General features: G+C 43.3%; 3 protein-coding genes across 8 annotated transcripts; 1 reads left to right on the forward strand and 2 right to left on the reverse strand.

The window, feature by feature from the left end:
- The first annotated feature begins 16288 nt into the window (after nucleotides 1-16288).
- Nucleotides 16289-21353, forward strand: LOC139003669 (tubulin beta-2B chain-like). The gene is made up of 4 exons (XM_070405810.1): nucleotides 16289-16436; nucleotides 17855-17963; nucleotides 18307-18417; nucleotides 20105-21353. The coding sequence occupies exons 1-4, from the start codon at nucleotides 16380-16382 to the stop codon at nucleotides 21163-21165; spliced, it is 1338 nt and encodes a 445-aa protein (XP_070261911.1). The 5' UTR covers nucleotides 16289-16379; the 3' UTR covers nucleotides 21166-21353.
- Nucleotides 21354-21745: 392 nt separating this feature from the next.
- On the reverse strand, nucleotides 21746-58502 carry BPHL (biphenyl hydrolase like). Of its 5 annotated transcripts, none has more exons than XM_070405809.1 (8): nucleotides 58385-58502; nucleotides 52200-52312; nucleotides 50363-50529; nucleotides 48344-48497; nucleotides 32788-32919; nucleotides 29620-29743; nucleotides 27733-27801; nucleotides 21956-22041 (listed from the first exon to the last, which is right to left on the reverse strand). In XM_070405809.1, the coding sequence occupies exons 1-7, from the start codon at nucleotides 58489-58491 to the stop codon at nucleotides 27750-27752; spliced, it is 849 nt and encodes a 282-aa protein (XP_070261910.1). In that variant the 5' UTR covers nucleotides 58492-58502; the 3' UTR covers nucleotides 21956-22041; nucleotides 27733-27749. The 5 variants fall into 5 exon arrangements, with proteins under 5 accessions (XP_070261906.1, XP_070261905.1, XP_070261910.1 ...); XM_070405808.1 differs by having other exon boundaries at nucleotides 27733-27804; XM_070405805.1 differs by lacking the exon at nucleotides 27733-27801 and having other exon boundaries at nucleotides 21746-22041; nucleotides 52209-52312.
- Nucleotides 58503-63626: 5124 nt separating this feature from the next.
- Nucleotides 63627-110931, reverse strand: RIPK1 (receptor interacting serine/threonine kinase 1). Of its 2 annotated transcripts, none has more exons than XM_070405811.1 (11): nucleotides 110581-110931; nucleotides 102811-103031; nucleotides 101599-101755; nucleotides 95779-95916; nucleotides 94271-94499; nucleotides 92405-92554; nucleotides 78153-78229; nucleotides 70901-70991; nucleotides 68414-68971; nucleotides 67076-67222; nucleotides 63627-65390 (listed from the first exon to the last, which is right to left on the reverse strand). In XM_070405811.1, exons 2-11 carry the CDS (start codon nucleotides 102960-102962, stop codon nucleotides 65104-65106), a joined length of 1986 nt encoding a protein of 661 aa, XP_070261912.1. In that variant the 5' UTR covers nucleotides 102963-103031; nucleotides 110581-110931; the 3' UTR covers nucleotides 63627-65103. The 2 variants fall into 2 exon arrangements, with proteins under 2 accessions (XP_070261912.1, XP_070261913.1); XM_070405812.1 differs by lacking the exon at nucleotides 110581-110931 and adding an exon at nucleotides 110010-110390.
- Nucleotides 110932-136946: the final 26015 nt, after the last annotated feature.

Below are 136946 nucleotides of genomic sequence, written 5' to 3' on the forward strand. Positions count from 1 at the left end.
GACTCTGAAAGCAAATCATCTTTGTCTGGGCATCTCTATTTCATGTAGCATCTATTAGAGCAACAGGAAACAATAAGCGATTCATCCTATAAAGTCATTACATATACGTATTTTCATACTTTTGTATGAAGTTGACTCTTCCCCACTCTTAATTTGCTGTTATTTGTATCATGATAAACTTACACATAACTATTAAGCCTAAAAATGAGCTGATGGTTAGGTAAGTCCAGTTCTTCCCCACACCAGTCATTTTGTTACATCTTGAGGAGATTTAAACTCAATTTCTCAAAATATTTGATTGTCAATATCAATCTTAGAAGACTGTTTACACAAGGTGGTTGAATTTAACCAACAAGGCCAGTGCTACACTGCATCACAGTATGGTGACCTGAGAAGTGAGAGTCACAGAAGCTGCCACATCACCAGAGCCCAGTGAACCACGAGCACTCCGTCCAGTCCATCGTCATGTCCTGGGATGTTGTCTGAGTGACACTGCTCAGTTCTGCAGGTTTCCACTCACCCGGTCAGGTTACAAAAACAAGAGCGGTCTCAGCAGCATGTGGCTCTGCCCCTCAGGTGTCTGGTATAATTGGGCTAAGTCTTTCTTGAGGGACCAATATAAATATTTTACTATCCTCATTGTATAAATCATGTATTCGTTCCTTTATCCTTCACTACCATTCCTCTTTCCCCACATTTATCATTTTATCTTTATCAAACTTTTGCACTTTTTAGAAAGGATTTGGGTTTGGCCACTGCTGGTCTAGAAGTGCCTCCCCTCAGTCCACTTCCATTTACACAGTGTGGGGCTAACAGGTGCAGAACTAGTGGGCTGTTTTGACTACTAGGAAATACAGCTCCATTCACTTGTTAACCCAAATTTTGCCAGATGAGATAGAGGCACAATCTTTATCTTTATCCCATCAACACCCACTTTATTTATCCAACTAGAGGCCCGGGTGGGTTCCATTGGCCTGGCCAACAATCGAGGCCTATCGGGAGCCTGCCGGGCAGGGGGAGGTAACCTGGAGGGTTGGCCAGCCAGCTCCCTCCAATCAGGGCTGATTGGGGGGCTGGCCCGGCAGGGGGAGGCGCCGTGGGAGGTTGGCTGTGGGAGCACACTGACCACCAGAGGGCAGATCCTGCATTGAGCGTCTTCCCCCTGGTGGTCAGTGCGCGTCATAGTGACTGGTTGTTTCAGTCATTTGGTCGTGATGATTGCTTAGGCTTTTATATATATAGATAGTAACTGTTTAAAGATTTCTATCCTAGTGGATGGGTCTCTGCACTCTCCCCATTGTCTTTCCCCTCATTGTCTTATAAATCTTAGTTTCCACTGGCTGCAGCCAACTATTCCCTTTGGTGGCAGCCCTGAGGTACCTCAGAACAGTCTGAATCCAAGCTGGTTCAGCCTCAAGATCCAGTCTGACACTCTAGCTTTCATTTGAGTTATTACAGATAACAACAACAGGCTTGATACTAGCTTATTTCTTGTTACTTGGTTTTCTTATGCATCCAGTGAGCCAACTTCTCAGGAGTTGGAGCTTTCATTTCTAAATTCCTTTGGTAACTTTTACCTCCAATAACTAATTATAGCGTAGCTGTAGTTCCATACCACAGGTGACCTTGTGGCTACCCCAAAATCAAAGGTTCATCAGCCTCCACCCTTTCATCCTTCCTTTTCTTGAACCATATGTTTCAGTCAGGCTAGTGAATCCCCCGTCTGACAGCAACTGTGAAGTATTTGGGCCAACTGCCAAGTTAGAGGGAACAGCCTCCAAGATCATTCTTATTTCTGACTAGTAGCCCGGTACACAAAATTCATGCACTGGGGTATGGGGGGAGAAGGGGCCCCTCAGTCTGGCCTTCACCCTCTCCAATCTGAGACCCCTCAGGGAATGTCCAACTATCTGTTTGTGCCCACACTTTTAACAGATAACAGCTCCATTGTTGTTCCTTTCTTATGCTTAAAACCATTGGAATTAGTAGGTATTCAAAGTGTGTATACATTTTGGGGGGGACACCCTGTATATCTCTAGTCAGTGGTGAAAGAAACCAACAGCAGATTTGGAACCCCCAGACAGGGAACCTTGCTCATTCCCCACATGTCTCCCCACTTCACTTTCCACCTTCGTGGGCAGCAGGAGAGTCAACATTTTCTCTCATTAATTCGGAAAAGCATGTCCTGTCACCCGCTGCCCGGCAGGAGTGCGCTATGCCCCAAGCAAGCGAGGCTCAGTCAGGGCAGCCTTCACTCATGGGTGCTGGCACCCAAAGTGCACATTCCTCCTCTACAGTCACCCTGACTATCCCACTGTTTCACTGAGAGGACGGAATTCCTCTCTGCCTCTGGGCTCTTGATCTTGAACGCTGACTGAAGGCACCTCAGAGAGGGCTGCCCGCGCCCACCAGGTGTGTCTGTCTGCACCTGCTCCTGCCTCAGCACCTGCATTAACTCCCCAGAGGTGATCTTGTAGCTGCACTGGCCTCCGTGGGAACAGGGCATCACCACTCCGCCCTCTCACTGTCATCTCACAGGCACCCACTCTCAGCACCCAGAACACCCAGACACTCTCCAAAGGATGTGAGCGCATCAGAGGGGATGTGTGCATATCCCGTGGAGGTGTGAGGCATGCTGGGTTGATGGAAGTGCGGTGGAGAGGCGGGGGGAACTTGTGCACGCCTTGGTTTGCAACTGTTGCAGGCACGGGAGGGTGACAGTGTGCTGGGGGATGTTCGCATGCCAGGGGGGATGTGCACACCGGAGGCCTCTGGCTTTGCAGATCCGCAAACCCACCACGGTGGCTGTCCCTGCGATCCTGCACCTTCTGGGCCAGGAGGCGGATCTTTCTCAGTCACTCCTGGGCGCTGATGGCTGCCTCCCCGCTGTGAAGGGTCATGGATCCGAGTCCCAGGACCATGCAAAGCCTGAAGCGTTGCCCCCCACCCGGCAGGGTCACAGATCGGTGTCTTGGTCCCGTGGACAGCCTCAAGCACTGACCCCCACCCGGCAGGGTCACAGATCTGGGTCCCGGGACCACGGACAGCCTCAAGTACTGCCCCCCGCCCGGCAGGGTCACGGATCTGGGTCCCGGGACAGCGGATAGCCTCAAGCACTGCCGCCCCAACCAGCAGGGTCACAGATCCAAGTCCTGGACTGCGGACAGCCTCCCGCGGTGCCCCCTGTCTGGCAGGGTCAGAGATCTGGGTCCTGAGACCACGGACAGCCTCAAGCACTGCCCCCTGCCCAGCAGGGTCACAGATCCGGGTCCCAGACCCACAGACAGCCTTGCCTGCTGCCGCCTGCCTTCAGTATGCAAATTAGCTGCCATCTTGTTGCTTCAGGGTGGGGGTCCCCACTGGGGTGCCTGGCCAGTCTGGGTGAGGGGCTGAGGGCTGTTTTCAGGCTGGCAGGTGACTGAAACTCCAAACCTCTCCTTTTTTTCTTTTCTTTTTTTTTAAAATTCTGGCATTTATTTACCTTCTATGCCTGTCACTGGAGCTGAGAGCCACCTTTCTCTCTGAGGCTCGGCTGCTGAAAGCAGGTTTCTGGCATTTGTTTACCTTCTGTATTTGAAACAATGTTGCGGTCTTGCTGGCTGAAGCCTGGCTGACTAAAGCCATTTTCTGGGGTTTTGTTTAGCTTCTATATTTGTTACAATGTTTCAAACTGCAAGCTCAGAGGCCAGCAGCACAGTCAGGGAAGCTTGGCTTCCTCCGTCACTGAAGCAAGGAAGCCTCCCTGTTCGCTTCAAGCTTCCTGACTGCCGGCCGCCATCTTGGCTGGCAGTTAATTTGCATATCTCACTGATTAGCCAATGGGAAGGGTAGCGGTCGTATGGCTAATTACCATGTTTCTCTTTTATTAGATAGGATACCAACTGCAAAATCAGGGAGCCCTAACATCACCCTTGGATCTGATAGTTCACTAGGAGGACTAACAGAACTTACTGAAAGATATTATACTCACAGCTTCCTCCCTCCCTTCCTTCCTTCCTTCCTTCCTCCCTTCTTCCTTCCTCCCTTCCTTCCTTCCTTCCTTCCTTCCTTCCTTCCTTCCTTCCTTTCTTCTTTCCTTCCTTTATGGAGAAAGGATACAAATTCAAATCAGCCAAGAGCACATAGGGTGAAGTCCAGAGGAATACCAAACACACAATTTCTGTTTTCCTCCATGGAGTCAGGACATATTACTTTACCTGGACAGATGTTTGACAATATGCATGGAGTGTTGCCAACCAGGGAAGCTCACCTGAGCTCCCTGTTCAGAGTTTTTACTGTGCTTTGGGCGCATGTTTGTGGATGTCCCAGCCCACCCATCTAAACTCCATCACCTCCCTCTCCACTTGCAGTCTCCCTGGGCCCTAGGGGTATACGCAGGCATGGCCTGCCTTTGGGTTACTCAGAGATGGTGGGTTATACGTGCACTAGAAGTGGGTTTGGAGGGGTGCAACCTTTGGGTACATATGCCCTTTTGGTTCTACAAATGTTGCCCCTGGAGAGGGGCACAGACAAAAAAGGGAAAAGCATGCCTGCAGTTGAAACAGATCCTGTTATTTAGCAAATCTCATTAACCCTTATCAAATCTTTAACCAGACTGCCTTCCTTTATCGCCATAACTATACTATCACCTCTGACTTCAGCTCACCGGGTCCTAGATGATCCAAAAGGTGCACAAAAGCACATTACATCTGCAAGGCGAGGTGCAGAATCTCAGACACAGAAAGAGGTTTGACTTCTGTCCTTGCCAGGTTCTCAAAAAGCTTTTGAACAAGAAGCTGAGAGGTTGGAAGACTCTAAGGCTGGACCGCTCAGCAGACCATGTGTGGACAATCTGTGTCGGGAGCTGCTGCTGGCTGGGCCACTCAGAAGGTTTGCCAGAATCCCCCATTTCCCACGCTCTGCTTATGACAATGACCAGAAGGGTAGGCAATCTTACCACAACACCAGCATCATCACCACAGAACGACAGGAAGTCCAGCAAACAGTCTGCATTGGACCTGATCCTGGCTTCGCCAGGGAGCACCTGTGCAGTAGTCAGAAGGAACCGCTGTGTGTGTGTTCCCGTAAATGTCTATGCCACCTCCAGAACTATTCACTGCAACCTGGAAACTCAGAAAATTGCCACCGTCATCCTAACCTTGCCACCTAAGTGTGCTCAGGTCCCACATCTCTGAGCCTTCTCAACTAGCTCCCTTCAAAACTCAAATTGTGGGTCGACTGCCTTGTTTAACCTTTAATAATAATTCTTTTTCATCATATTCCTAAGTTTGCCTCTTGTGAAATCTCTGATCTCTAAGACCCTCTTCACCTGCCAGTCTAGGAACTTGCACAGCAGAAGATAACAGCTAGTAGTCCTTCAGGGCCAGCAGGAATGTGGAAGCCAGCCCACCCCTGACAACTGATTGGACCAAAGTCAACCTCACCATGGCTCTCTTCCGTTCCTAGCAGTGCTAACCACAGACTGCCTGTGTGAAACAACAGGGGTGCTGACACGTGCTCACCCTGCCCCTTTCCACCCTCTACCCTGCTTCACCCAACTTTAGTCAGGCTTCCCCCACCCACAAACCAGGAATTTGGGGTTATCCCCAAGTTTAAGCAAGCGCACAGGTGCACACTATGCCCCTTAACAGTTCACACTGAGAATCTGCTGACAACAGAGAAAAATATTCCTGTGGCAGCAACCCGATTTTGTGCCTGTTTCCTACTCTTGTTCCCTCCTCACCCACGAAGCTCCATGGTCCTGCTCAAACCTCCCCAGAAAGAAAAGCCTATTCTGTATGATTTTAGATGCTTGCTGGTGTCTGAAATGAGAGCATTCTCCTTACTGCATTAGCCTTCAATTAAAGTTGCTCCTTACCGAAGTCTAGATATGTTTCTATTTGGCAACAGAGTCCCATAGATGAGGTATTAGATCATTTGCCCAATGTGAGCACCATCTAGACATGGTGACATATGCCAGTCTGGCTTCCTGGCTCCCAAGCATGGTGTATGGGTGTGGACAAGGACAGGTCTCTGTCAGGACTGCCACATTGCCCACCCAGCCTCCCTGCCCCCTTTTCCTGCTGCCAGTTCACAATGGAGGTTGTGCCCTCACTAGGACCAGTTCCACTCACTGCCCTGATCCTGCTTCCAGGCTCCTGCCTTCTCCCCCCAACCCCCTCTTGAGCTCAGTGGCCAGAGGCCAGTATGGATGCCAGGGGCATAAAACTGCACACTTGGAGGGCTGGGTGGGGCTTGTGCCAGGAGACATTGATTCCCAATGCAGCCACAGGGTAGGATCCAACTGGGTCTGGGTCTTGCCAAGACCCATACATAAGCCTGGAACCTGCTGTGCCCACCCTCTTCCTCAGGCCCCTCCCAGCTCTTCAGTCTACCCCATCACATGGCCCATGCTCTGCTGGTTTCCAAGCCCCTCAGCAGCCTCTGCTGGAGGGACAGGGGTGCTCAGCTTCCTGGTCTGTCTGGGACTCCTTGACCATCTGACCACCATGGCCGCTGCCCCAAGGGCACCAGAGAAGAAAAGGGCCGTCCTTACTGATGTTTAGGAAGCCAGGCCATCATGTGATTTTTTTTAAAATTTAAATTTCCAGTTTTGGGAGGTCATCAGTGATGAGCATGGGATCGACCCCACTGGCAGTTACCATGGAGACAGCGAGCTGCAGCTGGAGAGAATCAATGTGTACTACAATGAAGCTGCTGGTGATTATCTGAATGTTTTTTGCTTTTCTTCCAACCTTGCTTTCCATACTGGGGCAGATGCAATGCACTAGGAACATACCAATGACAGAGAAATGCTCTTGCATTCATTTAAAATGTCAGCTGCTAAAGAACACACTACAGTTCCTTAAGACCCTGCATGTTTGCCATGGCCAAGCTTGCTCAGTGGTTCCTTTATGAAGCAGCAATGCTCCCCTATTCTTGTCCTTTTGTGTCACATGCTGGAATGAGCTCCAGTGAACTCTGTTGTGAAAGGCGCAGAGAGCACCAGCTTGTCTGATTCCTTTGCCACCGCAGGTCTAAGTCCAGCTCTTCCTCCCCGCAGGTAACAAGTACGTACCTCGGGCCATCCTGGTGGACCTGGAGCCGGGCACGATGGACTCGGTCAGGTCTGGACCATTTGGCCAGATCTTCAGGCCTGACAACTTCGTGTTTGGTATGTTGTCGTGATCAATGGGAACTGGCTCAGTTAATCTTCTTCTTCCTAAACACTGTGGAAATCAGAGTTTTTCATGTTGAGTGCCAAGGTGGACGCTGTGTGTCCACAGAGCCCTGAGTTGTGGCCTCATTCCACCCAGTCCACGGGCCGTGACTGTCCAGATGGCTCTAAGAGCACTGTCAGCCTGCAGGGGCTGTGGTAGGTAGTCCCTGAACCACAGAGCAGCCTGTGAGGGGTAAGGAATGAAGGCGATGAACAAGCTTCCAGCGGGAGTTACTGGGCTACCGGTAAGTTCAGAGGGCCCCTCACAGTAGGCGGCCACTCCAAGAAGCAAAGGCACAGGAGTGAGCACCTGCTTAGAGCCCGTGTTCTCCTCTGATCTCATTGTGCCTTTGCTCTTGCCTGGTAATGGGGCCTAACTTAAGTGTATAAAGACTGAGACAGACCTGTGCCAACTGGTCATGAGCACGTGTCCTTCCCCAGGATCAGGCCCTGACAGTGTCTGAGCTCACCCAGTAGATGTCATGTCCTTCTCTACAATCCAAACGCTGGCAGCGGCGGGCCTGGAAGGGTGAGATGGTTGTTAGCAGCTCCACAAAGACCCAGGACAGCTTCATCTGAGTTGCAGTGTGATGAGGCTGCTCAGACAGCTGTGGTCAGACCTGCATTCCACACAGCTCTCCATCCAGAACAACCCAGTTATGGGCGAAAAAGGTGAAGGGATTCAGAAGTACAAAGTGATCCTTACAAAATAGTCACAGGGATGTAAAGTAGAGCATAGGGAATATAGTCAATAATATTGCAATAACTAGGTATGGTGTCAGATGGGTCTAGGTTTAGCTGGGTGATCACTTCGTAAGATAAATAAATATCTAATCACTATGTCGTATACCCCAAACTAATATAATGTTGTATGTCAAGTATAATTGAAAAAAAAATTTAAAGAGAGAAAAAGGAAAACAAAGTACAACCCAACTAGTTCTGAATCCAATGCCTCCCTAGATTATAGCTGATTCCAAATTCTGTTTCATTGGGGGGCAGGGAAGGGGGGGCGAGCAGGAAGGGACTGGAATGTTTAGCTGGGCAGGTATCTACAAAGTAGGGAAAGGACAGACAGCATCAGCTAAGGAGCCAAATCAGAACCAATGTCTAAAAGGCACGTGTCAACAGATGTGGAGAAACTTTTTAAAAAACGCAATTGTAGCCGACACTATTGGTAGCTAACCATGTTCCTTTGACACTCTTTCTTTCCAGAATCCCTACCCTTTGAGAGGAGGGTCCATTCAAGGACAGGCTTCCTGACTCTCAGGGGGATGGCTCTTACAGGAGTCATCCTCTCTGAATGCAGCCTGCAGGCTTCCTCCTGCCCCTCCCCCAACTCAGTTCCCCACTCCCCTCCTGCTGCTTCCTGGGATCCCATCCCTAACAAACTCCCACTCAATCCTTGTCTCAGATATGCTTTGGGGAACCAACCTAAGACGCTCACCAAGGAGGAGATGGCATAGTAGGTTCCTATTGCTGTGTAACAAGTTACCACAAACTCAGTGGCTTCAAACACTGGAATTACCCCACGGTTTTCATGGTCAAGGGTATGGTGTGGGCCTCACAAGGCCGACCACCCCAAGCTGCTCCATCTGGGTGCAGGGCCGTCTTCCATGCTCCTCAGGCAGTTGCACAATCCAGGTCCCCACAGTTGTGGGTCTGTAGCCCCTGCTTGCTTGTTGGCTGCTGGCCAGTGGCTGCCTGCCATTCCTTGCCACAGGCCTCTCCATGACATGTAGCTGCCCCTTTAAGGCCAGCGGGAGAGTATCTCCACTGCTTTGACATGCAGGTGTTCTCTTATGCCACCAGCTGGAGAAGAGTCCTGCTTTAAAGGGTCTCGTGTGATTGGGGAAGGCACACCAGATTTTCTCTATTTCAGGGTCAACTAATGTGGGACCTTAATTACTTCAGTGAAATATCTTCACAGCAGCTGGAAAAGGGTGTGTGTACCCCGGGGCTGGGTGAGCCTTGGGGCCATAATCATGTTCTGCCCACCACCAACAGACCGCTTGGGAAGCGGAAAGAACAGGGTCTTAGGAAGATCTTGTTCCAACATCTGAACCTGTGTTCAGAGAGTAAGTGAATTTTCTACTTGCTAGTTGTATGGCCTTAGGCAAGTGACTTAATGCCTCTGAGAATTAGTTCTGTTTCCAGAAAATGGTGATAATCATACTTATATCAGAGGCTTATTGTGAGGGTTAAATAAAATAACCTATGTAAACTACTTGTCGTGATGGGCAGCTGTTGCTGCTGCCGTGAGCATCTTATTAAGGACGGCATTCAGGGTAGACTATGGGACTCTCGCCAGGAACTCTGCAGGGGCGACCAAGATGGAGTATTTTTGATATATCTTTTAATTTTAGTAGAATTTATGATTTTCAGGTCCCTTTTGACCACAGCAGTCTATGGCTCTATGTGAATATTCTTGGAAGAGTCACTGTACTTATCAGAATCAGGCCTTAATTGGCTGGTATTAAAGTATTTCCTTGGTACAGACTTTCATAAGTGGGTGAAGCCTGAGTGCTCAAGTTGGGGGAGGAGTAGCAAGAGGTGGGGGAAAGAATCAAAAAGGAAACTTAACCACCCTTACAATCTCCCCTAGGACTACTTCCAGTTCAGGGAGTTAAATCTGCAACTGCAGGTGGCGACAATGGGAACTTCTATTTTAGGCTGGGCTGCTTCAGCCATCTGAGATTTCCTGAGGCAGACCTGTAGGGCAAGGTCCTGTTCTAACTTACATCTCACCTGTGCTTCCTGGTTTTCTTGTCGTGCTTTCTCAGCACTTTCTTTTAGCTCAGAACTAAGACTGGACAGCAGGTTCTGATCCTGGCATTAACCTCTGGCCGGCCCAACAGCTCATTGGTTGACACAGCTCCAGATCTTGCTGGGCCTCTGTCTTCCCTCACTCATCTCACACCCAGCCTATGGCCTCCCCACTATGGACCACCTGAGCCTCTGGCCTATTTTCAGCTTCCTTTCTCCAATGTCAGAATTAGCATGTCATCTGGATCCATATACCTCATTAATTACAAAATTATCCAACCTTAAAAGCCATCTGTGAATCACCACAGTACACAGTATTCTATGACTTAACAAAAATTTGACTTTGAAACACCCAATTCATAGAAATTTCTGGTTGTACATTGCTTCTCTATTCTGTAAGTCACACAAAGGCCTACCTTTCCTCTTTTCCCCAACAAACATACAGCAATCAAGCTGTCCTCGGCCAGTGGCCCCCTGCTGGCCAGTGAGGGGAAATGACTGATCCAAGACCTCACTTCGATTTTTTTTCTGCAAGGTAACTGCATACAACTGGCTTCTCCCTTTCCTCTTTCAGATGATGCCCTTCCAACAATTTATCTCCGTACTCTTTAACCTCCTTCTTTCTTCTAGTTATCAAAAAATCTAATTATGCCCTAGCCAGTTTGGCTCAGTAGCTAGAGCAGCCGTGGGCAAACTACGGCCCGCGGGCCGGATCCGGCCCGTTTGAAATGAATAAAACTAAAAAAAAAAAAAAAGACCGTACCCTTTTATGTAATGATGTTTACTTTGAATTTATATTAGTTCACACAAACATTCCATCCATGCTTTTGTTCCGGCCCTCCGGTCCAGTTTAAGAACCCATTGTGGCCCTCGAGTCAAAAAGTTTGCCCACCCCTGGAGAGCATCAGCCTGTGGACTGAAGGGTCCCAGGTTCGATTCCGGTCAAGGGCTTGATCCCCAGTAGGGGGCAGGCAGGAGGCAGCCAGTCAATGATTCGCTCTCATCATTGATGTTTCTATCTCTCTCCCTCTCCCTTCCTTTCTGAAATCAATAAAAATATATACAGTTTTTTTAAAAATCTAATTATATTACTTCCTTGTATCCAGAAAATGATACTAATCATGAGTAATGGACGAAGCTAGTTTAAGAGCTTTTTAGGTCCAAGGTACTTGTTCTTGGAGGCACCACCCCATATCATACGTAAATATTTACATTTCTATTCTGTAAAACGTTTACATTAATTATAATTTATATGTTATGATCTAAAAATTAAGTTGCATTGGATTAATTGATGTGGTATGATGATCTGTAGACCTGTAATTAAACATTTATTAATTTTACTATTGCAGTTTTCTTTTCATATTTTGGAGTTGTCACCACCGCCCCTTCTCTCCCCCTATCTCAAACATCTTCTTTAGGTCTCTTTTGTTGTTGTTGTTGTTGTTAATCCTCACCTGAGGATATTTTTTCCATTGATTTTTAGAGAGAGCGGAAGAGATGGAGGGGGGAGGCTGAACCGCTGGGCCAGGACGCCAGGAGCAGCTGCCCCCCCCCCCCCCCACCTCCACCTGCCTACTGTGAGCCCCTCCCAGCACACTTTCAGTAGAAGACAGGCTGACTGGGTTCTGCATGCCTAGCTGGCAGCATGCTGAGGAAAAGGCTGACGTCAACCGTGTTATTTGCCTTGAAAGTGAAAGAACAAACCTTGAGCTCTGGAGCCTCCGTGAGAATGACCAGCACCCTTTCTGCCCGCAGCTTGGCCCCGTGAAGTGTGGGTGGTGGCCCCACCCAAATGCTTTGGCAGCTCCCATTTCAGCGTGAAAGAGGCCTGTATTCAGAAAACAGATGGGAGGGGATCAGGACTTTGGAAAGTGAAGGGAATAGGCTCCTCCAGGCGCTAGTCCAGTCCTGTAACCAGCCTTGGGGGTCCTTGAGCTCAGAACCATCCTCATGGCTGGGACCCCCATTGACTTGCACACCCTTGGGGTCTGGGTGAGAGAAAGAGCATTGCGAGTTGTGATGCTGGTTCGTTTCCTTGCTGTGGACAACCTCATGGACCAGGGGCCAGAATCACAATACCGAGGTGTGTACACAATGTTATGGGCACAGAGGAGGGAGCATCACAGAGGAAATGACTTTAGAGCTGAGCCCTGCTTCAAGGGGAAGAGCTCCTGAAGTGGGGAGGGAGGGAAAGACTGGGGAAGGGGTGGGGAGAAGGGAGAGCAGGAAGGAAGCAAGGAAATAGTAAGACCAATTGTAACAGCTAAAATTTATGCAACACCATGGCTCAGGTGCTTTCTTTCAAATATCCATTCGATCCTTGTAACAGCCCCAGGAGGCAGTTACTATTGTTATTCCCACGTTACAAATGAGGCAATTGGAGCACACAGAGGTTAAGTAACTTGTCTGGGTCACATAGCTAGTGGCATAGTCAAGATTTGCACCAACTTTGTCCAGGGCCTGTGGGAACGTGGAGTGGGCTGAATGGGGGTCGGGGGAGCGGGGTTTAGTCCAGTAATGTGAACAGCCTTGGCTAGTTAAACAGGGACAGTATGCCCTGAGAATTTGATATGGCCCACACACTACAGATTACAGGAAAATAGCAGCAGTTCAGAGAAGATTACTTATTTCTGAGAGTTTGTAAGATCACGTCTGATTTAAATCATGGCATAATAAAATATAGTATTTTTACATTCTTAATGTTGAAGGCAAAAATAATTGAACTTATATTAAAAAGGAACAAACAGCTGGCCTGTGTGGCTCAGTGGTTGAGTGTCGACCTATGAACCAGGAGGCCATGGTTTGATTCTGGTCAGGGCACGGGTAGGCCCAATTTCCTGCTATTCTCTGTATGTGCTGTGCAGAATAGCATTGCGATGGCATGGCCTGGTGGTTGGCCTGCCCACAGGTGGAGGGGAGCAGGAGCTCCCACCCCTCGGATGAGCCAGCTTAGGGTGGGCAGGCATTATTTAAAAACCTGCTTGTGTGCTTCTGTTGGTGGTGAAACCACCAGAATGTCACCGGCGACTGGACCTGAGTTCAGAGATCTCAGTTCTTGAGTTCTGGCTAAGAAATAATTCAGATACAAGACTCAAATGGTAAGAGGAAGTTTATTTAGAAAGTTACAGAAGTAGGAAGTGAGCTAGCTGGGTGTGAGCTCAGGAAACAAATTACAGAGGCCAACGATGAGCCCTTGGAGCTTAGGAAAGAGAAAGGTAAAGGTAAAGCATGGGGGGAAGATGTGGGGGAAGGTGTGCGCCAGGGAGGGAGAGGGCACTGGGCCATCCTTCTTGAGGGTATGTACCTGGAGGTCTCAGGGGAGGATCCCAATAGAGTATTCATCAGCTTTCCAGGTGTGTCCTTTCAGGGTCATGGTCTCTGCTGATTGGTGGGCCCAGGGCAGAGGTCATTAGTCAATGCAGCTGGTCCTGATCTCAGCTACCGCATCACTTGTCTTGTTTTGCTACTTTTCTGGGCCTGGAGCTGAAACACAACTGAGGCCTAGGGGTTAATGCTGAAGGGAGGGGTCCAGCAAAGGCCTACATGGGAGTTGAATGAGGCCACTCTTCGGCCCTTGTTCCTCCTCTGAAGGGGTCTACCATGTGACTAGTGACATGCCAGGGGAGGGAAGGTCAGGGGAGGGTCCGAACCTCATGACCAGCGATATGAAAGGTCAGGGGGTCCAAACCACATGACAGATGAGGCACTTGGAACACAGAGAGGTTACGTGATACACTAGGGGAGGAAAGGTTACCTTGGGGGTGAGGTCCTTGTTTTCCCAAATTTGCCTGTTGCTAGGCACCCAGAGCTTTCTGCCTTGGTGACCTTCTGTACCTGGCCCATCATCCTTGCTCTGCTCAGGTCTGTCTAACTGCCTCCCACGGTTCTCTGACATCAGGGGCAGGTGTTGGAGGAGGCATGGGCAAACAAGTAAGAAGGTTGGGGCAGGAGAAGGCAGCCTTGGGAAGAACATTGGCTGCCAGTAACCCACAGAGGCCCTGCTGTAAGAAAAGTCACTTACTTATTGACTACTTACTTATTGACCGCATGTACACTAAAGGTCCAGTTCACAGACACTGTCTCTCATCTTCACAACATAATACAACCGATTTCCAAATTTCAGACCAGTAAGAGAGGCTCTGAGAGGTTAGGTGACTTGCTTAACAACCCAATCAGGATGCAGCCAAGTGGGCACACTCCACAGGGTGATCTACACTTCCACAGGTAAAGAGATGCCCACCTGTTAGAGTCCTCACATCCCCAATAGCATCCCTTCCTGGTCTTATCATCTCTCTTCTTTGGCATACCATGGTTGAAACAACAAAGGCCAAGAGGTAATTATCTCCAGAAAGGCTTTGTGGAACTGTGTAATCAGTGAAGTTACTGGAGCAGGCCATTCTCTGGAGAGGCTCTGGAAGACTCCAGCTGGCCGTGAAGAGCCCAAGACCTGTGAGTTGGCGATAAAGGTGGAGAGCAGGTGGAGGCCCAACCCTAGGAACCTGGGAACAGCACTTGTGGGATGTGCTCTACTGGGGCCCCAGCCATGTGGGGAGGGGAAAGAGAAGGAGAAAGTCTGGGAAACCCCTCCCACCCTGAGAGGAGGCCCCAGGTGCCTGCCTGTGTGGTGGGGGCACCCTGAAAGACCAGCTTCCTAAAGCAGGGTGATAAAGCCATGATTTTGCCCACGCACCTCAGATATATGCTCACTAGTAACATGACAAATAGGCTTAGTATTTATGACAGCATCACCTCGGGTTTTATAGGGTATTTTTGTTCCAGAAACTCGACCCGCTTTCATATAGAGCTGTTCATTTCCTGCTCACAAAGCTGGCTTCGGGACTCCTAAAATTATCAACATTTTATAGTTGGAGAAACCGGCTATAATGAAAAGGAGGATGTGCTGAGAAACAAAAGCAGTCCCAGGTCCCTGCTCAGCTGGCCCACTGTTAAGATCATCTTCGAGAAGAATTAGGTTGGGCCATACCTCACCCTAACCAAACCTTTAACACTCACCGGGGGCCTTCTCTTTGTAGAAGGCGTCTAGGTGCCTTCATTTACTAGCTTTCTGGCTACTCAGCTCTGTCAGCCTCCTTCCTGAGCTCTGACATCGGGATAGTTGGCTCCAGAATAGTGCTGTTCAATAGGAATACAATGTGAACCACATAGGTCATTTACAATGTTCTAGTAGCCACTGCTAGTCTAGAAGTTACTTAAACAGTTAACAGAAACAAGTGAAATTAATTTCAAAATATATCCAAAATATTTTGATATGTAATTAATATACAACATCAGTAATGGAGCGTTTCACGTTCTTTTAACTTATGGAATCCATGGGATCCTCTGGGTATTTCACACTGAAAGCACATCAGTTCAGACTACCCACGTTTCACGTGTTCTATATTCACACGTGGCTGGTGGCGCCGGGCCTGGACTGCCCAGACCTGTAAGATTTTGCGGTGAGGATGAGGTGACACCGTGTATGTAAGGCACTCGTACTTTTGCTGAAGCCATCCCCTTCCCCCTCTCTCTGCCACACACGCTCGCATAATTTTCCACACGTAAGTGGCCTTTACAAGGACCCAAGACCCAAAGCAGACAAATCCGGCACTGCGTCCCTTTTCCTAGCCCCTCCCAAACCGACCACCTTCCTGACACGCAGAAGGGGGGAGCCGCCCACCCTCCCTCCTTGTTTTCCTTGAAGCCAGCTGCCTGCCCATCGTTCTCACCGGGAACACCCACTCCTCCCCACTTGCAGGCCCCCTGGGTTCATAATCGCCACGAATCCCCCTCTGTCACCCCCCCCCCCCCCCCGCCCCGCCCCCCGCCACCACCACCACCACCGGAATCGAAAGAGAACGAGGCTCAGGACGCTGGAAACCTCAGCGAGCCGCTGTAGACTTCACTGTAAATTCTGGGCTCCCCACTCCACAAGGGTGCTGGGTGCCTCTCGCCCTCCCCCGCCCGGGAGGCAAGGACCCTGTTTGGAGGCAGCCAGTCCTCCGGGTCCCAGGACCCAGGTCTCCAACGCCCCTCAGGGACCCGGAGGGGTGGGGATTCGGCTTTCCTGAATAACCCAGTGCAGGGTATGGCGGCCCCGGGGTCGGGGAGCGGACGGCTGGCTGGATCGGAGGCCCTGGGGTGCCGGGTCTGGGTTCCTTTCGTGTACCCTGTGGGCGCTACGACCAGCCGGACCCCGGCACCTCGCACCGCGCCCCGGCTCCCCCTCGCGGTGCCGCAGTCTCGGGCGCGCCGCCCCCCGCAGGTCCGCCCCCCAATTACGTCAGCGCAGGCCGGGCGGGTCCTTCGGCATAAAAGGTGGAGCCCAGGCGCACCCGCAGGTTTCAGGGCTCCAGTACCCGGTCCCGCCGCGCTCCCAGTCCCGAGGTCCAGCGCCTCCACCCGCTCCGCAGCCGGCACCATGCGCGAGATCGTGCACATCCAGGCGGGCCAGTGCGGCAACCAGATCGGCGCCAAGGTGGGCGCGTCCCCGAAGAAGGGGCCTGGAGGGGGCGGCGGACCCCGTGGGTGGCAGCGGGTCCCGAGGGAGCGAACCGGGCCGGGGGTGGCAGCGGGCCCCGAGGGTGCGGGCCGGGGTGGCAGCGGGTCTCTGGAGTACCCGCCGGGCCAGCGGCGCATTTTCCGGGCGGCAGCCCGCGGGCTCCGGAAGCCGCATCACCTGCTGCGATCACCCGTGACGCAGCTGCAAGTGCCTTTAATCGAGGCCCTTTGAAATTTCCTCGGAACCGACTTTCAGCTGCGTGAAATTGGCATTTCTCTGGGTGTATTAGTCTCTGAAATTTGGATAGAGGCCGCGGCCGTACCAATCCAGAGGCCTCATGTGGAATTTAATTGGGATATTTTTGTCTATAGTTTGAATGAAAAAATTGCAGTGTCATTGAGGTGACAGATGTTATGCAGACTACTTGTTGGGATACAGAGACGGAATGTTAGGTCATTTCCCCAATCCGAGCACCTTCTGCATGGTAATAAATGCCAGTCTGGCTTCCTGGCTTCCTGGCTCCCAGGCGGCAGGTGACGGAACTGGGGCTGCCTTACCCCAGTGGGCGAGGCCGGAGCGGCGTGGTGCGGGGGTGTGGGCGGCATCTGAGGGAGGACAGGTCTCTGTCGGAACCGCCATGTTCCCACCCAGCCTCCCGGTGCCAGAGCCCTGCCCGCCGGCTGGTCTTCCCTGGTCGATCGCACCCACGGGTCTGCCTGGTCCTCGGAGGGAGCCCAGACCCAGCACCAAGGGCCTCCGACCCAGCCAGCCATCCGCTCCCCGACCCGACCCGCCGTGCCGCCCTTCCTGCTCCCAGTTCACAATGGAATCTGCGCTCTCACCAGGGATCACCTCCTCTCACTGCCCCAGCCCTGTCTCCAGACTCCTCCCTTTCCCTCTCCACCCAGTCCCCATGAGCTCAGTGGCCAGAGGCCAGTATGGATGCCAGGGGCATAAAACTGCACACTTGGAGGGCTGGGTGGGGCTTGTGCCAGGAGACATTGATTCCCAACGCAGCCACAGGGTGGGATCCAATTGGGTCTGGGTCTTGCCAAGACCCATACATCAGCCTGGACGCTGGGACTTCAGCCCTGCCTGGGGGTGCCAGCCTCCCCAGCTCCTCCAGGAGACCTGCTGTGCCCACCCTCTTCCTCAGGCCCCTCCCAGCTCTTCAGTCTATCCCCATCACATGGCCCATGCTCTGCTGGTTTCCAAGCCCCTCAGCAGTCTCTGCTGGAGGGACAGGGGTGCTCAGCTACCTGGTCTGTCTGGGACTCCTTGACCATCTGACCACCATGGCCGCTGCCCCAAGGGCACCAGAGAAGAAAAGGGCGTCCTTATTGATGTTTAGGAAGCCAGGCCATCATGTGATTTTTTTAAATTTAAATTTCCAGTTTTGGGAGGTCATCAGTGATGAGCATGGGATCGACCCCACTGGCAGTTACCATGGAGACAGCGAGCTGCAGCTGGAGAGAATCAATGTGTACTACAATGAAGCTGCTGGTGATTATCTGAATGTTTTTTGCTTTTCTTCCAACCTTGCTTTCCATACTGGGGCAGATGCAATGCACTAGGAACATACCAATGACAGAGAAATGCTCTTGCATTCATTTAAAATGTCAGCTGCTAAAGAACACACTACAGTTCCTTAAGACCCTGCATGTTTGCCATGGCCAAGCTTGCTCAGTGGTTCCTTTATGAAGCAGCAATGCTCCCCTATTCTTGTCCTTTTGTGTCACACGCTGGAATGAGCTCCAGTGAACTCTGTTGTGAAAGGCGCAGAGAGCACCAGCTTGTCTGATTCCTTTGCCACCGCAGATCTAAGTCCAGCTTTTCCTCCCCGCAGGTAACAAGTACGTACCTCGGGCCATCCTGGTGGACCTGGAGCCGGGCACGATGGACTCGGTCAGGTCTGGACCATTCGGCCAGATCTTCAGGCCTGACAACTTCGTGTTTGGTATGTTGTCGTGATCAGTGGGAACTGGCTCAGGGAGTCTTCTTCCTAAACACTGTGGAAATCAGAGTTTTTCGTGTTGAGTGCCAAGGTGGACGCTATGTGTCCACAGACAGCCCTGAGTCGTGGCCTCATTCCACCCAGTCCACGGGCCGTGACTGTCCAGATGGCTCTAAGAGCACTGTCAGCCTACAGGGGCTGTGGTAGGTAGTCCCTGAACAACAGAGCAGCCTGTGAGGGGTAAGGAATGAAGGCGATGAACAAGCTTCCAGTGGAAGTTACTAGGCTATTGGTAAGTTCAGAGGGCCCCTCACAGTAGGCGGCCACTCTAGGAAGCAAAGGCACAGGAGTGAGCACCTGCTTAGAGCCTGTGTTCTCCTCTGATCTCATTGTGCCTTTGCTCTTGCCTGGTAATGGGGCCTAACTTAAGTGTTGTTGTTGTTGTTTTTATTTTTATTTTGGGGGGGGCGGGAATAAGAGAACATTTATTAGGTAAATTATAGAGGTATTAAAAGTAATTCCCAAAAGGAATTGGCTTAGGAAACAAGTTATTCAGGTAAAGGAAGGGCCCTTAGAGCTTGGAAGTGAGGAAGCTAATGGTAAAGTGCCTGGAGGCGGGAGAGGGAAGGAAAGAGAAAGACAGTGCAGGGGGCGCTCCCTTGAGGGACTGCACACTGGGTCCTCCATCCTAAGGGTTTTAAGGGTGAGGATTTTAGGAGAAGTCCCAGGGGTAAATCTCAGTAGAATATTCAGCAGCTTTCCAGGTGTGTCCTTTCAGAGTTGTGGTTTCCACTGACTGGTGGGCACCAGGGCAGGGGGTCATTATTCAATGCAGCTGGTCCTGAGATCAGCTGTGACTGCATTGGTTGCTTATCTGGTCCTGGAGCTTAAATACAACTGAGGCCCACATGTTATCTTCAGGGAGGAAAAGTCAGGGTGTCCAAACCCCAAGACCACAGTTATGCTAGAGGACAAGTCACCCTGGGGCCACATCCCACCCTACAATTGATTGTCCACTGTTAGATACCCGGGGCTTTAAGTATTTTTATTTTAAATATATTTTTATTGATTTCAGGGAGGAAGAGAGCGAGAGAGAGAGAAACATAAATGATGAGAGAGAATCATTGATTGGCTGCCTCTTGCATGCCCCACACTGGGGATCGAGCCCTAAACCTGGGCATGTGCCCTAACCCGGAATTGAACCATGACCTTTTGGCTCATAGGTTGATGCTCAACCACTGAACCACCTTAGTCTGGCTAAGTTTTTTGTTGTTTTTTTAAAATCCTCATCTGAGGATAATGTTTTTATTGATTTGAGAGAGGAACATGGATGTGAGAGAGAAACACCAATCCATTGCATCCCATATGCGCCCCCAACAAGGGATTGAACCCAAAACCTAGGTGTGTGCCCTGACAGGGTATAAGGGACAAAGTTCCAACCAACTGAGCCTTAATTTAAGTTTTATATAATGTTGTCATTCTTAAATTCTCTGTCCTTAAGAAATAGTTTTGTTCAACTAATAACCTCGTTTGAACTAAACTCATTTTATTATGACCTCCAGTGTTTTTCAAGGTCACTGATATAGAGAAATTTTCGTAGATAAGGAAAGGCATCTAGTGCAGAGTCAAAACGGCAGAACTCTGAATTCCTTATGGTTCCCTGTCTAATACTGTCCTTTCTCTCTGGCAGGCCAGAGCGGGGCCGGGAACAACTGGGCAAAAGGCCACTACACAGAGGGCGCTGAACTGGTAGACTCAGTCCTGGACGTGGTGAGGAAGGAGTCAGAAAGCTGTGACTGTCTGCAGGGCTTCCAGCTGACACACTCGCTGGGGGGTGGCACCGGGTCGGGGATGGGCACGCTGCTCATCAGCAAGATCCGGGAGGAGTACCCAGACCGCATCATGAACACCTTCAGCGTGATGCCCTCGCCCAAGGTGTCGGACACGGTGGTGGAGCCCTACAACGCCACGCTGTCCGTGCACCAGCTGGTGGAGAACACAGATGAGACCTACTGCATCGACAACGAGGCCCTGTACGACATCTGCTTCCGCACCCTGAAACTGACCACGCCCACGTACGGGGACCTCAACCACCTGGTGTCCGCCACCATGAGCGGGGTGACCACCTGCCTGCGCTTCCCGGGCCAGCTGAACGCGGACCTGCGCAAGCTGGCCGTGAACATGGTGCCCTTCCCCCGCCTGCACTTCTTCATGCCCGGCTTCGCGCCGCTGACCAGCCGGGGCAGCCAGCAGTACCGCGCCCTGACGGTGCCCGAGCTCACCCAGCAGATGTTCGACTCCAAGAACATGATGGCCGCGTGCGACCCGCGCCACGGCCGCTACCTGACGGTGGCCGCCATCTTCCGGGGCCGCATGTCCATGAAGGAGGTGGACGAGCAGATGCTCAACGTGCAGAACAAGAACAGCAGCTACTTCGTGGAGTGGATCCCCAACAACGTGAAGACGGCCGTGTGCGACATCCCGCCGCGGGGCCTCAAGATGTCGGCCACCTTCATCGGCAACAGCACGGCCATCCAGGAGCTGTTCAAGCGCATCTCGGAGCAGTTCACGGCCATGTTCCGGCGCAAGGCCTTCCTGCACTGGTACACGGGCGAGGGCATGGACGAGATGGAGTTCACCGAGGCCGAGAGCAACATGAACGACCTGGTGTCTGAGTACCAGCAGTACCAGGACGCCACGGCTGATGAGCAGGGAGAGTTCGAGGAGGAGGAGGTCGAGGAAGAGGCTTAAGAACTTGTCAGAGACACCGTGCCACGTCAGTGAATTTCTGTTGTCCTCAGTGAAGCATGGTCTTTCTATTTGTATCTATGGTGCTCAGTTTTGCCTCTGTCAGAAATTCGCACTGTTGATATACTAATGTGGCACGCCTCTAAAAATTAAGGTATATACTATACTAATTAAAACGCATGTGTCCAAAATCTTGTGGTTTCTTTATTTTTATTTTTTCACTACATTTTTGACTGTTTTTGGGTTTAGTAATTTTAACAAAATAGAATTTGTATTTAATGTTTTAATAGTTCTTTTAATAAAGAGATAAAAAATATTTTTCCATCTTCACTGGTTCAAAGTATTAAAGTAAAGGAATCCAGCAAAGGTAAGGGAGTGAATGGGGATTTGAGGATAAAGCAGACTTTCTTCCCTTTGTTGGAGTTAGAGCAACCCGGACCTTAGGCAAGGACTTTCTTCTATGAACTTCCTCTACACAAAGTGATAATACAACTAAAAGGACTACTGACCCCTTGTACCTCTCAGATAAAAAGTACAGCATGAGTTCAAGGTGCCCTAAAATAGTAGTCAGGAGCACTACAAATGCTCATCTAAGATTTATTCGCAAATAAAGTAAATCATGACAGGAACTTATTTAAGACAATGGCAGAAATTCACAACTTAATGTTAAGAAGTAGTGGAAGAAGGAGCTGGAAACTGGAGGGCAGGTGCAGGGAGGTGTGCCACAGGGTGGGTTGCAGAGGCAGCAGCAGCTGAAGCCCAGGCAGCCCAGCTCAGATTCTCGGACACTTTCATTGTAAGAAGTCTTCTACTAACTTGTTGAATTCATTTGCAAAACGTAAATGGAGGTTGTGTTTGCCTTCTGGCATCAGATGCAACCTAAAGATAAAAAGCCTATGTTTAATGGCACAGCATTTAAAACCTCTTACCCGCCCCAACATTACCTGAAAATCTATAGTAAAACCTGCTGCATTTTTTCCTGACTACTATTGGGGAGAAGATGTAAGATACACAGTACACTTTCCTGAGTATAGACTTACAGTGAAAGCCTTCTGGAGTGTATGACTGCCCCTGAGGCTGACTCCCAGTAACAGAGCACACACGCTGTATTTGGAATTATATCCCATAACAGATGGTTTAACAGAACCTGACTGAGAGGGGCATAGGATTTGGTTATCTAAAAAATAAAAATAAAGAAATTTACTAGCAATATGGTTGATTTTAACGAGGTTAGAAAGATGATAAAATATAGTGTCCAGGAGCCGCTGAATGAGGACAGGTGCGCTGCTTGGGGCATCTATGTAGTGGGAAAACCCAAGTCAATTCAGCCACCTCCAGAGTTGTTCAAGGTTCCAAATTGGCCATTTTGGGAGAAGTGAGTAACCCTAAACACAAGCCACTGGACGGAGGGTGAGTAGTGTTCCTCAGGGTTGTGCGGGTGGTGGCAGCCTGCATGGAACCCTGTGCAGCAGTTGTCACTACCTGTCTTTTGTGGCAATCCTCCCTGTCCTAGTATGGCTCCTTCCTTTCAATAGGGTTGTGGTCAGATGTGGCTGGCTGGCAATTTCTTTAATAAAGGAAGCCTTCTCTGAGTTCTACATTTTGTTTCTTGGCTATAAAAGCACAGAAATAAAAGTTTTAAACAAACGAAAGCTTCTAGGATATAAGCACACAATTGAGTTGTTCTGCCCACAATGACAATTGGGCATTAATAGGACTATACAGGGACAAAACACCAGTTCCCAAATTGCCTAATTCTCTGGTCTGTCAGCACCTGAGGTCTGAGAGCTCTCGGGATGCAGTGATCACTGGGAGAACTTGTGAAAAGGTCCTGCGAAACAGAGCTGTCCTTGCAGCTCAACCACATGGGGGTGGGGGTACCAAGATGATTAAGGCCATTTACTAGAAAGGAGGAAGGATACATTGTTGGCATCTTTCCGAAGCTCTTAGGAAAGTTAAGACCATTTACAGTAACTAGAACATTCCAAATTCAGTTATAATGCTGTTCAGTAAAGAAGGGCAAACTACACCAACCCCAAAGATAGGATCCCAGTTGCCCCATACAAAGGAAGGGCTCGTAGGGATGCTCAAGGCCTCAGTTTTTAGGAGACAGAAGGAACCAGCTGCTAAGGATGCTGAAAGGTCAGGAAGGACATGTCTAGGCTAAACTGCATCCTCTAATGTGTGCTGAGTTGGATTCAGAAGCAAAGACCCCAATCTGCCCAACTTGCAAGTCCTCCTTTGTGGATAGCCATGCTGGTTATCATGTGCTCTTCCCCATTTCTGTGATTCATTCACTCAGCACCCCTAATGAGGAAGGAGAGACACCAGCAGTGAATCTCTTCTTTTTCACCTCATTACTGTCTGAATTCTTCTTATAGTAATCTCTAGGTCTCAGGGAAATAAAAACAAGTCTCCTTCATTAAGAATATGGTAGATCTGAGGCACCTACATTCAGAACTGCACTGAATTATGGATGGATAGACAGACAGATGAGGCTGTAAAAAAAACTGCTCTTCTCCTTGAGACCTTCTGGGGGTCATTTCAAATTCTTTAATGCGCCTCCTTTAGGTCTGAACCAAGTCCCTGGACCTGAGGCCTCTGTATGCTTGTCTTTGGGAATAGCACCCTGCCAGGCAGTACCTAGAGCTGTCCAGGCAACGCAGCAACTCCACTGCCGGCCTAGGTTCTCACCCAAATAACAAAAGGATCCAATCACATGCTCCATGGAGAGTGTTTCCAACTATCACATCCCTCAGAAAAGTCAGGAGGAAATCCCCCCACCTCACACATGGTTCAGCTGGAGTTGAAGGACCCCTGAGACGGTACACAGGAGTTCCTCTTTGCTGGGACAGGTTCCTTGTTGCATTTGGCACTTTTAGAAAAAGATGCGATTCTAGATCTTTTGAGAAATTAAAATGTCTAACCTCATAGTATAAGTCCAGTGGTCAGTTTACTTCTGCCTGATACAGTCCTTCCAGGATCTCTTTATAGCCAGGGAACAAGGAGAAAGGATGCTGCGCATCTACCATCCTTTCCTCAGTCCAACCTTCTACAGCTTTCAAATCAAGCTCTGAGAGCTACAGATATGAACAAGACTGTAAATAATGTGCTGTAGCATTCTTTTCCACGTTGATATGATAAAATCTAAATTATGAACACACAGAGTCTCCAGTAAGTCTGAGTATTTTTGTTTTAATGGAAAACCAAAGTAGGCTCCTGCCCAACTGCCTTTGAACTGGGCTATCGGCTGTTCACACCTTCAGAGTCAGCTCTTCTGCTCTTCAGGCCTTCAGAGTCAGACTGGAACCACACCTCTTCTCTCCCGGGCCCCCACCTTCCTAACTCACTCCAGCTTGCTGACAGAAGATCTTGGACTTCTCGGCCTCCCCACTGTGTGAGCCAACTAACACCCCCACACACCTAGACTAATAATGGTGCTGAACATGGACAGAGGACAACCTGCCTCTCACCTGCTATCGAGCTATTCCCTGGTGTCTCCAGGGACCCCTGATCACCTGCACCCACACCAGCCTCCCACCCACAAAAGTGGCAGCCACTGTGTGTTGTAAAATGTTCACTCATTCCTCAAAAAATATTTTGAATGATAGCTATCATCCTCATTTTACTTATAAGGAAACAGGCACAGAAATCCATGTACACTGCCTAAGTAAGTGACTGAGCCAGCACTCCCTCCCTCCCCCATTCCTGCTCCTCACCAACATCGCTATGAGTGTTTCTCTGGATCCCAGATACCCAGTCTGCTCTCCTGGCAGGACTCCGTTCCCCACTGCTCCCCTTTGGCTGACACTGGCCGCAGGCGCCACTCTGCGCACGTGGATGTTCCTCCTCATTCTTTCCCATCTGACCTGGCTCTCTGGCCTCAGCCCAGAACATGAAGTTGGAATCCATACCATGCTTTTTGGCCCTGAGTCACCAGTCGGTGACCACTGGCCATCCACAGAGGCTTGGCCCTATATGCCTCTGCTGCTCCCACATTCTCTTTCTTTCAACATGTACTAGACTGCATCCTCGGATAGGTGTTGACATGCTCAACAGGAGGAAAATGAAATTCACATGTTCACCGCTGTATGAAGGTATAAATAAGGAGCTGTATGGCCTCAGGCAGATGAGTAATTGGAGATAGAGGAGGAGGAGAAGACTGAAGGATGAGTACACTTGGCCAGGCAGTGAAGGGGTGAGGGCTAGAGCAGGACCAGGCAAACTGCTGGTCACTTGCAACTGGGTCTCAAATCCAGGTTTCAGATCCTGACCTCTGCTGGCCTCCAATTCCTGAGATCTGAGCACCTCCTCAGAAACAGACTATTATGGACTGAACTGCATCCTCCCAAAATTGTATGTTGAAGTCCTAGCCCCCAGCACAGTGTGACCTTATTTGGATATACGTCTTTAAAGAGGTAATTAAGTTAAAATGAGGTAATTAGGGCTCACACTAATATGGCTGGTGTCCTTATAAGAAAAGAAGATCAGGACACAGACAGGCACAGAGGGAAGACCATGTGAGGACATAGGGAGAAAACGGCAGTCTACAAGCCATGGAGAGAGGCCTCAGAGGAAACCAACCCTACTGACACTTTGATCTCAGACTGTGAGGAAATAAACTTCTATTATCTAAGCCTCCCAGTCTCTGGCATTCGTTTTGGCAGCCCTGGCAGACTAATACACATAATGAGCAGACACAGTTCAACAAGCTGTGGAGTCATCACCTCTTCTGAGAGGTCTGAGCCACACTGCCTCCTGGGGCCCATCACCCCAACTCCAAAGAGTCTGATGCCAGCCTCTCCTCAATGCAAATACTTTGAAAACGAGCTGGGGCTGGCCTCATGGGTGATGCCTGTCTGGGAACAGGAGACGCCCAAGCAGAGGCTGACTAGCTAGACAGGTGGTGAGCGGTGTCAGTGCTTTCCTGTCTCGGAGGGAGGGCCGGACAAGCAGGGATGCACAGGGACTGGGGCAGGACTGGAGACCAAAGGAGCAGGTCTGCTCCCCACCACTATTGTGGTCAGACCGGCTCCTATTTTATGTTCATATCTTGGACTTATGCATAAGATTTGTTGGGAGAAAGGGTTCAACTGCCTAAAAACAAATATTAAAACTGGTGAGCTTGAATGATCTCTAAAGCCTCTTTGCTTCCAAGAGATTCTATCACTGTTCTCCCACAAAGAGAGCAAAGAGAAAGACATTAGCCTAAGCAAGACGCAGGCCTGCTGAACAACCCCACCCTTCATTAACCTCTTTCTGAAGAGAAAAAGGCATTGGTTTCATATTTGATATTTATTTGTTGGTAACATCTTTGAAGGACTGTGTCTTTAAGTACCTGACAAGGTAATAAAACACTAAGTTCCCTGGAGCTTGCTATACTCTGAGTTGCTACACCTGTTGTCAAGTGGCATGGTGTACAGAACCACAGTATGACTTTGGTGCTCAAGGAATCCACCTTCCTTTTATGGGGTTCAAAACAAACCACATCCATCCTAGGCAAATTCATGTCCAACATCAAGGGCTGTTTCAGCAGAGGAAGGGAGTAGGTGTAAACTGCAAGCTAGCTTTAGATAATCACCGCTAATAACACTTTACCTTCAATGGATTTGTTCCAAAGAATGTTGCTTTAAGAAAAATGATCTTCCATAAAATAGTCTCTGAAACAACACCAGAACAGTAAGGGAATATTTTTCTCTCATATTGATGTATCCTGTTAGGACACGGGTCTGGAATAGAATTCCTACATTAAACTTCCTTGCAGACTGACCTTTATTGAACCTGGCTGTCCAAGGGAACACGTGCATTTACTATGAGAGTCAGCATACAAAAACCTGTCATTTCTGAAGGTAGAAAACAATTTACCAGAGCAGCAAGTATATAATCCAGGCATCTTACCATCATATTAAAATAAGAGAATGTTTATGAGAAGCAGCTGTGCTGTGGGGAAAAGCACTATATTAGGAGAAAAACTATAGAATTTGTCTTTAATTGGCTATGCAACCTTAGACGATTACTTAGCATCTCAGCCTTGATATTCTTATTTGTAAAATGGGGACAATATTTCTTTTCCATAAGTTAGTTGTAAAGTATAATTAGATTTTGTATATAAAATGCCTTTTAAAATATAAAATGCTATATAAATATAGACATTATACAGGTTTATGGTAATTATTTATTGCCCCCACATTTAAAAGTTCTCTGAGATCCATCCCTGGGAACTACTTTCAAGGCAGAAGCAGATGCAGTCCAGCAGGATGAGACTTTTCATCTAAAACTAAGCTAATAGATATGAGATGATAGAAATAGCAGTGGGGAAACGTTAGGGGCAAAAATAGAATATTGGGGACTAGCTATGGTTATGGGAAATGTTAATCATGCTCTGTTAACCACGATTGCCTTGTGTTGGTTAAAGAAAGGACATTCTGACCTGGCTGGGAGTTGTATGTCAACCTTGGAACCATTCTCATTCAAGAACTGCCTATTATCATGGAAAGATTAACAACCTTGTTGCCCAAACAATGGAGTCCCACCCCAGCCTCCTACTTCCCCATGCAACCCTTGTCCTACCTATATAAGCAGCTGGCTTATGGGGGGCTGCAGAGCAGATTTTTGAGGATGACCTGCTGCTCTCCCATACTGCTGGAATAAACAATCATATATGATTCAAAACAAACAAAAAACAAAAACAAAAGAACCCCCAAACAAACAAAAAAAGTTCTCTTAGAAATTTGTTTGTTAAAATATAGCGCGGAATAAATAGTGTGATTAGGAAGCAGTGGAATGGTTTCTGAATCACTTTCCCTGCTGAACTGTGGGCGCTCCCAGGGCAGCGCTGGCCCACAGCAGGCATCAGAAGTTGGCTCATGGAGGGAAAGGAGAGAGGGACAGAGGGAGAATGAGAGGAAGGAACAAAGTGGGAGGAAGGAAAGGACAAAAGGAGAGAGCGAATGAGCAGGGAAGGATTTTCTTAGGCTGCTAATAAAAGCCAGTTTCAAAAAATTCCACAGAGTCCCAAAGGTGCCCTGAGTAATGACAGTACCATTGAAGTTGACATATAGTCTGTGAAGTGGTGGAGGCTCATTGGATGTTTATTTTCCAGTATGTTTGCTTTAAAAAAAAATTAGATCACTATCTTCTAGTCACACTTCATTTTCTCCTTCAGGATATGCATCCATTGCATGTAAGGGAAATACTGAGTTCATTCCACTTTGAACTTTCATCTTGACAGAGTGGGCTGTAGATTTTGGCTGGCAAAAGCTGGCTCCTGTGCCAGCCAAAATATTTAAAATATAAATTTATCTTTTTTTCAAATCAAATACATTTTTTAAATTTAATTTTCCCATCACCATTTATCCCCTCTATGCCCTCACCCACCCTCTTCTCCTCCTCAACCCACTGCCTCCCACAATCTCCACACTGTTGTCCGTGTCCATGAGTTCTCTCTCTCTCTCTTTTTTTTTTTTTTGCTCAGTCCTCCCCCCTCATCTCCTACCCTTTACCAGAGCTGTCTGCCTACTCTCTATCCATGAGTCTGTCTCTATTTTGCTTGGTAGTTCAGTTTGTTCATTCCACATATAAGTGAAATCATATGATACTTGTCTTTCTCTGACTGGCTTATTTCAGTTAGCATAACGGTCGCCAGGTAAAAATAAATAAATAAATAAATAAATAAATAAATAAAAGATAAATTTGTATTCACTCCATACAAAAATGTAGGGAACTGAAGAACATCATTTTTGCTGACATAGCTTACAACGTTCCTGAATCCCAAACCCGGTTGGCAGAAACCAGAATGCAAAGGACAAGCAACACCTATCTGCTGTCTAACCCAGTACACCACCAGCGTGGTTGGGCATATGTTGGTATTTATAATGCTGAATAACAGGTTTATGTCTGGTATGTACATATTTAAGGCTGAAATAACATGAACAGTTTACAACATAATTTTAAGTGGAAAAAAAGCAGCATCAGAGTTGAATATAGAATGTGATTATTTCGATGTGGGGGGCGGGGAGGAGAAACACAAAAATGCTAATGTGAAAGAATTGGGTGGCAAGCAAAAGGCGATTTGTTTCCTTCTGATTTTACTGATTTTCTTTATTGGGTAATGATGACACACTAGCCTGAAAATTCCCAAATTGTATAAAATTGCTTTAGTTCACAATGATTGCTCTAAACCTAACCTATCACCTGTGGTACAGAACTTGGTATGCTTCAGCACAGTTGCCTTCATAGCAAAGAGACTTGTACCTGAGATTCCCTTCCTGGCGATTACTGGTTGCCCACACCAGGGCTCCTGCTGCCCCTGTTTCCCGGGCGCCCCGTAGACATTGGTACTGTTTATGGACACTGGTAACGTGGGGGTGGGGAGCCTTCCCGTCTCTCCTTACTGCAGCTCTGCCGGTTCCTCCACAGCCCGGAGGCACCGGATGCTGACGCGGAGACTGGACTTACCGTGACCCTCTCACGTGCTGGTGGATGAAGTCAGCATGAAAACGCGGGACTAGGGGGTCCTTCTCACCATGCACGATTAAGGTGGGGCACTGAACCAGGGGCAGCAAGTGCCGACAGATATTACCTGAAACACAAACGCACCAGAGTGGGCTTTAATGCGACCACTCCACAAGCGTAAGCGAAGCGAGAGCTGGGCAAGTCAGGCCGGTCTTAGGACCCAGGGTCCCGTCTGTAAAATCAGTGGTTTAAATTAGATGCGGTCTGAGGTGCCTTCCAGCTCTGACATTCTTTGGGTTTCCTTTTCTGTTTCTCTGCTGGGTGTTTTTGTTTTTTCTCTTCTTTTCTTTTAAAGCTCTAGTAGCAAACAGTTTTGCCTGATTTAAATGCATCATCCATGTAAAACAGTAAGAAAAACAAACAAAAGCCCACAACTCTTTATATTACATAGCGGCAGTTCCCAGTTTGCAAAACCATGGTAGGTGCTTGGCGTCTGAAAAGCATCTGCTGTGATACAATGGCTTAGGTGGTCCTTGGGGTCCCAGTTAGCCCTCAAAGCCTATATACTTGACAGTGAACTTACAATTTACACAGCTTCTCTCATCCCTCCTGCCTTTGACATTCTGACTGACCGACTTTTGAGAGATGATAAGCTCCTCACTCCCACTTTTAACAACATTTCTGAGGCAAATATGGCACAGCCTGGGCTCCAGCCCCTGCCTCGCCCCCCCTCCACCCCCCTGCAGTCTCAATGGCTCCTCAGCCACTTTGAGCTTCAGCCTTCTCCTCTGGTCAAACAGGATTAACCCCAGTTCCCTGGGTGGCCAAGAGGCCAGGAAGAGAAGCCAGAGCTCAGTTTCTGGCACCAGCAGTGGCTTCACAAAGCCAGCACCTCCCTCTTCCCTTCCTCAGCCTGTGCCAAGCAGAAAGCTCTGCGGCTCCAAGAAGCTGGGGGGCAGCCCGGGGTGCTGTCTGGGCACCTGCCTCTCCCCTCCTCTCAGTCGGGGGGTGGACCAGGGAAATACTTCTCTAGGTCACCGACGCTTCCCTCACCTGCCCCTGGGATGACACGCACCTGCCAACTGTATACTCAGATAATTAAAGTGCTATTACTGAGTGCTCATTGTCTGTTAGGAACTGTTCAAATTATTTAATACCCACAAAACACATGGTAGTTACGTCTTAACTCATTTAGTACGTAAATCAAGTACTTTTATTAAGCACTTCCTCTGTACTTGGGAGCGGACCAAAGCTGAACATATATAACTCATTCAGTCCTCAAAACAACTGTATGAGGTAGTTATTAGCATCTCCAGTTCTCAGACAGGAAGCTGCAGCTTAGAGAAGCAAAATGATGTGCCGGCATCCATTCTAACAGCAAGCCAAGCGTCAAAACCAGAATTCACACTCAGGCCTGCCTAACTCCACATCTGTGCAATTAATCCCCATGCTAGTCTGAGCGTCCATAAACTTGATTGTACAACCATGAAAAAGGGCTCTTGTCAAATTAGTACAGAAAGGGGATGAGTAGTTTATTAACAATCTTGCCATAACATAGTTGATATACACTGCTAGATGCTCCATCTTATGAGATTTTTTTCACTCCCTTTTTCTTTTTTAAAGATAGATTTTACTGTTTAGAGTTTTAAGTTTACAGCAAAACTGAGGGAAAGGGACAGAGATTCCCCACAACTCCCCTGCCTTCACACATGGCCTCCCCCATATCAACATCCCTGAGTGGTACATTTTTACAGTGAATGAGCCTCCACTGACATATCATTTTCGCCCAAAGTCCACAGTTTTCCTTAGGGCTCGTGCGTGGTGTTGATCAAACGATGGGTGTGGACAAATGCATAATGACATGTCCAGTATGGCAGCACACAGAGCATTTGCACTGTCCCAGCATCCCTCTGGTGGCTGTTCAATAGGTGAAGAGGGGATCACACTGTTGTTTGGCCCAGCTTTTAATTGGATTGTTTTCTCATTGTTCACTTTTAAGAGTTCTTTGTATATTTTGGGTAAAGTTCTTTTGCACATGGGTCTTTTGCACATATTTCCTTCTAGTCTGTGGCTTGTCCTTCCATTTTTCTGACAGTACCTTTTGCAGAGCAGCAGTTTTTAATTTTAATATGTACAGGACATATTTTTGAACTGCTCATGTAATTCTGCTTCTACCTTTGAGAAATTCTACCTTTTCACTACTCTCTTCAAGAAAGCATAGAAGTCTGCATGCACAGGCGCCTTCTTTAGCGGAGAACTGTCTCAGACGTTGTTGTACAGCGCTTTTGTTTGCTATCAGAGCTGGGGAACAGATTTCAAGGACCTGCTTCTATGAGTGGATAGTGCTTTCGAACAGGAGATACTGGCTGTTTTGAACTAAAGCCAAGAAAGTAACATTTCCAAATGTCCTTTTCATTGTGAAAGTTTTGACAGATGACTCATTCTGGAAATTATTACTTAAGAGATCAAATTGGCCCGAACTTCAATAACAATGATTTTATACTGAATGTGCCCTAAGATTAGATCTTAGCTATTCTCTATTCTTTCAGCAATTAAAAAAAAGAAAAACGAGAAATTACAAATGTAAATATCTATACAAAACACTTTAATTTAGAATTTCACTTAAAGATGTCAATTCTTACTGTAATTGGAAATCATTAATTTTTCAGATAAAGACAGGAAGACATCGATTAGGGCTAAAGTCATATAACTTAGTTCTGAAGATGGGAGAAGAACTGAACACTCTTCCTCATGCTAATTCTGCAGAGGCTGCCGGTCACGACTGAAAGTCCCTCCTTCCTTGTCCTGGGGTAACTCATCCAAATGGGCAAAGAGAAAAAAACGTGGTATGTGCTGCAGCTTGTTTGTGTTCCAATTCCTCATTCTGAAGTTAGAAATAAAGATTCTTGGAGGCTTCTGGATAATTATTTTGAGGAAGAAAGAACAGACTGTGATTAAAGACCTTTATACTATAGACACTCTGTCTAGCTGAAGTGGATTTAATACTAAGAACTTGCATGTACACAGTCACCAGTACCCTCTGTTCCTACGTCAGTGGGTAAGGATCGTGGGCGAATGCATTCATCCCTGAGGGATTCTGGAACATCAGGGAGGAACTCAGGCCACCTCTATAATCAGCAAAGGAACCATTAAATAGTTCATGTAACCTACCATCCGGAAGATGTTTAAACTGTTTTATGCCATCCACCCACTTTTCACAGGTTTTTGCAAAGTAGTCATACCCATATAGGGTTTCTAGAGGCTTTTTTGCTTTCTCGCTCCACTTAGAAACATCTCGGATACCTGAAAAATAGTAATGTGAACAAGGAAGGATAGGTTTAGTGTCATAAAGTTTATCTGTAAATATTCCAAGCACAGTCCAGCTCAGAGCCACTGTCTGCTCTCTATCGCCAAGAACGCTTCCCCACGTTCCTGAATGGCTCATTCCTCACTCCATCTGGGTCAGCGAGGCCTCCCCTTCCGACCAGCCTCCCTCCACCTACTCCACTTAGCACTTACCACTTCTTTGCAGTTTTTCTGTGTCCATGGCTGAGTGTCTGTCTCCCAACTAGGATGTAAGCCCCAGTGTAAGGCACTCTGCTTTGTTTTGTCCCCCACTGTACCCCCAGGGCCTGGACCAGTGCTTGGTCAAAATAAGCAACAATAAATTCTTACCAAGTGAGTGAAATCAGATCTGCAGTTAATGCTTTCTGTTAAAGGTATACAATTGAAAGATATTCCTCTAATTAGGGTTATCTGAGTAAGGGTGATGTTATTTACAAAAGAGGGTGTTTTTCTGAATTGTGTTTATGTACATTGAGAAATGCACACACATTTTTTATTCTAATTCCTGCTACTGAAGAAATATGGGTGTAAAAGGCTGAATACTAACTTCAAACTATACTGCAGATGATTCACTATTACAAAAGGAAATAATAGTTAAAAACCACCTTTAAAATAAATAAACACATTTAATTACGTAGCCTAATCTTTTCTATAATTCTTTAAATACACTGAGATACAGATTCTAATCCTCCTGAGCATATCAAATATTGCTCACCTAGAGCTTTTAATACAGCACTCCTGCTACAAGATGCACCTTGAAGACAAGCCAACACTAATAATGAGAATTCACATTGAACAAGATCTTAGCACTCAGACCTGGCAGACGCCCAATATATACTCAGTGAATGGAAGTAATGAAATGGGGGAAACTGCTACTTACAGCTATAACTGCCTTCTAAGGAGGGAAGGTCCTGTTCTAGAGCCTGCCTTTGTTCTGCTGATTGGTTTAAATCTGGAGGTAGAAATTCTCTGTGCAAAAGTGAAAAGACTCCAGAGACGGCTGTAGAGAGGAACCTAAAAACTAAGAGGTGGGAGGAGATTTGGGAAGAAGAAAAAGGAAAGTTGAAAGGGGGGAGGAGAGGGGAAGTGGATGGAGAGAGGTACTAGCAAGATCATGTGAAGATGGCCAGTTAAAAATTCCCTGTACAGCCGAAACCGGTTTGGCTCAGTGGATAGAGCGTCGACCTGCGGACTGAAAGGTCCCGGGTTCGATTCCGGTCAAGGGCATGTACCTGGGTTGCGGGCACATCCCCAGTGGGAGATGTGCAGGAGGCAGCTAATCAATGTTTCTCTCTCATCGATGTTTCTAACTCTCTGTCTCTCTCCCTTCCTCTCTGTAAAAAATCAATAAAATATATAAAAAAAAAAAAAAAAAAAAAAATTCCCTGTACAGAGAGAACCACGATGGCGGCACAGGTGAACACCTATACTTGCTGCCTCTCACAACCACATCAAAATAACAACTAAAAGGCAGAACAACTACCACCCAGAACCGTGGGAAAGCTGGCTGAGTGGAAGTTCCACAACTAGAGAGGTGAAGAAAGCGCATTGAGACTGGTAGGAGGTGCGGAGCGTGGAAAGTGCTGGCACCTGCATGTGCTGCTCTTTTAACCGGTGGGAGATACAAGCTTCCGCTTGCTCTGAACTCGTTACTGGCGAGACTCGGGGGGACCCAGACACATACGAGGAGAAACTGGACTGTCTGGCATTGGGACAGGAACGCGAGGACAGCTATCTCTCAGAGGTGCTCACAGCGATCATTGTTCCTGCATGGGGGCATGGGCCGCTGAGACCCAGGGACCTCTCAGGCGCAGGGCTGACTAGCAGCCATTGCTGTTTGTTCCGCCCTGGTGATTCCCAGAGACCCCGCCCCACCCAGTTTACAACCCCACCCAAGCTGTGCATTGGCTTTTGCATATGAATGGCCCGTGCTCCCTTCGTCTAAAACCTGTTAAACTGCAGCTGGGTCAGAGAGCCCCAGAGCTTCCAAAAGAAGACCCAAGGCTGGCAGCAGCAGCCTGCCTTGCTTCACAGCTGGACCTTGTCTGGGCATTTCCAAACCCCATACAAAGAGGAGGAATCTGCAGATGTCTCTGTAGCTCCTGCTAGGCCCATGGTAGGCAAACTGTGGCTCTTGAGCCACATGCGGCTTTTTGGCCCCTTGAGTGTGGCTCTTCCTAAGCCTTAAGAGTACCCTAATTAAGTTAATAACAATGCACCTACCTATATAGTTTAAGTTTAAAAAATTTGGCTCTCAAAAGAAATTTCAATCGTTGTACTGTTGATATTTGGCTCTGTTGACTAATGAGTTTGCCGACCACTGTGCTAGGCGGTCCCAGACAGTGGCTGACCTTGCACCTCCTTGGAGATCCAAGAGCCAGTGTACCAAGTGGTCAGAGTGAGACCATACCAGATTACAACTCTTCACATCCATAAGAGACACACTCAAGGGGCAGACTCAGTGAGCACCAAAGCCCCACTGAAGCAAGTCCTGCTCCATAAGGGTGTCTCCTGTGCAACAGATCTTCCAATGTAGACACAGCTAGTCATCACAGTCAATTGGCCTGGAGGTCAATTCCTCCCAGTGATACCAACAGCAATCAAGGGTTAACTACAACAAGACTGTGCAAACAGCCCACAAAGGTGTGCATCAAGAACATCCACCTCAGGTGACTGGGGAGGCTGAGCCACTGGGCCCTATAGGACACCTACCACACAAGGCCACTCTATCAACTCAAGGAGACTTAGCAGCTACCCAGTACATAGAAACAAACACAGGGAAGCAGCCAAAATGCAGAGACAAAGAAACCAGTCACAAATGAAAGAAATGGATGAAAGCAAAATACTGGATATAGAGTTCAAAACCACAGTTATAAGGTTACTCAAGAATCTTCTAGAAACCTCCAAGAAATTTAGTAAGACCCTTAAGGATATGAAAAAGGACCAATCAGAAATTAAGCATACACTGACTGAATTAAAGAATAATATACAGAGATCCAACAGCAGACTAGAGGATCCCAAGAATCAAGGCAAAGATTTGAAATACGAAGAAGCAAAAAATACCCAACCTGAAAATCAAAAAGAAAAAAGAATCCAAAAATATGAAGATAGTGTAAGGAGCCTCTGGGACAACTTCAAGCATACCAATATCTGAATTATGGGGGTGCCAGAAGAAGAGAGAGCAAGATGTTGAAAACCTATTTGAAGAAATAATGACAGAAAAATTCCCCTACCTGGTGAAAGAAATAGACTTTCAAGTCCAGGAAGCGCAGAGAACCCCAAACAAGAGGAATCCAAAGAGGACCACACCAAGACACACCACAATTAAAATGCCAAGAGCAAAAGACAAAGAGAGAATCTTAAAAGCAGCAAGAGAAAAACAGTTAGTTACCTACAAGTGAGTACCCATACGACCGTCAGCTGATTTCTCAACAGAAACTATGCAGGCCAGAAGGGAGTAGTAAGAAATATACAAAGTGATGAATAGCAAGAACCTACAACCAAGATTACTCTACCCAGCAAAGCTATCATTCAGAATTGAAGGTCAGATAAAGAGCTTCACAGACAAGAAAAAGCTAAAGGAGTTCATCACCACCAAACCAGTATTATATGAAATGCTGAAGGGTATCCTCTACGAAGAGGAGGAAGAAGAAAAGGGTAAAGATAAAAAATTAAGAACAACAAAGTGACAACAAATACATATCTATCAACAAGTGAACCTAACAATCAAATGAATAAAAAACCTGATGAACAGAAGAAACTGGTGAATGTAATAGAATCAGGAGCATGGAAAGGAGCAGACTGACAATTCTCAGGGGGAAGGGGTTGTGGGGGGTGTGGAAAAAGATTGGACAAAGAGCTTATACCTATGGACGAGGTCAGTGGGGGGGTGGGGGAGAAGGCCTGGAGTGGGGTGGGAACCAGGTGGAGGGGAGCTAAGGGGGGGAAAAAAGAGGAACAACTGTAATAATCTGAACAATAAAGAAAAAAATTCCCTGTACATGGGATCTACTCAGCCATAAAAAAGAAGGAAATCTTACCCTTTGCAATAGCATGGATGGACCTGGAAAGTATTATGCTAAGTGGAATAAGCTAGCCAAGAAAGACAAGTACCATATGATTTCACTCATATGTGGAATCTAATGAACAAAATAAACTAATAAAATAGGAACAGACTCATAGATACAGAGAACAGACTGTCAGCTGTCAGAGGAGTGGGGGGTTGCGGGGCTGGGTGAAAAAGGTGAAGGGATTAAGTAATAAAAAACAAAACAACTCATAGACACATACAACAGTATGGTGATTACCAGAAGAAAAGGGGGGTGGGGAAGGCTTTAAAAAGAAATTTAAAAAATATTCCCTGTAGATTTTTTTTGGGGGGCTATACAGCAGACCATACCCTCTGAAAGGTCCTCTTACAGTGAAACAACTAGATCTTTAAAATGTTTGTTTTTGCTGCATTGTTGGAGTTGTAGTAATTAATGAACTAGAGTATGAATGTATATGAGTATATATGTGTATGTGTAAGAGAAAGTGAACCCTGAAAATAGAACAAAGAGTGGTAAGACTACTCAAAGGGCTGTTTTTGGGGAAATGTGACTATTAGCTGGGGTTGGGAGGGTGGAGCTGAACCTGAGACTCCTGGGTTGGCTGAAATGAAACTGGCCCGCCTGGTCCGACCTGTGGTTCCCACGAGTAGCGAATGCACATGCTTTGTGGAGGAAGCATTCTCAATGACGCTCACTGGTCTTTCCTGTGGTTCCCAGAGTAAGAATAAGCAAATACTCACTCCTAATCGAGATCCCAAAACAATCAGAATCTTTACGAAGCTAGAGAATAAACTTAAAAGAGAAAGTTTAAAAAATTATGCAGAACACCACACCGAGAGATAGGAAGATGAACAGGAGGTAGGGAAGATGAAAAGACAAGGTCTACAAAGTCCAGCCAGTCCCAGAAAAGTAGGAGAGAAGCAGAATGCAGGCATGCAAGACTTGAAAGAAACAGGCAAGACTGTTTTTTAGAACTGATAAAAGAGGAGAGTCCACAGGCAAAAATAAAATGTAACCCAAATCAGAGAAATAAAAAGAAGCCACACTTAGACACAGAATAGTAAATCAGCAACATATCAAAGAAAAAGAGAAAATCTGAAAAACAGGTAGAGATCAGACACATCACTCCACAGCAAGGAAATTAAACTGACAAAACTTCCCAACAGCAATTAAAGAAAGCAGCAGACAGTAATGTTGGAGAAAATAATTTTCCACTTATATTTCTATTCTTAGCCAAACAATCTTTAAAGAATGAGGGTGACATAAAAGACATTCTTAGGTAAAAACTGTGTATACTGTTAACAGATCTGCCCTTAAAGAACTTCTAAGGAATAAGTCCAGGAAAGAGAGAAAGGATCTTAGAAGGAATGCCTGAGATGAAAGAAGGACAGGTGAGCAAAGAAACTGACAGTTTGGTAAATGTAAAAACAAACAAAACTCACCAAGTCAATGAGAAAATAAAACATTGTAACATTTTCGTACATTGAATTAAATAATTCTGCCCATAAAGAAAGCAAAAGATAAGCCACAAGTTGTACAACATAACTACTAAGACAATTACTAACCAGCAAGGGGATAGCAATCAGATTATCAAAAAACAAAAACAAAAAACCCACCCCTGCTGCAAACCAGTAACACTGAAATAATATTGGAAGTGTTCTAGTCTGTTGTTAGAACTAATAAAGTATACCTGTTGAACATATTGTGTTATATGTGTAATTATTACATGACAAAAACTTAAAAATCAAGAAAGAGAAATGACATGGCCCTAGCTGGTCACTCAGTGGTTAGAGCGTCGGCCTGTGGACTGTAGGGTCCCAGGTTCAATTCTGGTCAAGGGCACATACCTGGGTTGCAGGCTTGATCCCTGACCCTGGTTGGGGCTTATGTGGGAGGCAACCAATCGATGCGTCTCTCTTACATTGATGTTTCTCTGTCTCTCCCCCTCCCTTCCACTCAAAAAAAAAAGAAAAAAAAAGACATGAATAAGTATAGTACAGAAGAAAAAACTCCAGTGGTGCATAAACACATAAAAATATTCTCAACCCTATTGGTAATAGAAAATTGCAAATTTAGGGCCCCCAATAAGATACCATTTTACACACATTTGACTGGCTGGAATTAAGAAGTCTAATGATTCCAAGTTTTTTGGCTTGTTTGTTTTGTTAATTCTCACTAGAGGATATTTTTCCATTGATTTTTAGAGAAAGTGGAAGGGAGAGGGAGAGACAGAGAAAGAGAAACATCAATGTGAGAGAGACACATCAATTGGTTGCCTCTGGGATTGAGCCTGCAACTGAGGTACATGCTCTTGACTGGAATCGAACCAGGGACCCTTCAGTCTGTGGGGCAACGCTCTATCCACTGCGCAAAACTGGCCAGGGCTGATGATTCCAAGCTTTGATGAGGATCTAAGTTAAGGTACCTCATGCATTGCTGGTGGAAGTGTAAATTTATTTAGTTGCAGAACAATCTGCCACTGGCAATGGGGTACATTTGTATTCCTCAACACTCAGCAATTTCCTACACCCTAGAGAGACACTGTGGCTCACATGCCCCACAGGACAAGAATGTTCAAGAAAGTACAAGAATGTTCGTAACAACACTGGAAACAGACCAATTGTCCACTGATAAAAGAAAGGGAATGTAGAATGCAGCATGCTTGCTCAGTGGAATACGATACAACAACATCATGAATGAATTCTAGAAATATAATGCTCCCTCAAGTATCACAAAAGACGAGCTACAGTGTGAAATCACTCAGTATAGTTAAAAAAACAAAATATATAATAAAACATATAATATTATAGCATATAATAAAATATAAATATATGTTTAATTTATGATTTATATATCTAACATTATTATACATTCCTATAACATTAATATATAATATTAATATATTGTATATAATATTTTAAACATATATTTTATAAATTTATATACATTTTTACAAAATAAAGTAAGTCCCCTATGGTGGGCAGGCCAAGACCTTTTAAGAACTAAATTGGCTAATGTTCAAAATGAAGATATTTTTCTTGCTAAAATGTAAATCCCTCCCATGACACTTAGGACCCTCTAATCCCATGGTTGTTCACAAGCTCCTGACCGAAGAGCAGAGATGCTATCTTGTTCAAGTTTGTATCTGTTGTGACTAACACACAGCAGACTTCCAATAATGTTTACTGGATTAATGAGCTCCAATGTAGCTCCAATAATGTTTACTGGATTAACGAGGTGCTGAAAGAAAGGATGGGCTCGGGGTAGGGAAGAGAAAAGTGGGAGATGAACCTAGAAAGACAGAGGTCCCTGTGTCACTGAAACACTGTGACAGCAGGCGATCCTTCAAATGAATTAACTTAGTAAAGCCAGGCATCTGGAGCAGAGGTACCTACGGGAATGTGAAATCTGGGATAAGACCTTGGCCTCCCACAGGAAATATTACCTAAATCTCAAGGGAGGGAGGTCCAGCTGAAGCTGGGCAAGCCAGTTGTTCACGCCAAGTGCTGTGGTTAGAACACAGGCTTAGAGGTCACGCTGCCTACTTCTGAATCCCAACCCTGAGCAAATAAGTTCCTTAACTTCTCTGTGATATAGTTTCCTACCTAAGAAATGAGAATTATAGTAACATTATGGGATAAAAGCAAGTAAGTTAGAGATGAAATGTGCTAACAACAGTGCTTAGCCTATAACAAGCACTCAAAAATAGTCCATGTATTTATATATTTACTTCTGTAATTTTTTTAAAAGCCAGTTTTACACCAAAGTATAATTTCCACCAAAAATAAGTAGTAATTACGTTTCATAGTTAAGTTCCTAAAGTAACCATTTGAATCAAACTGTTTGTTGATCCAAAACAACTAATTTATATCCAAAAAGAAACTGATATATTTCTTTCTGAGCATATAATTTGTGATAAGCACTGGATACTTAATGAAGAAAACACTCATTCATCATTAATTAGTGAGTTAATCCAGTAAACATTATTGGAAGTCTGCTGTGTGTTAGTCACAACAGATACAAACTTGAACAAGATAGCATCTCTGCTCTTCAGTCAGGAACTTGTGAACAACCATGGGATTAGAGGGTCCTAAGTGTCATGAGAGAGGGTGGGGGAGCACAGAAGAGGTCATTGAGCTCAAATGGGCAGTGGGAAGGGAGTGGCAGGGTGGGGCTGCCTAGAGGATACACTGCTATATTCAATTCAGTGAGAGCAGAAGTCAGCATGCAAATACGGGTGCAGGCATAGCATGTGCAGTAGCACAGAGGCAGAGAACCATGCCACCTACTGCCAGAACTTCAGGGGTTCTTGGGTGCTGAAGGAAATGATGGGTGTGTGGGGTGGGGAAGAGAAAAATAGTGGGAGATGGACCTAGAAAGACAGAGGGTGCTGGGTCACTCAAACTCTGTGAGCAAACCTGAGAAATTTGAACGTTCTTATCCAGAAAGCCATGAGAGACCTTAAAGGATTTTTAAGTAAGATATCATGAGATTTACATCCTACCAGATTCCTATCAGAGCAGTGTGGAAAGAAGATTGAAAGGAGGTAAAAATGGGGACTGGTTAGAAAGGTGTTGAATCAATCCAAGTGGAGACTGACTCAGGGTCTGGACCTGGAGCCTGGCAGGAGGGACGGAAGGGAGGATGGACTGCAGACAGAGCAAAGGAAGAATGCAGGAAGATGCAGAGGGCTAGATGACTATGTTGCAGAGGGTAAACGCTTCGCCTCAGAGTCAGACACGAAGTGCCATCTCCCAGCTGTGCCACTGTTGCAGGTTTTTTCATTTCTTTGATGATTTAAAAAAGAGGCTGAGTAATAGCTAATTTACAGGACATTGTACATGGGGTAAAAATGTTAGTTCACAGCAGGCATTCAATAAATATTTTTAATTACTACTTATTTCTAAATATTCCATTGGGAATCATTTATCAAGATAAAAAAATTAGCAGGAAGAACAGGTCTGTGGAGGAAAGACTGAGTTCAATTTTAGACATACTGAATAGTATAAGATACATGTGGGACAACCAGATATGAAAATTTACTAAAAAATTGACTACCTTGGATTTGGGAGTTCAGTGAAGCCAAGAGACTGACTGAAGCTCCTTAGGTGTAAGAGTGAGAAGGGGAGCGGAGGGCCAGGATGGCATTTGGGAGACCCTAATGTTACAGGGCTCAGCAGAGGAGAGTGGGCAAGTGTCAAAGCCAGAGAAAACCAGAGATAGGAAGGAGAAGTTGAGAGAACCCGGTGGCAAAAACTTCAAGACAGATATAATGTGTATATTTTCAAATGCTGCAGAATGATCAAGGAACCTGCGGGCAGTAGGTGTCCGGTGGGTGTGGTAGCACAAAGGCACTGTTTTCTCTGGACTGGTGGGCAGGAAGCCATCTTCACACAAGTTAAGGAGAAACTGGGCAGACATTATAACACATGTGCCATTAGAGTTTCAGAAGAAGAGAAAGATGTTGACAAAGAAAAAATGTCAGATAGAATAATGACTACAAATTTCCCAAATTTGGTGCTCCAAAATACACAAAGCAAAAAATGAAAAAAGAAGAGAGAGACAAATTCACAATTATATCTGGAGACTGCAACATTTATCTCTCCATTACTGACAGGACAAGTAGAGAAAAATCAGAAAAGATATAGAAGGGCTGAACAACACTATCAGCCAACTTCACCTAATTGACATTTATAGAACACTCCACCCAACAGCAGCATAACACATATTATTTTCAAATGCACATAGAATATTTACCAGATAGACTATATTCTGGGACATAAAACAAATGTAAAAGAATTGAAATCATACAAAGTATTTTTTCTGAACATTAAGTTCAGAAAATCTTTGGGAAAAAACAAGGAAATTGATAATCTTCCAGTTAATCTGGGTCAGGATAAAAAGAGAGATGATACAAATTACCAGTTTCAGGGAATAAAGAGGGGATATCACTATAGCCATTACAAACTTTTAAAATGTAATAAGGGAATACTACAAAGAACGCTAAAAGAATCCACTGGCTTTGACAACAAGGAGATTATACTTATCTCAGTGAGAACAGTTTCAGTATGGGCCAGAATGGGAGATGGGCCAGAAGAGACTGAAGAAGGAATGCAAAGAGAATGTGTAGAAGCAGAGTGCAGACAACTTTTTCCATAAGATTGTGGGAAAGGACAAGGAATGGTAAGGTAGTAACTATAGGTAAGAAGGGCAATCTTTTGGAGGAGGAACCATGTCCACCTTTATAGGCTGAGAGGAAAGGTCCAGGGAGAGAAGTCAATAACACAGGAGAGGGAGGGAGAACCAAAGGCACCATGTCCTAGAGGTAGCAGGAGGGAAAGGACTAGCAACAGAGTGGAATGGCTTTACACAAGAGCTACTCTCCTTGGAACCAGGGGGCAATACACTAAGGACAGGCAGGAGTTCCGACTGGGATTGGAAACAAAATCAGACTTATCATTTAAGAATTTCATAGTTCTTTATCCAACAGAAAGATGGCCAAGAGCTAAGGTTCTACAGCCATAGCCAGTTTGGCTCAGTGGACAGGGAGTTGGCCTGAAGGGTTCTGGGTTCAATTCCGGTCAAGGATTGCAGGCTCAATCCCTGGCCCCGGTCAGGGCACCTGCAGGAGGCAACCGATCGACGTCTCTCTCTCTCTCTCTCTCTCTCTCTCTCTCTCTCTCTCTCTCTCATTCCCTCTCCCTTCTACTCTCTCTAAAGATCAATGGAAAAATATCCTTGGGTGATGATTAACAACAACAAAAAAGAACTAAGATTCTATAATAAAACATTGCCATTAAAGAGCTTACTTAAGTCATGTGAATTGCAGAACAGCTGAAAAAGACTAGATTTGTAATATTCTAGCACATGGGTCTGCAAGCTATTTCTGTAAAGGACCAGAGAGTAAATATTTTAGGCTTTGTAGGCCAAGAGGCAAAACCAAACATATGTAGATAAAAGAGAGAAACTTCTGATCTTCCTGGCCCTGTCTGGAGTAGGCCATCTGGGAACCTACAGAAACACACTCAGGACAAAAAGCTCCTGGCCTGAAGAGAAGGGTCTTGGTGCACCAGGCCAGCATGTGGTGGGGGGAGGGTAGCCCAGGTCAATTTCACTTTGTGCTCCAGGGACCCCCAGATACTGATGCGCCCTTCTCTCCTCCTCAGGGCAGTCTCAATTTGGGCAGCCTGCTGGATAAGCAACTCCTGAATTGCCAACTGAAATTCCATGACTGGGTGCCTTGTTATAACAACAGTCACCAAGGTGTACATGGCCACCAATCCAGGTCCTGGTAGCTATACTGGAAGTGGAGGAGGAAATGGGGATGAAGAGGAACACCCCATATTCGTCTTTAAGACTCTCTACAATAGCCTCCCCATTGGTGCCCGAGTCTTACAAAAACAGATGGTGAACTGGAAATGTTCTCATGTCTCTACAGACATTAAAGATAAGCCTGTAGGGCAATCCCACCTCCAAGCAACGCAGCTGTACTATCTTAAAACATGTCAATAGAGAGGAATGGCGGTGTGAAAAACCCCTTGTCCTCTCCCCTTGAAATTTCAACAAGTTAACCAAGTATAATTCAACAAATACATCCCTGCTCAACACAGATGCATACCTGAGAGACCCATGCATTAAAACATCTAAAGGTGAGCAACCAGGAATACACAGGGAGACAAGAAGAGGGAAAGCGCAGGTGACCCGAAGACGCAGCCAGCAACTGGGAGCTCACACCCAGCCAGGAGGAACAGAGAGCTGTGGGGGAGGGAGAGTAGACCAGCAGGGTGAGAGGCAAGAGAGAGAACAGATATCAGAGCATTGGGTTCTGCCGTGTGGCTCTCCACTGTCTTGTTGGCAGTGGTGTTTCAGACAAAGAAATGGAATCACAGAGCCCTGCTGCTGCTTGGAATCCCAAAACTCACTTCCCATTGCCCTTGGAATTGTATCAAAGAGCATATTATCTGTAAACCAAGAGCTATTGCAGTAGAACCACTGTTTCCCTCTGTGACTGATCCCCAGGAGGGTTGCTTAGAGTGGGACCCCATGGAGGTCATCAAGTTTGTATCTGTTGTACTAACACACAGCCTTGTTGGAGCTCCTTTATAGGTAACAAATTCTGTTTCTCTTGCTGCCTTTAAGATTCTCTCTTTGTCTTTAATTTTTGGCATTTAAACTATGATGTGTCTGAGCATGGGTCTGTGTGGGTTCTTGCTTGGGACTTTTTGTGCTTCTTGTACTTGTGTGACGTTTTCCTTCATCAGGTTAGGGAAGTTTTCTGCCTTTATTTATTCAAACGTGTTCTCTATTCCTTGCTCACTTTCTTGTCCTTCTGGGACACCTATTATGCAAATACTAGAGGCCCAGTGCATGAAAATTCATGCACTGGAGGAGGGGTCCCTCAGACCAGCCTTCCCCCTCTCACAGTCTGGGAGACCTCAGGGGCAGGAGGCAACCCAGTGATCAGGGGAAAGCGATGCCCCCACCACACCTCTGTAGCTGCCGCTGCCAGCAGCACAAGCCTTGGCTGGCCCTAGGTGGCTGCGCATCTGCCATCCAAGGCTTTTCTGTGCCTTGGGCCGGCCCTGGGCAGCTGGGGGGCTGAGGGTGAGTCCAGCTGCACCATGCGCCTGCCGCCCCTCCCCGCCCCGGCTGGGCTGAAAGGACTGTGGGACTCTGGTGGCAGGTGCAAGGAGCGGCCAGACCTGCCTGAGGGTGGTCTGGCTGCACCACATGCCTGCCCCCCCTCCCCACCCTAGTGGGGCTGAAAGGACTGGGGGACTCCAGCAGGGCTGAGGGGACTGGGCACTGCCATCTTGTGGCTATGGGCGCTGCCATTTTGTGACAGAGTGATGGTCAATTTGCACATTCCCTCTTTATTAGATAGGATTGTTACGTTTTATGTTGTCCCACAGCTCCCTTAAAGTGCCCTCCTGTTTTTAAATTGTTTTTTTCTTTTTGGTTCTTTGATTGAGTGATTTTTTTCTACCCTGTCTTCGAATTCACTGATCCGACCTTCGGCTTCCCCTAATCTGCTATGTATTCCTTCCACTGTGTTCTTTATTAGTGCTATGCCATTCTTCATAGTTACTATATATTTTCTCATGCTGTTGAGCATCTTTGCCATCTTTATTCTGAATTCTATGTCTGATAAATTTCTTATTCCATTTCAGTTACCTCTTCTTCTGGAAAATTCTCTTGTTCTTTGATTTGTAGATTGTTGTTTTTTGTCTCCGCATTTTGCCTGCCTATTTGGGTTTGTGACGATGTATTAACTAGATCTGCTATGCCTCCCAATATCTAGTGCAGGACAGTGTCAAATGCTTTTTCTGACTAATTAATCAGGCAAAGACTCAAAGCCTCCAGAGACCTGCCTCTGCCTGCAGACTGATTGGAATCAGTCTCGAGAAGCCTCAGGCAATTGTCCACAGGTGGGGTAAGAAGTCTTCCAACAAAGTAGGGCAATTGATTCTGCCTCTGAATGTAATTTTTTAAAGAAATAGAGCAAGAAATCATCAGACTTGTGTGGAAACACAAAAGACCCCAAATAGCCAAGGCAATCCTGATAAAAAAAAGAATGAAGCTTGAGGTATCATGCTACCAGACTTCAAATTATGCTACAGAGCTATAATAATCAAAACAGCATGGTACTGGCAGAGAAACAGACACACAGATCAATGAAACAGAATAGAGAGCTCAGCTATAAAACCAGATGTATATGGATAGATAATTTTTGATAAAGGAGCCAGAAACACACAATGCAGTAAAGGTGATCTCTTTAATAAATGGTTGGAAAACTGAAAACCACAGGCAAAAGAATGAAACTGGATTATAGTTTGTCCCCATGTACAAAAATTAATTCAAAATGGATCAAAGACATAAATATAAGATCTAAAACAATAAGTTATATAGAAGAAAATACAGGTACCAAACTTATGGACTTTGGTCATAGAGAGCATTTTAAGAACTTAACTCTAAAGGCAAGGGAAATAAAAGCAGCAAGACACTGACAACAAAACAAAGAGGCAGCCAACCAGATGGGAGATGATATTTGAAAATAGTTGCTCTGACAAAGGTTTAATTTTCTTTAAAATATATAAAGAACTCATAAAACTCAACACCAAACAAACAACCCAATCAAAAAATGGGAAGAGGACCTAACAATACACCTCTCCCAAGAAGACAAATGAGCAGCCAAAAGATATATGAAGAGGTTCAACCTCACTAGCAATTAGGGAAATGCAAATCAAAATTACAATGAGATACCACCTTATACCAGTTAGAATGGCCATTATCAACAAGATAAGCAATAACAAGTGTTGGAGAGGTTGTGGAAAAAAGGGAACCCTCATCCATTGCTGGTGGGAATGTAGACTGTACAACTACTATGGAAAGCAGTCGGGCGATTCCTCAAAAATTTGAGAATAGAGCTACCATATGATCCAACAATCTCTCTCTTGGGTATATCCCCGAAAACCTTGAAATCGTGTATTCACAAAGATATATGCATCCCTATATTCACTGCCACATTATTCATGGTGGCCAAGCCATGAAAACAACCAAAGTGCCCTCTAACAGGGGACTGGACAAAGAATATGTGGTACACATACACAATGGAATAGTACTTGGCATTAAGAAGAGATGAAATTGCGCCATTTGCAACAACATGGATGGACCTTGAGAATATTATGCTAAGTGAAATAAGTCAGTCAGAAAAAGCTAAGAACCATATGATTTCAGTAATATGTGGGATATAAAACTGAAATTCATGAAAACAAACAGCAGTGTGGTGGTTACCAGAGGCAAGAGGGATGAGGGAGAAGGGGGTCCTAATATATGATGCCAGGACAAGATTTGACTTGGGGTGGTGAGTACATGGTGCAAAATACTGATCTTATGATATAGAAATCCACACCTGAAACTTATGTTGACCAATGTCACCCCAATACATTTAATAAAATATTAAAAAATAAAATTAAAAATGTGAATAGCACAGACATTCTTTATCAAAAATCAGGTTTCATATTTGAATACAATATTTCCTTTGCACTCACATTATTTTAAATGAGGTTATGAATAAGTTCACTACAAGTAGGAGAAAATGTAAAAACTAGTTTTGCCCTTTCCTGAATCATAAACATGCCACTTCTGGAAAGAGAAAGCTTTAAATCAAAGACTGGCTAAATTGCACTACTTTTCTGAGAAATTATTATTCCTACCTTAGAAATGAGAACTAGAAGAGGATGAGATATGGCTTGCCAGGACATATCAAAATAAGAATTGAAGGGGAGAGGGGAGAGGAGGATGCTACTTATCATGACGTCTATGGAACCTACCCTGATAAATCATCTCATCTTCCTCAGTCACATAGGCGTTGGCCCCCCAAATCACTATCTTATGGATGTAAGATGGGTATTTTGCAGCTGCAATGAGGGCTGTTATACCACCATCACTCCACCCCAGCAAAGAGATCTTCTTAAACTTCAGCGTCTGCAGTAAACACAACAAAAAGCACAGCACAGATTATTGCTCCTCTTTGTCAAAAGAACCCAATAATCAATAATTAACCATCAATATAGCTGTGGGTTTGGAATAGCAATTGGTAATTGATGAAAAAATCCTTGAGTCTACCACTTGATAACATAAATGCTTTCTCTCAGTTAGTTTGGTATAAATATAATTGTCATAAATATTGTTTTGAATTTTGAAGGAACAACTTATGTTTGGATAAAATCTCAAGGAACTGGAAACAATGGAGATCAGCTGAACTTGGACATGACCAATAACATGCACACTTGAGCAAAGATTTTGAGAACAGCTGTGCAGATTAGAAAGGGACATTGGATGAAATGAAGTCATTACATCTGGTAAAGTCCCTAATTGCAACATTGTGAAGAAGTGGCTGGAGGAAGTTTGGAGGGGTATGGTATCATGGGGAGGTTATGTTAGTCCCAGAGTGAACCAATGGGGTTCTGAAAATGTGTTTCACAGGGAAAATGAACAGAGATGCTATCTGACAGAAATGCTGTCTAGAAGTAAAACTTGAATTGGGAAAATTAAGTTAAGGAGTTAACAAATACCAGTCCAAGATAGTTCCTGATAAACTGGGATAACTACTATGGATAACAACTTGGCACTACCTTGTGAAATGAACACGTGCATTTTCTGTAACCCAGCCAGCCATCTCCTAAATGGGTGTGGAACTCTTACGCATATGTACCAGGAAACAGGTCTAGGATATCCACAGCAGCATTGTTATAATAGAAAACAAACAAATAAAAAAACCAAAAAACCAGAACTAAAATGACAATAGACAACAGAATGATCTCTGTACTGCTGTTTATAATCACCAAAGAAAAGGGCAAGTTAAAAATGAAGTTATTTATCTACCATTAGAAAAGATGTGAATAAGAAATAGTACACCCATACAATGAAACACTATGCACCTATGATAATACTGATGTACCTCAGCTGGAGTGGCTCAGTTGGTTGAGCGTGGTCCTGAGTACCAAAAGGTTGCCGGTTCTATTCCTAGTCAGGACACATATCTGAGTTGTGGGTTTGATTGCCAGTCAGGAAGCATACAGAAAGCAACCTGTCAATGTTTCTCTCTCACATCAATGTTTCTTTCTCTCTCTCCCTTCCCCGCCAGCATGTCCTCAGGTGAGGATTTTTTTTAAATGCAGGAAGAAAAATGCGGATGTAAACTTATATTTATTGACGTGGAAGTATCTCCTTGACAAATTGGAGAAACAGTAGGTACAGTAAAATGCCATCAATATAAGACAGTGTATTTATATATGTAACTAGAGGCCCGGTGCACAGATTCATGCACCAGTGGGGTCCCTTGGCCTGGCCTGTACCCTCTTGCAATCCGGGACCCCTCAGGGGATGTCTGAGAGCCAGTTTCAGCCCAATCCCCACAGGCCAGGCTGAGGGATATGCATATAAGATCTTTGGTTAATCTCTTCCTGCTCCCCCCACCTCCCCTCTTCCCTCTGAGATTCATCAGTCTGTTCCATGTTTCCATGCCTGTGGTTTCCACTCTTGTGTTAGCATCTGCTTCCTGGTGGCCAGTGCGCATCATAGCTACTGGCTGGTCAGCCGGTCGCTTAGGCTTTTATATATATAGATAAGATTAGCCAAAAAGGCAAAGCCTCAAAGGCTTAGTAGCGGTAGCTCTACATAGTTGGATTGTGGGATATTTCTACTTTCTTCTTTATACCTATTTGAACATTTAAAATTTTTCTATAGGAACCACACAGTATTAACCTTATAGAAATAAAAAACAAAAACAAAATAAATGACAGGTCCAGCCATTCTCCCTCCCCTGGGCTCTTCCCTAAGAGACCCACCTTCATCAAATCAACAGCGTCTTTTGCATCCCTTTCAAAAAAGTCCCCTGGGAAATCTCGATCTGGGGGTCTGGAATGTCCATATCCTCGAGGATCCCAAGCGACCACTGTGAAGAGCTTCTTATTTAGGTTTTTAATCTGAGGTCCAAAATCAGTCTCTCCACTTCCTAAAAATAGCCACTTGGTTAATTCAGATGAATGATTTTACTGTTTCAAACATATTATTGTAAAAAAAATAAATAATTACCATCTTAAATCAAAGTAACTTATTTCTACTCAAAGTTAGACATCAGAATATAATTAGCCAAGGAGCCTTACTTGCAATGAGAATCCATTTACTGGGAGGTTGGCTTCCTTTCCCTACAGAGCTCAGAGCTGCCTCTTATCTCCCCCTGGTGGCTACTTTGAGAAAGACAGAGGCCCTGATTCTTTGGTCCTGTGTTATTGAAATCCTGCACTTTTGATACCTCTTCAGCTTAATCTTCCTTTAAAAAATAAATCATGAAACTGCACAGAAATAGACTTACTGATATGATATGCTTCTGGGTTATTTTTTCTTTTCTTTTTTTAAAAATGACTATTACAAGTGAGAGAGATTATAATATCTGTAGACAAATTTATGAGATTTGATCCAAGTTATTTTAAAGTAGAATTCTAAAATCCCAGATGTTGTTTTACTAAGCAAATGTGAATAGCTCTGTAGATATTTTTGGGTTATAACTAGAAATCAGAAAATTAAACACAGAAATGATGGGGGAGGGCGGGGTGTGGAAGAAACAACCAATTTAGTTTATTTCATTAAAAAATTACAAAACAGCCCGGCTGCCTGTGGAGAGGGGAACTGGGTGCTGGGGACAGGGGATTTGGAGATAATAATCTCACTATGTGTCTGATTTTTGAATCAGGTTAATGTTTTACATAAACAAAGTTTTTATAACTGGATAATAATTGCAATACTGAAATAATGAAAATTGAAGCTGATAAATTATTTATTGCTTTTACAGATTGCTTTGGCTCGACATCAGCCATTGGAGTAAATGTCCTTTTTCATTACAATAGCTTAAGGAAAAACATATACTAAATGCTATCTAGACAAGGATGCCCCATAGCTACAGTACCACATTCAGCTCAAGTTCAGTCAGGTGGAACCATCAACTGAAATACTTTAGGAGAAAGAAGCAAATTATAAATAAAATAAGCATAAATTGGGATTATTTAACTAAACAAAACAACCCAATATTAAGACACTTAAAACTAAATTTTAGATGTCCTGAGATCACTAGAAAATCTCCTCCTGAAATTGCTACACTGAAACCACTCATCTATAAAATGAGATTGAGATTCAGCTGGCTTTACAATAGTCCATTCATATTGATCTAATTTTGATTTTCAAAACATCTGTAAGCTCTGTTTTGTTCTTAGCTCTTATTTTAACTGAACACATAGTCAACCACAAAGGCCATCAATCCATCTTTCAGCCAGGAAAGTCTCCCAAATGGAAATCCCAGAATTCCAGGCAATCTGGGATGGCTGGTCACTCACTCATCTGCTTTCTTTGTCTTTCCCTTCTTCCCATATCCCTTTCCTTGACCCTGCCATCCTCCCAAAGTGTAGGCAACCAACTACACAGTGTACTTGCATGGGAAAAAACAGGTGTATAAAGGAATAAAAAAATACATATAACAGAAAGTTATCTTTCTAGATCACCTAACATTTATTGTAGCAAATATTACTTAAAGCATTTCTGCAAAGCACTAAAATTAGTAATCAGCATTTGGCCACTACTCTTGGGAAAGCCTCGTGGATCACACCGCATGCTAGAGCAGTCCATGAAAACCTTGCAGACCCAACATTCCAGGAAGCAGCAGGACGGCATGCTCGCCCTCTCCGGTCCGCTGGTAATGCAGGTGGACACCGTTCACAGCCACTTTGGTGGAGGTTACTGAGGTGCTAGAATAGAAAAACCCAATCCGGAAAGGAAGAGTATTAGTTGGCAGAGCCAATGTAATATGACAAAACTGCCCTTTCATACACGAGTCAGCTCCAGTGCCCTTTCCAGGCCTCTGAGTTCTCTGATTTGTGCTTCTGTTTTCCACACATGAAAAATGATATGAGTATTGTATCTTCCTCACTAGACTATAGATCTGGGCTGGGTCTTCATGTTTGAAAATCTAGCTTGGGGCTTACCCTACAAAAGTACTGAGAGGCTTGCTCAAATCAGTGGCCAGACAGGCCCATGGGCACAAGTCCAGGGAGCTGGAAGCCAGTAGTGCCAACGTGCAGGCTGATGGGGGAGCTCCACACTGGAACATGATGAGCATCTGCGCAGCACAGACCACCTCCTGAACCTTAGTGGGTCCAGAGGAGCAACCTGGACCTGCAGCTGCCCTGGCAGCATTCTCAAGGATGAGACTGATCTCCAGGGCCCACAGGGAAGGCCTGGATCTCAAGGCTGTCCTTAGGCATACGACTTCTCACATTCTTTAGCCAACTACAGAAGGGTTCTAGTTAAGAATGCTTGTCTGCACTGATATAGCCAAACTAGTTTTTAAGATGTTGAAATACTTCTGTGTTGATAGTTAAATAGCTGGGTCCATAAGCTCTCATCTCAAGAGCCCTCCCCCTGCCGCCAACCCTCCTTGGCCCAAGACCTCCCATGATGCAGCATCTCACTGCACATGCTTGGCGCTGAGAGGGTCTCGGACCAGGGCTGCTGCCAGGGTCTGCTCTGACTGTATGATGCGTGTGCCGTACCCGGTGTTCTGTTCTGATTCCTCTCCTCTGCTGTTCGTCCAGAAGTTCTGGGACACCTACGCCGGGATATAGGCCCCCGAATCAGGTTCTAGCAGCCTCCCCCAATTTCCCACAAGGCTGGGTGACTTGAGGAAGGGACATTATGGCATGCCAGGACAGATGCTGGAACAAATGTGCTGAACACAGGTACATCAAGTCTTCAACAACACATAATTTCCGGAAAAATATGATTGGTAATAAGGCCTGACATGACTATGAGCTCATTATCTACAGAAATATTATGGGAGAGCATAATAAAGGCACTAAACAGTGGCAGTATCATATCAACATTGCCAAACTACTTTTTATTGATGTCCTATTCCTCTAATTTATTGTTATCGTCAAGATGACTCATAGATAAAAGCAAATACTGTTGTACTAATATTTATTTCAAATGTTTGTTTACTGACACATTTGCTTTGCTCACAGTCTATTAGGAGAAAAGATGAAGACACAAGAGATTCAGCAGCAAACCCTCAGGGAGGGGTAGGTCATGACTGAGGGAAGAACTTGAGGTACACAGTTGGAGCAAAGGTTTATGCATTTCCTGTGTTCACCACCCAGGAATGCGGAAGCTCCCCAGACAAGATGACTGGCATTTGTACAGCTCACGACAGTGATAATGTGTACCTTTCTTACTCCTTGTGCCCTAAAGATTTTTAAGGGGCCCCCTTCCTTGCTTGTAGAAGTAATTTTGTACACTGAGGATGTTATGCACCATAAGAGGACCCCTCCCCCTTCACACCCAACTCTGTCAATGTCCAAGCCGGTGCGTTTTCATGACTGGGTGCTGCTGTCTGCCTCTCTCCAGGAACCCAGGAGCCAGCCCTAGGGCATTGTCTCAAACAGGCTTCCCTTCCCTTCAGTGCTCATCTTTGTTATTAAAAAACCCTCTACTTTTCCTCTGTACTTTGCTCTATGTTTTGATTCCCCATTCCAAATTTCTTTTCTTTATTATTATCCCTATCCCATATTCTTTTGGTTGCCTAGTAATACAGAAATAAAATCAGGTAGTCTGAAATGGGGCATGATGGCACTTGATGTCAGAATACTAGGGCAGAGGCAGCTTTAAAGGAGAGACAGCCTGGCCAGTGTGGCTCAGTGGTTGAGCATCAACCTATGAACCAGGAGGTCATGGTTTGATTCCCAGTCAAGGACACATGCCCAGGTTGCAGGCTCCATCCCCAGTAGGGGACGTGCAGGAGGCAGTCAATCAATGATTCTCTTTCATCATTGATGTTTCTATCTCTCTCTCCCTTCCTCTCTGAAATAAAAAATATATTTTAAAGAAGAGGCAGAGAGACTTCATCAGAGATATTTGAAAAAGAGGAAGAAAGTAGCATTTGAAAGGAACTTCCAAGAATAGAGTGGGAGGGTGATTCTAACAGAGGAAATGGTGTGATAGAAGGCACAGGAGGAAGGACACATGTGGGGACAGGGCAGTGGTCAGCCTGGCAGGAGTGGGGGGAAATAAGGGAGCATATTTTGAGGCTGAGCAGTGACAGGTTTGCAGTTCAGGGGAAAGAAATGGCATAGTGCACTGCCATCAACATATACCAATCGCCAGTCTCGGGAAACAGGACAGAGGACTGCTTATAAACAAAAGTAAATTAAATGAAAATCAATTTCAAACATAGGAAAAAAAGTTTTATTTTAAAAAATAATAGCTATTGAGTGATTAATTTTCACATACAAATTTAAATGGGTACAGCCTTTTTCCTCCAGCTTATCAAGGGGTCCTTAAGATGGCAGGCAGGCCTCAGATAAACACTGTTACACTGTGAAGAGTCACCTGCAGGGAGCAGGGCTGGAAGGGCCCTGACCTGTGCGTATTACTTCAACTACAGTCAAAGTACCAACTTTCCCAACTCTCAGCTACGAAAAAGATAGAAAAGTTCAGAAAATTTAAAGAACAAAAGTAAATCCCTTTCCTTGGGCAGTTAATTTGTTGTTTCCATTACTTTCTCCCTCCTAATAATTGCTTCTCTAACCAAGGTGTTCTTAAGCAGGTGTGTTCTCTAGAATTTCCTGTGAAGAGGAAAAATATGCCTGCCCAGGACAATCCTGGGAGACCACCAGTCAGTAACTGGGGTAGGACCCTGGCATGTGCTCTGTAAAATGCCTACACCCTATTATACTATTCATTCATTCATCCATTCATTCATATATTTCCTGAACACCTACTTTGGGCACTCCGTGTGGCTTGCAGGCTGGCAGGGAAGACAGATAATGAATCCTGCAACCAGCAGGCACTCTGAAGTTCGCCAAGTGTTATGACAGAAGAGTAGCGGGGAAGCAGGGGACGCTGGGTTGAAGGTGGCAGGCGTCAAGTCCCCTGCCCTCACTGTCATCTACATGCTGCCCACTCGGCTCCTTTCTGAGAGCGTTTCCAGCCTCCCGCTATATCAGTGGGGCTCAAACTTAGATTTGAATCATGTGGCAAAACTTTAAGCGCCTAATACATTTTAATTATTATAACTGCATTTTTAAGTGGTTTTTTTTTTTCTTTTCTGGCACATTTAAATCTCTGGATGCCCAGGCTACACTAAATCAACATCTCTGGGGTGGGATGCAGGCATTTGTATTTTTTTTAAATCTCCAAGAGATTCTAATAGGTAATCCAGGTGAAGAACTACTATACTGAGTTAATTTCTTGGAGGAGAAAAAAGTCCTGTCTCCCTTTTAAAAGCAGCCTGTAGAAAGGCATGCTCATCTACAAGAGCCTATGTCTTCCTTGTATTTGTCCTTGACTCCCTTTTTTCTGGGAGGCTGGACAATTTTGTGAAAGGGATGGTCAGGAGCAATGCAATGGCAATCAGTTCCTGATTGAGGGGCTGAGCCACTCTCCTCAAAGGGGAAGAGTCTACTGTGGGGGGAGGTCAGAATGTAAGAGTTTGGGGCAAATAACTAAACTAACACTAACATTTAGTGTCACTATTAAACTAAATCATGGACTGCTCAGAGCTTATCTCATCTCCTTCATTTTGTGATGTAAGGCACATTAATTACAAGTAACCACACTTTACCATTGAGGAAGCTGATGGTTACGAGGGTTAGGCAATTGCCCGGTCAGCCTGCTGGGAAGCTGCAAAGTCAAGATGAGCACCTGACTGTCTGATACCAGAGCCTGTGGCACTTTTTATACTTTGCTCAGAAATGAGGATGTATTAATAGGATACATCCTCACTTTGAAAGTCCTACATAATCTCTATATCTTGTATGTTGAGCAATTTCTTTTGTATATTTTTTTCCAAAGTAACCATTGGCTACAATAAAGCTACCTTGCAGAGCATGGATTTACATGAATTTTGATGACATACTTTTACATCTCTTATACCCTGCTTTGTTATTTAGACATTCATATATGTATCATTGCTAACTTTACCCACTAATTACCTAATTTTTACCTCCAAGGCCTTTAACATTCACTGTCTCAAATTCTATGCACAATTCTGCAAGGCATGCAGCTCAGAGAGGTTAAGTAACCTGCTCAGGTTAATGTAGCCAGAAGTGGCAATATAGCCATTTGAACACCAAAGGCCATGCTTCTTCTGTAACCTCATGGCTGAAGAGGGTCCCCAATAGGGCTCCAGCACCAGGGCCACTCACCCTGACTGCCTGACAGAAGGTGGTGGCAGGTGCCAGGGGAAGGAAGCTCTCTGGTTCTCCCAAAGAACATTCCAAGGTTCAACTCCAAAAATTTTTTTTGTCAGGCAGTTAGTTAGGTTCTGTAAATTATTAATATTGCAATTGTATGTAACATAACTTCCAGATTAGAAATAAGAGAGGTCGCATTCCAAACAACAGACTTACAAACAAGTTTTCGGAGCACAACTCAATTGTAGTCGGGCACTGGCTGTGACAGGGCGCTTTTACCTACTTAATCTGGGCTGCAGCCTTGTTTCAGGATTAACCAATGCCACTGCTTATTTTCCCTGATTGTGTCACATCAATTTGCAACCACAGCTATAAAATGGCAGTTCAAATTCCAGAGAAACCTGTTTTTGAGATGTATTAGGGAGAATGATTTGAAGGCTAATGAATCAGCCTCCTGCAACCATTAAATAACCTACCTAACTTTGATATTGTTAAAATCACAGTAATTTTATTTCAATCCTGTTCTGCAAAAAGGAAAAAGGATAAATCGCCATTTTACAGTGGTGGTTTGCAACTGTGGCCACTGACATATATTTCCATTTGCATCAAAACAATCTTGAAATTCTTCTAAAAGACCTATAATAAAAAAAGAACCTAAACCAAATATGAAACTCCTAGTCAATCACAATATAAAAATGTAAAGCTAGTCACATTTTCTTCCTTTCTCCTTTCAAATTAAGTTGTCAAATGAGAAGTTTCCACCTTAAAGTGAAGTTCCCAATAATCTCTCTAGCAATTGACTTGTCTTCCTAATCAGGAATGGAACTTGCCCATCCACAGTTAACTGCGCCCACCTGGACCAGAGGTCATGGTTCGATGCCCCAGTGGGGGGCAGGCAGGAGGCAGCCCATCAATGATTCTCTCATCCTGATATTTCTCTTTCTCCCTCTCCCTTCCTCTCTGAAATCAATAAAAATATTTTTAAAAAAATATTTCAAACCAGTTAACTGCATACATGCATTGTGTGTGTGTGTGTGTGTGTGTGTGTGTGTGTGTGTAGGTAGGTCTGCAGGGAATTCTTGCTGCTCTATCCACACTGTCCGCCTAGTATCTCTTAGGACCCAAGGCACCCATTTTTAAGACAGCGGGTCAGAGATTAATCGTTTTTGTTGTTGTTGTTTTATCTCAAAATGTGTGTGTGTGTTTGGGGGCGGCGGGGGGCGGGCGGGGAGAAAGGCAGGCTCTCGGGCCTCCGCAGACCACCAGCGCCGGTGCGCGGCAGGCGGGCTCGGGGCTCCCGTCCAGTCCCGGGCGCCCGGAGTCGCAGGCGCACTCAGGCCGGCTTCCGATCAACCCAACAGGAGATTATTGCCCTGAAGGTCTTACGAGACTGGACAGAGCAACCGACTACGAGCACGGGGTTCGAGGCTGTCACCTGCCGCGCGAGCCTGGGACTGATCCTCACGCTTCCTCCCGGCCCTTCGGGGCTCCGCGACCCGCCGCGCTCGCCGCCCTCCGCCGGCTCCAGGGCCCCAGCAGAGGCCCAGCCGCGCGCCTCTCTCGCCCCCCCCCCCCCCCCCCCCCGGGGCGCGAACACTTCGCGGGAGCTCGCGCAGGGGAGGGGGCCATTACCCGAACGCGGCGGCGGACCGGGCCAGGGGGACTCGCGGCCCCGACTTCAGAGCCGAGAGGAGGAGCCGCAGGCGCAGCGCCCCCCGGCCGCCTAGCGCCGTCGCCATGGTCCCAGGTCGCGCCGGTGCCAGGAGAGCGCATGCGCGACCCAGGCTCCCGGGCCTCAGGCCCTCCCCCCGCTCCTCCCCCCTCCCCCCCCTCCTCCCCCCTCCCCCCAGCCTCACTGCCCCCAACCCCAGCTGCCGCCAGACGCCTAGCGCGGCGGGACGCTGGAGAGCAATCTGGGTGCTCGCTGATCTGTGACCGAACCGGCACTCGCGGTCCTGCGGGCACCCGGGCACAGATCGTCTTCACTTGGGAGGCCAGCTCCAGCTCCGGAGGCCACGTCCCCGTTGGGTCTGCCCGCCCCGCGCTCGGCCGGGTAACCTGGCGGTGCCGGTGGGCGAGCAGCCCCTATCCCGCTCACCTAGAGGCGAGGAGGGGGTAGGCGAGGAGTTTGGCTGTCAAGGCGGGTGACGTGCATTTGCTTCTAGAAATGATGTGATTAAAACATCTTTGTTCTTCATACCACCTCACACTCATTCGAATAGCTAATATTTTAAAACAACACAGAATGTGTTGGAGGATGTGGAGAAACCCTGTGCATTGTTGGGAATATACAGTGGTGCAGTGGCTGTGGGAAATAGTACTATTGTTACAGGCAGTTAGATAGACATGAGCAGAGCACGGACCATGGACCAGGTGCAGAAGGTTACCAGGGAGCAAAGTTCCTGGGGCCTAGCAAGAGACAAAACTGGGAAAACAAGAACCGGGTCCCCAGGGTAATCTTTCCTCAACTAGCATATCCCTGGTCATGCGGTTTGGACCCCTGCTCTTTCATCTGGCTGGTCAGGTGGTTTAGACAATACCCCAAACTGCTCCCCCCTCCACCCCCCCAACCCCCTCCTTCCCGCCACACACACCTTTCCTCTGGAGCAGTGGTTCTCAACCTTCTGGCCCTTTAAATACAGTTCCTCATGTTGTGACCCAACCATAAAATTATTTTCGTTGCTACTTCCTAACTGTAATGTTGCTACTGTTATGAATCGTAATGTAAAATATCTGATATGCAGGATGGTCTTAGGTGACCCCTGTGAATGGGTCGTTTGACCGCCAAAGGGGTCACGACCCACAGGTTGAGAACCGCTGTGTCTGGAGAGATAACATCAAAACCAGGCAAGTGACATCCTGGCTGCCTCAGGACCAGCTGCATTGACTAATGACCCCCTGCCCTGGTGCTGACCAATCAGAGGAGATGATGACCCTGAAAGAGCATTGAGACCTTCCCCTGAAACCTCCCCTAAGAGTCCCACCTACAAGAGAGAAATAAATACCCTCAACACAAAGGACCCAGTGCTGGCTCTTCCCCAGGGGAGCACACCTGAGCCATTCCCTTTCTCCCTCTTCCCTCTTAAGGGACCCACAAAACTCGAAACCAGGGGAGCAATGGGCAGTGGCAGTTCGCCAGGCTAACCCCCTGGACCTGCCTCCAAGGCCCCCCTTTCTCTGATTGCTCAGTGAGACAAAGCAGACAGTCTAGGCCAGTGATGGCGAACCTTTTGTGCTCGGCGTGTCAGCATTTTGAAAAACCCTAACTTAACTCTGGTCCATGTCACATATAGAAATTTTTTGATATTTGCAACCAAAGTAAAACAGAGACTTATATTTTTGACTAGAGGCCTGTTGCAGAAAGATTCCTGCAAGAATAGGGCTTCCTGAGGCCCTTTGCTCCCTTCTCCGCTGCCTCGATTCCTCCTGTCTCCTCTGCCTCACTCCCTCCCTTCTCCGCCACTTAGCGCTTTCCCACCTCTGCTACCTCGGCTCCGTTCCCTTCTCTGCTGCTTCGATCCCTTCTGCAGTGCTTGGCTTCCTTCTACCCTGTCTTCAGTCTTCGCTCCTCACCTGTGTATGCAAATTAACCACCATCTTCGTTGGGTTAATTTGCATATTGCTCTGATTGGCTGATGGGCATAGCGGGGGGTGGTCAATTTGCATGTCTCTTTTATTATTGTAGATATTTATTTTATATATTTAAATGCCATTTAACAAAGAAAAATCAACCAAAACAATGAGTTCGCATGTCACCTCTGACACGCGTGTCATAGGTTCTCCATCACTGGCCTAGGCTCTCCTGTTGCTTCTTCTATGCCCTTCCTTGTCTCACTGTCCTAAGTGTGTTTTTGCTGCAGCCAATAAATTTTGCTGCACTTTGTCTCTTAATTGAAATGTTTCCTTCAAGAAGACAAGAACCGAGGTCTTGTCGTCTCACTGGTGTAACACTACCATGATCCGGCAATTCCACTTCTGGGTATATACCCCCAAAGAATCACAAGCAGGGTCTCAAACTAATATTCATACCTCCAGTTCACAGCAGTATTATTCATAATAGCCCAAAAGTGGAAGCAACCCAACTGTCTATCAATGAATGAAGGTATAAATACAATGTGTACAACTATAATGGAATATTGTTTTGTCTTAAAAAGGAAATTCTGACACCTGCTACAACATGGATGAACCTTGAAGCCATCTTGCTCAGTGGAATAAGCCAGTCAAAAAAAGGACAAATACTGGATGATTCCACTTATATATAGGTCCCCAAAGCAGACAAATTCTTTAGAGAGTAGAATGGTGGTTGTCAGGGACTGGGGCAGGGGGTAGGTAGTTTAATAGGGACAGAGGTTCAGTTTTGCAAAATGAAAAGGTCGTGGAGAAGGATGGTGGTGATGTTAGCACAATGTCGATGTACTTAATGCCACTGAGCTGTACACTTGAAAATGGTTAAGATGGTAAATTTATGTCATGTGTATTTTAACAAATTAGAACTTTTTTCTTCATGACCATATAATTCAAGCTTTATAAAGGTTATTAACATCTGGAGATTCAGTGGAGAAAAACAACACCCCTTTTATTCTACCATATTGCTTTACCTTAACTGGAAATGACTGGCAGATTCGTGGCTGTTTAGTCTTGGCTTGAATTATTCAAGATGACTACAGCTTCCTTGCATATATTATTTCTCCTCCAAGAGACCCCTGTGCTTCTAAGTGTTATAGCCATGGAAAATTCTGTTACCTGTGGGGTCCTCACTAGCCCATTATAATTTCTTGATCAGTAAAGGCAGGTTTGGCTTAATATGGAATATGCAAAAATATTTATATTCTACTTTCAACAGAAATCTACCCCATTAAATTTCCTGAATAGAAAGAAAATATATATATTTCAACTGGCTGCTGTCATTTGAATTTCACAAATCTTTGGTAGAGCCAACATTTTATTTTTTCCTGAAATGTTGATTGGGGTTTCTTGTCAGAGATGATGAGGATTAAAAATAATTGTCTATAATTTTAACACCAGTTATCCTACTGGTGAGCAAAATGGCAGCACTGTGACGTTTTAGATTATTGGGGTTACAATTTAAAGTACACATTTGAGAACTAGTCCTTTATAGTGTAGTTTAACATTATAGTGTAGTTTTAAAATAATTATATTTCTGTGCCAGGCACCTTATGATACATTATCTTATTTTATTCTTCACACCAATCTTATACACGTTGCCCTCTCTATTTATAGATGAGGAAACTGAGGCTAAGAGAGTTAGGAAGCAGGCCCCAGATATTTAACTAAACAGTGGCAGAGCGGGATTTGTCTGCTCAGTTTTAGAATCCTGCCTGTGAATTATTGCATATTATAGAATTCACTGCAGTAGCATCACCATTCTGATCAGTTTTGTGATCAGAAGGCTCTGCAATCATCCTATAAACACCTTTTTATTTTGTAAATCCTTACCCAAGGATATTTTTTCCAATGATTTCTAGAGAGAGTGGATGGGAAGGAAGAGGGGGAGACAGAGAGAGAAACATTGACATGAGAGAGACACATCAATTGGTTGCCTCCCACATGCGCCCTACTGGGGCTGGGGATCAAACCAGCAACCCAGGTATGTGCCCATGACTGGGAATTGAACCCACAACCCTTCAGTCCACAGGCTGATGCTCTAACCACTTACCAGCCAGGACTAAGCACCTATTTTTATTTATATTAGTATAATTAGAAAAACTGTTCTCTATAAATAACACACATTAAAATATTCAGCAAAATACTATTTAAAACATTTTGTAAGAAAGAACTTTTCTTATTTTTGAAGACCTAACTTCATATTCTGGACTCAAAGCAAAGATTATGACCATAGCAACAAGTGGGCAATCTGCTAAGCAAGACTGAGCTGGAAGTGGGTCTTATTTGCCATCGGTCCTTAGGGTCTAAATATCTTTTTGGAACCAATCACGGATACTCTTCTTTCTCATTTTGTGGTCTGTCATCTCACTTGGTTTCTGCCAAAGACCAGTGTTTTTGTGGTGCTTGTGCCTTGTACTAAAACTCCTCCGAAACCAATTAAATGACGCTTTTCAGCCCAGGTTTGAGAGAGTGGCGGCGGAAGAAACAGCCTCTGAGCCGTGTCTGAGGGATGGCAGTGCTAGCTTTCATCCTGAGACAAAATGCTCTTTTTACCATCAGCTTTCTCTCTGCTGCCAATAGCAGGTAGTGAAAAGAGGATTTTGTATAGGAACAGCCAACCTAAGTGGTAAAGTCCCAGTGGAGAAGCCTAAACTGTATCATTTATACAAACACACATCATTTCAATGGCTTACATTTAATGTACAAAATTTTATTTTTAAAAAGTCAATGAAAACACTTGCCACTTTTGCCTCTTATCAATAGTCATTCAATCACCTTGGAAGCTAAAGATTTTACAACACTGTTAAGACAGAGGTACAGGGATACATTTAGAAAAGAACTCACCCAGCCCCCACTAGCAAAGCCTGGGACCCATTCCCCTCATGTTCCTTTTGGTCTTTGTGATCAATGCTGTGTGGCAACTAAGTAGTGAGCCTGCAAATGTGCGGCGAGAAAACTGAGGTTCACCACTTTATCACAGGCTCTTCTCAACGGGAGTGATTTTGCCCTTCCAGGGAACATCTGGCACTGTCTAGACTAGAGACATCTGTGTCACAACTGAGGAGGGGTGGAGGGGGAGAACAGGCCTATTGGCATCTAGTGGGTGGAGGCCAAGGTTGTTCCTAAACATCATACAATGCACAGGACAGTGCCCTACAGCAAAGAGCGATCCGGCCCAAGATGCCAGTGGTGCTGGGATGGAGAAATTCTGCTTTACAGTCCCATTTCTTTTGTGTGTGTGTGTGTGTGTGTGTGTGTGTGTGTGTGTGTGTGTAACTGCTGGGGGAGATTTAGAATCAGAACCAACAATACAGTTATCAGCCCTCACCAAACACTAGAATCTGTCCGACAGCCAGACTGACCACACTGCGGGGGGGGTGGGGGGTGGGTGGGTGGTATGGTGGTGGTAAACTGGGGAGCTATTCAACAGTGATCAGCCCTGAGGCTCTGGTCATAGCCTGCTGACTCCTCGGGGCATACAGGTTGGGAAAGTGCCTAAAGTGCCAGGATGTTAAAAAAAAAAGAACTTAAAAAGTTAATCAAGAATTTTTGTAGTTGTCATAATTAGTAGCAATTTCTTGCAACAACTGCCTGGGAAACTGTGATGTTTTTGTTATATATTTTCCCCCTTCTTAGTACACCTTAAAATCCCTTCAGTTAACTTGTGGTGTGGATATGGCATGCAATTCTTGAAGCTTGTAGTGACTGATACAGCATTTCATACTAATGTTAACAGACCCTGTAACTGGAATGAACTGTGGTAGTGATACCAAAAAATCTATTTGAAGAAAACTTAGCCCTAGCCGGGTTGGCTCAGTGGATAGAGCGTCCACCTGCAGAATGAAGGGTCCCAGGTTCGATTCCGGTCAAGGGCATGTACCTTGGTTGCGAGCGCATCCCCAGCGGGGAGTGTGCAGGAGGCAGCTGATCAGTGTTTCTCTCTCATCGATGTTTCTAACTCTCTATCCCTCTCCCTTCCTCTCTAAAAAATCAATAAAAATATATTTTTTAAAAAAAGAAAACTTAGGTTTTTTCTATACTTTGTTTATAATAGGAGCCTATGTGGAGAAAAGAGCACAAAATAAGAAAGTTGGTTTAGTTTACATTCTCCGAACTTTTTAGCATAATTGGAGGTTATGGGATAAAGTAAAAGAAAATGATCTCCCTCAAATATTTCTGCTTTCCCTTTCAAAGCTCATCGGGCTTCTTTTTTCTTTTCTTTTTTTAAAATCTTCATCTGAAGATATTTTTCCATTGATTTTTTTAAGAGTGGAAGAGAGAAGGAAAGACCGAGAGAAATATCGATGTGAGAGAAACAAATGGAGAAAGCAGTCATTAGGCCAAAACAATGTGATTTAAGAACCTAGCTTTCTTAAATCAACAAATGGTTGCCTCCTGCACACGCCCTTACCAGGGCCCATGCTGGGGAGGATCCTGCAACCGAGGTATGTGCCCCTTGACTGGAATCAAACTGGGACCCTTCAGTCTGCAGGCCGAGGCTCTATCCACTGAGCCAAACCAGCTAGGGCAAGGCTCTTTTTTCATCGAGCCTCAGGCATTCAGTTTAGCGGGTTGTTTGCTGTAGGTTTCTTTCCCATTTCCAGTTATGAAATGCAGGAAATGATTTTTGTGTAGACAGGGACCCAGGTCAGTGAGGCAGCCCACTCTCAGTGGCACACCCACTAAGTGAGGAGATGACTTCATGCTGCCGAAGCTGCTTCTAGTTAGTTCGTGCTGATAAACACCAAAGAGTTCAGAAGGTCTATGCGTGAGCACTGGTAGAGCGCCCGAGCCAGCTTTCCCACAGTGGCCCCCTTACTGCCTTCCCTCATCAGCCACTTCTGGAGCATCTGGTAAACCTTCTCTTTTAATCCATCTCTCTCATAGTCATGGTCAATTTCATCAATCTGAGATTCGGTGAAGCCCAGTTTACGGGCACAATTTTTCCAGGTCCTTCCCAGATTTTCCCTGACTGGGTCCAGGTGTTTATCAGTCAGACTAGTGGTATTATCTGCCAAAAAGAAAGGAGAAGACGTCAAGCTGAAACCCATTTGAACATTCTAGCTTCAAAAACCTGTATAAAGTGAAGAGCACCTGGAGTCCAGTGGAAAAGATAATTTCTTCATTATAAGGCTATTGATTCATTGGGTGGTACTTTACATTAGGGGAATTTTTGTGAATTAAAATAAGGAACCTCTTCCTCCTAGCAAATGCATCTCTGAGCTGCAGCTGATGGCTTGGATTAAAACCCTTGCCTGACTGTTAGGCTGTTTTAGACAACCTTAGCCAGCGGTCCTGTTTATACTAGATCTTCCTGCTGTAAAGGGGAAACACCATTTCTTTCCTTTTGGGCATTTTTCACTTACATATAGCCAGAGTTAAGGTCACTCAACTCTTGAGCCCCTTCCCCCAACAGTTCTCTTTCCCATTAATCAAGGAAACGGAGACCATCAAGTGCAAAACTACCTACTCAATGACAATGCCTCCCCTGTCTTTTAAGGGATGAGGCACGTATACTCTTCAAGGTCTATTTCTGGACCCATCCCTCCCTGCCCCAACTGTTGTCCTCTCTTCTCCAATAGTCATAACCTCCCTCTTTCTACTGGTTCCTGCCTTTAGGCCTTCACAAAAATGGCAAAAAGAAACAGAAATAGAAAATAATCACCACAAACAAACCATACTCCTCGATCCTCATTCTACCTCAGAAAGCTGAGTATAAGGAAAAAGACATCTCAGTTTTGCCCCTTAACTCCCACTCTTTCCTCAGCTCCCCGTAATGCAGCTGTTACCATCACCACTGGACGTCAGCAATCCCCAAACCTCCCGAGATATTTGACAAATTTCGTCACTACCTCTCTGCAAGAGGGAACCCTAGGTTTCACCAGATTCTTAAAGATGCCCTTGTCTCTCCCAAATTTAGGAACCTCTGCTCTAGGTATTTTAAAAACTATCCTTCAAGTGGGCTAGACCAGGTCTGTGGCCCAACGCTGGCCTGTGGCCTACTTCTGTAAACACTGTTTTACTGGAACCCAGCCATCCACACACACACTGTCTGTGGCTGCTCCTGCACTCCCGTGGAAGTAGTTGCAAGAGAGACTTCAAGGCCAGTGAAGCCTGAAACATTTACTATCTAAACCTTAATAAAAAAAAAAATTTGCCAACCCTAGGGTTAATCAGAAAGCTAGGTTCTTAAATCACATTGTTTTGGCCTGATGACTGCTTTCTCCAGGTTGTGTTTTGGGACTAATGTTATAAGCCTGCATAGTGAGACCCTATAAGAGAAAGTCCTCATTTTCATTACAGAGGTGCTGTTAAGGGCACAGTCTCTTATCGTTTACACAATTCCTTCTGATGAGGACCTGAAGGTGCTCTGTCCTAGGTCTGGATAATGGTGTTGATGATGATGATGATGATCTAATTCTTTTGTAGATCATACTATGTGCCAGGCAGTGTTCTAAGTCTTTATACATCTTCACTCATTTAATTTTCACAGCAATCCATGAATTAGCTTTCCCATACTAAACATAAATAAGTGACAAAGACATTATATGGAAATTACACAGATATTTTACAGAGGAAACAGGGAACAACTTTCAGGGAGAATAATCAGATACGCTTCAGGATTCCACTACATCCCTCTTAACAAGGAAGAAAGTACAAGGTTTCTAGACAATGGGCCCTTAAAGGGCATCTTACCAAAGGTATCTTGGTACTTAGAAGCTGGCTCGTTCCAGTTCACGTATGTGCTGTCCAGTAATGGCAAGCTCACTCCAACCTCCATATGATTATTGTCTCCAATCTGAACTCCAGCACTGTTGTATATGGCATATTTTGCAGTCTCATCTGAATAGAGAGAAGCACACAGATAAGCACACCTAAATTGAAAGTAAGATGAAAAATGCAACACTGTAAAGGGCAAGGCTTCACTCCAAATGTTTAAGTTAAACTCTTTATTCTATGCCACCTTGTAAAGTTTTCCTTCTTAAAATGTGGCTGAACCACATCCATTAGGATGACTACTATCAAAAACAGAAAATAACAAGTGTTGACAAGGATGTAGAGAAATTGGAACTCTTGCGTGCTAATGGTGGGAATACAAAATGGTACAGCCGCTGTGGTAACAGTATGGCAGTTCTTCCAAAAATTAAAAATAGAATTACCCTATGTTCCAACAATTCCTTTTCTGAGTATATACTCGAGAGAATTGAAAGCAGGGTCTCAAACAGGTATTTACATCCCTATGCAGCAGCATTCGCAATAGCCAAAAAGTGAAAGCCACTCAAGTGTCCATCAATACTAGTAGATGAATGGATACACAAAATGTGGTATATACATACAATGGGATATTATTTGGCCTTAAAAAGGAAGGAAATTCTGACACACATTACAACATGAATGAACCTTTAGAACATTATACTAACTGAAGTAAGGATAAATACTGTATGATTGATTCCAGTTATGTGAGGTACCTATAGTAATTAAATTCATAGACATAGAAAGTAGAAGGCTGGTTGCCAGGGGCTGGGAGGAGAAAGGAGAATGGGGATTTGTTGTGTGATGAGTAGAGTCTCATTTCAGGAAGATGAAAAGAGTTCTGGAAATGGATGATGGTGACAATGTGGTTTTCATCACAAATGGTAGCCTTTGGCCTATATGAGATTAGAAATAAAAATATCCAAGACCTATTTCTTATCTTCAGAAAACAGCAAGCAAGTAAAAGAATATAAGCAGATACCTTCGCTTGCACCAGAGACTGGGTATAATGGGACCATGTGATTCAGGTTAGAGTGGAAGATGTCTACCAGTTACAAAACCTATAAACCAACACGTGTAGGCAGCTGCACTGAATCCTACCCAAACTGAACTACCCAGGCCACGTGGTTGGATGGAGACTTTCATGGTGTAAGCTGCATCTGGCAGCTGAAGACTGAACAATTTGCCCCTTTGTTACTTTATAGTCTACAACAGAGTTAACAGCTATTTTATTTTTCAGAAAAAAAAAAAAGACAAGATTGGACTGAAAGGCCTGTTTACCTCTTGATGTCAGGGAGATGAATGGAATGGTGGGAGTGTTTCCCAGCAGGTTGGTCTCAGGTACTGGAGTTTTATGCAGGCCTGGTATCTGGCTTGCATTTGGCCCAGACCAAAATCTGGAATCTATTGTTCCTGCACCCAATGGTCTTGCTCTAAAATCATACGGATTATATGGAGTCCAGTGGAGTCCTTGGGATTGGCAGGTCAGTCCAGCTGGTTGGTGTACTGCATTCCCAGGACTGGCTGTGTTAGAAGAAGCAAGGCCTTTCATCCCTGGGTTTTGAACAGTCTCATAAGGTCTTGGCTGTGCAAAAGGGTCATGGGAGACCCTTCGTCTCCTTTCCTCCTCTCTGTTGTAAGCCACACCCTGTCTGGGTTGCTGTTTTGTTTGCTTGTCCATGCGGCTGCCATAAAGATGGTAGTTGGCTTCCTCCTGGAGTTTATTCTGCAGGCTGCGCTCATCCTCCTCCTGCTGGTAGTCTGGGGAGGGAGCAAACCAGGACTCCTCCACAGGACCAATCCTGAGACTTTGTGAACTGTGCAGTGAATGGGGCTGTTCTGTGGATTAGAAGAAATGTTCAACATTGGAGTTTCATGAAACATTAAACAGTAAAATGAAACCTGAGCCCCATAATGAATCTGTCCTGAGATTCATTATGAAAACACTGAGAATAAGTAAAAAGCATATACTAGGTGGCCCTCTTCTTTTATTTGTTTTTTTTTTTGTTAATCCTCACCAAAGGCTATTTTTCTATAGAGAGAGTGGAAGGGAGGAGAGACAGAGAGAGAGATCTATCAATTGGTTGCCTCCTGCATGCACCCCAACCGGGGCCAGGGATCAAGCCTGCAACCGAGGTACATGCCCTTATTGGAATCGAACCCTGGACCCTTCAGTCCACAGGTCGATGCTCTATCCACTGACTAAACCAGCTATGGCTGGCCCTCTTCTTTTATATGGAACTAGAGGCCCGGTGCACGAAATTCATGCATGGGGGGGTGTCCCTCAGCCCAGCCTGCACCCCCTCCAATCTGGGACACCCCTCTCACAATCCAGGACTGCTGGCTCCCAACTGCTCACCTGCCTGCCTGCCTGATCACACCCTAACCACTCCCCTGCCAGCCTGACTGATGCCTAACTGCTCCCCTGCCGGCCATCTTGTGGTGGCCATCTTTGACCACATGGGGGCAGCCATGTTGTGTGTTGGAGTGATGGTCAATTTGCATATTACCTCTTTATTAGATAGGATGAGTAGGAGCCCCTGCCCGATAGTGAGAGAGCACTAGGGAATTTATAACAAGCAATTAGGTGGGTATCACAGGAATGACCAAGGAAGAAAGGGACTTGTGTTGCCGCAGTGAGGTGGCTGTCTCCTTGGTGTGATCCAGGGTTGGAAAATAAGAGCAACAGCTCTGGCTCTGGCCGGCTTTGCTAAGAGGTTAGAGTATTGGCCCATGCACCTAAGGGTCGTGGGTTCTAGTCCTGGTCAAGAGCACATACCTGGTTGCAGGTTTGATCCAAAGCCCCGGTTGGGGCACATACGGGAGACAACTAATCAATGTCTCTCTCACATCCATGTTCCCTCTCTCTCTATCCCCCTCCTCCCCTCCCTTCTACTCTCTTTAACCCATTGTATGCCATACACGTCTGTAGACACAAGCAGTGGACCTTCCCCACATGCCACATGCATCTATAAAAAAAAAGTTTTCCCTAAGTGGCAGCCCTGACCAACTTTAAAATCATTTTTTGTGAGAATTTTCAGCTGAAAATATTCAAGAACATCCGAATTGTGCGTAATATATTTATAATATTCATTGTAAATTGGTTTTTTAAATTAAATTTAAAACATTGTGGTGTGTGGGAATTGTTTTGGACACATGGCAGTTAACTGGTTAAAAATCAATGGAAAAAATATCTTTGGGTGAGGATTAACAATAACAAAAAAGAGCAGCAGCTCTGTGCTAACCACTTTCCATGGATTCTTTCATCCTTTAAAAGCCCTATAAGAGTAGGAGTAATTATCATGACTTGATGGATGAGGTTTAAGAGGTTAAATGATTTGCCCCAGAACAGATAGCTAATAAATGGCTTCAAACTCCTGTAGTCTGCCTTCCCTTTTATTGTAAGGAAAAAGTATTCCTGCTTGACTCTGAGACCAACCTCTCTGCTTGTATTCCGGGTCCAGTCATCTCTGGCTTTCTCAAGGACTTGGGAAATGTCTTTTTCCTGAGCCATCATTTTCTCCCTATCAGATATTTTAGGATTCATGTTCAGGAGAGTTTATGATTTTGGTGAACTCAATGTTACTTAACATTTCAAATATATGTATCTTGGCTCCGAATACATTATGAATTCCTTTATGACAGGTGGTAAATTGTATAGCTTCTTCTGTTTTTCATGCGGTTGTGAATAATATTTTAGAGAGTAGAGTGCATGTATGAGCAAAAAAATAAGTGGATAAACAGATTTTCAACCATAGTCTAAGTTACCTGAATTTGACCTGCTTGGAGGTATTGCTACACAGTCTATTTGGAGAGACTGCATTCTCTTCACAACTTCATTTGGGCTAGGATACTCTTTCTATAATACAGAGCAAAATACATATTTTAGTAAACAGCAAAAATTGTTCTAGAAAATTATTTTAAGAAGAATGAATCTTTTCAGAAGGTAGAAATTTTACATAGCTCTTATAAGCAGTAAACATTTAAAAGAATAAATGTTTCTCCCAAATAGTAAAAACAATTTTTAAAAAAGAGAACAAAGCTGGAGGGTTCACACTTTGTGATTTCAAAAATCTCTACAAAGCTAGAGTAATTAAAACAATGTGGTATAGCCTAAGGACATATAGACCAGCGGTTTTCAACCTTTTTCATCTCATGGCACACATGAAATAAGTACTAAGTTCTGTGGCACACCCAAAAATATATTACATTTTTTGCTGATCTGATTTTTAAAAAAGGTATTTTGATTCATTCATGCCAGACAACTACTGTTGTACTGGCTGTTGTCATTTTTTTATTTCACAATATAAGGAAAAAGAGGTCAGTGTCCCTGACTAAACAGTCAGGTATTGCATGTTTTAAAAATTCTTGCAGCACACAGGTTGAAAATCGCTGTGCTAAGTGAATATGCTAGACACAAAAACATGAATATTGTGTGATCACACATCAGTGAGGTACCTAAAATAGGCCAATTCATAGAGACAGAAAGTAAAATAGAGGTTACCAGGGGCTGGGAAGAGAAAAAAATGTGGAGTTTAATGGGTACAAAGTTTCTGTTTGGGATTTTAAAATGTGGAAATGGAAACTGCTGATGGTTGCACAACATTGTGAATGTACTTATGCCACTGAACTGTACACTTAAAAATGGTTATTACGATGGCAAATTTTATATATCTTACCATAGTAAAAATTTTTTCTACAAAATAATAATACTCATTATAGAAAATGTAGGGATTTATATTTAAAAAGAAAGTCACACATGTGCCTTCACTCAAAGAAAAAAATTAACATTATGGCATTTCTTCAAGTCTTTTTTTTTAGTCATATTTGAATTTTGCTCCTAATAGACTGCAAGCTACATAGGTAGGTGGTTAAAAATATTCACTGAACAAACCATGAGTGATTTGGGGGAGACTGTTAGAGGATATTAATTATGTGCAAAGTTTGTAGCACTTTATAAATTGCTTTTTATTTAACCTGATAAGCATTTTTATGTTACTTTAATGTATTAAAGTAACTAGAGGCCCGGTGCATGAAATTCGTGCACTGGGGGTGTGGGACCTCCTCAGCCTGGCCTGTGCCCTCTTGCAATCCAGGACCCCTAGAGGGATGTCTGCCTGCAGGCTTAGGCCCGATACCCAGGGGGATCAGGCCTAAGCCTGCAGGCAGACATCCCTCTCACAGTCCGGGGCTCTTGCAGTCTGGAACCCCTCGCTCCTTACCGCCCTCCTGCAGTGGATGCAGGAGTGGCTCCCGCCACCGCCACTGCACTCGCCAGCCATAAGCCCAGCTTCTGGCTGAGCAGCACTCCCCCTGTGGGAGCATACTAACCACCAGGGGGCAGCTCCTGCATTGAGCATCTGCCCCCTGGTGGTCAGTGCACGTCATAGTGATCAGTCTTTCTGGTCATTCCACCGTTCGGTCAATTTGCATATTAGGGTTTTATTATATAGGATTGTTTTGTCTTGATACTTATGTTTTATTACACAAAAGATATAAGTACAAATTCCTTTTAAAAGACTCAAATTGTGCACAGTCACACAGAGCAACACCTGAATGTTGTTTCTTCCAACCCACACTCTTTTCCAGTCCCTAGAGGTAATTCTTACTCAGAGTAGGTTGTTCATCCTTTTAATCTCTCTAGGTATTTGCATATGTATTTTGAAATATGTACATATGTACATATACACACACATATATTCAAAGAGATCATACTTTAAGTATATTTTGACATTTTTTCACTAACAACAAGTCTTTTTTTTTTTTTTTTTTTTGCTAAAAGTATTACAAAGGGTATTACATAAGTGGCCTTTTTCCCCCTCCACCCTTGACAAACCCCTGCCCTCCCTTACCCCCCAGTGTCTTATGTCCATTAGTTATGCTTATATGGATGCATACAAGTCCTTCGGTTGATCTCTTACTCCCCTCCCTATTGTCCCCCAACCCTCCCTGGCCTTCCCACTGCAGTTTGACAATCAGTTTGAGGCAGCTCTGCCTCTGTATCTATTATTGTTCAAAAGTTTGTAATGGTCTTTATTATCCATGAATGAGTGAGATCATGTGGTATTTTTCCTTCATTGACTGGCTTGTTTCACTTAGCATAATGCTCTCCAGTTCCATCCATGCTGTTGCAAATGGTAAGAGTTCCTTCTTTTTTACAGCAGCATAGTATTCCATCGTGTAGATGTACCACGGTTTTCTAATCCATTCATCTACTGATGGGCACTTAGGCTGTTTCCAGATCTTAGCTATGGTGAATTGTGCTGCTATGAACATAGGGGTGCATATATCCTTTCTGATTAGTGTTTCTGGTTTCTTGGGATATATTCCTAGAAGTGGGATCACAAGGTCAAATGGGAGTTCCATTTCCAATTTTTTGAGGAAACTCCATACTGTCTTCCATAGTGGCTGCACCAGTCTGCATTCCCACCAGCAGTGCACAAGTGTTCCTTTTTCTCCACATCCTCTCCAGCACTTGTCATTTGTTGATTTGTTGATGATGGCCATTCTGACAGGTGTGAGATGGTACCTCATTGTTGTTTTGATTTGCATCTCTCGGATGATTAGTGACTTTGAGCATGTTTTCATATGTCTCTTGGCTTTCTGAATGTCCTCTTTTGAAAGATGTCTATTTAGCTCCTTTGCCCATTTTTTGATTGGATTGTTTATCTTCTTTTTTGTTAAGTTGTATGAGTTCCCTATAAATTTTGGAGATTAAGCCCTTATCAGATATGACGTTGGCAAATATGTTTTCCCACAAAGTGGGTTTTCTTGTTGTTTTGTTGATGGTTTCTTTTGCTGTGCAGAAGCTTTTTATTTTGATGTAGTCCCATTTGTTCATTTTCTCTTTAGTTTCAACTGCCCTAGGAGCTGTATCAGTGAAGAAATTGCTTTGGCATATGTCTGAGATTTTGTTGCCTTTGTATTCTTCTAGAATTTTTACGGTTTCCTGTCGTATATTTAAGTCCTTTATCCATTTTGAGTTTATTCTTGTGTATGGTGTAAGTTGGTGGTCTAGTTTCATTTTCTTGCATGTATCTGTCCAATTTTCCCAACACCATTTATTGAAGAGACTATCTTGACTCCATTGTATGTTCATGCCTCCTTTGTCAAAAATTAATTGAGCATATTGGTTCGGGCTAATTTCTGGACTCTCTATTCTATTCCACTGATCTATATGTCTGTTCTTGTGCCAGTACCAGGCAGTTTTGAGAACAGTGGCTTTGTAATACAGCTTGATATCTGGCATTGAGATCCCACCTACTTTGTTCTTTCTCAGGATCGCTGCAGCTATTCGGGGTCTTTTTTTATTCCAGATGAATTTTTGGAGAGTTCGTTCTAGATCTTTGAAGAAGGCCATTGGTATTTTAATGGGAAGTGCATTGAATTTATAGATTGCTTTGGGTAGTATGGACATTTTAATGATGTTGATTCTACCATCTGTTTATGTCTTCCTCTATCTCTTTTTTCAACGTCCTGTAGTTTTCTGAGTAGAGGTCTTTAACCTCTTTAGTTAAGTTTATTCCTAGGTATCTTAATTTTTTTGGTGCGATGGTAAATGGGATTGTTTTTATAATCTCTCTTTCTGAGAAAGTTCACTATTGGTGTATAGAAATGCCTTGGATTTCTTGGGGTTAATTTTGTATCCTGCTACATTGCCAAATTCATGTATTAAGTCTAGTAGTTTTTTGATGGAGTCTCTAGGGTTTTGTATGTATAATATCATGTCATCTGCAAATAAGGACAGTTTTACTTCCTCTTTTCCAATTTGGATGCCTTTTATTTCTTCTTCTTGTCTAATTGCAATACTAACAACAAGTCTTCAAGATCTTTCTGTATCATTATATGTCAGTTCTATCTCTTTTAAATGGCTATATATTCTGTAGTTTCAATGAATCATAATCTAATATTTTTACTTATAAATTATTTGGGTTGTTTCCAATTTTTTACTCTAAAAAACTAAGGTGCAAGGAACTCCTAGACCTAAATCTTTGAGCATACATGTGAGTAGATTATTAAGAGTAGAATTGCTACAACAATTACATGCTTTTAAAAGTTTCATAGATGCTTCATTTTCAATAAACTTCACAAATTCACACTCCATTTGTTGTTGTTGTTCATCCTTACTCAAGGATATTTTTTCCATGGATTTTTTTAGAATAAGTGGAAGGGATGGGGAGAGACAGAGAGAGAAAGAGAGAGAGAGAGAGAGAGAGAGAGAGAGAGAGAGAGAGAAAGAAATACATCGACGTGAGAGAGACACATTCACTGGTTGCCTGTCGCACATGCCCTAACTGGAGTTGGGGATTTAGCCTGCAATGGTACATGCCCTTGACTGGAATCGAACCTGTGGCCCTTCAGTCCATGGGCCAATACTCCAACCACTGAGCCAAACTGGCTAGGGCAACCAATTCACACTCTTAACAAATAGTGCATGGGGAGTGCTTCTTACTCTGCATTTTCACCAACAGTTGGTATTACCAATCTTTTAAAAATGTTGATCTTGCCCTAGTCAGTTTGGCTCAGTGGATAGAGCATTGGCCTGCTGACTGAAGGGTCCCAGGTTCGATTCCGGTCAAAGGCATGTACCTTGGTTGCGGGCACATCCCCAGTAGGAAGTGTGCAGGAGGCAGCTGATCGATGTTTCTCTCTCATCGATGTTTCTAACTCTCTATCCCTCTCCCTTCCTCTCTGTAAAAAAATAAAAAATAAAAATGTTGATCTTAGTGATGAAAAATTATAATCAATTCATTCTGCTTTTCTCTATTAATGAGGCCACATATCTTTTCTATTGTCCATTGATGGACTCATTTGGCCATATTTTATTCAGGACCATCTTTCTATATTAAGTGTGATTGGCCTGTAATTTTCCTTTCTTGTATCTTCTTTTTCAAGTCTGGGGAAAAAGGATATGCTAGCCTCATAAAATGAGTCTGGGAGAGTTCTCTGCTCTATTATCTGGACAAATTTATAAGATTGAAATAATGTATTCATTGAATATTTGGTAGAAATCATTGATGAAGCTACCTGGCTGTGGAATTTTCTTAATGGGAAGAATTTTCCATCACTGATTCTATCTTTTTTAGTGGTTACAGGAATAGCAGGTTTTTAACTCTATTTGAGTCAGTTTTGCTAAGTTATACTTTATTTCTAGATATTTGCCCATTTTATCTAAGTTCTAAAATTAATTAGCAAACAGCTGTTCACAGTATCCTCTTAGTACCACATTGATGTCTACAGGAGCTATAGTGATGCCACTTTAACTCATTATTTCAGTCTTCTATTTTCCCTGGTCTTAACTAGTTGATTTTATTAGCCTTTTCAAAGAACCAACGTTTAAATTTTTTGATCCTCTATTAGCTGCTTTTTTTTGTCACTAATTTATGCTCTTCTCTTCTTCCTGCTTTCTATTTGCTCTAGATTTATTTTGCTATCTTCTCTAGATGAATGTTTGGCTAATTCATTTTCAGACTTTGATATATATATATAAATCAATGACTATATTTTACTATTAAGTACTCCTTTGCAAATTATGTACATTTTAATATGTAGCATTTTGTTAGCTCCAAATATTTTCTAAATTCCATTATTATTATTTTTTTTTACCCAAAGAGTATTTAAAAGTATATTTGTTAACTTCTAACCAATGGAATTTTCTAATTATCTTCTCATTAATTTCTAGCATAACTGAAATGCAGTCAGAGAATGCAATCACTCTTTATGTGATCACAATTCTTCAAACTGATTGAGACTCGTTTTATATTCCAGTACAAGGTCAATTTGTGAAAATGTTCTGTATGTTCAGAAAAGCCTTTAAAGATAAGTATTCTGCAGTTATCAGACAAACTGTTTTAGATATTTCCATTAGGTCAAATGTGTTAATTATGTTCTTCAAAGTTTCTATATCCTTACTGACAAATTTTGTTTGTTTGTTCTACAAATTAGAAGGAAATTTGTATTAAAATCTCCAACTATGATTGTGGATTTGTCTATTTCTTCTTTGAGTTCTGCCAATTTTTGCTTTCCATACTTTGAGGCCATGTTTTCATGAGCATGTACATATTTAAAGCTATTATTATCAACCTCGTGAATTGAACCTTTTATCATATGAACTATTACTGATTACTGTGCTAATGCTTTTCTGCCTTAGTGACTATCTTTCATGATCCCCCTTTGATGGCTTTCTTGGCTTGCAGTAGATGTCTCTCTTTTAAAGTGTGAAAGTCTGGCAATTCTTAACTGTCCAAATGTTTTTCCTTTTTTGTATTTTAAAATTGCTATTTGCCTGCCCGTTTTATTCACTGTAGTCTCCTTTTCATGATTCCAGCAGTATATTGCTGGAAGACTAATGACAGTAGCTCCTTTCCCGAGTGTGTATGAAGGGCAGGTCTCTGCTCCCCTTTGTTGGTTAGTTGGTACTGTCTTTGACACACCTCTCTGACTCCAGGCTTCAAACTTACTGCTTTAGCCCAAAGCAGCTGCTGCTTCCATTTGTTGCTCAGCACAAGGCAATTAGGGAGAGGAGCCAACTTGTATGACTGATACAACTGTGGACCCCAAGTAATTTCCTTGCCAATGTCTTAGGTGCCATGCTGTTTCTTCTCTATATTGACTCAAGACTTGTTCCTCTGGTACTTCTTCAGCATTGTGTTCTGGGTTAGCTTTGCCTTTTCTGTTACATGTTTCAGCAAATGTAATTCTGTTGGCTTTCTATTTTTCAAGACCTCTTCCAATTGACTGATGCACCTAGGGAAATTCCTATTCTATTCAAGAGAAATTGTGCTTCTGTTTTCACATTGCTGTGTACAGTTTCTCTCATTTCATTAGTCTCGAAGAGGGAATGGGTCCAGAATGTGAATGCCAAGTTGATATCGTCATAAAATTGATAATTTTCTTTTATGTGGCTACCAAGCTAGCTTACCTCCAATCTCAGTAACACATTATATTGCTTTGGTTTTCATGACTAAAAATATATATGCTCTGATATATTAACATTTTTAGCATCTGCTCTATTACTTACCTTTAAACTCTGCACGTCCTCTTCTATATCTTCTTCTAAATTATGTAAATAAAAAGGCCTAAATTGTTCTTCAATGCCTAGATAAGGAAAACAGTACTTTAAATTTCTTTAGTATTTTGTAAAATAAAATTGAAATGTTAGTAATCTATCATCTTTGAATTACTAACCTTATCTGTGGGAAAACAGTAAAATAAAAATATAAATACCAAGTCACTGATTTTGAGGAAAAGACTACCAAGATTAATAACTAGGGAGACAGAATAAGAGACAGTGTAACACTGGAGACCAAGAGCTCCTGCCTAACAGCATGTGGTTTCTCTGGCTATACGGCACAGAGCCCTATCCACTGTGAGCTAACCTCCAAATGAACCAGGATGGGTGCACTGTTTCTGCCCCTGTGGCATCAGATTTACATAGGATGCAGTACTCAGAATGAGGATTTGGTATAAGGAGTTACAACTGCTGGCCTTGAAAGAAAAAAGCAACTGCCACACTCTGGACGAGGCAGTAGATGTACTTTTCCTTATTTCTCCTGCTAAGCACAATGGGGACCCCTAGGCATTATATACAGAACAAATATAAGAAGACTCTGAGTGGAGGAGAGACAAAGGCAGACCAGATAGGGACTTTGGGATCTGAGAAAAGACATGACAATGAGTTCACTGGGTTTTCCTTTTGCCTCACAGATTCCAAACTTGCACCCGAAAAAGCTAGCAACCCAACAACAAAAGCCCAAACAAACCCCAACCAATAAAATACTTCCTATTCTATTCCAGAGAAATTGTGCTGCTGTTTTCATATTACATGAAACTATCTTACATGTGTATAGTTTCTCTTATTTCATTAGTCTTGAAGGAGGAATGGTCTAGAATGCCAAGTTGTTATCTGCATAAAATTGCTAAGGGACAACCTAGCAGGACAGAAAACCTTCAGTCAATTTCCACACTGGGACCAAATTACACAGAAAAACTGTAGCTCCATCTCCATCCCTACCAGCAAAGGCTGAGTGTGAATGGATACATCCAACCTCATGAGACAGTAACAGGGTGCCCAACACTCCAACAAGGATGATGTTGGAGAGGCCCACGTAGGAAGCCATGACTTTCCTTCCTGCCGGATGGTAAGGAGCCCCTCCACCCCTGTAGGGTCAGGAGACTGAAAGGCAGACTGGACTTGCAACCTCACCTTGAAGTAACAAAATGCCCTTTCTCTGTCCCGATGGGGAAGTATAGGAGGCACAATGGGGAGTTAGAACTGTCACCTCCAATGCAGTGTCCATGGAGACCATGTGGACGCTGCAGGAACTTCCACCCCTGACCAGTAAACAAGGAGCTCCCTCTACTTCACATGTCAGCAGGGCTAAGTGGGGAATCTGGACTCCCCTCAACCTGGTACGAACAAGGTGGCAAAACCATCCCACAGACAACACCATGCCAGAGAAAGCCACCTATAACTGAAAGCTTAAAGAAGACCCAGATCTCCTAACACATTTAGAAAAAAAGCCCAACGTAAGTTTTATTGGGAAAATCGCTCTCATACTGAGAACCAGGACGATCTCAAGCTGAATAAAAAAGAGACAATCAATAATCAATAGATGCCAACAGTGAGATGACAGATATTAGAATTACCTCTCAAAGATTTTTTAAACTTTATTTTCATTGTTGAGGGTATTACAGATGCATCCCATTCCCTGCCTGACCCCTTTGCCCCACTCCTCCTGGCTCCTGTCCTATCCCAGGCCTTCACTGTTACCTGTGCCCATGGGCTATGCATATATGCATGTAAGTTCTTTGATTAATCTCTTCTTATCCTCCCCCCACCCCCGCACCACCCCACCATTCCCTGTAAGATCTGTCAGTCTGTTCCATGCTTTCATGTCTCTGGACCTATTTTGTTCGTTAGTTTATTCTGTTCATTAGATTCCACATATAATTGAGATCATGTGATATCTGTCTTTCTCTGACTGACTTATATTATTTAGTTAGCATAATAATCTCCAGATCCCTCCATGCTGTTTCTAAGAGTAAGAGATCCTTCTTTTTTTCTACAGCTGCATAATATTCCACTGTGTAAATGTACCACAGCATTTTTTACCACTCATCTACTAATAGGCACTTGGACTGTTTCCAGATCTTGACTATTGGAAATAACGCTGCTATGAACATAGGAGTGCATATATTCTTTCTGATTAATGTTTTAGGATTGTTAGGATATAGTCCCAGAAGTGGGATTGCTGGATGAAACAGTTCATTTTTAATTATTTTTGTGCATGTTAATCCTTACCAGTGGATATTTTTTCCATCGGTTTTTATTTTATTAAATACTAGAGGCCTGGTGCATGTGCTTGCCCCCTCTCACATTCCGGGAGCCCTCAGGGGCGAGAGGCAACCCAGCGATCAGGAGAAGCAAACGCCCCATCACACCTCTGCTGCTGCCACTGCCGGCAGCGCAAGCCTTGGCTGGCCCTGGTTATCTGAGCCTCAGGTGGCCTTGGCAGCTGGGCAGCTGCCATCCATGGCTTGCCTGTGCCTCAGGTGTCAGCTGGGAAGCCACCATCCGAGGCTTGCCTGCACCTCGGGCCAGCCCTGGGCGGTTGGGGGATTCCAGAGGCAGGTGTGCGGCAAGGCCAGGCCTGCCCCCTTGCCGTGCTTGCCACCCTGGCGGGGATGAGGGGACTGGACGCTGCCATCTTGTGGCTGTGGGAGCTGCCATCTTTTAGGGTGTGGCAGTCAATTAGCATATTCCCTCCTTATTGGCTGTGGGCACTGCCATCTTTTGCGATGGTATGAGAGTCAATTAGCATATTTCTGCTTTATTAGATAGGATATATATATATATATATATATATATATATATATATATAATTTTAGAGAGGAAGAGAGAGAGACAGAAACATCAATGATGAGAGAGAATAATTGATTGGCAGCCTCCTGCATGCTCCCCACTGGGAACCGAGCCTGCAACCCAGGCATGTGCTCAGACTGGAGATCAAACCATGTGGGTCATAGGTGGATGCTCAACCACTGAGCTACACCAGGCGGCCTTCCATTGATTTTTAGAAAGCATGGAAGCGGGGAAGGGGTAGGGAGGGATGGAGGAAGGAACAGAGGGGGAGAGAGAGGGAGGGAAGGAGGGAGAGAGGTGAGATGCAATCAATTGACTGGGGCCAATGATCAAACCTGCCACCCAGATATGTGCCCTTGACTGGGAATCAAATCCATTTTTAAGTATTTCAATACTGTTTCACAATGGTTGCACCAGTCTGCATTCTTACCAGCAGTGTACTAGGATTCTCCTTTCTCCACATCCTCACCAGCGCTTGATATTTGTTGATTTATTAATGATAGTCATTCTGGCAGGTGTAAAGTGATACCTCATTGTATTTTTAATTTGAATCTCACTGATGATTAGTGACATTGAATATTTTTTCATATGTCTCAGCCATCTCTATGTCCTCTTTGGAGAAGTGTCTAGTCAGGTCTTTTGCCCATTTTTAAATTGGACTGTTTGATTTCATTTTGTCAAACTGTATGAGTTCTTTATATGTTTTAGAATTTAACCCCTTATCAGATGTATCATTGGCAGATATGTTCTCCCATATAGTGTGCTCTCTTTTAATTTTGAGGATGATTTCTTTTGCTGTGCAGAAACTTTTTATTTTGATGTGGTCTCATTTGTTTATTTTTTCCTTTGTTTCTCTTGCCATAGGTCAGTGGCTGGCAAACTGCGGCTCGCGAGCCACATGCTCTTCCACAAAATACCATGTGCGGGCGCGCACATATAGTGCGATTGAAATTTCGTGGCCCATGCGCAGAAGTCAGTATTTTGTGGAAGAGCCACACTCAAGGGGCCAAAGAGCCCTAGGTGATGTATCTTCCAACATTCTGCTAAGTGAGACATCAGAGATTTTACTGCCTATGGTTTCTTCTAGGATTTTTATGGTTTTATGACTTAAATTTAAGGCTTTTATCCATTTTGAGTTTATTCTTGTGTATGGCATAAGTTGGCGATCTAGTTTCTTTTTTTTGCACGTACTAGTATCTGCTCAATGTTCCCAAAACCATTTACTCCATATATGTTCTTGTCTCTTTTGTCAAATATTAATTGAGTGTAATGGCTTGGGTTGATTTCTGAGGTCTCTGTTCTGTTCCATTGATCTATGTGTCTGTTCTTGCACCAGTACTAGGTTGTTTTGATTATAATAGCTTTGTAGTATAACTTGAAATCTGGTATTGTGATCCCTCTAATTTTCTTCTTCTTTCTCAGAGTTACTGTGGCTATTCAAAGTATTATTTGGTTCCATATATATTTTTGGAATATTTGTTCTAGATCTGTGAAATATGCCATTGGCAGCTGATTAGGGATTGTGTTGAACCTGTAGATGCTCTGGATAGCATGGACATTTTAATTATGTTAATTCTTCTAATCCATGAACACAGTATATGCTTCCACTTGTTTGTATCTTCCTCTACTTCTTTTTTCAATATCCTATAGTTTTCTGGGTATAGGTTTTTACCTCCTTGGTTAAGTTTATTCCTGGTATCTTTTTTTTTTTTTTTTTTTTTTTTTTTACAATGGTAAATGGGATTGTTTTTTAGTTCCTCTTCCTGAGAGTTCATTATTGGTCTATAAAAATGCCACCAATTAAACTGTGGTACATCTACACAATAGAATACTACGCTGCAGTAAAAAAGAAGGAATTTTTGCCATTTGCAACAGCATGGATGGAACTGGAGAGCATTATGCTAAGTGAAATAAGCCTGTCAGAGAAAGATAAATACCACATGATCTCACTCATTTGTGGAATATAGAGAACAACGTAGACTGTGGAATATAGAGAACAACATGAACAGGGACAGACCCAAAGACAGAGAAACAGCGATCAGACTATCAATCCCCAGAGGGAAAGTAGGGGAGGGTGGGGATAAGGGGAAGTGATCAACCAAAGGACTTGTATGCATGCATATAAGCCAAACCAATGGACACGGACAACAGGGGGATGATAGTATGAGTGTGGGGAGGGGCTGTTTGGGGGGAGGTTGGGGGTTAATGAGGGGATGAGGACACATTTGTAATACCTTAACCAATAAAGAAATTTAAGAAAAAATGCCACCAATTTCCAGATGTTAATTTTGTATCCTGCTAGTTTGCTAAATTTATATATTAAAACTAGCAGTTATTTGGTGGAGTCTTTAGTGTTTTCTATGTATACTATCATGTCATCTTCAAATAATGACAGTTTTACTTTCTCCTTTCCAATTTGGATGCCTTTTATTTTCTTCTTCTTGTCTGATCGCTGTGGCTAGGACTTCCAGGACTATAATGAGTATGAGTGGTGAAAGTGGGCATCCTTGTCTTGTACCTGTTCTTAAGGGAAACGCTTTTAGTTTCTGCCCATTGAGTACGATGTTGGCTGTAGGTTTGTCACATATGGACTTTATTATGTTGAGGTATGATCATTCTATTCCCCTTTACTTAGAGTTGTTATCAAAAAAAGGGTGTTGGAGCCCTAGCTGATTTGGCTCAGTGGATAGAGTATCAACCTGAGGACTGAAAGGTTCTGGGTTCAATTCCAATCAAGGGCACATGCCTGGGTTTCAGGCTTGAACCCCAATAGGGGGTATACTGCTGATCAATGATTTTCTCTCATCATTGATGTTTCTATCTCTCTCTCCCTCTCCCTTCCTCTCTGAAATCAATAAAAATACATACATACATACATACATACATACATACATAAATAGTGCTGGATTTTGTGGAATGCTTTTTCTGTATCTATTGATATGATCATGTGGTTTTGTCTTCCAATTTGTTTATGTGATGTATTCACGTTTATTGATTTGCGAATATTGTACCAGCCTTGCATCTCTGGAATAAATCCCATTTGATCATGGTGTATGATCTTTTTAGTATATTGCTGGATCCAATTTGCTAATATTTTATTGAGTATTTTAGCACTCTGTTCATCAGGGATATTGGCCTATAATTTTCTTTTTTGTAATTTCTTTATCTGGTTTTGGAATTAGGATAATGCTGGCCTCATAAAAAAAGCTTCAAAGTCTTCCTTCTTCTTGAGTGTTTTGGAATAGTGTGAGGGGGATAGGTATTAGTTCTACTTTGAATGTTAGGTAAAACTCACCTGTAAATCCTTTCGGTCCAGGCCTTTTGTTTGCTCAGAGTTTTTTGTTTGTTTGTTTGTCTTTTCAGTTCTTCAATTTCTTTAGCTGTTATAGGCCTATTCAGGTTTTCTGATTCCTCCTGATTGAGTTTTGTAAGATTGTATGTTTCCAAGAATTTGTCCATTTCATCCAGGTTGTCTAGTTTATTACCATCCTCTGTATTTCTGTGGTGTCAGTTGTTACATCACCACTTTTGTTTCTGATTTTATTTATTGGGGTCCTCTCTCTGTTTCTTGATGAGTCTGGCTAAAGGTTCACCTATCTTGTTTATCTTTTCAAAGAACCAGCTCTTGTTTTCATTGAACCTTTGTATTTTTTTAGTTTCTTTGTCATTTATTTCCACTCTGGTCTTTATTAGTTCCTTCCCTCTACTTCCTCAGAACTTTTCTTGCTGTTCTCTTTGTAATTCTTTTAGTTGTAGGGTTACTTTGAGCTTTTTCTTCTTTCTTGAGGTAGGCCTGTAAAGCTATAAACTTCCCTGTCAGTACTGTTTTGGCTATGTCCCATAGATTTTGCATTGTTGTGTGTGTGTTGTTGTTTTTTCATTTTATTCCAGGAAGTTTTTTATTTCTTGCTTGGTATCATTGGTAACCCATTCATTGTTTAATAACATGCTATTTAACTTCCATGTGTTTGAATGTTTTTGAGTTTTTTTAATTGTAGTTGATTTCTACCTTCATGCCGTTGTGTTCTGAGAAGACGCTTGATATAATTTCATTTTTCTTAGACTTTTAAGAGACTTACTTTGTGTCCTAACTTGTGGTTTATCTTTGAGACTGTCCATTTTTACTTGAGAAGAATGTATATTCTGTAGGTTTAGGATGAAATGTTCTGTAAATAGCAATTAAATCCATCTGATCTAGTGTGATATTTAAGGTCCTGCTTTCTTGTTGATTTTTTGTCTGAAAGATTTATCCAGTGATGTCAGGGGGCGTTAAAGTCTCTCATTATGACTGTATTGTTGTCAGTCTCTCCTTTAAATTCCATCAAGAGATTTTTATATATTTGGGTGCTCCTCTATTGGGTGCATATATGTTTACATGGGATATATTTTCTTGTGGAATCATTCCCTTCAGTATTATGTAGTGATTTTTTTCTCTTGTTATACTAGTAGCATTTGTTGTGAAGTCCATTTTGTCAAATATACGTAATGCTACCTTGCTTTTTTTGTTTATTTGTTTCTATTTGCTTAAAAAATATTTTTTAATCCCTTCGTTTTCAACCTGTGTGAGTCATTTGTTTTGAGGCAGGTCTTTTGTGAACAGCATTTATATGTATCATGTTTTCTTATCCATTCAGCTGCTCTATTCTTTTTATTGAAGCACTTAATCCATTTACATTTAAGGTTATTATTTATTGCCATTTTTTATCCTATGTTCTTCTTGCTCTCTTCCTATTTCTTCTTCTTCTTACAATAGTCCCTTTAGCGTTTCTTGCAATGCTGGTTTTGTGTTAATAAACTCTTTTAGTCCTTTTTAGTCTGGGAAGCTCTTTATTTCACCTTCAATTTTGAGTAATAACTTTGCTGGACAAAGCAGTATTGGTTTCAGGTCCTTACTTTTCAATACTTTGAATACTTCATGCCATTCCCTTCTGGCCTGTAGTGTTTCTGTTGAGAAATCAGCTGACATGCCCTATGGGAGCTCCTTTGTAGATAAATGGCTATCTCCCTCTTACTGCCCTTAAGATTTGTCTTTAACCTTTGCCATTTTAATTACAATTTGTCTTGGTGTGGGTCTCTTTGTGTTCCTCTTGACTGTGACTCTCTGTGCTTCCTGAACTTCAGTGACTTTTTCCTTCACCAGGTTAGGGAAGTTTTCTGTTATTATTTCTTCAAACAGGTTTTCTATCCCTTGCTCACTTTCTTTTCCCTCTGGTACCCCTATGATGTGGATTTTGTTCCATTTCATGTTGTTCCAAAATTTCCTTAAACTCTCCTTGTGTTTTTTAAGTATGTTTTTCTTTTTGCTGCTCTAATTGAGATTTTTTTCTACCTTGTCTTCCAAATTGCTGATTCCATCTTCTGCTTCATCAAACCTGCTTTTAATTGCTTTCAGTATTGCTGATGTCAGATATAGTACTCCTCATTTTTGCCTTGTTATTATTCATAGTTTCTATGCCCTATTTTATGATGTAGTATCCACTATGTTCCTTATAATTCCCATTAAGTTCACTGTAGTTATCAGTAAGTTCCTTGAGCATGCTTATAACCATTACTCTGAAATCTATGTCTGATAAATGGCTTACCTTCATCTCACTTAGGTATTTTTCTGGAGATTTCTCTTTTTCTTTAATTTGGGGTTGTTTCTTTGTCTCCCCATTTTAGTTGTCTCTTCGTGCTTATTTCTATGTATTAGATAAGCCTACTGATGACTCCCAGTCTTCATGGGGTGGCCTTTTGTAGAAAATGTCCTGTGGAACCCAGTAATGTAGTCTCCTTAAATGGTTGAACTCGATGCTCTAGGAATGACCCTTTTGTGGGTTATTTGGGCTCTCCTGTTGTAATTGGGTCTTGATTGTTATTTTCCCGTTTGTGGGTGGGACCTCCTTTCAGGCTGGTTAACTGAGAAGCTCAGCCCCAGCCACATCAAATGAGCTGTTGTACTGGTGCTGACAGGGCAAAACAAAACAAAACAAACAGGAAACAAACAAAGACATACAAGAGATCCCCAAAGCAAAACAACCACAAAAGAAAATATAACTATAAAAGAGGAAAAGAAGATAAGAATAAAACAAAACAAAAAAGGGAAAAGATAATAATACTACTAATAAAATGTATTGAGCTCTCCAAATCTCTGGAATCTCCTAAATGATAAGGTCTTTTATATGCTAATGAAATGGCTCCAGGCTGTAGAAGTGGGATTGGGGGGTTATTCGATAGCTTCAGGTTGGGAGCTGGTCATCAGAAATGCCTTGCCATGATTATAGGGTTGAAATTTTGAGTACCACCCAGCTGGCATGGCTTAGTGGTTGAGCATTGACTTATGAACAAGGAGGTCACGGTTCGATTCCCAGTCAGGGCACATGCCCAGGTTCCAGTCTCGATCCCTACTGTGGGGTGTGCAGGGGGCAGCCAATTGATGTTTCTATATCTCTCTCCCTTTTCCTTCCTCTCTGAAATCAATAAAAATATATTAAATAAAAAAATTTTGAAAAGAAACTTTCATTACCATACCTCCATGGAGTCCAATCACTAATGATTTAATCAATCATGCCTACCTAGTGAAGCCTCCATGTAAATCTCTAAACAATGGAGTTTAGAGAGCTTTCAGGTCAGTGACTTCATTGAGTTTCTGAAAGTGGCATGTCCAGAGAGCGCATGGGAGCTCTGTGGTACCTCCACTCCCTCTCCACTCCCCGGATACCTTGCTTTATGCCTTCCATTGGCTGTTCCTGAGTTGTATCCTTTATAATAAGCCAGTAAATGTAAGTAAAATGTTTTTCTGAGTTCTTTGAGTTGTCCTAGTGCAGTGGTCGGCAAACTGCAGCTCGCACGCCACATGCGGCTCTTTAGCCCTTTGAGTGTGGCTCTTCCACAAAATACCACGCGTGGGAGCACACATACAGTGCGATTGAAACTTCGTGGCCCATGTGCAGAAGTCGGTTTTTGGCCTGGGTGAGTCTATTTTGAAGGAGTGGCGTTAGAAGAAGTGGGGGTACATTCGCTGAGGTCGACCCCTCAGATTGAGGACGTTTTTAGCAAAGACCAGCTTAGGAGTACCCTAATTAAGTTAGTAACAATGTACCTACCTATATAGTTTAAGTTTAAAAAATTTGGCTCTCAAAAGAAATTTCAATCGTTGTACTGTTGATATTTGGCTCTGTTGACTAATGAGTTTGCCGACCACTGTCCTAGTGAATTACCACATCGAGGGAGTGTGATGAGGACTCCCGAATTTGTATTCCAGCTGGGAAAAAGTGTGGGTTGCCTATTTGTATTTGATCTTTGAAATGGAGATAATTTTGCAGCAGGACTAAGCCCTTAAACCTGTGGAGTCTGACAATAACTCTGGGTAGATAGTGTTAGAATTTAGTTGAAGTCTAGGACACACAGTGAAACATTTGGTGCCAGAAGCAGTATTAGAAAAAAGGCACCACATCCTGGCCAGTGTGGCTCAGTAGGTTGGGCATCATCCCATACACCAAAAGGTTGCCAGTTCGATTCCCAGTCAGGGCACAGGCCAGGTTGTGGGCTCAATCCCTGATGGGGGCTGTGCAGCAAGCAGCTGATCCATGTTTCACTCTCACATAGATGTTTCTCTCTCTCACTCTTCCTCCCCCTCTAAAAACCAATAAAAATATTTTTAAAAGAAAATGACGCAACACAGCAATAAAAAATATGGGTAAATACAACAGATTTTCTTTCTCCTCTTGCATTTTCTAAACTATATTTGGCAGTTGAAGCATAACTGTAACACTGTCATGTGTTCAAAATGCACATAGAGGAAATATTTAAGGCAATTATATACAGGGGAAGGTAAAGAGAAGTAAAGTTTTTATACTTCTCTTAAACTGGTAAAATAATATTAATAGACTCTGATCAATTATGTATAGATTATGTAATACCTACAGCATCCAAGAGAAACACTATATTTAAAGATATTATAGATAAGTCAAAATAGAATTCTAAAAAATATTTAAGAACCCATAGGAAGGCAGGAAAAAAAAAAGAAAGAAAAAAAACTCAAAAAGGCAGATGTGAACCCTAACATACCAGTAATTACATTAACTGTAAATAGTCCAAAAACACCAAATGAAAGACAGAGATTGACAGAATATTTTTTAAAAAATCATAACCCAACTATATGCTCTCATAAGAAACTCACTTCATATATGATTATAGGCAGTTTAACCTAAGAAAATGAGAAAAGATATATCATAGAAATTAGGGTACTCCATTAATACCTAATAAAGTAAACTTCAGAGCAAAAATAATTACTACAGACTGAAAGGGACACTTATATAATGATAAAAGGATCAATCCATCAAGACATAGCAATCCTAAATAGATATGCACCAAACAACAGAGACACACAAAAATTAACTCCAAATGGATCATGTTTTCCAATCTATAATAATAAAAGCGTAATATGCTAATTAGACTGGACAGCTGAACAACCTTCCAGACGTCATTCTGGACATCCTTCCGGATGAAGCCACCATGGCGGGGGCCGAGGCAGAGGCAGTTAGGGGCGATCAGGCAGGCAGGCGAGCAGTTAGGGGTGGTCAGGCAGGCAGGCAGAGTGGTTAGGGGCAATCAGGCCTAAACTGGCAGTCGGACATCCCCTGAGGAGTCCAGAATTGCGAGAGGGTGCAGGCTGGGCTGAGGGACTCCCCACTCCCCCGTGCATGAATTTTATGCACTGGGCCTCTAGTAAGATATAAAAGGAGTAACTGGCAAGAAAGACAATCAAATATTTAGTTCTGTGCTCTTGTTCTGCTAGCAATGAAGAATTTTCCTTGACAATCATAGAAAAAAAATTAACAACACGGACCTAAATGTAAAATTGTAAGAATTTTAGAACAAAACATAGAAAAAAATCTTTGGGACCTAACCCTGACAGTTCTTAGACTTGACATTAAAAGTACAATCCATAAACAAAAAAATTAATAAACTAGACTTCATTGAAATAAAAAAAAAACTTTTACTCTGAAAGACCCTGCTAAGAGAATGAAAAAACAAGCTGTAGATTGGGAGAAAATATGTACAAACCACATATCCAACAGAAGAATACTATTCAATAGTAAAAAAATAAGCAATCCAATTAGAAAATGGACAAAAGACATAAAGCAATTGTTAGGGTAGCTGGAGGAGGAATGCATGAGGCCAAAAGGGGTGAAGAATTATGAATTTATTAGATTTTCTGGATACCAAATGGGCTCAGCCCCAAAATGGCTCCATATATCTTACTAGAGCCCCCAGGGACTTGGAGTCAGAGGTTTTTAAAGGACTCTAGGCGGGCTTTTTCTGGGAGGAGAATTCTCTGTGCAGTTCGGGATTCTGGGAAACTCCGAGGGGAGAGATAATAGCAGGTGGAATGTGGTCTAAGCAAGTGGAATGTCCATTGTGAAGTGGCCTAAAGGTCAGTTCCCAGGGGAGGGAGCATCGATTCAATTATCCTATCAGACCTAACAGCAGTATTTCACCAAAGAAAATAAACAGATGGAAAATAAGTACATGAAAAGATATTCAACGTCATTAGCCATTAGAGAAATGCAAATTTAAACCACAATGAGATATTACATCACATCTACCAGAATGACTAAAATAAAAATATGACAATAAATGTGGACAAGGATGGAGAGAAACTAGATCACTCACACATTGCTGATGGGAATATATAAAATAGTAGAACCACTCTAGAAAACAGTTCGGCAGTTTCTTAAAAACAAACAAACAAACAAAAAACTACCACATAACCTAGCTGTTTCACTGCTGGGTATTTATTCCAGAGAAATGAAGACTTCTATTCACACAAAACCCAGTAACATGAATATTTACAGCAGCTTCAGTCCTAATAGCCCAAAACTGGGAACAAACCAGATGTTTTTCAAGGAGTGAATAAACCAACTGTGGTACATCCATACCATGGAATAGTACTCAACAATAAAAAGCAATGAATCACTGATACACACACCTGGATGAAGCTCTAAAGAATGATGTTGAGTGGCAAAAAGCCAATCCCACAGATTTCCAAAAGGTATTTTATGATTCCATTTATGTAACATTCATGAAATAACAAAATTATAGAAATGGAGAACAGTTTAATGATTTCCAGAGTGGGGAAGGAGTGCGATTAGGGAGGAAGGAGGGTGTAGCTATAAAAGGACAACCTGAGGGACTTTTGTGATGGAAATGCTCTGTATCTGACTGTATCGTTCTCAATATCCCAGTTGTAACACTGTACTATAGTTTGGCCAGATGTTTCATTGGGGGAAACTAGGTAAAAGGAACATGGGCTATCTCTCTGTCTCAGCTGCTGCATATAAATCTACAATTATCTCAAAATAAGAACTTCAGTTTTTAAAAAGTGAAAAAGGCATGAGAGGAAAGAAATCAAGCCAGGAGAAGATTTAGGCTGACTGAGCAAATAAGAAAATAGGCGCTAAATCAAAGGACCCTTCTAATCCTCTGGTGGTAAGTGGTAGGTAGGGATCATTTCTGTTTTCTCAGAGCAGACACAGTAGGGCAAATGCTTTAAAGGCTCCTAAGTGATTTCCTACTATTTATTTTTTCTTCACCCAATTTTCTTCTTTCCTCTGCCTCTAGGATCTTAGCGAGATCATTAGTAACATAGAGGAATGGGACAAACCCATGCCTTTTCCTTCTCCCTCCACTATAGGCCTGATTGAAATGACAAAATACATCTCCAAAGATGCCAGCTACACAAGGGAAAGGAAAGAAATAAAAGAAGCTAAGAAACAAGAAGGGCTGTGCAAGCAACCAAAGTTGTGTCCATCAACAGATGAATGGATAAACAAAATGTGGCATATGCATACAGTGAATAATACTCAACAATAAAAAGAAAATTCTGACACCTGCCACAACATGGATGAACCTTGAGGAGATTATTCTCAGTGAAATAAGCCAATCACAAAAGGAGAAATACTGTATGATTCCTCTTATAATGAGGAACCCAGAGTAGTCAAATTCATAGAGACAGAAAGTAAAATGGTAATTGTCAAGGGCTGGGGTAGGAGAATTAGTGTTTAATGGGGACAGAGTTTCAATTTGGGAAGATGGAAAAGTTCTGTGAATGGAGGTAGTGATGGTTGCACAACATTGTGAATGTACTTAATGCCACTGAACTATACATTTAAAAATGGTTAAAATGCTAACTAATGTGATATATATATTTTAACACAATTTATAAAAAGTTAATTATAAAAAAATTAAATTTTGGGAGGGATAGCATCTTTTCATTGAAGAAAAAATGTTTGAAATCTAGAAAATCAGTTTGAAATCACAAGTGGAACTCAGTTTTTTGAAGACTCAAAGCAACTTCCTGACAACATCTTACTAGGAAAACCGCCAAATCGGTGAGTGTACACAGTCCTAAAAGATGCCCTTACCACGAAATGTTGGCCGCACTTCTGGGTCCGCCTCCCAGCACTGCTTCATGAGGCTGATAATCTCCTTTGGGCAGTGCTCAATGATGTCATTCACATTTGGCCTATTCCCGGATTTAATACATATGAGCAGCTGCTGCTCATTGATAGCATCTGTAAAGCAAAGAGGAGCCTCAGTTTAGACTTTCTTTTAGGTCCTGCTCTTCTCGGGCAGGGAGGTGACAGAACTTGGACCAGCCACTAATCTCTCTCTGCCTGGGACATGCTTTTAGTAAAGCTGCTCCTCCGACAGGGGCAGAAGGGCCCTGTGGCTAGGAGCCACACAACATTTTAATTTCTGCAGGTGAAAGACAGAATTCACAAGAAAGCTGCCTCCTGGTAGAACAGGCGGAATATTAATGAGTGACTTAAAATGTAGAGTGATAACTGCTGCTCAGGAAGTACAAGGTTCTGAGAACACAACCTTCACCAGATGGTCAGAGAAGGCTTTGTGGAGTCCAGAAAAATAAGGAGTTATCCAGGTAAGGAATGGGGAAGGAGGACTCAGAGAGGATGACTACGGGCTAGGGAAGTAGGATATAAATAGATTGGAGGTTCCATAAATTATGATGTATCCCAGAATCATGAGTAGTTCAGTATGACTGAGCATATTGCCTAAGGAAAGAGGAGTAAAGCTAGAGAAAGAAGCAAAAGCCAAATCAGAAAGGGCCTACTATTGCATCCTGAGGAATTTGAACTTTATCTTTAAGGCCCCAGAGTCTCTTGTAAGATTTTTTTTAAACAGATCAGTGAGACGATCATATTTTCTTTTGGGATGACCTGTTGTGCTGCAGTGTGAGTGATGGATGCCTATGAGGAGCCTACTGCAGAAATATGAAGGGTTTGACTAAATGGAGTCCAGTGGTGATAGAAAGAAGTGGGTGGACTGAAGGTGTATCTTGAATCATATATATACTTTGACTTCGTAAGTTTGGATGTCTGATAGTATGTGGGAGATGAGGAACAAGGCTGAATGACTAAGGTTTCTGGTTGGGCAACTCAGCAGATGGATGGTGATGCCATTGCTGAACATAACAAGAGCTGCAAAGCTGAGTGGGCTACAGGAGAGCAGGTAGATGAATTTGCCTGGGGGAATGTTGCTTTGCGGTTCCTCTGGTACATGGAATAGTTCTAATAGACAAGTGGATATCTAGGCCAGGGCTAGAGATAAGAGATTTGAGAGGCATGGGCAAAGAGGTGATCATTGAACCAAGGGACCTCATAATCACCCAAAGAAGAATGGGTAGGAAAATGTCTGTTAGTTTAGGCACTTAACATACTGAAGAATGACTACTTATGTATCTGTTCTACATGAACCATGTCTATCTCATCTTTACATTCTCAATTCTGGTTAAAATGCCCATAGACGTTCTGAAATGAAATAACTCTTGAATGAAGGAGTGAATGGATGCAAGTCATCTAACATGCATGCCTTATAGGATGAAAGGGTAAGTCCTCACATGCAGAAGCCAGCAAGCTTTCTTGTCCAGGAGGAGTCCTGGAATTTCACAGCACCTCCTGAGCTTAGATGCATTATCACGGCTCCTATTTGTCCTGTGGCCCCTGATTTCTAAACTGAGATTATTCATTCAGTCAATAATAATTTACTGAGCACCTACTATGTTTCTGGCACTCTGTGTGCAGATATTTCGGAAATGGAAGAGAATAAATCAGATATGGTCCCCAGCCCTTGCAGACCTTAAAGTCTAGTGGGTAAGACAGACATTAAATGAACAAACCATTAAATTTTAATTCACTTCATTGAAGGCCATTATCTCATTTAATGATTTTGATGACTACCCAAATCCCATTCCTGTATAAATGTCTTACTTTCATATGGCTCCTTGTTTGCAAATATTGCCCACAGTACTATGGCAAAGCTGTACACGTCCGACTTCTCCGAGGGCCTGGCGTTGATGTCATTCAGGTGCTCAGGTGCCATGTAGTAGAGGGTGCCACCGTTTTTCTTAGAGAGACTGTCCGCTTTCCTCTGCTCATTGTGTTCCTCTTTCGTTAGCTTACTCCACGTCTTAAAGGACGCAACACCAAGGTCAGCTATCTGCAAGTGATCAAACCAACGGGATTGTTCTATGAAGATGGCAAGCAGATCAGATTTGTCTTGAAATTTGGGACTCACCCAATAGATTGGAGATACAGTGAACTTTCCAGAAATGGTTGCAGTGGATAGTGTTAAAATAACTACTTCTGAACAGACTCAGAAACTTTGTATTTCCTTAGTCATTTAGAAAACCTTCCCTAAGAAATTTCCATGTGAAGCTCTGGTATCTCAATTCTTATGTAACTGGAAAAAAACAGGAAATCTGCTGGAGCAGTTGGTGGGAGGGGAGAAAAAGAGGTGAAACAGAAGACATTTCTGACATGAACAACAAAACACATTTGTCCTAATTTTTCATTGACTCTGCAATTGTTTTCCAACTATTTCTGGAGGAAAAACAATAATTTCTTCTGAGCATGCTTACATAGCAGACAGTGATGAGGTACTGCACCTTCTATTTTCCAGAACGGTGTCCAAAAGCCCATGGATGCTAGTCTCCAAGGGTCCCAAAGACACTGAGGATAGGGCTGTGTTGCTACTGGTTTTGAGTTGGTAGCCTCAACTGAACCTAAGAGAAGATGGGAGGGGAAGGAGGAGAAAAACTGACAAAAAGCAGAGAGAAAAACACCAACATCAGACACAAAAAAAGAGAGAAGTGGCGGGGCAAAACGACAGAACAAGACAGTGACCGAGAAATCACTTCTGCCTCTAGGAATCCAGCATCTGCAGATGAACTCTGGCACGTGGTTATGTAAAACCCACAGATTCTAACATAACAGATATGTTATTAATGTAAAGAAGGAACTTTCCTCTTAAGACAGGAATAAAAACCCATCAAAGATGAGGATGAAGTGTTAGAAGAACCCTCTAGCAAAGAGGAACGTCTGTGAAAGCAGTCCCACAGTCCTTACCCCTAGGCCTCTTCCCCTTTCAGATTTTTGCACTTGGATCCCTGCTGCCAGAGCCAATTAGCTATGCTGACCCCACCTACTTAAATATAAAGTGAACAACAACAAAATCCCTTTCTCATTTCCTTTCCTGTGATGAAAAGAGTTGGAGTTTTCAAAAGGAAACATAAAAAATGCAGATGAAAGTACCTAAATCCATAAAAAATATAAACTCCATCAAGTCTGTGTCTTTCTTTTCAGTCCTTGGCACCACCGTCACCATGAGAAACCGAGGCAGGTCTTCCTTTAGAGTCACCATGTACAAACATGGATTCACAGTGAAGAGTTACAACTAAAATCACCCAAGCTTCTACAGCCTTTGGATTATGGCTTACCTTAATGTGAAAGTTGTCATCAACGAGGATATTTTCAGGCTTTAGGTCCTTGTGTATTACACCTTCGTTATGTAAATAGCGCATTCCTTCAATGATCTCCATAATTATCCTTCCTTTTACAGAAAGAGGGATGCTGATCTAAAACAAGTAACATTAAGTGTATGAAATGGAAAGGCAATCAAACACGCCAAAACAACTGTTTCACTCAGGAGTAGTGGGGGATGCACCTGAGGATGCAGTTACCTGACTTCTCTCTGCTCTGTAGCACTGTGGACATTGCAAAACAGGCCCCCTTTTGAAGAAAGAGTTCGTCATAGGTGCTGAGGGTATTAATGGCGTGCTTTTCAGTGTAAAACTAAAACTTCCATGACAATGTGCTAATATATAAAAATGATATCCAATTAAGCTCCTTGAGAATAAAACATTATTATTATTATTATTACTAGTAGCCTGGTGCATGAAACTCATGCACATTTGAAGGGAATTAATTGCCCTAACTGGTTTGGCTCAGTGGATAGAGCATTGGCCTGCGGACTCAAGGGTCCTGGGTTGGATTCCGGTCAAGGGCATGTACCTTGGTTGCAGGCATATCCCCAGTGGGGAGTGTGCAGGAGGCAACTGATCGATGTTTCTAACTCTCTATCCCTCTCCCTTCCTCTCTGTAAAAAAATTAATAAAATATATTTTTTTTAAAAAGGGAATGAATTAGCAGAGATATTTTAACATTGCTATTTGCCCTTTCTCTATAATAGAAACGTGAGAGATGAAAGGAAATTAGTAAAATGTATATGAAAATAATATATAAGTTTATTAATAAACAGTAACAAAATGATATAACAACAACAGAGGCATGATATAAAAACGACAAAAACATGATATGAAAACAACAAAAACATGATATTAAAAACAATAGTGATGCAAACAATGACTGATAAAGTGATTAAACTTATTCTAATATCTCCCTGTACACCATATTAAGAATGAAAACACTTTCAGAGTGCTTGACTAATTTCCCTTGTGATGAAGTACTTAGAACTTTAACTGTAACATCACATGCTCTTCAAACTCGAGAGAAAGCAACATATAACTGACCATGTGCAAAAACGGGTTCGGGTAGGAACATGCCTACTCTGTCTAGAGTTCGTCCTTGTGATTTATTAATAGTCATCACAAATGCTCGCATCATGGGAAACCATTCTCGAATCAATTTAAATGGGAGGCCAGTGTCAGATGGGGACAAATTAATTCTTGGAATCAGAACAGCCTCTCCCTCTGCAAATCCTGTTAATACTTCAGCTTCAATAATGTTAGGTCGTAATCTTTTGATAATAAATCTGGTACCATTACAAAGACCCCATTTACTATTGAGATTTCTCAATAGCATGATGATTGCACCCACTTTCAATTTTAATTTATGACATGGCATTCCCGAAGGAGTAATACTATTCAGAAATTCGATGGGGAAATTTTCCTTTGTTTCTTTGTTATGGTGTGGGGCCACAACATTAGTAACAAAGAAACAGAATTAAAACTTTATTGTGGGGAGCCGCTACAGTGTTTTGGACAGGTTCAAGCCTTGGACTGATGAGAGGGCACAGTCCTCTCATTGCCACGTGCAAGTCCCAGCTTGGAGGGCAGGGCCCTCCCAGCACAATTATAGCTAACAGCTGTAGTTGTAAGCTTGAACCTATGGTCGGAACACGTGGCCCCACGTGCCTGAGTGATGTGGGTTTGATAGAGTTCAGGTGCATGTAGTTGAGTAGGATTGAAACCCAGGAGAATGTTGTAAACATCTTGGTCATGCCCTTACTTTGCCTCGTAGCATCTGCTATAAAATAAAGGCATGGCTGTGGGCGTGGTCGCTGTCTCTCAGAGAAGCAGCGTCCCGCCGAGACCCAGCTTTCATTCTCTTGTCTGTCTATTCTAAGCCTTTCAGCCGCCCCACTCAGGTTCACCCCATGCTGGTGCAGCACACTTTAGAAAGATCTGCCTCCACACTCCCAGGGCAGGTTCCTGCCTCAAACTCCGCCCTTTCAGGAAACAGCTTAGGGGAAGGGCACAGCCATTGCCAAGACAACCCCCATAGTACTGACTTCCTTCCGCTCGGTCGCTGTTCATCTGTATGTGACGAACACCACCCATGGTTTTTATATAAGTAAATTATCATTATTATTATTATTACTAGAGGCCCAGTGCACAAAATTCATGCACGGGGGAGAAAGGGGGTCCCCTCAGCTCAGCCTGTACCCTTTCCAATACGGGACCCCTTGGGGGATGTCCGACTGTTGGTTTAGGCTCGATCCCAGGGATTGGGCCTAAACCGGCAGTCAGACATTCCTCTCTCACAATCCTGGACCGCTGGTTCCTAATTGCTTACCTGCCTGCTGGCCTGATCACCCCAAACTGCCCTGCCCTGCTGGCCTGGTCATCCCTCACTGCCCCCCCCCCACCGGCCTAGTTGCCCCTCACTGCCACCCCTGCCAGCCTAATTGCCCCCATCTGCCCCCTTGCCAGCCTAGTCACCCCCAACTGAACCCCCCACCAGCCTGGTCACCCCTAACTGCCCCCCCTGCTGGCCTGGTCGCCCCCAACTGCCTCCCCCTGCCAGCCTGGTCACCCCATGCAGCCTGCTTGTTCAGTCGTTTGGTCGTCCCTCACTAACCCCCCTGCCGGCCTAGTCATAGGCGGCCGTCTTGTAAGAGCATGAGGGTCAATTTGCATATTACCTCTTTATTATATAGGATTATTATTGTTTAGGATGCATGCTTACTACCTACTAGCATCCTGGAATGTTTGGTGAATGAATGGGTAAATAGACAAAAAAACAAACATTCTCTATGGTATACTAATATGATGTTCTACTATGTATTAAATATATGAAAAATGTCATGGAAATGTGTGCATGAAATAATGTTAAAAGAAAAAATACAAGGGAATGGGCTCACACTGATTAGAAACATGGAAAGATTAATCAATGAGATAATATAAGGTCCTTAATGCTGAAATGAATGTAATATCTATTTTATGACTTTATCAGGCACTTCAGGTTTTGTAGACTCTCAGGTCATTCTTATAATTATACTAGAGGCCCGGTGCACAAAAATTTGTGCGCTCGGGGGGGATGGGGGGTTCCCCAGCCCGGCCTGTGCCCTCTCGCAGTCTGGGACCCCTCGGGAGATAACGACCTGCTGGCTTAGGCCTGCTCCCGGGTGGCAGAGGGCAGGCCCAATCCCTAAGTGCAGCCCCTGGTCAGGCTCAGAGCAGGGCTGATTGGGGAGTTGGGGCGCTGCCCCGTCATGCACAGAGCAGGGCAGATCGGGAGGTTACGATGCCACCCTCAGTCACGCTCCGGGTAGGGCCGATTGGGGGGTTGGGGCACTGCCCCCTGTCACACTCAAAGCAGGGTCAATGGGGAGGTTGTGGCACCACCCCCTGTCACTCACAGAGCAGGGCCGATCAGGGGGTTGGGGCACCGCCACTGTCACACTCAGGGCAGGGCCGATGGAGAGGTTATGGCTCTACCCTGTCACACACAGAGCAGGGCCCGTGAGGGGGAGGGGCGTTGGGGCGCCGCACCCTGTCACACACAGAGCCGCAGGGCGATCAGGGGATTGGGGAGCTCCCCCCTATCAGGCACAGAGCAGGGCTGATCAGGGGGTTTGGGCGCTGCCCCCTGTCACGCTGATCCCGGTGCCAGGAGCCTCGCTGCTCCACTGATCCCGGTGCTGGGAGGCATTTTACCCTTTTACTATAAAGGATAGAGGCCTGGTGCATGGGTAGGGGCTGGCTGGTTTGCCCTGAAGGGTGTCCTGGATCAGGGTGGGGGTCCCCACTGGGGTGCCTGGCCAGTCTGGGTGAGGGGCTGAGGGCTGTTTCCCGGAAGCGGGTGACTGAAGCTCTCAACCACTCCTTTTTTTCTTTTTCTTTTTTATTTTATTCTGGGCCAGCTTTAGCTCTGAGGCCTCGCTGCTGAAAACATCGATATAATGTTGCAGCCAGCTGGCTGAACCTGGCTGACTGACAGCCGGTTTCTGGGGTTTTGTTTAGCTTCTTATTTGCAACATAGTACATAGTTGCTTAGAGTTGCAGCTGAGAGGCCAGCAGCAGCAGGCGGGGAATGTTGGAGTCCACAGTCACGGGAGCAAGCAAGCCTCCCTGCTCGCTTCAGTGCATGGCTGCCGGCCGCCATCTTGGCTGACAGTTAATTTGCATAAGGATACGCTGATTAGCCAATGGGAAGGGTAGTGGTTGTACGCTAATTACCATGTTTCTCTTTTATTAGTGTAGATTCTAGTTACATGAACATCTATGTTAATATAGAGAATTCCAGTTTTTACTTATAGTAGTTAAACATTAGATTTGCTTAACATCGTGAAACAAACTCTGTGTGCGAGTGCACAGTCCCTAGTTTACAAACAGGCTGCTTCCTAAAAATGTATGTGCCTGTTGGCACATTCAAATGCTGGAAGTTAGGCTCCGAAGTGAAGCCCCCAAATCATACCTGCGTCATACCGCAGCTGAACTGCAGTATTTATAGCCTCATCACCACCATACCAAAATGGCCAGAGATCCTCCCTTCTTCCACGGTGTACCTTTGCAGTTAGGAAAAAATTCTGAGCAAGCACTGTAGATCCTCTTCACATCCTTCTTTCTGTTTCTCTCCCTCCGTGCTCCTGATTTTCTTGGTGAGCCTATTAGTGCACCTTATCTTTGCCTGCTTCCTTCATGCACCTGATCTTAACTAGTTTTGGAGAGAAGAGCAATCTGATCAAATGATAATACAATATGTACAAGTGATTATGTTGTATCTTGTATCTTTCCCATGGTATTCGTGAGAGATGTCTGTGACTTAGAAGAATTGGCATAGCTTCAGCAGCTGTGAGGCCAGGGGAGAAAATGGAAAAGTGGAAGATATTTACCATAGAGACAATCATATCCCACCACCCCCACAGGCAATCTATGCTTTGCCAAACCCATAGATTGCAGTTATTTGCAGTTTCCCAAATTTGGCATACTCTTGTTCCTTGGCACATGCCATTCTCTCTGCCTGCAACACTTACCCCTAATTCTCTGCTTCAAACCCTCTACTTTTCCTTCAGATTTTGGCTCAGGCATCCTTCTTCTGGAATCCTTTCCTACCTGCCCATGCTAGAGTGTGTTTCTCTCCTCGTGTTCCCATAGCACACAATGAAGTGGTCTATCAAAACATCACACACTATTTGCCCCCTTTATTTGTCTATGTCTTATTTGCTACTGCTTCCTGAGCAATTAGCACAAGGCCTTCCTCTTAACAGATACATAAACTTTTAGAAGTGCTTTAGACTTATTTGGTTTTGGTAAACTTGTTATTTTCCTGTTTTAAGTCTTACTTCTCCAGTGTTGTTGCCTCTAATGCTGTACATTTAAACTGTAAGTTTCTTAAATGGTATCAGTGTGCACTCATTAATACTCCTTCTCATACGGGCCTTTATAGAATACACTCTTTAATCAATCAATTAATATGTGATTGATATCTATTGTGCATATACCCCTCATCAGACCCTGTGCTTCATGCAGACAGGATTTGTCTCTGAATTGTGGATCTCAGAGTGACTGACAGCAGGGACCCAGGAGACTGTCTGTAGGAAGGAGAGAAGGGCCCAGCCCCTCTCTGAGCAGGGAGAGTCATGGAGGATTTAATGAAGGATTGACCAGAAAATCCAAAATATCTAACAATTTGCGAAAGGATTATTTTTCACCAACATCTACAAAAGAACACGGAGCACAACCATCTCAGACAAGTGCATGGAGTCGCCATGCGCTCTGTGGGGGGAGCCGTACCTCGGCCTTCAGCACGTGCATCAGGTTGCCCTTCTCCATGTACTCCATCACCAGGGAGTAGTTCCCCTCCTCTATGATGATGCCCAGCAGCTTCACCACCCGCTCGTGTCTCAGCCTGTGCATCATCTTGCCCTCCTCAAGGAGGGACGCGTTGTACCTGTGGGAGGGAAAGGTGCTGTGAGGATGGGCAGTTAGCTCCTCTTCCCTTTGTGTGCCCGCCAATGCAGCCCACGTCTCCTGGGCATCCCGGCGCACGTGCTTTTGTCACTACTTGTTGTACTGGTCTCTGCCAGGCACTGACTACAAGCTGTAGAAGGCAGAGTGGTTTTTCCTCCCAGAGGCTGGCAGGGAGCCCTTAAGAAATGTCACCCTGCTGAGCGAATGAGAGAACAGTAACGTGAAGAGCAGCAGCAACACATGGTCCAAGAAAAGGACTGTGCTGGACAGTGTAAGGAAAATGCAGCCTCGATCATAACCACTGTGGCAAGAAGGAGAAGTAAAACAGCACTACCAACTGTTTTAAAGAGAGGGTTCCTGGAACCGCTAATTAATGAAGCACTTTCTTTTCTTTTCCATACTTAGGGCTAGTCCTCACCAAACATGTGGAGCAAGTCTATTTTCACTGATCTCTCCCATTTCCTTTTCATCACCTTCCTCATCACCCTGATCTCCTTCCCTTTCTCTACTTTAAATATATATATATATATATATATATATATATATATATATATATTATTGATTTGAGAAATGAAGGGAGAGAAAGAGAGAGAGAGAGAGAGAGAGAGAGACATCAATGATGAGAGAGAATCGTCGATCAGCTGCCTCCTGCACGCCCCACACTGGGGATCGAACCCATAACCCGGGCATGTGACCTGACTGGGAACTGAACTGTGATCTCCTGGTTCATAGGTCAATGCTGAACCACTGAGCCACACTAGCCTGGGCTTTGTCTACTTTCTTCCCATCATTTCTTGTCCATTATTTACCAGCTGTAACCTTTTCATCAACCAGCCTCAAAATCCTTGTCAGCTATACAGGGAAAGCAACCACCTTATAGAGTTGTTGGACATGAGCCCGTATACTGATACTTACACCATGGGCTGTCTCATTCTAAAGCCAGTGCCAGCCTTCCCCACCGCAGCCCTGCACCTCCGCAGCCTCCACCCCCTGGGGCCAGCCCCAGCGGGTCCACCCGCCCAGCTCCCCGCTCACTCTGTTCGCTTAGGCCCCGTGTACACCTTCTTCAGTATGACGAGCCCATGGGACCTGTGGAAACACAAAGACACCTTCCCGAAGCCCCCGCTGTCTAGGTGCTCCTTCTCCAGGAAGTCACTGGATTTCATCTTAATGTCATCCAAGGACATGTCTGGTTTCCTTCCGATGCTCAGAATGCTCAAAAACACACCACCTTTTCTTCACCTCAGAGCTGTGCCCTGTAAAGAAAACAAGAAACCATCTCAGTGCAGAAAACTCATACTAAAACCACGTGTTTGGTGGACAATTTTTTGAGGATAGACTTATAATGAACGTTTCCCCATATTTCTAAGAATCACAGAAGACCACAATTTTGATTCCTTAGATTTTCATTTCTGGCAACACACAGGACTAGAAAAGTTTGAAAACCCTCCTGCTACAAAGGACCCATATGTGTCGGGTAACACAATACAAACACGCACTCTCATGCACAGCTAGGTCAGCAGGAAGGAAACCCCAGGGACTGAACACATACAGGGCACTGGCCACAAGCCATGGCCCACACAGTAGCTGCTGTGGACTGAATGTTCGGGGCATCCCCAAATTCACACATTGAAGTCCAATAAGTAGTATTAGAAGGTGGGGCCTTTGGAAGGTAATTCGGTCAGGAAGGTGGAGATTAGTTTCCTTCTCTCTCTCTCTCCACCACGTGAGGGCACAAGAAGATGGCCTGTAAGGGAGCCCTAGCCACACACAGGTCTGCTGGCACCTTGATGGTGGACTTCTCAGGCCCTAGGACTGTGAAAAATAAATGCCCTTTGTTTAAGACACCCAGTCTGAAATCTGTCCTAGCAGCGAAATGACTAAGACAGTGGTCCTCTGGGCACAACTAACTCACTATCCATATGCCAGGGACCAAAACCCAGATGGGACAAGAGCTAAGGTCAGGAAATGCAAGAAGAGGGTTGAAAGAAAGATCTCCCTTAACGCGGCACTCCTCGGTGTGCTCCCCTACTCTTCCATGAAAGGATGGACTAGAAAAAAAGCAGTCCATTAGCAAAGGAACTCATCTTACACTGGGCCTGGGGTATAAAAAATGTCTGTGAATTCATAACCTGGGGGCTATCCTCAAATAGACTTGAGCTTTGAATGTAGCCAGGATTCTTATAGCCATGACTCCCCAAACCAAGAACTTTTACATAGAAAGTGGTCAAGACTGATGGCATCCCTGGATTATAATCCTAAAGCAAACACAACACAATCCAGCCAGGCCAGACAAGATTCCCAGAAATAAAGAACTAAGTTAACGTAGGCTCCCTTTCCAAAATTATAAAACACAAAGAAAAAGTTCATCATGAACCAGACTCAGCTGAATATTAGGCATTATAGGTAATTAAATTGCTGAATAGCTCTAAGATAATTATGAACATAAGAAGGAATTTGAAGAACATCAAAAGAACGATGCACTATCTAAAAAGAACAGGAAGATGTGAAAAAAATTAGGATTTGGAGAATCCATACATCAATGCTATGAAGTATACAATGCATACAATTTCAAAGAAGAACTATCTGCTTCATCCTTCTACTCTTCTTCCATTCACTGTATTCATTCAGTTTCCCTAAATTGAAATGAAGAATAAAAATCCATGGGGCAGCACGAGACACTACTACATACTCACCAGAATATACAAATAATGGCGAAAATATGAAGCAACTGGAATTCCCATTGTGTTGGTAGGAGTATAAAATTGTACAATCACTTTGGGAAAAGGTCTGGCAGTTTCTTATAAAACTAAACATATACCTACACTATGACCCAGAAATTCTAAGCCAAGAGAAATGAAAACATATGTCCCAAAAGATTTGTGCAGGGTTCATAGGAGCTTTATTGGTAATAGCCCCAACTGGAAACAGCTATTTATCAATAAGAGAATGGGCAAAAAGCCCCTGTGGTATATTCATACAATGGAATACTACCGAGCAATAAAAAGAAACAAACTACCAATATACACAACAATGTGAGTGAATCACAAATACATTGTGCTGAGTAAAGCCTTTTACACAAGAATGTATACTATATAATTCCATTTATATGAAGTTCTAGAACAGTCAAATTAATCTGTGTTGTTAAAGGAACACTGGTTGCCGGGGCCAGAGTAAGGATTGAGTGGGATGAGGCATGGGGGACTTTCTGGGGTGAAGGTAATATTTTAGCATCTCAGTGGGGAGTTAAGGTTATACAGGCATAAGCATTGGCCAATACTCAGCAGGTAATACTCTTCGGAACTGCAGGTACATTTTACATCAAAAGAAAAATGTGTAAACATATTGAACTCTAGCAAGTGGTGTGCATGCTGAAATACTTAGGGGGAAGTATACTGATATCGCTGACTTACTTTGCAGACAGACTGGTGGATAGAGAAAGGGATAAGTGATGGATGGCTATGCAATAAAGCAAGCAGAGTAAAATTATGTTAATGATGGATATGTGTGAGTTCACTGTAAAAACTTTTTAACTTTGAAGTTTTTATAATAAAACTAGAGGCCCGATGCATGAACATTCATGCAAGAATGAGCCTTCCTTCCCCTGGCTGCTGGCACCACCTTCGCTCTGGCCTGGAGCAGCCTTTCCGCCTTCCCACGCTGCCCAGAGGCCCAGAGCAGCTGGGGCGGTGCAGAACGCAAGCGTCCCACCCCACTCCTGGTGCTTAGCACCTGCGTATGCAAATTAACCCACCATCTTTGTTGGGTTGATTTGCATACTCATTCCTGATTGGCTGGTGGGCATTGTGAAGGTACAGTCAATTTGCATCTTTCTCTTTTATTTGTGTAGATGTTGAGGAATGGGGAAATTTTAAAAAATAAAAGTACCTGGAAGGGTTTCTGAAAATGCCTGGGCTGATAGTGGTCTTGTGAGGTGGCCGGCTGCAGTTGGGCTCAGGTCACCAGCCTCTACACCTTGTACAAAGGCTATGGGTGGGCCCTGCCACCTGACTACATGCACATATCAGAACAGTAGAGGGCACCATGGACCACGTTCCTGTAATGTGAGTCATCACCTGTAATATGAGTCATCACCAAACAAGAGGAAGCACCCTTGAAAAAGTAGCCCATCTGTGGGTCAGAGGTGGGGGAGGAGGGAGGCTGTTCACTCATGAAGACTGAGAGGACACAGAGTCAAGCAGGCATTGAAGGTGAGGGAGTGGAGGCCATCATGATGGGGGGAAAAGCACTGGCGTTCCTTTCTCTTGATTGAAATCTAGTTCTGTAATTTATTAGCTCTGTGTCTTGGGTACTTCACATAAGCCTCACTTTGTTCATTTTCAAAAGGAAATAATGATGGCGTCACAGGACCAATAAGGATTATATAAGAACAAACATTTGAAAACACATTTGTCGCCTGTTTTATGGCTCTGGCTCTGGTTGGCCCAGCTGCCCACATTCATCCACATTCATCCCATTTTCTAGGCTTTGCAAATGGCAACAGGCAGCTGACATCACTTTGCTCAGCAGTTCTCCACTGACCAATCCTTGTGAATTGGTGTAAGAAATAAAACATATTTCAGCATTTGTTTTAGGCCTCCTTTTCCATTTCTATAGATCCTCTGCAGCACACAGAACCCATCTTAGGAGGGTATTTTACCCCGCTCTTCCATTACAACCCCTTTAGGTACAGTCTTTTCCTAGCTACATGATACTCATCCTTCAGGTCTCAGACTTTATCATACCTCAGGGAAGCCAGCCTGAGTCTTCCCATTAGACATTTCCACAGAACCCTGTATTTCCCTTGAAAGAGTTAAGACAGCTGTAATTTGAGATTTCTAAGAAACCTCACAGAGGTGAGGGCATGAGTGCGGGAGTTTGGGGAGATTATGGGGAGGGAGTGGGGGGATAAGGACACATATGTGATACCTTAATCAATAAAGAAATTTTTAAAAAAAGAAACCTCACAGAAGGTAGGACACACTTGCTCACTGTCTCCAGTGCCTAGCACAGAACCTGATATGTGACAGTTGATCATTGAATGGACAATTATTTTTTTAAAGAATTCTTTAATTGTTCCAAAATAAAGGGTACAGTTAAGTGAATTATGGCACATTCATAAAATGGAATATTATTTAGCCATTCAAAATTGTAGGCTGTAAGTTAGATATACATATGTAATGAAAGATACCGAAATGTTAGCAAGGCATATATTTGGATGGCAGGATGATTTTTATTTTCTTCTTTACACTTTTATTAGATTTCACAAATTTTCTATAATAAACACAAATTACTTTAATAATGACAATTTTTAAAGGAACTCAAAAGTCTTTATTCTGAGGAATCAAATCAGAGATGCTGATAAAAATTATGTACATACAAGGATGTTCCCAGTAACGTTACAGAGAACAAAAACCATATAGAACAATTTACATATACAGAGGAAAGAATAAGTTATGGCCCATTCACACTCTGAAATACATCTAGCAGGCTTCAAAAATGGTTTTATATGTGAATATTTAAAAACATTTAAGAAAAACTCAGATTAAGGAAACATGTCCTGAAATACACCTATTGGGGTATAAAACTTGAGTTTTATGAGTTCTATTTGGATCTCTCCTTCAGCTCAGGTCTTACCTCCCCAAATCTGCCAAGACAACTAAGACTTGAAGTGTCTCCTGTGAGCATGATGCTCCCATGAAGGCCTCCAGGTGAGTCCACTGCACTCTGTGAGGTTGGTTCCCGTCCCAAGTCAATTCTCCTTATAAGTCTGGCAGTTTGCTGGTTTAGTCTGATCTTTCTTAATCTATTAACTTTTCCATTGTTTCCAATGATTTCTAATTTTTACTCTTTACTCCCTTTTCTTCCATTAACAATTCAACTTTATAAGCACTGAATATCTTAGGAAGGCCCTGTCAGTCGTTTACATACCCATGAGTCACAGAAACACTGCCTGTAGGCAGGTATAAACCATCTTATAAAGCCACGTTACACGGCAATTAAGGAAAGCACACTGGCCTGTTATCTCATGTTATGACAACTAATTGTGTCCACTGTAGTGGGATAAATGGATATTGATTCAGGGACTCAGAGAAGCAAAAGTTTCCCACTGATACTGATTAAAAATTCCAAGAAATTTCATGAAGTATCTATCTATAAGGCAGTTGAGTCTGTATATTAAATTATTCAGACCTATATTCAATTAATGTTTGTCAATTATATCTCAATAAAACCAGGGAAAAATATAAATGAAAAATAATTAATACCCCCAAAACAGGCAGAATTAATTTATGGTATTAACAGGTGGGAGACAGGAGATAGTGAATGAGAGGAGGTATAGGGGGGTTTCAGGAGGGATAGCAATGATTCTACATACAGCTGTACAATTATGATTTGTACATCTTTCCTTACATGTTATACATCAATAAAGAAGTTTTTTAGTCCCCGCCAGTTTGGCTCAGTGGTTGAAGGGCCAAGTTCAAGTCTGGTCAAGGGCACATACCTCAATTACAGGCTTGATACCCGCCCCAGATGGGGCACATGTGGAGGCAACCAATCGATGTGTGTCTTTCACAACGATGTTTCTCTCTTGGTCTCTCCCCTTCCCTTCCACTCTAAAAATCAATGGAAAAATATCCTCAGGAGAGGATTAACAAAAAATAAATAAAAGTTTTTTAAAGGCTTTAGAAAATATATTTAACCTTTCAGGGGTAGAGGATGATTTTTTCAATTCATGACTATAATGAGTCTGACAAAAAAATGTTGGTTGCTTACCTATTATTGCCCCCACCCACCCACTGCCCTTTCCCTGCTAATAGGACTCTGACTTTACTCATGTATCTAACTTGGACTTCTCTAAAGTTTTATGATTATAGAGCTTGATGCTTTCCCCAGATGAATGAGAACTCTGAGCAAGGAAGAGCCAAGTGATGAACAAGATACAAGACTGAAGAAGTTTAACCGCATTATCATGTCCATTAGCACACCGTGACACCGTGAAATAAGTTTTAGTCTCATTAATCCAATTTACAAACAAAGAAACTAAAATTTGGAGTTGAATGAGTCACCTGAAGTGGCAGAGCCTTTGACTCTTCACTCAAACTTCCACTGTTAATTCACTAACAACATGCTACTTCATCTAGATAGCAAACTATAATCTGTCCTTGTTAAAAATCAGATGCAAGTACCCAATCTTGTAATCCTGCTCACCTATATTAGATCAGTATCCTATAATCACAAATATGAGGAAGATAGACTAAATTTTAAAAACATGAAAATATATGGTTCAAAATAAATATTCTACAGGTTAATACAATCACTTTTGCCAGAGTATAATATCCAACCAAAGCATACGAAGGTATATTTTTCAAATTCCCAGATCATATTAATGGTATTAACATGTTATGGATGAATAAGCACCAAATCATAGTTTGCCATTTTGGAAATTGGTATTTTAAGACTTTTTATTAATAATATTCACAATCCTGAAAGTGGAACGTATCTCTAGTGGTGAATATAGGGCAGATTGAGGAAAATGAAAATTAAATAATTGTTATTGCTATTTTATTAGTAATAATAACGATGACAATACACCCTAAATTTTAAACAGGCAGAGTCTCCACTTTCTGTGTTTAGAAGAGCTTCGGTTTTCCACATTTCTAATTGACTACCATTTCTTCCTTAATCTAGCACTAACCAGGTGGTTACAAACTGCAAATCAAGTACTGTCACTCCACATTCCAAAGTTGACTCAGCCTTGATTTCTTCAAGTGTAAACCAGGGAAGAAAGGGACTTCTGCAAAGCTGGTTGATTATAACAGCCTCAGGCTTTTTCAGAAATAAAAGTTCTGAGCAAGGAAGAGATAAACCATCAGCAGGACACAAAGAGGAGCGTCACCCCCTACTCACCCCGACACACACAAATACTCCCTGCGGGTTTTTGTCAAATGCTTTTAAGGATGGAACTAATCTTCTTCATAAAAGCAAATGCCACTGACCACCGAAGAGGTCTTCTAGGGTTATGACATCAGCCGCTTTGGGCAATGGGGCTGTTGACTCTTCTTTCCCATTTGCTAGTTCACGTCTAAAATTATGGGGAAATGCCTTTGATTGTGCTTGCAACCCGCTGTGTCCCCAAGTGCAACAAAAAGGTCCTTTCAAAGGTCGGTAAGAAGTCCCAGGCAGACACACCTACTAACCCTATTATGGCAACAGCAAAGGCGACTGTAACTTACTGAAACCGCAATGAAAGCTCATCATTCCTACCAAAATAATAAAACCGAAGGTCCTGTCCCAAAGTCACACAGCTTTCGTGGCCGGAGGGGACGTCTCCGCCCTCGTACGGCTTTACGCCAAAACCTCCGAGGAGCAAGTGGCTGAGCCTAGGACAGTGAGCCTTGCGCCCGAATTCCGGGAGCGCGGGCGTCGGTTTCTAGGACTAGGTAACATTTCTTTTCCTGTGTCCTCCCAACTCGCTTTAAGAGTCAAACTGGGATCCTTTGGCCCGAAGATCTCGGGGAGCCCGCCGACCTAATCCTCCGGAGCAGGAAAGAGCGGGAAAGAGGAACTCGACCGACTTCCGGGAATCCCGGCTCACTCACAACCGACTTCCGGGAACGTCGCGGGCCCCACCCACCACCCACCACCCACCACCCACCACCCACCACCCGATGGGCCATTCGCCACTCGACTTCGGGGCCCCGCCCCCAGCTCACCGGGAGCCCCGCCCATCTCAGGCCCCACCCCTTCCGGCATCCCAGTTCGCGGAACTTGCCCGTTGCAGCCGCTGCCTCTGCGCAGACGTACCAGATAGTTATGTACTTTCGTTTTCGCGGCAAATCTCTCTAAGCTCGAGGCTGAAGGAAAAACAGTGATGGAATCCGGTTACTCTGTTTTCGCGCCGCCTCGCAGGGTCGCACCCGGGAAGGACGCCGGAGCCTGACGGAGTCCGCAGGGACAGCTCGGCGGGCTCGGGGAGACCGGACCGCAGCGGCCGGCCGCTCCGCGCTCACCGCACCCGGCTCGGTGGGCCCGCGCTCCCTCGCCCAGTGGGCAGCTCGCTCGGCACCTGGCGGTGTGGGCCGGGACCGCCGCGCTGCGGAGCCGCCCAGGGGTCCCGGTCTGGTGTCCGCACTGCCCGCGCCTCAAGTGAGCGAACTCCGGGGCGGGCGGCGGGGCGTGGACTGCTCGCTCTGCCTCCACCCCCTGGTGGAGGAAGACGGGGCGAGCGCCCGCCCTGCGCCGCGGCGCTCCGTTCCCCGAGATCTGTTAGCATCCCAGCCTCACTCTGAAGCGGATTGGGAGGCCAGGAAAGAGGAAATGTTACCTGGTCCTAGAAACCTCTGCCACCGGGAGAGGCCGCTCGGCGGAGTGGACAGCGCCGGTGGGTTACCCGGGGGGTGGGGGTTACCCAGAGGATGGGTTACCCGGGGGGTGGGGGTTACCCAGAGGATGGGTTACCCGGGGGGGTGGGTTACGGAGAGGGGGGTTACCCCAGGGGGTGGGTTAACCTAGGTCCTAGGCTAGGGGATGGGTTAACCAGAGGGTAGGATTCTGAGCTCTTCGTATAGCAGACCTAGACCCTCAGGCAAATTACCCTCTTCTTTCTTCACTTGTAAGTTGAGGCTAATAAAATCCCTGGGGCTGTGGAGGGAGAAATGTAATTATTTATTTTGTAGCCTTTTAAAATGGTGATGGGGAAGTCTCAAGCAAAATGGAAAATGCTTGCTATAGTGCTGTATTAAAAAGTCAATTATACATACTGCATGATCACATATTGTAAAAAGATATAGAGTCACGTGAATGAGAAGCTACAAACTGAAAGAAAATATTTGAAAAAGATATGTCTAATAACTGTTATCCAAAATACATTTGACCCTTAACTTGGCTTTGTACTTTGTGGGACTACTAATATGGGATTTAAAAAGCTGTTTTTAGGTGGACCCACGCAGTTCAAACCCACCTTGTTAAAGGGTCAAGTGTATTTCTATGTTGGAGGGCGGCTTAAGTTATACCCAGATTTACAACAACTTGGGTGGTGGGTTCCCCAACACCCCCACCTCTTGTTTAAGGGTCAACTAAAAACACTCAACAATTAAGAAAAGGAATAACCTAATTAGGAAATAGACAAAATACCTGAATAAACATCTGAAGATACAGATGGCAAGTAAGAATGTGAAAAGATGCTCACCATTATAGGGAATTGCAAATTTGAATAAACACCAGGATACCACTCTTACATATATACTAGAATGACTAAAATCCAAAATACTGACAACACCAAATGTTGGTGAGGATGTGGAACAACAGGAATTCTCATTTATTGTTTGTGTGAATCAAATTGGTACAGCCACTTTGGAAGAAAATTTGACAGGTTTTTGTGTTGTTTTTTTTAAAGCAAAAACTGCCTTACCATATGACTCAGCAACCACATGTCTTGATATTAACCCAAATGAATTGAATATTACTCAGTTCCAAAAAAGAAATGTGCTATCAAGCCCCCAAAAGACATAGCTGAACCTTAAATGTTTATTTCTAAGTGAAAGAAGACAATTTGAAACAGTTCATAATATGTAATTCCAACTATAACATTCTGGAGAAGGCAAAATTGTGGAGACAAAAAAATCCATGCTTGTCAGGTTTGTGTGGAAGGATGGCTCAATAGGTGGAGCACAGGATCTTAGGGCAATGAAATTATGTATGATACTACATTGGTGGGTACATTATACATTTGTCAAAACCCAAAATGTAAAACAGTGAAACCAAATGTAAAGTATGGACTTTGCTTAATAATGATGTGTCAGTGTTGGTTAATTGTTGGACTTTACTTAATAATGAATGTACCACACTGCAAGATGATGATGGGAGAGGCTTTGTGTTTTGGGGGACTGTGTGAGGGGGTAGAATATGTGGGAATGACTCAGCAACCACGTGGCTTGGTATTAACCCCAATGATATGAAAGCTTATGTCTATACAAAAGCCTGCACATAAATGTTTAACGCACCTATATTAATTGCCAAAACTTAAAGGCAACCAAGATTGTCCTTCAATAGGTGAATGTGCAAAAAACAAACAAACAACAACAAAAACCACCTGTGGTCCACCCATACTGCATGATCACTCACTTTTGCTGTGAAACTAAAATTGTAAAAAAAAAAAAAAAAGAAAGAAAGAAAGAAAAAAAGGCTGTAAAAAAAGTTACATATATGATGAAAGGGTTACCCATTCATTTAACAAACATTTCTAAATAGTGTATAACAAATATGTACTAGATACAAGAATATCTGATGGTAGATACAAATGATATAAAAAGGCATTCATTCAGATTACCTGTTGTAGGCACTAAAGATTTGGTTGTTAATAAATGAAATATCTCTACCCTTAATGGAGCTTACATTCTAATGGGGAAGATGAATGAACTAATAAACTATGTAGTATGTTGTTAGCAAGTATTAAGAGAGAAAAAGCACCAAAGTTGGATAGATGTTCGCATATGTGTGGGTAGTATATCACAATTTTAGATGGCGTGGCCAAGGAAAATCTCACTGTAAAGGTGATATTTGAGTAAACAACTCAAGGAAGTCAGGGAGGAAGCCATGAGGATATTTTGGGGATAAGCATACAGAGCAGAGAAAGAGAACAAGGGCAGAGGCTCAGAGATGGGAGCAGAGGGAGGAGGCACATGTGGAATAAACAAGACAGAAAGTAACAATAGAGGATAAGGTCAATGAACAGGGAAAACTGAGGACTTAATGGATGGTTTAAAAAATATATATATATATATTTTTCAGAGAGGAAGGGAGAGGAAAGAGAAACATAAATGATGAGGAGAATCTTTGATTGGCTGCCTCCTGCATGTCCCCTATTGGGGATCAAGCCCGCAACCTGGGCATGTGCCCTTGACCCGAATCGAACCTGAGACCCTTCAGTCTGCAAGCTGACACTCTAGCCACTGAACCAAACCAACTAGGGCTTATGGGTGATTTTAAGAAGATTGCTTTTTATTCTGAATGAGTCGAGTCATTAGAGGGTTTTGTGCAGAGAAGAAGCATACTCTAAATTATAATAGGATTGCTCTGGCTGCTCAGTTGAAAATAGACTGCAAAGGAACAAGAGCAAGGCAGGAGGTTATTGCAGTAATGCAGACGGGTGAGGATGGCTGGAATGAGAGTGATAGCCAATAGAAGTAACAAGAAATTGTCAGATTCTGGATAAAATATGAATGTGAAAGTGACAGGATTAGCTTAGAGATCAGAAACTGGGAAATAACTGGAAAGTTTTTTTCCCTGAGCATAACTTGAAGGACAGAGTTGAACAGTGCAAACAGCAAGTTTGTGAAAATAGATCTCTGTTTGAACATGTTAATTTGAGGTGTCAAGTAGGCAGGTGAGTATCTGAATATGGAGCTCAAGGAAGGGGTCCAGGTTGAAAATGTAAATCAGAATGCCATGAACACATGGATGGCATCTAAAGCTGTGAGTCAAGATATCAAGGGAAAGAATGTAGATAGAAAAGAGGTCTGAGGAATGAGGCCTGAGGTCCTACAATATTTATGAATTGTTGAGATGGAAGAGCAGCCACCAAGAAAATAGGGGGAAACTAGGTGTGTGTGGGGGATCCTTAAGAGAATTATTAGTTGTGCCAAATGCTGCTAATATGTCAGGAAAGATGGACTGAGAATTTACCATTGCATTTGGTAACATGGAAATTGTCAAAGACCACAATAATGGAAGTTTTAGTAGTATGGTGGGAGTAGATTCAAGAAAATGTTTGAGGACATGGGGAGAGAGGCTGAGTATAGTTAGGTCTTAAAAAGGAATTTTTCAGAAAAGGGAATGAGATGAATAGGACAATAGAGGTGAAAATGGTGTAAAAAATTTATTAAGATCTCATATTTATTCTAAAACACTTCACACTTTTGGAGAGACTTTTTTTTCCATACAAATGTTATTTAATAAGGGGAATGGTAAAGGTATGTGCCAGATGTTATGACAACAGGAAAAGGTTCTACTTATCAGGATAATAATTCTCAAGAGGAAGAAAATCAGGAAAGACTTCACAAATATGAGTATTCTGGTCTTGATAGAACATACAGAATGAATCCTTCCATTGAAAACAATAACGCAACATGGACAAAACATGTAAAATGACTGCTTGAAGGCATTAGAGAGCAGCTAACACAGGGAGGACTAAAGAGGCTACTGTCCTTGAGAAAGAAAACATATGAAGTGAGCTCCATTTTCATTCACACAGCATTTTCTCTCAGGGCATTTCTAATTCTGTGTAAAGGGTAGTAGAGCCCAAGCAGAAAGTAGCAGTCCCACTGGTTGAGTAGGTCAGAATCTGGAACCTAAGCAGCAAAATCTTAGGAGGGTACTAAAGAGAAATGACTCCAAAATTGTCCATTGAAATTATACTGCAATGATTGGCTGATGACTAAACTGCACCATTTGTAGGGACAGACTCCAGGAAACCCAGCAGGCAAGAGCAAATCAAAAGCTAAAAAGCTGAGCCGAGTTTTCAGTAGCTCCATAGGACTAGCAAAATAGATGTTGGAGTTCAAGCCCTGCTAAGCTGGAGAGGCTCTGAGGAATACTCTAATATTTCTATCAATATATCAGAGAAGGGGCAGGCTGTATGAGTCAAGACCATGCTTGTTTTATTTTTTTAAATTTTTATTTATTTATTTATTTATTTATTATTGCTTAAAGTATTACAAAGGGTATTACATATGTGTCCTTTTTTTTCCCGCACCCTTGACAATCCCCTGGCCTCCCCTACCCCCCAGTGTCTTATGTCTATTGGTTATGTTTATATGCATGCATACAAGTCCTTCGGTTGATCTCTTACCCCTCTCCCTCCTGCCCCCCAACCCTCCCCGGCCTTCCCGCTGCAGTTTGACAATCTGTTTGAGGCAGCTCTGCCTCTGTATCTATTATTGTTCATAAGTTTATAAAGGCCATGCTTGTTTAAATCTGCCCAGGCTACCATAACAAAATACTATAGACTGGGTAGCTGAAACAACTCACATTTATTTTCTCATTGTTCTAGAGCAGTTGTTCTCAACCTTCTGCCCCTTTAAATACAGTTCCTCATGTTGTGACCCAACCATAACATTATTTTCGTTGCTACTTCATAACTGTAATGTTGCTACTGTTATGAATTGTAATGTAAATATCTGATATGCGGGATGGTCTTAGGCGACCCCTGTGAAAGGGTCGTTCGACCGCCAAAGGGGTCGCAACCTACAGGTTGAGAACCGCTATTCTCAACCTGTGGCTGGATGTTTGAGATCAGGATGCCGACATGCTCAGTTTCTGGTTAGGCCTCTCTTTCTGGCTTGTAGGTGACCACCAGCTCACATGACCTTTTCTCTGTGCATGTGTGGAGAGAAAGTTCTATGGTGTGTCTTTTAATAAGAGCACATATCCCATGTGAGGGTTCCATCCTCATGACCTCATGTAAACCTAATTACCTGCTAAAGAACCCATCTATAAATGTCAGCACACTGGAGTGTTAAGGCATAAACATAAGAATTTGGGGTGGGGGGCACAATTTAGTCCATGGCAATGTCCTCAAAGTAAGAATGTGACTCAAGAATAAGGGCAAAATAGCACAGCTCTAACAAAGTCCAGCTCTAACCCATCTCAAACAGGACCACAGTAATTTGCTAGTACACTTTCTGCTTGCCAGAGGAAACAACCCCTTTTGAACAAAGGCAACATCATCTGCACCTCTACATTTCCTCATAGTGTCTGGCATCCAGTAAAACAAGTATGAAACATGCTAAAAATAGCAGAAATTACTTTTTTAAAAACAAGAAAAGACAAGCGAAATAGTACCAATGAAAATACAGATATTAATCAGACAGGGACTTAAAATAATTGATAAAATTTTTTAACAAAATAGATGAAATAAAAAAGTCTCACTAGAAATCTGGAAGCTGTTTAAAGAAAGTCAAATAGAGATTCTAGAACCTGAAATATATTTAAAGTTAAGAAAGCAAGTGGATGGGTTTAAAAAGCAGATTTTACTAACAGGATTAGTGAACTGAAAGACAGACTAGTAAAAAGTAGCCAGAGTGAAGAACAGAGAGAAAAATAAATGAAAATAGAAAGGAAAAAAGAGGACAAGAATCACATGGAATATGATGAAAAGGTCAAATACTTGTGCTAAAATACCAGAGGGAGAGAATTGGAAAGGAGACATATGAAAAATTACTGGCCAAAGTTTTTAAAAATTTAATGGAATAATTAAACAACACATTAAAGAAACTTTACAAACCCATACAGGATAAATACAAAGAAAATTACACCTAGACACAGAATAGTCAGCTGAAAAAAAAAGCAAAAAGAAAATCTTAAAAACAACTGGAGAGAAAAGATCTACTATCTTCAAGATGGTAACAGCAATACAGATGGCTGACTTTTTTTTAAAACAGAAGTTGAAAACAAATTGTCACCTTTAATGTGTTGATAGGGGAAATATATATCTATATCTTCCAACCTAAAGTTTTATAACTAGATAAAATATCCTTCAAAAAAATGAAAGCAAAATAAACTCCCTGCCACCCTCCCCAAACAAAAGCTTCAAGGACTTATTGCCAGAAGAGCTGCATTACAAAAAAATACTAGAGAGTTCTATTGGCTGAAGGCAAATAATCTCAGAGAGAACACAGAATGACAGGAAGGAAAAAAAAACATACTGAAAAGGGGAGAAATGTGGGATCCTATATAATAAAAGTCTAATATGCTAAGTGTTTGGTCATCTGGTCGTCTGTTCAACCAATCAAAGTGTAATATGCTAATGATATGTTAAGGCTGCTCAACTGCTTGCTATGATGTGCACTGGCCACCAGGGGGCAGATGCTCTGACTGGTAGGTTAGCTTGCTGCTGGGGTCCAGCTGATCAGGATTGAGTGGGCCTGACATGCCCTGGAGCCCTCCTGCAGTCCCTCCCAGCTGGCCAACCTCCCACATCCTTCCACAGTCCCGATCATGCACTGGTGGGGTCCCTTGGCCTGGCCTGCGCCCTCTCACAATCTGGGCTAAGGGACTCCCCTCCCGCCAAGTGCACGAATTTTGTGCACCGGACCTCTAGTAATATAAATAAATGTTGAATGTTTAAAACAATAATCATGATGATGCCTTGTGAGCTTTAAAACATATAGAAATAAAATATATGATAATTGTACAAATGAAATTTATGGTAATTGTGCAAGATGTAAGCAAATGAAATTAAACTATCTTTAGTTTCTAGCATTGTTTGTGAAATGGTAAAAATATTAATTTGTGGACTACCTATCTCAAAATAAATGGTATAATTTCTATAAGATTAATATAAAATGTATACATAAAAAGCTTATACAGGTAAATATAATAATATAAAGCATTTTAATAATCCAAAATCATGCAATGAAGAGAAAATAAAGGAACAAAGACAGGTAGGATAGCAGTGGCCCTGTTTAAAAAGAGAGAGCCTACCCAGCTGGCGTGGCTCAGTGGTTGAGTGTCAACCTATGAATCAGGAGGTCACACGACTGGGTTGCAGGTTCAATTCCCAGTGTGGGGCATGCAGGAGGCATCCAATCAATGATTCTCTTTCATCATTGATGTTTCTCTCTCCCTTTCTGAAATCAATAAAAATATATTTTAAAAAATAATAAAAAAAGCCCAATGATATCAGGAATGAAAAACAGGACATCAATACAAAACTTAAAAGGATTAAAAATAAGAGATTATTATTAACACTTTTATGTTATTAATATAATAATGTAGATGAAATAGAGAAATTTCTTGAAAAACATAACTTGCCAAAACTGACCCAAGAAGAAATAGAATATTGGAATATTCCTGTGTCTTTTGAAGATATTGAATAAATCATTTAAAATCAAACAAAAGCCCTAAACGGTTTGGCTCAGTGGATAGAGTGTTGGCCTGCGGACTGAAAGGTCCCAGGTTCGATTCCAGTCAAGGGCATGTACCTTGGTTGCGGGCACATCCCCAGTAGGGGGTGTGCAGGAGGCAGCTGATCAATGTTTCTCAATGTTTCTGACTCTCTATCTCAGGGGTCCTCAAACTACGGCCCTCGGGCCACATGCAAATACAAATATTGTATTTGTTCCCGTTTTGTTTTTTTTACTTCAAAATAAGATATGTGCAGTGTGCATAGGAATTTGTTCATAGTTTTTTTTTTAAACTATAGTCCGGCCCTCCAACGGTCTGAGGGACAGTGATCTGGCCCCCTGTTTAAAAAGTTTGAGGACCCCTGCTCTATCCCTTCCCCTTCCTCTCTGTAAAAAATCAATAAAAATATATTAAAAAATAAAATAAAATAAAAGTCCACACCCAAATGACTTCATTGGTAATTTTTTCTGAACCATTTAAAGATGAGATAATAAAAATTATTCATAAACTTTTCTAGCAAATAGGAAAAGAGGACTCTTTCCAAACATTTTAATAAGACTAACTCAACCTTGGCAGCTAAACTTGACAAAAACAGCACTTGAAAAGAAAATTACAGCCCAATATATCTCATTAACATAAATGCAAACAATCCTAAGTTAGATATTGTCAAATTGAATATAGTGACATGTCTACAGAATAACACATCATGACCAACTAGGCTTTATTCCATAAATGAAATATTAGTTTAACATTAAAAAAATCAAAGCAATTCACCACATTACAGAAGAAAAATATCATATGATCTACTCAAAAGATGCTAAAGAAGGATGGATAAAAATTCAAGACTTATTTATAATAAAAACTTTCAAAAAATAAGAATAAAAGAGAATTTTCCTAATTGGATAAAGGATATTTACACCAATGTACAGATAACATCATACTTAATCATGAAATATTAAAGAATTTCTTTTGCAATGAGGAGCAAGACAAGAAGGCCTACTATCATCACTTCTCTTCATAATTGTGCTGGAGTCTATCACCAGTGCAATAAGGAAGGTAAAGAGAGTTAAATCATAAAAATAGCATGGCTGATGTGGCTCAGTGGTTGAGCGTCAACCTATGAACCAGGAGGTCATGGTTTGATTCCCAGTCAGGGCACTTGCCCGATTGTAATTCCCAGTAGGGGTCATGCAGGAGGCAGCCGATCAATGATTCTCTCTCATCATTAATGTTTCTATCTCTCTCTCCCTCTCCCTCTCTGAAATCAATAAAAATATATTAAACAAACAAAAACAAAATAGTAAAGCAGAAGAAATAAAGTTATTATTTCAGATGACATGATTATGTGTGTAGACTATTCAAAAGGATCTAAAACAAAATTAATAAATGACTTTAGTTAAGATCATTGGATTCAAAATAAATATTAAAAGCATTTCTATTTCTGTATCTAGCAAAAAGCAAATAAAAGATAAAGATACAAGAGCCACAGCATTTACAACAGCAGTAACATTGGGACTCACACAGTAAAAAATATGTAGGACCACTAAGAAAGAACTATAGAATATTACCAAGAGACATGACAAAACACCTAAATAAATAAAGGGATTTCTCTTTCTAGATTGGAAGACTCAATGTTAATTCTCCTCAAATCAGTTTTTTTTTCTTTTTTGGCTAGTGCTTTTGATGTCATGTCTAAAAACTCCTTGTGTCAGCCCAGGTCATGAAGTTTATTCCTATATTTTCTTCTAGAAGTTTCTTTTTAATTTTTCAATTACAGTTTACATTCAATATTTTGTATTAGTTTAGGTATACAGCATAGTGGTTAGATAACCATACACTTTACAAAGTAGTCCCCAGTATTTCGAGTACCTACCTGGCACCATACATAATTATTACAATATTATTGACTATGTTCCTATGCTGTATTTTACATACCATGACTTTTTTATGACTACCAATTTTATACTTCTTAATCCCTTTACATTTTTCACCCAGCCCCTGATCCGCCTTTCTCTGTCAGCCATCAGTCTGATTTCTGTACCTATGAGTCTGTATTTATTTTGTTTGCTTATTTTGCTCTTTAGATTCAACATAGAAGTAAAATCATATGGCATTTGTTTTCCTCTGTTTGACATTTCACTCAGCATAATCTCTAGGTCAGTGGTTCTCAACCTTCTGGCCCTTTAAATACAGTTCCTCATGTTGTGACCCAACCATAACATTATTTTTGTTGCCACTTCATAACTGTAATGTTGCTACTGTTATGAATCATAATGTAAATATCTGATATGCAGGATGGTCTTAGGCGACCCCTGTGAAAGGGTCGTTCAACTGCCAAAGGGTCGCGACCCACAGGTTGAGAACCGCTGCTCTAGGTCATCCATGCTGTTACAAACAGTAAGACTTCATTCTTTTTTTATGGCCAAGTAATATACATATACATATACATATACATATACATATACATATACATATACATATACAAATACATGACAGCTTTTTTATCCATTCATCTATTGATGGGCACCTAGAGAAGGATCTAATTTCTAGAGTTACTACATTATAATAGTCAAATGATCAGCTTTCAGCAACAACGACAACAACAACAAAACCCCCCACAATGCATAAGCAGACACAGAAAAGTGTGGATCAAACAAAGGAACAAAATAAATTAACACAAACTATCCCTTAGTAAGTTGAGGTATAGAACTTACTATCAAAGATTGAAAAATAACTGTCTTTGCCCAGCCAGCATGGCTTTGTTGTTGAGCATCAATCTATGAACTAGGAGGTCATGGTTCGATTCCCAGTCAGGGCACATGCCCAGATTGTGGGCTTGATCCCCAGTGGGGACATGCAGGAGGCAGCCGATCAATGATTCTCATCATTGATGTTTTTCTCCCTCTCCCTTTCTCTCTGAAATCAATAAAAGAATATGTCAAAAATATATATTCAGAAAGACAAAGAAAAATATGGACAATGACCAAAGGAAATCAGAGAAATTATGTATGGACAAAATGAGAATATTAATAAAGAGATATAAATTATAAAAAGGGACCTAACAGATACTTTGGAGCCAAAAGTACAATAACTGATATGAAAATGTACTAGACTAGTTAAACATCAGATTTAAGTAGGAAGGAGAATCAATGAACTTGGAGATAAGACAATTGAAATAATCAAGCCTGAGGAACAGAAAGAAAAAAAGAGAAAAATGTGAACAGACCCTAAGGAACTTGTGGGACACCATGAATTGTATTAACATATATATTATGGGAATCACAGATTAAGAAAGATTGAAAGAGGTAGAAAGAATATTTGAAAAAAGAATTGCTCAATACTGACCAAATTTTATGAAAACCATGAATCTAAAAATCTAAGAAGCTCAATAACTCCAAGTAGGATAATCTCAAAGAGACTCACATTATAATTCAACTATTGGAAGACAAATACAAAGAAGATCTTTAAAGCAATGAGAGAAGGGATCATATACAGGGGATCCTCAATAAGATTAACAGTTGATATTTCATCAGAAGCCATGGAGGTTAAAAAAAATAAGAAAAAGAAAGAAAGAAAAAAGCAGGAAGACATATTTAAAGTACTGAAAGAAAAACATGTCAACTGATAATTTTATATCTGGAAAAGCTGTCCTTCAAACATGATGAAGAAGTTACGACTATCAGATAAACAAAATCTGAACTCTTTACCATTTGACCAGAACTTCAAGAAATATTAAAGGTAGTTTTTCAGGTTAAAATAAAGGACAACCAACAGTAACTCAAAGTAGTATAAGAAATTAAGTTCTCTAATAAAGCCATAACATAGGCAAATATAAAGCAAGTGTTATTGTGTTTTTGATTTGTAAACCCACTTTTTACTTCTTACATGATTAAAAAGATGAATGCATAAAATCAATTTAAAATCTAAGTTATTGGGCACATGATGTATAAAGACATAATTTGTGACAACATAAATGAGAGGGAATGGAGATATATAGGAGCAGGTTTTTATATTCTTTTGAAGTGAAGTTTGCATCCATTCAAGATAGCTTAATTTAAATTTAATATGTTAAATATAATCCCCCATGGTAATCACAAAACATACCTGAAAGACTATACAAAAAAGGAAATGAAAAGGCAATTAAAATGATTCACTAAAAAAATTTGACTAAACTTAACAGAACAAATAATGGAGAAAATGAGGAACATGAAAAGCCATGAGACATACAGAAAACAAATAGCTAGATGGCAGAAATAAGCCTTTCCTTAATTACTTTAAATGTAAATAGATTAAACTTTAATAGAAAAGAAAAGGTTGGCAGAATGGATTAAAAATATGACCTAGTGGTACCATCTCACACCTGTCAGAATGGCTATCACCAACAAATCAACAAATAACAAGTGCTGGTGAGGATGTGGAGAAAAAGGAATCCTCATGCACTACTGGTGGGAATGCAGACTGGGCTAGCCACTGTGGAAAACAGTATGGAGTTTCCTCAAAAAATTAAGGATGGAACTCCCATTTGACCCAGTAACCCCATTTCTAGGAATATATCTCAAGAAATCAGAAACACCAATCAGAAAGGATATATGCACCCCTATGTTCATAGCATCACAATTTACAATAGCTAAGATTTGGAAACAGCCTATGTGCCCATCTGCAGATGAGTAGATTAGAAAACTGTGGTACATCTACACAATGGAATACTACGCTGCTGTGAAAAAGAAAGAACTCTTACAATTTGCAACAGCATGGATGGACCTGGAAAGCATTATGCTAAGCGAAATAAGCCAGTCAGAGAAAGATAAATATCACACGATCTCACTCATTTGTGGAATATAATGAATGAAAATAGATCCAGAGACATAGAAGCATCAAGCAGACTGTCACACCTCAGAGGGAAGGCAGAAGAGGATGGGGGTGGTGGTGTAAGAGATAAACCAAAATACTTGTATGCATGCATATAAGCAAAACCAATGGACACAGACAGTAGGAGGATGAGGACATGTGCTGGGGGGTGGGAGTGGCTGGGGAGATGTCAATGGGGGGAAAAGGAGACATATGTAATATTTTAAACAATAAAGAATTTAAATTTAAAAAAATGACCTAGCCCTGTCTGGTATTCTCAGTGGTTAGAGTGTTGTTCTATGCACTGAAAAGCCATGGGTTCAATTCCCCGTCAGGCCACATGCCCAGGTTGTGGGTTGATCCCTGGTCAGGTACGTGTCTGGGGCAGCCAATCAATGATCCTCTCTCACATTGATGTTTCTCTATGTCTCCCTCCCTCCCTCTTCTTCTCTCTCTGAAATCAATGAAAAGCATATCCTCAGGTGAGGATTAAAAAAGATATATGATTGCCCAACCAGCGTGGCTCAGTGGTTGAGCATTGATCTATGAACCAAGAGGTCACAGGTTCAATTCCTGGTCAGGGCACATGCCCGGGTTGCAGGAGGAGGCAGCCTATCAATGATTCTCTCTTATCATTGATGTTTCTATCTTTCTCTCCCTCTCCCTTCCTCTCTGAAGTCAATAATTAAAAATATTTTTTAAAAAGATATATAATCAAAGTATATGCTATCTACAAGAGACTTACTTTAGATTAAAAAAAAAAAACTAATAGATTGAAAGTGAAGCGATAGAAAAAGACTTCCATTCAAATGGTAACCAAAATAAAATTACGGTGGCTATAGTAATATCAGACTTTAACCCCAAAATTGTTAAAAGAGACAAAAAGAACATTATATGTTAATAAAAGAGTCAATTCCTTATGATTTAATTATGAACATATATGCACAAAACAACAAATCCCCACAATATATAAAGCAAATATTAACACAATGAAAAGGAAATAGTGTGTTTTACATTAATAGTTGAACACTTTAATATTCCACTTTCAATATTGGATAGAGCTAGGCAGAAGATTAGTAAGAAACTAGAAGACTTTTGTTGATCTTTTCAAAGAATCAACTTTTGGTTTCATTGATTCTTTATTTTCTATTTTTTATTTTATTCACATCTGCTCTAACATTTATTATTTTCCTCCTGCTAGCTTTCAGTTTAGTTTACTCTTTTTGTTCTAGTTCCTAAAGGTACAAAGTTATATTATAAATCTGAGATCTTTCTTCTTATTTAATGTAGGCATTTAAATCTATAATTTTCCCTTTGAGCACTGTCTTCACTGAATCCCACAAGTTTTGGTATGTTTTGTTTTAATTTTCATTCATTTCTAAGTATTTTCTAATTTCTCTTATAATTTCTTCTTTGACCTGTTTGTTTTTTAATAGTGTATTGTTTAATTTCCATTTATATCTGAGTTTTTCAGTTTTATTTCTATTATTGATTACATCAATTATCATTGATTAGAAGTTTCATTCCACTGTAATCTGAAAAGATACTGTGTATTACTTCAATCTTCTTTCATTTATTGAGAGTTGTTTGGTCTAAAAAGGGTTTTTCTGTGGAGAATGTTCAACATGCACTTGAGAAGTGTATATTCTTTTGTTGTTGAGTGGAGTGTTCTCTATATGTCTGTCAGGTGTAGGCTGTAAGGGTGAATTTTGCCAAACATTTAATAATTCCAGAAATTAGAACATTTTCTAATTCATTCTATGAAGCCATCAGTACCCTGATACCAAAGCCAGATAAAGACATCACAAAAAAACTACATACCAATATCATTGTGCATATTGATGCAAAAATCCTTAACCAAAAATTTGCAAACCTAATCAAACAGGATATCTAAAGGATTGTATGTCAGAATCAAGTGGTACTCACCCAGGAATAAAAGGGTAGTTCAATATGTATAAAACAATCAATGGAATACACCACATTAATAAAATAAAGGGAGAAAAACGCATCACATAATGATCTCAATAGGCACAGAAAAAACATTTGACAAAATTCAGCACTAATTCATGGTGAAAACATTCAGAAACTGAGAATATCAAGAAACGTCCTCAAGCTTCTGCCACCATGGCATCCCTGGGGTCATTGGCATTTTTCTCCTTTCTGTGCTCCCTCTCTTGACTGGACATCTGGCGTGAGATCTCAGACCTAGGGTGATGAAGATTTGGTGCTTGAAAATGAGAGTCAGACATCTTGTGAAGCACAAAATAGAAAAGCAGCAAAGAGATGGAACTTGCCTAAGCCTTCAACCAAAGTTTTACCACCTGCTGAACAGGCCACATAGAGAGGTTCCAGATTTACCTGAAGAACCTCCTGAAGCAGCTCAAGAAGTAGTTACTGCTGCTGTCCAGTGTCCAGGTGGGAATGTCCTGAGGAGAAGGTTTGTATTTGTTTGTTTGTTTGTTTATTTATTTATTTATTTCAGAGAGGAAGGGAGAGGGAGAGAAAGATAGAAACATCAATAATGAGAGAGAATCATTGATTGGCTGCCTCCTGCACACCCCACAGTGGGGATTGACCCCACAACCTTGGCATGTGCCCTGACTGAGAATTGAACCATGACCTTTTGGTGCATAGGGCGATGCACAACCACTGAGCCATGTCGTCCAGGCAAGGAGGAGGTTTTTAAAATCCTAAAGTTCACAGGTTCTATTTGACTGGATGATGAAAATTGGGTACCACACATCCCTATAAAGCCTTTCTACTTCCTTTCCTAGAGGCCAATGGAAGTGTAGGGTGGCCAGTCATTGCAGGACATAGGAATAACTGTGGATACTGTACTCAAAATGGAAGAAAAAGAGCCAAGCAACTAGAAACAAGAACTGTCTATTCTACATAAAATCAGTTATGTTATGACCTTACAGGACAGTAGAGGATTCACATTAAAATCATGCCATACCTTGACTGAGCTCAAAGCAGTGAACACTTTAATGTCGATATCCATGGGAATATGTGGACATAAAGGATTAGGAAAGGAGTGCTCTCTGCATATAATGATTTTGGAATATGCTATTTTATAATGTACCGAATGAGAGCTCGGTAAAAATGTATACAATAAAGCTCTCAATAACTTATTTTGTTCAGCTGATATCATTATCATTATGTTGAAAAACAAAACCATATGATTTTGGTTTCTGCCTCTTCAATCCATCTTAATTACACTATATTTCACAATTCAGTGAAACTCCTCATAGTCTTATAAATAGCAATGTTACTTCTGCTGTATCCCTAGAAATTAAAAACTTTAAGAGAATATTCAAAGCTCCTTACAGCTTTAAAGTTTTTTTAAGTATAGTTTTATTGTTGATAGTAGTACAGATATTTTGTCAGATACTTTTTTTTGCATCAATGAATATAATCATGTAGCTTTTCTTCCTTAACATGTTATTGATTACATTGATTAATGTTCAAATATTGTACCAGGCTTGCTTGCCTGGGATAAACCCCACTTTGTCATTCTGTTTATACATTGCTGGATCTGTTTGCTATTTTTTTTGTTGAGTATTTCTACATTTATGTTAAAAAGTATAGAGGTAAGCTCTAGCTGGTTTGGCTCAGGCTGAAGAGTACAGGGTTCGATGCCAGTCAAGGGCGCATACCTGGGTTGCAGTGTGGGAGGCAACCAATTGATGTATTTCTCTCATATCAATGTTTCTCTCTGTCTCTTCCCCTCCTTCTACTCTCTCTCTCTCTAAAAAAAAAAAAAAGGTATAGCTATAGTGTTCTATAAGTATAATGGTCTAAAATTTCTTTTTTTCATTGTCTTTGTTTTTGCTATCATGATACTGCGAGCTTCATAAAATGAGTTCACTCTTATTTTCTGGAAGAGATTGTTTGTTTTCTCATTTAAATAGTTGGTAGAACTCACCAATAAAACCATATAGGCCTAGAGATTTCTTGTTTGGAAGGCTTTTAACTATAAATTCAATTTCTTCAATAGTCACAGGACTATTCAAATTATCTATTGCAACCTGGCACATTTTAGCAGTTTGTAGTTTTCAAGGAGTTGGTTGATTTCATTTAAAGTTGGTGTGTATAGAGTTGTTTATAGTATTGTTTTATTGTCTTATTCGTGGTTTGTTTGTTTTTTGAGGCAGATATTTTAATCCATGCCCAAGAAATTTAACTAAAACAAATAGATTTGGGATCAATAGAGTTGTGTTGGTGAAGATGTGGAAAAAGGGAAACTCTTGTGAACTGTTGGTGGGAATGCAAATTGGTGCAGCCACTGTGGAAAACAGTATGGAAGTGCCTCAAAAAAATTAAAAATAATTCTGACTTGTGACCTAGCAATTTCACTTCTGGATATATAGCTGAAGAAATCTAAAACATTAATTTGAATGAATATACCCTTATGCTCATTACAGCATTATTTACAATAGCAAAACTATGGAAACAACCCAAGTGTCCACTAATAGAGGAGTGGATAAAAAAATTGTGGAATATTATTCCACTATAAAAAACCCCCACAATATCTTACCATTTGCAATAACATGGATGGACCTAGAAGATATTATGCTAAGTGAAATAAATCATTCAGAGAAAGACAATTGCCATATAATTTCACTTATATGTGGAATCAAAAGAACATTATAATTAGAAAAAAAACAAAACAGAAACAGACTCATAGATACAGAGAGCAAGCTGATGGTTGTCAGAGGGGAGAGTGTTCTGGGGCGTGTGCTCCCTTTTCCTCGATCCACCTGGGAAAGAGAGCGTGAACCGGTTCCTTCAAGGGGAGGTATATCGGGGATTGAGAAAATGAAAGACAGACACAAAATAGAAAGCAAAGCTGGGCCTGGGTGGACTTCTGTCCTCTTCTGGCGGAGAGGCAGAGAGCCAAGACCAAAGGCAGCGTGTTTATTTTATAGTACGGGTCCCAATTCCCCAAAATAGAAGGAGGTTTCACCAAAACTCAAGATAAGGGAGGTATTCCAGGTACTTGACTTAGTTTACATAATAAAAACCCATTCCCAGCACCTGGGCTTTGAAGAGTCCAGCTGAAGGCATTCTCACCTTTTGGCCAGAAATGCCCCCAAGGTAGGGCTATGCCCAAGCCTTGGGTTCAGTCAACATAACTTAAAGAAAGCCATGGCACCTTCCCTGCCAGGGGGCCTCCCACAGGAGAGGGTTGGGAGAGTGAGTGAAAAGGGTGAAGGGATTGAGAAGTACAAATTGACAGTTACAAAATAGCCAGGGGATGTAAAGTACAGCATAGGGAATATAGTCATTAATACTGTAATAACCATGTATGGTGCCATGTGGGTACTAGAAATATCAGGGGGAACACTCTGTAAAGTCTTACTGTTATGCCCAGATTTCAGGATCCCCAAGAAACCACACCAGGGAGCCAGCCGTGTCTGATGCAAAAGCAAAGAGTCTTTTATTCAAACCTGGGCTTGGCTCCCCTACCCCCCTTACTGGCACAGCAGCAAGTGGCAGAGAGAGACCAGCCCTGTGGGGAGAGAGGTTTTATAGGGGGGTGGAGTAAGGGGAGGAGAGGGGACTGTGGGCCCTGCCGATTGGCCAGGTGCAAGTCGGTGTCTCGTTACACAGGATGTGGTCCTATCTATGGCGCGCACTTCCCTTGATTGTCATTGGTTAGTTTAAAGAAATCCTGGGTGTGGCTAGCAGAGGCTTGGGCTTCCGGGAAGAAGCCTTGCCGAGCACATGGCTGCCCAAAAATGGAGGACACAGGGTAAGATGGAGGGTGTAGTCCTCGCCCTTTCACTTACTAGTTTCTGAATCTCCATGGGTCTGTAATGATAGTCCCTCTTTAGTAATCATATTAATAATTCTTTGGGTGGTGCTGGGGCCTGGAGCTGGATCTAAGATGACAGTGGTGGTGGGGGGAGGGGGGACAGGTGTCACAGGACCCGTGTGGCCCTGTCGGTGTTCCCCTGTGACGGCCTCTCACCTTTGGGGACTCAAACCTCGAGATCCAGTGGCAAACAGCAGGCATGCGGCCAGCATCGCCCTCCACAGCAAGGAGGGTGAAGATGTGTGTGCTCGGTGTCCCATGAGACAGGGCAGACATGCGGGCAGGCGGTCCTTCGTCCTCACCCTGGGCTGCAACCGCTTCCTCGTCCAGCTCATCACACCCATGACCTCCTGGAGACCTCCCGAGGCCGTACTGGGAGCTGTCAGTGTTCAGCAACCGAGGGCGGAGCAGTGCCCTGCAGTATTCCCAGTCTCATGGCCACCGGCGGTCGACCATTTCTGGTAGCCTCAGTGGACACATTTGACACCTGGAGCCTGATGGCCAAGTCTGTCAAGCACAGCGAAGGGTATTTGCACAGGATGGACATCCCCCATCTGCATTCTGTGCTGGGTCGGGGTTAGGGTCAGCAGGGGAGGGCAGTTGGGGGCGACCTGTGTTCTTCATTCTGTTACTGAGATCATATTTTGGTTATTGTATTTGCAGTCCTAAATTTTTCATTTGTTTCTTTTTAATATCTTCCATTTATTTACTGAGATTTTTTTTTACTTTTCCATTGGTTTCTAGAGTATTTGTGATTGGTCATTATAGAATTTGTCCTTGTCAGTTCATTCCAACTTCTGTGTCATCTTGGTGTTAGCATCTCTTGGTGTTAGCAACCTCTTTTTCCCCCCCATGCAAGTTGAGATTTGGTTCTTGAATACCAAGGAATTTTGGATTGTTTTCTGGCTTGTTTGAATATTATGTTATGAAACTCTGGGTCTTATTTAAATTCCACGGAGAATGTTGTTATTTCTGTTTTATGAAGTAATCCCCTTGTTAAGTAAGGTCAGGTCACAAATTCTAACGCATTTTCAGTGAGTGGTGGTTCCCATGTCAGTTCAGTTCTCAAAGACTTTGCAGCGTTGCTTGGACCTGTCCTCCGTGTATGACACCAATGGCCCGTCTGTGACCTGAGCAAAGTTTATCTTTTAGCTCAGTTCTCGGAGTGTTTGGTAGGCTGACTGGGCCCAGATCTACATGTCTGTGGTCCAGGAGTCACACCTAACGTTATAATGCAGGTTTCCTGCACTTTTCTTTCTCCCTTTGTATAATCTCCCCAGCACTTCCTGCTTCGATGGGATTTCTATTTCCAGGCTGCAGACAGAAAGCTGGGCCTTAACTGCCCCACTCTGCCACATGCTTTTACAAGTGCACTCACATCTGGAGCCAAGAGAAGGAAGGGCAGAAAGCAGCAGGGTTTTGTCCCAACCCCTTAGGATCACAGTGTTATTGATTGGAGAAGAAGGTTTTATTTCTTCTGCATGCCCCCTACTGGGGATCGAGCCTGCAACCCTGGCATGTGCCCTTGACCAGAATCGAACTTGGGACCCTTTAGTCCGCAGGCCGATGCTCTATCCACTGAGCCAAACCAGCTAGGGCTTTATGCCTAGTTTTTACCTTATTGGGAAAGGCATCCACTATGGGCACTGAGTTCGCTGTAGTTTCTTACTGAGCATGCCAAGGATGTTTGAGTGCTCACTGCCTGGGCTACTTCTCAGGGCTTGAAGTGGGCAACCTCAAGGGATGCGTTAACATGTCTCCATGCGTTAGCTTGCCTCTGCTCTCTGTAAAAGCAGCGAGTCCCCAAGCTCAAAGTTCCTCTTCTGTAACCCTCTATGTGAAGGTATCCATCCTGTGCCTTTGCATTCCTTCATGGAACCCGGTGGGCATGAGGTACCAACACAAGAGTATGATGCACTCTAGCTTCCGCAGTAGCTAGAGTGCATCATACTCTTTTGTGTCTCTGACCAGAAGTCTCTGCCTTCTACCAGCATCCCTGAAACAGGATCTAACAGGCCTGCTTGATAGCTTGTAAATAGGGTAAAACTTTAGCATCTGCCCAGTTGTTGGCAATTACTATTTCTTACATGCAACGGTTTTCACGATCAGGTTTCATAAATTGTGCATAACACCACACTTACTTTTTTTTCTACTAAATTTATGCTGTTACATCAAGTGAAATAAATTAATGTGCTCAATCAACCAATATTTAGGATTTTTTCCTTCATTTAAAAATAATATATAACTTGGTAATTTTTTAAAAATATATTTTTATTGATTTTTTTACAGAGAGGAAGGGAGAGGGATAGAGAGTTAGAAACATTGATGAGAAACACCGATCAGCTGCCTCCTGCACACCCCCCGCTGGGGATGTGCCCGCAACCAAGGTACATGCCCTTGACCAGAATCGAACCTGAGACCCTTCAGTCTGCAGGTGGACGCTCTATCCATTGAGCCAAACCAGTTAGGGCTAACTTGGTAATTTTAAAGTACTTTTTGAGGATAAATTCTCAAGAATGTATAAAAAGTATTAAATGTAATGAGCATTTTCTTCATAAATTGTCGTGTTAGAAAAAAATTAACTGTCTTATTAGAAAAAAAATTATTTTGAAAGAAAAATAATAATAGTAGAAGCAAATGCAGCTCTATGATCATATCTGTGATTTAAAAAATTATAAGTGGCGAGTAAGTTCCCCAGATTGTATCTGGGGATATGAACCCAGCTATCTTCAGAGTTACAGAGTTAGAAAATTGTTATTTTTCTGTGTAAAATATGAACCACACTAATTCATGAAAGTTCTTAACCATCTGGATTGTCTATTATAAAGCCTTTATTCACATCATGAAATGTAGCAATCTAGGTCTAATCAGGAGACAGGAAGCACACAATAGGTTAAATAGAAGTTTAATATAAAGAATTATTAGCTATGATAAAAAAGTGACTATAAGATACAAGGCACCTCTATAAGGTTCCCTTGGGCTGAGGGACAGTACACATGGAAGGGCAGAGGGTTCAGAACTGTTGGAGCAGGTGTGGCTCAGCCTACAGATGGCAGAGACATGTGCTGGTTTGTTCAAGCTGGAGCTGGTCTGGAGTTCTGGATGAGCAACAGTCCACTTGGGAGAGTGCAGGCAGATGAGCAGTACCTGGAAAAAGGTCGTCTGGCCTGGCCGACAGGGACCTAGCTGTGCAGACCCTCCCTCTGGGACACACGGGGCTTACAGGAATTCTGTTAATCACAGGAAATATATTAAAGGTGGTATTCAGGGCTGAGAGGCAATAAATTGATAACACATTAAGTACTGATATATTCAACCAACTTTTTTTTGAGGTTTTATTTAACTATTAGAGGCCCGGTGCATGGGGGAGGGGAGTCCCTCAGCCCGGCCTGCACCATCTTCATTCCGGGACCCACTGGGGGATGTCCATAGGGATTGGGCCTAAACTGGGAGTCGGACATCCCTTTTGCAATCCAGGACTGCTGGCTCCTAATTGCTCACCTGCCTGCCTGCCTGGTCACCCCTAATAGCCCTCCCCTGCTGGCTGGGTCGCCCCTAACTGCCCTCTCCTGCCAGCCTGGTCACCACTAACCACCTCTGCCTTGCCCCCACCACTGTGGCTTTGTCCGGAAGGATGTCTGAAAGATGTCTGGTCTAATTAGCATATTATTCTTTTATTAGAATAGAAGTATAGATATGCCTGCAGGATCGGGCCCTAAACCGGCAGTCAGACATCGCTCTCACAATCCAGGACCTCTGGCTCCTAACTGCTCACCTGCCTGCCTGCCTGATTTCCCCTAATCACTCTGCCTGCCTGCCTGCCTGATTTCCCCTAATCACTCTGCCTGCCTGCCTGGTTGCCCCTAATGGCCCTCCCCTGCCGGCCTGGTCACCACTAACCACCTCTGCCTTGGCCCCTGCCACTGTGACTGTCTGGAAGGACATCCAGAAGGATGTCTGGTCTAATTAGCATATTACCCTTTTATTAGTATAGAAGTATAAATATGCCTGCAGGATCGGGCCTAAACCGGCAGTTGGACATCCCTCTCACAATCCGGGACTGTGAGCTCCTAACTGCTTATCTGCCTGCCAGCCAGGTCACCCCTAACTGCCCTCCCCTGCCAGCCTGGTCGCCCCTAACTTCCCTCCCCTGCCAGCCTGGTCGCCCCTAACTTCCCTCCTCTGCCGGCCTGGTTGTCCCTAACTGCTCTCCCCTGCCGGCCTTAGTTGCCACTAATTGCATCTGCCTTGGCTTTTCCAGAAGGATGTCCAGAAGGATGTTCAGAAAATGTCTGGTCTAATTAGCATATTAGCCTTTTATTAGTATAGAAGTATAGATATGTCTGTGGCATCGGGCCTATACTGGCAGTCGGACATCCTTCTCACAATCCGGGACCACTGGCTCCTAACTGCTCACCTGCCTGCCTGCCTGATCACCCCTAACCCCTCTGCCTGCCTCCCTGGTCGCCCCTAACTGCCCTCCCCTGCCTGCCTGGTCACTCCTAACTGCTCTCCCCTGCCGCCCTAGTCACCACTAACCACCTCTGCGTTGGCCCCTGCCACCGTGGCTTTGTCCAGAAGGACATCCGGAAGCATGTCTGGTCTAATTAGCATACTACCCTTTTATTAATATAGACTAGAGGCCCGGTGCACAAAAATTTGTGCACTCGGGGGGAAGGGGGGCCCCCCAGCCCGGCCTGTGCCCTCTCGCAGTCTGGGACCCCTCGGGAGATAATGACCTGCTGGCTTAGGCCTGCTCCCGGGTGGCAGAGAGCAGGCCCAATCCCTAAGTGCAGCCCCTGGTCAGGCTCAGAGCAGGGCCAATTGGGGAGTGGGGCGCCGCCACTGTCACACTCAGGGCAGGGCCGATGGAGAGGTTATGGCTCTACCCTGTCACACACAGAGCAGGGCCTGTGAGGGGGAGGGGCGTTGGTGCGCCGCACCCTGTCAAACACAGAGCTGCAGGGCGATCAGGGGATTGGGGAGCTCCCCCCTATCAGGCACAGAGCAGGGCTGATCAGGGGGTTTGGGCGATGCCCCCTGTCACGCTGATCCCGGTGCCAGGAGCCTCGCTGCTCCGCTGATCCTGGTGCTGGGAGGCATATTACCCTTTTACTATAAAGGATAGAGGCCTGGTGCATGGGTAGGGGCTGGCTGGTTTGCCCTGAAGGGTGTCCTGGATCAGGGTGGGGGTCCCCACTGGGGTGCCTTGCCAGTCTGGGTGAGGGGCTGAGGGCTGTTTTCCGGAAGTGGGTGACTGAAGCTCCCAACCGCTCCTTTTTTTCTTTTTTCTTTTTTATTCTGGGCCAGCTTTAGCTCTGAGGCCTCACTGCTGAAAACATCGATACAATGCTGCAGCCGGCTGGCTGAACCTGGCTGACTGAAACCGGTTTCTAGGGTTTTGTTTAGCTTCTTATTTGCAACATAGTACATAGTTGCTTAGAGTTGCAGCTGAGAGGCCGGCAAGTCAGGCGGGGAACGTTGGAGTCCGCAGTCACAGGAGCAAGCAAGCCTCCCTGCTCGCTTCAGTGCATGGCTGCCAGCCGCCATCTTGGCTGACGGTTAATTTGCATAAGGATACGCTGATTAGCCAATGGGAAGGGTAGCAGTTGTATGCTAATTACCATGTTTCTCTTTTATTAGTGTAGATAGTTCCACCTGGCCACCATTTGGTGGGCTGTGTTGAATGTCATTGCCCAAGTACTGAGGGGGGTGTGCAGTGGGTGGGCTCTGCCTCTGGGCCCACAGTACCACCATCTCTTTCCTGTCTTTGTCTGATGCATCCTCAGGAACAAAACCCATCTGAAGGGCAAGGAAAGGACTTTAGCTCTACAGAAGCTAAAGTGCTCAAGTCATAAAGTCAGAAAAAAAAAAATGGATTGGGAACCACCCCTCACAGGTCCACTCAGAGATACAAATTCTCCAAAGCCCTTCCAAGAAGGATTAAATACCAGTTAACTAAAAACAGCCCCTGCCCCATGTCAGGTCAAAATGCACAGGATATGCAAGGTTTCCTATAATTAAGATCCCTCCAACTTTTCTGATTTCTGACTGTGGCACGGACAAATTATGGCGTCAGTATTAGTGAAGTGATCATCTAGAGCCCCTCACTTCTGCAGAAATTTAGTTCTTAGAACCACTAACCAATCTTCTAGGTAAAAGCATTCTCCCCTTAGAAAGATCACCTCCCTCCTACCTTGTTTTCCTTTAAGCTCAACCTCATGAAGCAATTGTAGCATAGCTGCACTTTGTTCCAGATACGCCAACACTGGACTCTCCTTGGCATTTGTCACCTTGTTGCAGCCTCAGCACAGGTGTGCACAGTTTGCCACACAGCAGGGAACATAGTGCAAAAGTTTAGTATTGGACTCCATCCAGAAGGGTTCAGTCAGTCAGGTCTCAGAAGGCCTCGTTAGAAGGCACTGCCAGCTAGTCATCCAGCTTTTCTGCACAGCGCTAGGCTGACAATGATTAGGGCAGAATAGGCTAGCAGCTAAAAATCCTAATTTTATTTCTATATTCAGAATCAATTCTATAACTAACAATCGATCATCAAGGACTCAGCGGCTGCTGCTTCGCACGGAGGCGAGGCAGGAGGTGGAGAAGGTTGGCACACGGCTGTGAGAGCAGGCCCACATTCTTCATCTACACAGGAATACCACTAAGGACACCTACTTCATAGCCTTCTTGTGAAGATTAACGACACACTTCAGGTGAATTATGTAGCACAGTGCATGGCACTGACTGAGCAGTCTATACACTTTAGCCATTGTTCTCATTCGCATTTAATGAAAAAATGTGCTTACCTTCTGGGCTAGGTGTCTAGAAACGGAGTGCAGTTGGGAGGCACCCATGTGTGCAGACTCATGGAGTCCCTTAAATGAACTGACCTGAGCACACCCTGGACCGAGGCTTACTACCAGGACCTGCCACCAGATGGCAGCATACGCACAGCCTGGCTGTCCTGGCCCAGCTCCAGCCCTTGTGAGTGAGTCAAACTGTGGGCTCAGATTCCGAGGTCCTGGAGGCCCACCCACTTCTCCGCGGGCATGCGCACATAGCGCCCCAGGATGCGTTGCTACGGAAAGCGGCTTCACTTCCGAACGGGCCAAGCCAGGTGATTAGAATCAGTATCTTGGGAAGGTTTTGACTCATGCAAGGCCACTTACCAATCTGTGAACCAGATTTAAAAAAAAAAAAAAAAATCACCACGGTAAACAAAGACAAGGAGGATTTTTCTTAAATTCTCCAGACTTGTCAGGTAGATGGCCTGTTGTAAGCCTAAATGACCTTGATAATCTCATTTTGGCAAAGCCAGGTGCAAGCTGGCCTGTGGCCATGGAAGGGGGGTGGGGTGGGGCGCGTGAGGAGGGTGCTCTTGAGTCACCCAGAGGACAAAGGGCCCTCTAGCCACAGTTAGCCAGGAGACTCAGGAATTTAAAATTTGTGATTCTGGTGGTCTGACTAAGCCAGCCGTGGGTAAACTACGGCCTGCGGGCCGGATCCAGCCAGTTTGAAATGAATAAAACTAAAAAAAAAAAAAGACCGTACCCTTTTATGTAATGATGTTTACTTTGAATTTATATTAGTTCACACAAAC

The sequence above is a fragment of the Myotis yumanensis genome, unplaced genomic scaffold (genome assembly GCF_028538775.1).
Source record: "Myotis yumanensis isolate MYYU_CA2020_CCGP unplaced genomic scaffold, mMyoYum1.0.hap1 SCAF_2, whole genome shotgun sequence".
NCBI classification, from domain to species: domain Eukaryota; kingdom Metazoa; phylum Chordata; class Mammalia; order Chiroptera; family Vespertilionidae; genus Myotis; species Myotis yumanensis.

What these genes read in the sequence shown, in the direction of transcription:
- LOC139003669 (XM_070405810.1), top strand. Translation starts at nt 16,380, where the DNA reads ATGCGCGAGATCGTGCACATCCAGGCGGGCCAGTGCGGCAACCAGATC. An exon ending in GCAACCAGATCGGCGCCAAG is followed by an intron (nt 16,437 to 17,854) that starts GTGGGCGCGTCC and finishes TTAAATTTCCAG; the next exon opens with TTTTGGGAGGTCATCAGTGA. An exon ending in GTACTACAATGAAGCTGCTG is followed by an intron (nt 17,964 to 18,306) that starts GTGATTATCTGA and finishes TCCTCCCCGCAG; the next exon opens with GTAACAAGTACGTACCTCGG.
- RIPK1 (XM_070405811.1), bottom strand. Translation starts at nt 102,962, where the DNA reads ATGTCCTTGGATGACATTAAGATGAAATCCAGTGACTTCCTGGAGAAG. An exon ending in AGTGCGGCCAACATTTCGTG is followed by an intron (nt 78,230 to 92,404) that starts GTAAGGGCATCT and finishes TTCCTTATCTAG; the next exon opens with GCATTGAAGAACAATTTAGG. An exon ending in TCCAAGCAGGTCAAATTCAG is followed by an intron (nt 68,972 to 70,900) that starts GTAACTTAGACT and finishes TCTAATCCACAG; the next exon opens with AACAGCCCCATTCACTGCAC.
- BPHL (XM_070405804.1), bottom strand. Translation starts at nt 58,491, where the DNA reads ATGGCGACGGCGCTAGGCGGCCGGGGGGCGCTGCGCCTGCGGCTCCTC. An exon ending in CGGTCCGCCGCCGCGTTCGG is followed by an intron (nt 52,313 to 58,384) that starts GTAATGGCCCCC and finishes TTTCTATTCTAG; the next exon opens with CACCTCAGTAACCTCCACCA. An exon ending in ACGCTGTTGATTTGATGAAG is followed by an intron (nt 48,498 to 50,362) that starts GTGGGTCTCTTA and finishes TGTTTACTGCAG; the next exon opens with ACGCTGAAGTTTAAGAAGAT.